The sequence below is a fragment of the Maylandia zebra genome, linkage group LG12 (assembly GCF_041146795.1).
Source record: "Maylandia zebra isolate NMK-2024a linkage group LG12, Mzebra_GT3a, whole genome shotgun sequence".
NCBI lineage: Eukaryota > Metazoa > Chordata > Actinopteri > Cichliformes > Cichlidae > Maylandia > Maylandia zebra.
The window spans coordinates 4,412,436-4,542,898 of NC_135178.1; the positions used below are offsets into that span (position 1 = coordinate 4,412,436).

Sequence of the window (130,463 nt, forward strand, 5' to 3'; positions counted from 1 at the left end):
AATATGTTTTTACCACCACAAATACTGTAGCCTATTTATAAAAGAAAATCCATTTAAACAAAACCTGGCACTGAAATGGGAAGATGCAAAAATATCAGACCTCCGTGTGAATGGGCTTGTAGGTTAATCACAATGTCTGCAAATTCTTTAAGATCCCAAAAAGCAGCGGATGATTTTAGGAAGTGCTACTATTGTGATACGCTTAACATATTAAGGGAACGTGGAGCATTAGACCATATGGGGGCCTTTCCACACACATTCACACTCTTACTGATTGGCCTCAAAGATGCAGTGCAGAACAATCGACAGGCTTATCCGATACAAGCCGTGTAGGAGGGTTTCTTGGCAGCCAGCACTGTGAACATGTGTGCAAATACAAGGCATCAAGTCCATGCTCTCATACCCGAGTTAAAAAAAAAACTGCTATGCAAAAGAAGTGTTATATCTACTTCGTTCACTTTGAAGTGTACAGGAGAGGCTGCCCTCATACGCAGGTTCTTTGATGCTTGCAACCTTAAAAAGCAGACATTTACCTTCCAGCTCTATGACAAAACCTAATTACAGGTCGCTGCCTCCACAAAATAAAATGAGGGGAAAAAACTTCTTGGTGACACTTAGATAACTTATCTGCATTTGCCACAGGCCCATCCCCACAGGAAGTCGCATAGACAATGAACAGATACTCATGCTGTGATTGGCCATGGGTGGTGGCCGTGGGAGGAAGTTGATATTTCAGGACACACCGCATAAATTGGATTAACACATAATTGACATGTTTACTGGTGTATTTATAGCTTCCCTTTTTAATTAGTAGGTGGGAAACGAGGCTACATTTATGGCCCTGATTATATTTGAGGATGTAACATCCGGGTACACGTGTGCCCAAAATATCTCAGAAACCAGATTTACATCGATGTGTGTTTGGAATAATCTGAGAGTGGCTTTGATAAGTTACAGGTAAAAGAAATAATTAGTCTGTTACATTAAAAATCGGCAACTACCCATATATCCATCTTATAGTTAGAGAAGGGAAGCATTGGAGAATATTTAATAATTTTAAATATAATGTATGATTTTCTTAAATTAATTATTTTGTTATAGTTTATTACAATTTTTTATTTCTTATTTCTTACCTGGTTAAAATCGTCTCAGGACGTCCAGTCCTTCCGTTGACATGTTGGAAACCACCACGTGTACTTTATTCTGTTCACGCAGTGTAAATGTTAATGCACACATTTTTTGTTCTTTGTTTTTTGTTGAAAGTCAGACTCATACTTTCCAAAAGTTTTTGCACCAACATGTGACGTGTCCTCAGCTACAAAACATATTGTATATAAATGAACTTGACTTTGTCATGTACTGAAAGAAACACAAACTGTATTTTAAACACAATAAATGTGGACTAATCATGTATTAAGTGAGTTGAATAGAAATATTACAAGTTCCTGGTCACCATAATTGTCCTATGCAGTATCAAAGACTATCTCCAAATCAATAATTATTATTATTATTTGCATGTGCAGAGGGTACATGGAAGGATAGCAAAATCACAGTACTTTAAATTCCTTTTCCCCCATGCTTAATCAGAGCTTCCTCGTTTAATTGCTGGGACAGATTAAAAATAGCAAAGCGCGAGTGGATAGTCCCCACATCAACCCCCACAGCTTGTCAGAGCTGGCAACTGAGCCTTTGGGCAGCATCTGTGAAAGACTCTCAGCTACTATCCTTCTCCCTTAGATGAATGTACTACATCAAATGAAAATAGTTCCTCCCGTTCACCGACAGCGATGACACACATCAGGCGCCAGCACAGGAGGCCAGACACGGTGACCGAGAGGGCAGGCGCTCCTCGCAGGCGCAGTGGTGCTCACTCCCCGAGAGTAACGCCCGTTGACATGGTTGCCGGGAGTCTGAAGGTCTTAGGGGCAGCGCACGAGATCCACCAGCGCTGCCTCCTCTGAGTGTGCTGAAACAAAATGTCAGCGTGCGGGTTGAGGCTGTGTTGCTGCTCTTTACTCCAGGGACTCTGAACCCTAAATAGACTTTAGTCTGCAAAGGGCCGGTTAACTAGATTTTATCCCCTGTGATCATCATATGGGTTTTTCTTATTGTCAGCAGGGCTGAATTGCATAACATTGTTCAACTGACTTGGAGAGCCACTCATAGTGCAAATGAAAGAGTATAATTAGGAATGTCCTTATGTTAGATTTGGGTACCATCCCACCAAACCATTTGACAGATGGTGAAATCAAGGAAATGGCCAAATGTTCCGCCAAGGCTTATTTTTGGACTCATGTAATAACAGTAATAATATTAAAAGCGGCACATTTAAAGGGTTGTCCAAGAGATTTTATACAGGAATCAGTTGAAAACATTTCGAAAAATCACATTTGTGTTGGGATTGTATGTCGCAGCAGTTGTGTCATGATGAACAGTAACAGCATTCTTCTGGATTAAATAAAGCTAGCCTAATTTCTCTTCAAAATCAGGAAAACTTGCAATGACGTTTGTTGCATTGGACAATGACAGGAAGTGTCAAAGTTGCTACAATTCACAGTTTACCACAACAGCTCTTCAACCAAAGCAAGTAACTATTTTGAGGAGAAAGCTCTGAAAACCCATAGTAAGTTAGCACCTGTCTGCAAAATGAAAAGTATTACTTTTATGTTCTTTCTCCGACCTTTTTAAGGTGAAGGGTTTGCATGTCTGAGTGATCCCACAAGTATGTTGTCTATGATGCATTTGCCCCTGGTATGGTCCCCTGAGGCAAACTGCTGGTGAGGGGCAGCGCTAAGTTTAATTCAACAGACACCTATAAAGAGCACCACTATACACTGGATAGGGGGAGGGGTTCATCGGCAAGTGCTTGGAATATTTTTTTAAATAAATGAGTTTGGCCGTATCATACCTGTGATGTGCAAAGTCATTTTGATGAAACAGTTTGTATGTGTATGTGAGTGAAGGAATATGTATGTACACACAAAATAAAAAGGCTTGTTTGGTGTCAGCCTTAATAATATGATTGGAAAGCCATGTTGTTGGTCTTCTAAGTTGGTCTTTATGTGTTAAATATATTTGAAGTGGTGATTTGCCTGTGATACAGTGACACTCCTCTACAAACACAACCCAAATATGTCTGTACTGAGACATACCTTCTGACCACAAGACGAGACACATCCTACTTTACTCTTCTTCGTCACTGTTTTTCCCTTGGAGTAAGCAGACAGCTGTTACCCAGACTCTGAATAAAAGCATTTGCTCAAAGCAGACTTAACACAAAGGCGTTTCTGGGGCAGACGGGAGGGGCAACCATCCTTAAGAATCCTAGCTGTAGCCCAACAGTCTTGGCGATACTGCTTTAAGAAAGGTCACAAATGTATCAAAGACTTCTAATGGGCTTAAAGGTTGGTCTTTATTTCTATGCATGACATACTGGGTGCATCAGGCATTTGAGGATGCTCCGTGGGGGCTAGAAAGCAAGAAGACCCATGTTGATTGTCTCCTAAATCACTGCAATCTCAGTCCAAAGAACAAGAACTTCACTGACTTTGCACGAATGGCTTTCACACTAATCTAGGCCACAGTGACATCTTCGGTGTTTCTTTATTTACAAAGTGATGAAATACTTTTACCCCTTTCCCCAACTTCTTTCTCAAGGTAATAACAGAGTGGTCACTCAAAGCGCTCGCACACAGCTGTAGACAGATTGACTTTACACAATAAAAAATAGCATTTCGATACAAAATGATACAGCAGTACACCTTTTTTGGGGGGAGGAAATGTAGAGCATTTCAAAAAATCGAGGTAGAAAATAAGCACACACTGCTCGACTGATGATATCGGACATGGGTTCGTACAAGTCACTGAGGAGATAAAAAGGAAATGTACTGAACTGGGGGGGGCACACATCCTGATTGAAAAGAGAGATAAAAACACTGTCAACAACCAGTGAGGAAAACGAGTCTTAAGAATGTGGAAATTCTAATTATTAAAGTGGAAACGTTTAGTTGCCTGGAGAAAAGTGAAAAGCTCCACAGTATCATGGTTTCTGTGCGATGCAGTGTCTGGGTTACCCATGAAACACCGCTGCCACCACTTCTGTTTTGATTAATGTATACAGTGGCATGTAAGAAAAATATGTTTCATGCAGACACAAAACAAACTACCTTCAAACACTGAGAAGTTCTCACTATGTTGTGTTAAATCAGCATTTTCCACCCCACTTTGTTCTACTTGGAATCACCAGATTTTAAACAACTGGGTGACATCTAGGGTGCTCAAAATAAATTCAGTCGGAGGACCAGCTTGAAGGCTCTGACTTTAGATGGCGTGATATAAGTTTCAGTCCTGTAATACGCCTCAAAGTGTTTACCTCCCGTTTGAAAAATAATCATCGGGGATTTGCGTGGATACACGATGAGAGGGAGATGCTCAGAAAGCCACGAAACAAACGTTATTTGTTATCAAACATCAATTTTGTTAATATACAGAAATCTGCTTGCCTTATGGTCTCTTTGAAAGAGAATGATTGATTGTGTTTATATGTCATTTCCTTTGTTACGGCATTATTCCATCATAAATCTGGAACAGGATGGAATTGTGGCATATGCACAAAAGCAGTGTCGACTTGAATAGTCCATCAAGTACGCTCTGTGATTTTCTTTCCAAAAATAGAATGACTGACTCACACACTGAAGTGATTGTGCTGTCTGCAGCGAGCCACTAACACTGACTTTTATCCCGTTAGGCCGTGTCTGTCTGCAGGCCGGCTGTTTATGTGTCGCCTTTTAAGCACCGAGTGTCCAAGAGCAGCGACTTTAACCATTCGGCCTTACACTTTGAGAGCTTCGTGTACACCCACGGCGGAAAGCCGACGGTTGATGTTGCGATAGCGACACCGGAGAAGGTCACGATAAGTGGAGCGCAGGTCTCGATTGAAGAAGGCGTAGATGAAGGGATTCATTAAGGAGTTGGCGTAACCTAACCACAGGAGCGTGCGCTCCAGCCAGATGGGCACACAGCTACATTCCACTCCGCAGATAAAGGGCCTGGCGGTGGACAGGATAAAGAAGGGCAGCCAGCACACGGCGAAGACGCCCACAATCACCCCCAGTGTCGTGGCCGCTTTTTGTTCCCGCTTGAAGATGGAGATGTTTCTGCGCTCGCGGGTCAGCAGGCGGGACAATGCGGCACACTCCTCTGCCACGCCGGGCGGCTTCAGGCCCTGCATTCGGAGAGCCTCGTTAGCCACTGTTTCGAGACGCTCGCGTCGTGAAAGGTTGGTGAAGCGGTGCTTGGCGCCGCTCTTGCGAGCTGCCCTGAAGATCTTGTAGTACATGACCAGCATGACCAGCATAGGGATATAAAAGGCCACAGCTGTGGAATAGATGGTGTAGCCAAAGTCTTGGCTAATGAGGCACACACCGGCTGTGTGGACGTTTTTGGCCCAGCCACAGAAAGGCGGCAGTGTGATGGATGCTGACACCAGCCAGACTCCCAGGATCATCTTGGCCATCAGCTGACCGTTCTGCCGGGCTGGGTAGGTGAGAGGTCGTGTGATCCCCAGATACCTGCGAGAAAAGGAGACAAATGAAGCATCATTAGCAAGTACTAAAAGCATTTGATGTCACATTGACATCTTGTTTTAAACTCCTCATCTAATATATTCTCTCTGTCATCTCAAAAACAAAATCTTATTATTCATTTATCATTTACAATCCACCCTTTTAGGCTTGTAGTGTGGTAGCATCAAAGAAACGTCCCCTCATTTCAAAGACAGACATCTGGATGAAAGGTCTTAAGCTCTGTCATTGCCCGGAGGGTTATTTGCTGCTTTTTCTTTGGCTCTTTGAGCTTGGTAAGTAGAGAACGAGCTATCAATCAAACAGGCAGCTCAGTGGTTTCAAATAGCAGCTGGAGGTGTCAGGGAAAAAAAATAAGGACAAAATGAGGTGCGAAAGGCTCGGATTTGTACAAAACTGGGAAAATAGCCACTATTCACACAAAATGATAAATCTGTGTGTACGACACTGCATGTTTTGGCGGCACGCCCGCAGCACTCATCAGCACCAGATGCGTCATTGATGAAAACTCTATATTCCACTCTCCGGGCTATTTATCTGATTTCTGCTTTGCTGTTAATTCTAACATAAAAAAACTTGGTAAGGATCGCTGTGATTCACTGTCAAATTACATTCAGTGCTTTTCGACTTGGGTCTTTACTCTATTGACAGGTTTTTAAAAGTTCAGCTTGTCAGGTGTAGCTTTAAAATATGACTTCATCTTTAAACATTTTCTCCAGTGTTTGTACAGCTTAGTATTATGCTAGTCACAAATATTACAGAGCCATCTGCAGCTCATTTTCTGTTACCTTCAGATTAAGTATGGACATTAACAAACTTGGCTGTCAAATAACATTATAACACTCCTCAGAAATCATTTCTAGTGCGTTTTTAAGAGATGCTGGTTGTAGACACATCTGAGTGAAGGTATACAAAATGTCAAAATGCTCTCTAGTCCAGCACCTCTGATGCACACTGGTGCCTATTAACTAGTGCCAACACATAATGCAAGTGGTATTGATCTAAATCAGAATGACTCTGAATGGACACCAGGGCTACAACTAGCGCTTTGCTAGGAGCGCTTTATTATATCCTTTCCTCACCACCAACACACACACACACAGACATCTAACCCAGATCAGATTTTTTTTAATCGGCTTTAAAAAGCCTCACACGCCTCGTATCAGAACTGCCACGCTGAATGAAACATCAGTCGTTTATCTGAGACAGGTGTCATTATGTTGTCGCCCATGGCAGGTCTTGTGGGCTGACGGTGGTAGAAAATACTGCGACACTAAAGAAAGAAAGAAAAAGATACAGCTACAACTGGTAGTTGCGTTGGTGTAGGTTACTTTTGTCATTGGTTACACGAGACAGTAACTTTTCAGTTTCCATGTAAACTGTGTGCCACGCACCATCACACTGTCAGACTCCAAGATCCTTCAGCTCAGGTTGTCCGTCCTCAGTGGACGTTATATAACAACTACTTTGTGTTCATTCTTCTAATCCCTCCACTAATCTGAGTAGTTTACACCCCTCACTTAAAATGTACTTAAGTTTCACAGGGGAGACTAAACACACAGACAACAATGTCAAATAAATATGAAACAGAGCCAAGATGAGTACGTGCCATGCTTCTACGGAATTCATAATAGATACGCAGTAATGCAACACTCCTCTCTGAATCCATTACTCAGTAATGAAGATAGTAATGGTAAATGGTAAATGGCCTGTATTTATATAGCGCCTTACTAGTCCCTAAGGACCCCAAAGCGCTTTACATATCCAGTCATCCACCCATTCACACACACATTCACACACTGGTGTTTGTGGTGCTTATTTGGGGGGATATTTGTTTGTCAGTGGAGGGTGGAGGGCAGTTCTCTGCCACCATGACTCATCTTCAGACCTTTAGAAGGCAGAGCTGTTTCCAGGCACACTCTCATTGGACACACAATCCTCTCATCGTCCTTCTGGAGACAAATGACTGCCGGTTTGGCTAAGAGAGCACGCATTTTGACACTTCATTACACTGCTTCTTGCATATCTTGCAGCAGGATGTGCTGATGCAAACATCTGTTGGTTTAATCATTCTTATTTTTGCATTCTAAAAATTGAACTTTACTAACCCTGGAGAGGCAGGGTAACAAGAAACAATAACAACGGCAAAAAACATGTACGTGTAGTTCCCTTTGCCGCGTACAACGTAACAGTGATAGGTTAATATGGCAGAAACATGCATTCAGCTCAGAGATAAAAGTATACTGTTCTTTCTCCCTCTCTCCACTAACTCCTGTGTTCACCAGCTGAACACAGTTAGTCCCCAGCACTGACACGCTGCCACATTATGAGCACTGTCAGAGTGAGACAAAAAACATAAGTGCGCCACAGAACTGAGCTGAGAAACCAAGCAGCATCGCTACAAGGGATGTCTCCCACATTACACACAGTCACTTAATCCAATGTTGATATTAAAATACAGAACTTTTATTTTCATACACAGGGATGTGCAAAAGTGTTGAACCACGGACCCAGACTTTCATTTTTATTTTTATTTTTTTGCAAGCTTCCTGGTGTTCTTTCAAAGTTTTTCTTTAGACATTGGCTTCTTTTTAACAAATTTACAGTCAATATAGTGGAATTTTTTTTTTTATTATTAAGCTACTTAACATTGACCTGTCACTCATTCAAGCGTCAAAAAGTTACCTAACTAAAGGGATAAACCTGTGTTGTCTCTAGACAGACAAGAACCAAATAGCATTTTATGCACTCGGTTACTAGCAGTCTGTCTTAAAAATATATCATATGTTCTCGTTTCTTTAGCTGAATCTATAAAAAATGCAAAAGACAGACATAGTTTGACAGGCACAAAATTGTATTTTTGCACCAGCAAGGTGATTCCCAATGAGCTATTATCAAAAAACCTGGTATATCTCACCATGGTGTGCAGTTTATCTCAATAAACTGGATAGATGGAGGGCCTATAAAACTATCTACAGTAGATGAACAGTATCTGAAAGTCATGTCTTCAAGAAATAGGAAAAAACCCAGCAAAGATCATCCACATTCATTGGACTGTGTTGAAGAAAAACGGTGGTCATAGCAAATATTGACTTTCAAGTTAGAATTGAACTGTATTTCCAGTTATTTAAAAGGGTTCTTATATGGTGCTTTTTCTACTCAAGCTTTCAATGCACTTTGTACAACATGTCTCATTCATGCTTTTTACTTCATATAAGTGTTTTCTAAAAAAAACATTCACAGTCCAATCTTGAACTCCAGGTTCAAGATCTCGCCCAAAGAAAACTGGAGCAGCCAGACTTCGAACCACCAAGCTTCTGAATAAACGATGACCTGCTTTACCTCCCAAGCAACAGCCTCTCCATTTGCATGTTATAAGTAAATTGCTGCATCTATTTCCTGTTTATAGGAAAACATAAACAAGAGGTGGCTCAAGACTTACGCATTGCTGGACCATCTGCAAGTCTGAATAGAAATCTAGAGCATTTTTCAAAATGCATACCATATTTGAACCTTGCAATATGATGAAAGCGCAAGCTAAATACACAGTGGCAGTGGATTATAATCACCTCCTATACAGTGTGACCTGAACACAGTCAGTGATGTTTAAATTATTTTTTTATTCACATCTCTGGTAGATACAGCGGCCCTCAGGAATTACCTGTCCATAGGTAACCAGAATGTCCAAGCTAATGGAGAATTCCATTACCTCCACTAGGCTACCCCACAGAGCACAATATAGTGTGCTATTTTCTGCTCTGAAACACTGTAACTGGCCCTCTTGTGCAACAGTCAGTCATCTCCAGGAGAGCCTCACAAACCTTTTACTTCTGAGAGGGGAAACATGGTGAAATATTTATCCAAGCCATTGGCTGAGAGACAGGGTGGTAAATTTGGAGCTCTGTGTCTGTCAGAATACCTTTTTTCCCACAGAAACTTTCCACTGAAGTCCCTTCACTAAGCCATTTATAATTCTTATATCAAGCACAAATGTGCAGGGAGGGGGTCAACATGAGTTTAAAAATTTTAAGTGTTGCCCGTTTTTGGAAGATCTCTGAATTCATCTGCGTGTGATTTAAGCGAGCGGACAGAGAGGTGCAAACGTCACCTGAAATCAAACCGTTTTTTGAGAAATGCAGCTTCATTGCTTTATGAGTATTGGCCGCTTTCACGCTTGGTTTGATTTATCTAAAGTGAACGAGAGTGCTGAAAATGGGAAGATCTCAGAAAACACAGTTCAGTGTTCACTCGAGTGTCAGCTGTGTGCAAGATATACCGTAGAAAAGCTTGTTTGCTTATTGATTTGTTAAGTACACCGTGTTGTAATAAAGGTATTATGAGCTGGACTAGCTCTAAACAAATGTAAGGTTTGACCTCTGGATATGATAATTAAAAAATAAAATAAAGAGTACAGTTGTTCAACACATGCATTTATTTATTCTGAGCTTTCTTCAGCTGAAGCACAACGGATGTGTTCAGTGAGAGCTCTGGAACATTTCTCCGACATCTGACAACGAGTCAAGTCCTCAAGGAGCGCTTCAGCTCTATTTGAGGAAGCACCATAAGACAGAAATTGAGCTGCTTTTCTTCTGACAGAGCACGACGTGAATTTTCAACAAGAAAGCAAAGGAGCAGCTTCGTCTTTTTCCGGGTTTTACACACAATTAAGCATTTTTGTTCTAACACACTTATACCTGTTTAGGTCAGGTTCTGTTCTCTTGCCTGATTTCTGCTCGTGGTGAGGTGAGAATGAGTGAGTAAAATAATAATAGAGCTGTTTCTTTAATCACATTTAGACTCTTACATAAGCTAAACTGAGTCATCCCTGGACAGACACAATTCTTCCCTCAGATTTGTGTATTACCTCCAGCCAGTCTGTGAATAACTATTATTTTATTTCAGCCAATGTGTCGAGGAGGGAATTGCTACTTAAGGCAAGGATTTTTTTTTTAAGAGAAAAAAAAGTTGATAAGCCAAATTTATGCAAACTTTATAGTTACTGACAACAAACATAACACCTTAATTTTCCTTTTCTTAAACTGATAAGACAAAAAAGTGTTGAGGGGGTGACTGCAGTTTTGTTTTGTGTTTTTGCATTTCACACACACACAACATGGCAATGCTGGACCGAAGCTTTAGTCCAACCTGAAACATTTAGACAACTTTTGCACATTAATAGTTTCTTTGCGACCACAACATTTTGACAGTAATCTACATTTTGATCTTATCCTGCAAGTTTCTATTTTACCTGTCAAGCTAACACTTTGCAATCTTCAAGGTGCTGGAAACATTCCTCAGAGGGTGTTTTTCCATAATAACATGATTGCATCTCACAGTTCATCCACATCCATGATGTGAACCTCTACTGCATGCCAAAGGTGCTGTGCTGGATTGGTGACAGTGGAGGCCATTTGAGTGAACTCACTGCCATATTCAAGATGATCTGAACTCTGTAACATGGTGCGTTATCCTCATGGAAGCAGCCATCAGGAGCTGGGCCCACTGTGATCTTAAAGAGATGGATGTGGGACTGAAACCATGCTCAGTTGGTTCTAAAGTACATCCCTCACACTATTATACCATCACCACCAGCCTGAACTGTTGATATAATTCAGACCCCATCTCAGTGTTGACTCAACAGACCAGGCACTGTTTTACCAGTCTTTGTTTTTTTTGTCCAGTTTTGGTGAGCCTGTGTTGTAGCTTATCCTTAGCTGACAGGAGCAGCACCCAATGTGGTCTTCCAGCCCATTCTCACTCTCGAGTAACATCCCAACGATGTTTCACGTCCCGCGGTGTTCCTGAGGAACGCGAAAGGTGACCTTCTGCGTTCTTATGCTACACGCCGGGTTATTGGTGAAATCCAGTAGAATGATGGTCCCGCGGTAATACACATTCCAGCCATGTATTCCAGCCCTAACCATAACCTTATCCCTAACCATAACCTTATCCCTAGCGTTAACCAGCAATTTAATGACGTTAAATAGTTTTCCAAAGTGATTTAAGTAAAATGAACGAACATGTGTAGATTGATTCCAAACGGTTCTCATGTTTCCTCATTTTTCTGATCTCGTCATTTATGGACATGTTGGGCGCCCAGAAGCATAATATTTTGACGGTTTGTCACCTAGCGTAAAATATTACGCTTTGGGAGTGAGAACGTGTTGGCTCTTCTGTTGCTGTAGCCTAGATTCAACATGTTGTGCATTCAGAGATGCTCTTCTGCATTCCTCTTCTGCATTGTAACAAGTGGTCATTTGAGTTGTTGTTGCCTTTCTATCAGCTTGAAGCAGTCTGACCACTCTGGCAACAACAACGCATTTTATCCCTGAGAACTTTTTCTTGCTGGTTAGTTTTTCTTTTGTGGACCATTCTCTGTGAACCCTAGAGATAATGTGGGAAAATCTCACCAGATCAGCAGGTTCTGAAATACTCGAACCAGCCCATCTGGCACCAACAACCATGCCATGTTCAGAGTCACTTAAATCACCTTTCTTCCCCATTCTAATGCTCAGTTTGAACTCAGCAGGTCCTCTTGACCAAGTCTAGATGCCTAAATGCATCAAGTTGCTAGTAGGTATCTGTGATATTTGTGTTAAGGGGCAATTGAACAGGTGTACCTAATAAAGTGGTCAGTGAGTCTATATAACTTCTTTTAATCTGACTGAATGTTAAACTTATACCCCTCTAGCGTTCATTTTTTTCTCCAGTTCAGCTGCATTAAAAGGTGTATACCATGGTAGCCACACTGACCCATGTTATAATATTGCAACAGCTGCAATCAAACTGTTACTCACATGTGTATACGGTACCACCCATGTCCAGACTTGTGACTGAGATTAACAGAAATTGATTACTACTGTATTGTCCTGTAAGCACTTAACTATCCATGTGGCACCACGGGGAAATGTGGGCATGCTGAACACAGCTCAAGGACAGATCTGAGACAAAAGTTATCTATAATCCTTCTCAACATTCTCAACCTGCTTTGGGGTCCCAAAACAATCCTGGTTTTCAGTGCTCACCGATAACATCCCTGACCCTTTAAAATCTGTTGGATTTGTTCTATTTTGTTAATTATGTAGCAATGAAAACCATTTTCTATTGTTGACCTATTTACAGAGTCACCCTGTATACTTACAAGACACACCTAGCTTCACAAAGCACTTCCCCTCATCAGACTTTAAATCCTTTATGTCTGTTTTACTTCCTCCTAATTGTTGTAAACCCTCTGGGTGGATATTTTATGGCCTTTCCTACACAACTCACCACCTGTCACTATTGGAGGTTTAAGGGCTCTCACGGCAATAGGGATGATGGGCAGCTATTAGTGCCACAGTGATAAATGAAATCCACTTCCAACAGTCATTGTGTCCATCCCAGTCAGAGCTGGGTGTCCTTGGACAACAAAGGAAAAACAGCAGAGAACAGAAGAGAGCTGAGCGGGGCAGATAATAGGGTACAGGAATAAAGGAGAATTAAAAAGCTGGGCAAAAAAAATCTGGAACACAAAAGCATTGAGTTAAACCAGAACGGTGACAAAACAAAACAGCTGGGATTAAAGTATCTGAGGAAAGTGCACCAATGAGACTCAAGGGTGGAATATATGCATCCCAACTAAAGTTTTTACTGGTGTTCCAGCTAGCCTCAGTCAAAGTCAGTTTGATGATCTTCCCTTTATAATGAGGGCGTGAGAGTCAGTGACCATACAAAAATGTGGATAATGTAGGAGGCACTGCATGGCCCCTAAATCCAACATCAGTGTTGCTCTACATGCAGAAACACGTGGCAACAAAACATACATAAAACTAAAGTACGGAAAAGTAACTTCTTCAAAGTCCTTCAGAGCAAAATGTTGCAAATTTCTAGTCCAGCGGACCTGCTTGGGTAAAATTTAAAAAATAAACGAATAAAAGTCAGACTGTTTCGACTAATTCACCAACACCTGCCGATAGGGCTACATAACAAATAACCAACAAGCTCCACTTCCTTTTGTGTTTTTTTTTCTAAAGCGCCATTTTCAAGGTCAATAATACCATTTATGTCTTTCCTCGTGTGTCTCTCACTGCTGCTGCTCCTGTTATGTCACGTCATTTGATTTAAACCACTGCTGCCACCTTTTTCTGTTGCCGCTGATGTTGTTGCTGTCTGCTATTTCTGGTCAGCGCTGCATCACAAGCACTAACGCACCACTTACATCATGCCTTTATCTATACTGTTACATTACTCTACTGCCATAGTGCAGTATTTGCAGTTTATTTGAACCAAGCAATTCCCATCACACACATTATTTAACACTGTTCTGTTTCCGGCATGCTCCTCCGACTCTTTGTCCCATCAGACCCCGACAACATCATACGACTCCGACCTCCTGCCAGTGTTTCTGATCTCTTCTTCCTGACAATGGAGCCCCAAGAGGACTTTATTCTGCTCTTCTGCTCCTCGAGCTAGTTCCCAAGCACTAACTCACATCTTTCTGTGCATCATGGCTTGTTGGTCAATCTATCACACACTAGACATTTTATGTGTGGCTCAGTTATTTCTATTGCTGGTTGTTTGGCTGTTGGGTAAAGAAGCTGATTTGAAAAAAAAATACAAATAGCTTCTTTTTTTTTTTTTTGAACAACACACAGCACAGGTTTTTCACTATATGGAAAAAAGTGGGCCAGACCTCTTAATCTTTGATATCAGGTGTTTTCACAAAGTTGAAGAATTTAGGGGGCTTCGCAGCCGAGTGTGAAGCAGTGGGAATGAGAATCAGCACCTCCGAAGGGTGGCTGGACTCTCCCTTAGAGATGAGGTGAGAAGTTCAGCCATCTGGGAGGGGCTCAGAGTAGAGCCGCTGGTCCACATCGAAAGGAGCCATTTTAGGTGATTTAGGTGCTTATCTGCCCCAGATAAGCGGAAGAAGATGGATGGATGGATGGAAGAGTTTAGGGACCACAGCAACCATAGCTAATAGATGCTAGCTGACCGCTGACGTAGTTAGCAGCCTATTAGCTGTTTAACAACATTTGGGTGTTAGCAGCTAATAAGCTTACCTTTGCAGCAATGTTTTAGTTATTGCTGTTTTGTTAATACCATGGCAATTGCATTTTAACAGCTCAGAAGCAATTTAGTGATTACTTTGTTGCCTGGCGTTAGAACTTCACAATCGAGGTATTTGTTATGACATTACCTTCTGATCCTTGTGCTTGCTCTCCAAGCGATGCTGTTAAGTGACTTGCTTTGCAGTCTCATAAATTTTTGGTTCAGATCATATGTCTTTGTTCTGTTTTTAATTAATATTCATGTAACAGAGGAAAACTGGTCTCAATTTGTTTCAGCTGCACAGCCTCACCTATAAATAACTATTATGTAAGTAAAAAATAATGAGGTTAAGACAGAATTTATGTATGCATGGAGCCTTTTGATTTGGACCAGCACTGTTAGGAAGCTCCTCAGTCCACAAAAACTTTTTCTCAGTTACCTGAATGTTGTGCATTTTTGTTAGAAATGAGACCATTCTCTCTTCTCTGTCACATTAGTAAATCGCTCCATCTTGTCACACAATCTACTTTTCCTTCCTGAATGGATTTATGCCTGCTTGTTATGCATTTAGCCATTTTCTGCTCCCTGTCAATTATTTAATGGAGTTCCTTTATGGTGGCAGCCATGGCGACCTGATTTGTAATGCAGCTACAAAGCCTCTAGAGGCTTTTGGCTCTCCAAAGGAAATTACATTTGTACATGCGCATGCTTGCCATTGTGCTGCGCTTACTGGCCACCTAAATATACACTTTCAGCTGTGTGTAGCATCTCACTAATAGTCTCAAATGCGAGCTCCCAAAATGTTACGTTAAATATTAAAGAGTGTACTCATTTTCTCTTCATTATTATACAACGAGTGAAGTCTGGTACTGGAAGGTGAATAAGTATGTGCCAGCAAATCCGTCTTCCTTTCCGTTTTTTTCCCTGTCATGATGATGAGAGAGAGCCAGGGTGAAGAGCCCCTCCATCTTTGTCACCTTCCCTTTGGTTCTGTCGCTCTCCCTCTCAAAGGACACCTTGAAAACTAAATAAGCTTAAAGGAAGTCTCAGATGTGGGGGAGGAATCCAAGTCTCCACTTCTTCCCGTTTTTCTTCTGACCTTTGAGAAAAAATGTTAAGCAATTTTAGTTACCAAGGATACCACAGACAGCTCCTCTTTTGAACCGACTCACTTTTTTCCAATTTGGCATCTAGCCAGCAGTTGGTATAGCTGAAGTAGCTGCACGCCCCATTATACGCCATCATTTCATGCCTCTGCAAATGGAAAAGGACAGTGAGGAGGAGCTGTAGCCAACTTGTTCCAGAGTCACAACACTACCATGCAACATAAAGGCAACTGTTGAGTGCTGTTCTTTTTTCAATCTCTTATCCTTTTACTGACCTTTTATTTTGGGCAGATGAAAATATCAGAGATATTAAAAAGCTCGGCTAAGAGCAAGAGGATATATTTAAAGGCTAAAACCCATGTGAGGGCAAAACAAGGCATCGTAAAGTTGTTGTAAAAATAAAGTAGTATATATATATATATATATATATATATATATATATATATATATATATATATATATATATATATATATATATATATATACATATACATATATATACACACACACACACTTCTGAACAAACCAGAAGACATCTGGAACAATGTCCTCTGGACAGACAAGAGCGAATCCAAATCAGCGTTTGGCCACAATGCAAAGTGCTACATTTGGCGAAGACTAAACACAAGAAACCAGCACAAATACGTCACACCAGCTGTCCGCATGTTGGTGCAGGGGTGATGATTTGAGCTTGTTTTGCAGATATTGGATCTGGGCACTTTGCAGTAATCGAGTCAAACATGAACCCCTCTGTATGTCAGGCCATCTGTCTGACAGCTGAAGCTTGGACTAAACTGGGTCATGCAACAAGACAATGATCACAAGCACAGCAGCAAATAAACAGCAGAATGACTGAAAAAGAAAGAATCACTGTGCTGGCCCAGTCAAAGTGCAGACCTCAACCTGATTGAAATGTTGCGGTGGGACCTCAAGAGGTCTGTCCATAAATGAATGTCTGCAAACCTCACCTAAAACAGCATTGTAAAGAAGAGTGGGCCAAAGTCTTCCACAACAATGTGAGACACTGATAAAGTAAAAACATTTACTTCACGTTTTTGCTGCTAAAAGTGGTTCTACACGTTATTGAATCATGGGCAGTGCTCAGTTTTTCACACACTGCATTTTCCTTTTGGCTTCATTTCTGTTGTAGCAGTGGTATAGTGCAGTATGTCATATATTGTTGTGTATCTGAGGTTGTATTTAAATAAGGTTACAACCTGGTAAATGATTCTATTTCCTGATATGTAAAACTTCAGAACTGACAGCGTCAGTTTACCATCACTGTACCAAATCAAACTATATTAAAAAAAACCACCCAGCACGCCCCTGCGGGCGGTTTATCCTTCAAGCTCGGGTCCTCTACCAGAGGCCTGGGAGCTTGAGGGTCCTGCGCAGTATCTTAGCTGTTCCCAGGACTGCGCTCTTCTGGACAGAGATCTCCGATGTTGTTCCCGGGATCTGCTGGAGCCACTCGCCTAGCTTGGGAGTCACCGCACCTAGTGCTCCGATTACCACGGGGACCACCGTCACCTTCACCCTCCACATCCTCTCGAGCTCTTCTCTGAGCCCTTGGTATTTCTCCAGCTTCTCGTGTTCCTTCTTCCTGATATTGCTGTCATTCGGAACCGCTACATCGATCACTACGGCCGTCTTCTTCTGTTTGTCTACCACCACTATGTCCGGTTGGTTAGCCACCACCATTTTGTCCGTCTGTATCTGGAAGTCCCACAGGATCTTAGCTCGGTCATTCTCCACCACCCTTGGGGGCATCTCCCATTTTGACCTCGGGACTTCCAGGTTATACTCGGCACAGATGTTCCTGTACACTATGCCGGCCACTTGGTTATGGCGTTCCATGTATGCCTTGCCTGCTAGCATCTTGCACCCTGCTGTTATGTGCTGGATTGTCTCTGGGGCATCTTTACACAGCCTGCACCTGGGGTCTTGCCTGGTGTGATAGACCCCAGCCTCTATGGATCTTGTACTCAGAGCTTGTTCTTGTGCTGCCATGATTAGTGCCTCTGTGCTGTCTTTCAGTCCAGCTTTGTCCAGCCACTGGTAGGATTTCTGGATATCAGCCACCTCCTCTATCTGCCGGTGGTACATACCGTGCAGGGGCCTGTCCTTCCATGATGGTTCCTCGTCTCCCTCCTCTTTCTTGGGTTTCTGCTGCCTGAGGTATTCACTGAGCACTCGGTCAGTTGGGGCCATCTTCCCAATGTATTCTTGGATGTTCGTTGTCTCATCCTGGACTGTGCTGCTGACACTCACCAGTCCCCGGCCCCCTTCCTTCCGCTTAGCGTACAGCCTCAGGGTGCTGGACTTGGGGTGAAACCCTCCATGCATGGTCAGGAGCTTTCTTGTCTTTATGTCAGTGGCTTCTATCTCCTCCTTTGGCCAGCCTATTACCCCAGCAGGGTACCTGATCACGGGCAGGGCGTACGTGTTGATGGCCCGGATCTTGTTCTTACCATTCAGCTGACTCCTCAGGACTTGCCTGACCCTCTGCAGGTACTTGGTGGTTGCAGCTTTTCTAGCGGCCTCTTCATGGTTCCCATTCGCCTGCGGGATCCCCAAGTACTTGTAACTGTCCTCTATGTCTGCAATGTTGCCGTCTGGTAGTTCAATCCCCTCAGTTCTGACTACCTTCCCTCTCTTTGTTACCATCCGACTACACTTCTCCAGTCCGAACGACATTCCAATGTCATTGCTGTATAGCCTGGTAGTGTGGATCAGTGAATCGATGTCTCGTTCACTCTTGGCATACAGCTTGATGTCATCCATGTACAGGAGGTGGCTGACAACTGCTCCGTTCCGTAGTCGGTATCCGTAGCCAGTCTTGTTAATGATCTCACTGAGGGGGTTCAGGCCTATGCAGAACAGCAATGGGGACAGAGCGTCTCCTTGGTAGATCCCGCACTTGATGGTGACTTGTGCTATGGGCTTGGAGTTGGCCTCTAGTGTTGTACGCCACATCCCCATTGAGTTCCTGATGAAGGCTCTTAGGGTCCCATTGATCTTGTACAATTCTAGGGATTCCAGTATCCAGCTGTGGGACATTGAGTCATAGGCCTTCTTGTAATCAATCCAGGCAGTGCACAGGTTGGTCAGTCTGGTCTTGCAGTCTATATATATATATATATATATATATATATATATATATATATATATATATATATATATATATATATATATATATATATATATATAGTAAGCTATATAACGTCCTTTATATGTATTTTCTGCAGTCCTGTGTTGTTATTGTTCCTTTGTATGACCTTGCTGTTAAAAGGAGCTATACAAGTACATTCACTAAAGGCTTCTCCCTTTATTTTTATCTATATAGAACAATAGCTCATCTGTGTGCTTTCAAACATGAAGCATGATTGGTAAAGAAAAAATGTGCAGGTGTTCTCTTTTTTTTAGACTCTTATGTGCAAACGTTGCTCATTTATTCATGTGATCATCTTCTCATCCCAATCAGGAGCACAGGAGATCTGAGGGGCGATTGTAATCTTTTAAATGATTCGGTGCCTCTACAGCATGTCTTCTATCTAGTTGGATTTGTCACTTTAATTGGAAAATCTCTTGAAGTATAAATCAATTAAGCTGTATTCTATACAGAAAGATTTTGATCAAATAAATGACAAAAGTATGTTCAGCCAGAGGTAATGACATAAGCAAAGATAGGACATGAGTTCAGCAAGATTGATATTAATAATTTCCAGCAGAAGAAAGCAATGAATTAAATTTGATTTTGTACTGGATGACACACATCAGAACATCAAACTTGGAGGTCAAATTCAGTGCACTACCCAGAGATGAAGAAATGACTAATGATAGGAATATTCATTATAGCAAGAATTTTGCTAATCTCATCTAAGGCGAGCCAGGGGGAAAAAATATAAATTATTCACCTGCGTGTGATGGCACTTTTTGGGGAAATTTAGGGTAAAACAAAATAAAAATGTAATAAAATGAATTAATTATACGTACTCCAAGGAAAAACTCATAATGTCACATATTTACATTTATATTAAAGAACTAGATACTTTCTGGGAACAAAGTGGTACATTAAGATAAGAGAGATAAGATAAGATAGAACTTTATTAATCCCTCGGGTGGGTTCCTCTGGGAAATTCGACTTCCAAAAAAAGCACAGCAACGACCGAAGTTACAGTTACAGAACTGTTATATATATATATATACACACACACACATATATAAATACAGAGACAAATATAAATAAAATATACAAAGGGGATAAATAGAATAAATAGGAATAAAAAATAAAAATACAAGTGAATTGCACATTTCAAGTATTGAGTCTATTGCATCAAGTATTGAGTCTATGACAAAATGTTGAATAGTATTTGATGTTATAAAAGCACAAATTAACTCCCAAAAATGTGGAGAGTTTTGCCACCGATTCACTTTGCAAGACTGGATCAAATTGTTGTGACAGCCGAGTACGGAGCCATATTGATGATTTAACCAGTAATGTATTTGCATGGGTCCATTGTGTTGAATGCACAAAAGCTGTCACCTCATCCTCACTTCTTTTTGTCTAAATACACTGCACTATTTTTTAATGCAAAAAAAAAGAAGTGCAACATAAGCTCTACTCTGATTAGAAGCTTCACAATCAACCTCACAGCTTTGTTTTCCTCATAAATTTACATTAGTTTTTGAAAAATGATGCTCTTTTCAAGGTCTCACTTATTCATGTTTTTGTTTTTCTTCTTTTACCTGCAATTATGGAACCAGTAGCTGTCTTAACTTTTTGCTGAAAACCCATATTTAATCACAGTTGTACACATCCATGTACATCCCCAGTCTCAGCGCGGCCTAATTTCAAAGACGGACAGACAAAATGCCATTGCAGGTGAGCAAACACAGCAGTGACAACAAGGTAATAACAGTGATAATAGTGATCTGGCAAAATAGAGGTTAGCATTGTGTTGCAGAAGCAGTGCGCATAATTATAGGTGAAAAACTGTCACTCTAAGAAAAAGTGCTGTGCAGCGAGGAATGTGTGCGAACAATGAAGCTGGCTTATTCAGACTGACTTATTATGTAGACTGACTGCATATGCACCAGCGTCCTGTTCATTTACATCATGAAATTATTCATATTGGGGTTTTATTCAATCAGATTTGGGAAACTGAGTGGCAGCGAAATCCTTCCTGTGTTATACCGAGCTTAAGCTCCATCATTTGAGCTAAAGGAGGAAAACTGTGGTTCTTTCTAAGAGGTGTCTCCAACTTCCACAAAGCATATGCAGTTTTGAACTTAAGCATAGAGCAGCAATAAATATAGCACACAATCTGTTTTCTTACAGGTGATGTATATTTTTGTGCTCTCACAGACACGCCCACTCAATCCATGGACACTGGAACCGCTGATCTGAGCACCTACAAGCTCGTGAGTCATTACAATCAGGGGCACATTTCTTACTCACTGATGATTATGATATAATTTTTTTAAAAGTTTTCCTCACAAATGAGAGATAAATATGGTCTTTTACCTCTTTGAAGCAAACCATGTTAAAAGACACAAACAAATGTTTCATCGTAAACAGCTTCTGGCTCCCACGAATACCATTACTATCAGCATCAACAAGAAAAAGCAGTGTGGGCCTTTATCTGCTTTATGCCTGCCTGTTCACCTGCCTGATCCTCTGATTGTTATATCACTGCCTGTTGCTTTGGCACAATCTTAACAACACTTTCCAGTTTTTAAGTTGTTTTGTTTTAATTAAAGCAGAAAATTGCTGATATAAAAAACACCCGTGTATGTACATATCTTAACTGAATAAGATAAAGTTTAAAAAACTATCCGGGGTGCGTCGAACTTGATTTATAGTACCGGACCATAACCAGCTAATAACACCTGACCCAAATAACAAGGAAAACAAATCTGCTATAAAGTCACAGCCACTGAGGACATCCATCATACAACATTCTCTAATAATTACCTGACAGCTATATTATACTGACGCTGCTACTGTTTGGGAACAAGGCAGAGTGAGGAGTGACCCTATATATACAGTCCCGAACAAGAGTTTAAGACCACTTGAAAAATGGCCAAAAAAATCATAGTTTGCATGGTTGGATCTTAACAAGGTTCTAAATAGAGCTTCAACATGCAATAAAAAGAAATGGGACTGAGACAAAACATTTTTTTGAGCATCTAATTTATTGAAAACAACGCTTAAACTGAAACAGGCTGTTTTACAGCTGATCAAAAGTTTAAGACCACACGGCCCTTAAAAGGCCAAATCTGTGTAAAAATGTGGATTCATTGTCATTTTCTATCAGGTAGTCACACTGTCATGATGTCATGATGGCAAAGGAAAAAAAGCATTCCCTTTTTGAATGTGGTCGGGTTGTTGAACTGCATAAGTATAATTTAGAATTTTTTAAATGATCCTAAGGGTTACGGAACAAAAAAGTCAAGTGGAAGACCCAAAAGAATTTTCCAGCACTGAGCCAGAGGATCCAATTGGCTGTCCATCAAGACACTGGATGATGCTCCACCCAAATTAAGGCCGTTACTGGTGCTGACTGCAGCCCCGTAACCGTCAGACGGCATGTGACACTGAAGAGATTCAAAAACAAAAAACATCTTCAAAGGCCTCGTCTCCTTAAACGCCACAGAACTGACCGTTTGGACTTTGCAAGAGAGCACCAAACATGGGACATTGAAAGGTGGAAGAAAGTTTTCTTCTCTCATGAGAAAAAATGCAACCTTGATGGTCCTGATGGTTTACAACGTTACTGGCATGACAACCAGATCCCACCTGAGATGTTTTCTGTGTGCCACAGTGGAGGGGGAGTCATAATGGTCTGGGTTGCTTTTTCCTTCAGTGGAAGGAAGTGCCGGGGCGTCAAACCGCCGCTGGCTATGTCCAGATGTTGCAGAGAGCATTCCTTACGACAGAGGGCTGTTATCTGTGTGGTAACGACTGGGTTTATCAACAGGACAATGCTGCAGTACACACGAGGGACTTCTTCCAGGAGTATAACATTATTCTTTTGGACCATCCTGCACGCTCCCCTGATCCAAATCCAAATGAGAACCTTTGATGGCAAGCGATGTTTACAAAAATGGACAATAGTATAGCTACTCATTACTGAGTTCATGTTTGAAATTTTGATTTCTGTTTTGGGGGTGGTTTACAGGTTTTTTGGAGGTGTGATCCTAAACTTTTGATCAGCTGTAAAACAGCCTGCTTCAGTTTAAGTATTGTTTTCAATAAATTGCATGCTCAAAAATAATGTTTTGTCTCAGTCCCATTTCTTTTTGTTGTATGGTGAAGCTCTACTTGGAACTTTGTTAAGATCCAACCATGCAAACTATGATTTCTTTTGCCATTTTTCAAGTGGTCTTACACTTTTGTTCGGGACTGTATAATTACATTTTATTTTTTTGTTGTTGTTGTGTGTAGACTAAACTGTCAGTACTCAGAATCAGTGTGTTTATCTGCAAGATTTGAAGCTACAGATCTAGAGAGAGTTGGATCAAGAATTTATGTGGTCAGCACATCTGTCTCGCTGTACGTTGAAATGCCTTCTGATTGTCAGCTTACAGGAGCTTTCTATTCTGTATGCCAGGCTAATCTGTCAGTGTTGAGATTCTCCTTTTTCTGAGCAATCCTGAATACTCAAAATCAGCTAAGAGCACGACATTGTATTGGTAATGGTTCTGTTTACTGCTGTTTTTAAACTGGTGCAGTTGCTTCTTGCTAGAATTTTCCCTTTTCCACACTAGACATTTCAAAGAGTGAAGTTCAGCACACAGTGCAGTGACCCAGTTAGTTGTCAGTTCTAAAGTTCAGTGTCTTGCTGAAGGGCAGTTTGGCAGTGATGGGTGTGCCATAACTCAGTTTGCTATTTCACAGCTGGAATACAACCTCTGTGGAGTGCCGGGAGTTAAATCACTAACTTCCCAGCATTTACCTGACCCAAATAACAGGAAAAACAAATCTGCTGTAAAGTCACATTGAACTATAGCCAATGAGCACATCCATCATAAAACATTCTTGGATTGTTAGCTGACAAGTATATCTTAATGATGCACAGCAGTGAGCATGTATGAAGAACGATGTATCAGTTAAAGTAACATGCAGGAGTTAATTAAAGTCTGCGTGTCTGAAGACATTGCCACTAAAAGCTGTCACCTGCAGCAGCGTTACAGTATATGCTCTAATGCAGACAGTACGTTTAGACATGCAACATACTATACACAGAGTAATGCACACGATTGCTCACTGAATTATCAGAGATAACTTCTCAATCCCTGTTTGTAGGATCTTTAATACTGCTGCATTTAGTGGAACGTATAAATATTCAGTTCATGTGCACAAATGAACTGAATGTCAGCTTGAGTTATTCTGCAAGAGCAACAATATGCTAAATGTCCTGAGTATATTATCTGCAATCTACAGTGTGTGTGTGTGTGTGTGTGTGTGTGTGTGTGTGTGTGTGTGTGTGTGTGTGTGTGTGCGTGTGTGTGTGTGTGTGTGTGTGTGTTTGCAGTCTCTCAGCTCCATCAACAAGAAACCCATTATCTCACTGCTTAGTAAATTCTTGTTGGTGCTTTGTTCGGCCTTGATGAGTAATGGACTCCACCTTTGTTATACCAAATAACACAAAGCATGATTTATACCACACTAAATTCACTCAGCACTTTGCCCTTTTCTGCATCCTGTCCCCAGAGTTTGCTGGGTAAATAAGGTGACAGACCAAGAATAGCAAAATAAACTCACATCTCTATCCATGGTCTGGTTAGCGATCTATCATCCTGTACTGCTGCTTTGTATTAACGCCGGTGGTCGAGATCGAATCTGGTTCTAAAGCTCACTGATTAGGAGGTTCCAACACAGAAAACCTCCAAATCGACACAATAAATCAAACAGACACATCATGCGATCATGTTCGTGAAGCATGAATCTTTGTGCTTTTCAAACTCGTGCAGCATTTTCCTGAAAGACAGGAATGAGAGCGGGTGCATTGAAGGTTTTTTTCAATGTAGGTGTTAAAGTGAATAAAGAACTGAAGAAATGAAGCTCTGGACAAGTTATGAGGTTTTGGAAAGGAACCCATAATTCTGAGATCCAGAGCACGTATTTAGGTTGATACAAAACTTTTATTAAGTGGTTTGTTCCAGTTTCTCCCTGAATCGAAGTGTTTCTTTAGTCTCCAGATTGACTTCAGACAAACTATTTAGGGCAGTTTGAATTTTTTTTCAGAACATGTCATTCATTTTTAAATGTGGCAAAGTCTGATTCGTGTTTCTGGGACTATTCTAACCGAAGCTACCCAACAGTAAATCACAAAGCTTCCACGTGTGCTTTTTCAGGCATTTAAGAAGGACCTGCCCAAAGACACGCACACACAGTTTCAGATGAATCATATTTTGCAATGGAAATAATTTAGCTCCTTTTGTTTAGCGATAATGCCACAATATCTGTTAATTTAATCAGTTTAGCAATAAAATCTTTTTTTTGCAAAATTCGATTTTCCATATGGTTGACCTTAGAGGACATGAAAAACATTTCTGTGCTTTGCTTTACCTCTGGTATCGGTATCTTAAAGACACTTTCCTGTGTCTTAGCTATAACCTAGTAGTTTCACTCCAATAAAAACGTAGTCATGTAGCCAACAGAACATACATCAAAAACTGAAAATTATTGTCCTCAATTGATGTTTTTTATTTTTTATTTATTATATACAGTGGGGCAAAAAAGTATTTAGTCAGCCACCGATTGTGCAAGTTCCCCCACCTAAAATGATGACAGAGGTCAGTAATTTGCACCAGAGGTACACTTCAACTGTGAGAGACAGAATGTGAAAAAAAAATCCATGAATCCACATGGTAGGATTTGTAAAGAATTTATTCGTAAATCAGGGTGGAAAATAAGTATTTGGTCAATAACAAAAATACAACTCAATACTTTGTAACATAACCTTTGTTGGCAATAACAGAGGTCAAACGATTACTATAGGTCTTTACCAGGTTTGCACACACAGTAGCTGGTATTTTGGCCCATTCCTCCATGCAGATCTTCTCGAGAGCAGTGATGTTTTGGGGCTGTCGCCGAGCAACACGGACTTTCAACTCCCGCCACAGATTTTCTATGGGGTCGAGGTCTGGAGACTGGCTAGGCCACTCCAGGACTTTCAAATGCTTCTTACGGAGCCACTCCTTTGTTGCCCGGGCGGTGTGTTTTGGATCATTGTCATGTTGGACCCAGCCTCGTTTCATCTTCAAAGTTCTCACTGATGGAAGGAGGTTTTGGCTCAAAATCTCACGATACATGGCCCCATTCATTCTGTCCTTAACACGGATCAGTCGTCCTGTCCCCTTGGCAGAAAAACAGCCCCATAGCATGATGTTTCCACCCCCATGCTTCACAGTAGGTATGGTGTTCTTGGGATGCAACTCAGTATTCTTCTTCCTCCAAACACGACGAGTTGAGTTTATACCAAAAAGTTCTACTTTGGTTTCATCTGACCACATGACATTCTCCCAATCCTCTGCTGTATCATCCATGTGCTCTCTGGCAAACTTCAGACGGGCCTGGACATGCACTGGCTTCAGCAGCGGAACACGTCTGGCACTGCGGGATTTGATTCCCTGCCGTTGTAGTGTGTTACTGATGGTGACCTTTGTTACTTTGGTCCCAGCTCTCTGCAGGTCATTCACCAGGTCCCCCCGTGTGGTTCTGGGATCTTTGCTCACCGTTCTCATGATCATTTTGACCCCACGGGATGAGATCTTGCGTGGAGCCCCAGATCGAGGGAGATTATCAGTGGTCTTGTATGTCTTCCATTTTCTGATGATTGCTCCCACAGTTGATTTTTTCACACCAAGCTGCTTGCCTATTGTAGATTCACTCTTCCCAGTCTGGTGCAGGTCTACAATGCTTTTCCTGGTGTCCTTCGAAAGCTCTTTGGTCTTGGCCATGGCGGAGTTTGGAGTCTGACTGTTTGAGGCTGTGGACAGGTGTCTTTTATACAGATGATGAGTTCAAACAGGTGCCATTCATACAGGTAACTAGTGGGGGACAGAAAAGCTTCTTACAGAAGACGTTACAGGTCTGTGAGAGCCAGAGATTTTCCTTGTTTGAGGTGACCAAATACTTATTTTCCGCCCTGATTTACGAATAAATTCTTTACAAATCCTACCATGTGGATTCATGGATTTTTTTTTCACATTCTGTCTCTCACAGTTGAAGTGTACCTCTGGTGCAAATTACTGACCTCTGTCATCATTTTAAGTGGGGGAACTTGCACAATCGGTGGCTGACTAAATACTTTTTTGCCCCACTGTACATTCAGTTAATTCTCACATAGATCCCATTTGCTTATTGCTCTTGAGTTATTTGTGAACTGGAAGGATTTTTCTAATTTCCAAGTACCTTTTAACTTTCATGTCAACAACTTCAGAGTATCAGTTATTTGACAGAGTTGTAATCACACTCAGCCCACACATTTTGTTCACACCAGCGAGAAGAGTCAGCGTGCAGGACAGGGGTAAGAAGATTCTGCACCATGTGTGTCTCTGTGGTCATTCTTCAGTCAAAGTGTGTTTGATTTTTTTTTTTCTGGAACCACTTTTACTGGCCCTGACCGAGTCCATCTTACATTTCAGTAATATCCACTGACTGTGGAACATGTCTGTCTTTTATTTATCCCGTTTTATTTATGTAATCTAAACCGTGACACATACCACAGCCTTTATGCGCTAAACTCCAGTACTGATCTCTTTGAAATACATTAAAAATTACATAAAGATTTGATTAAAAATAAGCACAAATCTTCTGCTTGTTTTCTTTTTTCTTTCTCAGCAGGTGATCCAGGTGATCGATATATGCATTTTTTTTTCTCTCTGCCCGTTCTGTTGGTTTTTGTTTTTTGCCCTTCTCCCCCGTCCCTCTTCTCAGCTGTTTCTCTTTCCCTCTTTCTTTCTCCCCTTCTTTCCCCCAGTCAAGTCTGTCCCGTATTCAGTAAGTGAAAATAAAATAAACAATAAAAGGTGAATCAAATGGACCATTACGGCAAGGCTGGGATGGTCAATTTGGTAAAGTAAATCCGTTGGGCATCTTTCTTTGCCTTTAGACAACAATTCTGATGACAAAAGAGCCAAACGGGACAGGCAAAAATAAAATAAAATAAAATAAAAATAAGCACAAATTATGCAATAAATACATACTTTGAAATGCAGACCTAAAATAAGAAATAAGCTATGCAGATCATTCAGAAGCTTTCTGTGATCCCTTTTGCATGCTAAGTTATTTTTAAGGGGATTTTTAAAAAAACAAAAAAACAAAAACCTTGCTGTATCAACTAAATCTGCATGATGTGTTCAAACCATCATATAGGTCACAACTATATTGTGACCTAGATTTGGTTTTCCAAAAAACTTGCACAGAACATAAACAAGAGTTTGGCTTTAGATTGCGACACATGGAGTTGACATAAAAGTGGTCTGAGTTGGACTTTTTAACAAAGCTTCAATGTTCTGAGGCTATTTGCTGTAATTATGACGTTACGAGGGCTGAAAAATGCCGGGGAAATTAACACAAACTGAGAATTTGAAACTTCTATGTGCGTTAAGGCCCATGACCAGAAAAACTTTTGATTGACTTTATTTTCTATACTTAACTAATTAATATAGTATTAAATGTGCAAAATGTATTATGCAAAAATCAAAGAATATACAAAAACTGTAAAATGTCAGATGACAGTGACGGGGTCAGGTTGGTATAATCTGTGTCACTTTTAGTGGCATTCTCTGTTAACAAGCTTGCTTGCCTGCAGGTTGATCTGACTGATCGGGGTAAAGCACAGAGCGCACGCTACCATGCAGATTGTAAAGACCCAGATTTTGAGGTTAGGTTTGCCTCAACCACCACTCATGTTTCACATCTTTTCATATTTGTGGCTTGTGCAGTTTTCAACAGTATATACAGTAAAATTAGACACTGTCACTGCAATAGTCTCCCTTATGTTCTCGTATTGGACCACTGTTTTGAGTTTTAATTTCTTCATTTATGAATTCATATCAATCCTGAAACAATGCTGAAATCAGTCCTTTTAAGTGCATTTAATGACAAATCTCAATCAGCAAACTGAAATCTCTTCATTAATGTAACTTCCAAATGTTATGAATGCACATGACACTCTGTGACTGACGCGTACTGGACCTGACTTAGCTGTAATTCAGTTCAGTTTTATGCAGCTCCAAATCACAACAACAGTCCCACAGGGGCTTTATGTTGTTAGGAAGACCCTACAATAATACATACAGAGAAAACTCAACAATCATATGACCCCCTATGAGCAAGCAGTTTGGCGACAGTGGGGAGGAAAAACTCTCTTTTCACAGGCCACTAGAGAAGGAAGACAGGCTAGAAGACATGCTGTGGAAATCATATAACTAACAATAAGGATAATGATCATGTTTGCCTGCATCGTGTGCTGAAAAATAGCAAACAGCAATACAACAGTGCGATCATTTTTATAATTTCACTGTCTTCTCTTTGATTTTTTTTTGTTCTCAGTTATTTTAAACCCCTACAGGTCCGTTCCCACACACACCTCACCCGTCACATGATCAATGTGCAATTTGTCTTTCGCTTTGCGTGCCCCTCTAATAAAACGCAAACAGACCATCAAACAGGATGGTTATGGTGCGTTGTGTAAGCAGGATTTATCAATGATTAACTTGATCTAAAAAAAGAAAAAATGCTGCTCCCAGTATTTTTATTTAATGCTGCTCTGAAATGTTTTTCACTGACAGCAGTTTGCTTTAGAAGAAGAAGTGTTTGTTTACAGGGCAGGAACAGTGATGCATTTTAAAAGTAAATACTGTTTCCTCTTAAACACAAGAGTGGTTTCTCTTCTCGGAGTAAAAGGTTGGTAGAGGTTTGTAACAGGAAGTGGGTCTCGTGTGGTCTCTAAAACCTCTCAAATTTAGCACTTTCTCTAACCTGGTTTGGTCCACAGGAATTAAAAATTCACTGTGACATCCTGTTTAATCCCAAAACACACTTTCTTTACTTATTAAGCACATCTTTATGGGCATGATCTGACTGCACAGGCCTCGTCTGAGATGTCTGTTCCTTCAGATTTTGGAGAGGTGGCCAACAAGTTGGGAGCGGATAGCGCCCGGGAAAGTGGCTTATTACCACAGGAAACATCACAGAGGTCAAGTCATCTGTGCGTGGTGCTGCAGGTGGACATTTCCCAGCTGCTCTAAGCAAAGAAAGTCTCTCCTGGGACAAAAGTGCACACAAAAAATATTATCAGTTGTGGAGAACCGGTTGACATACTTCCATCGCACTCCCTGCAGGAGCTTACAGGTGTGATCACACCTATGTTGCACTTAGACTGAACCTTGATGGAAAAGTTTACTTCGCTGCATTCCTGTGATATTTTTTTTCTTGACCTACATCCCCTCCGTCTTAGACAAGTTCACTGACAGTTAAGCCATTTGATTTGCAAATTTAACAAGCCCCACTCCTCCGTTCCTTCAGAGTCGTCTTTTCTTAGACTTCTGGGGAACTATACAGAAAAAAGGACTTTCCTCGCTTCCCACTGTTGTGAATAAATCATTCATCTTTGACTTTTGAATTATTGAGCGTACAACATATTACTCTCAGTGAAGGTAAAAACTGAATGTAGCCTAAAGCGATACTAACTTTTTAGGGAAGTGGGCATGAAGGCTGCTCCTGAAAGTGCATGCTGGAACGCTGTATGAAGGAGCAGGCCTGCATTAGTTCGGGCAGGAGGCCTTGGATATGTAACTTCACTTTTCTTCACTTCACAACACATCAAGAGACTGACTCTTCTGCTGTGACTGGGTCATGCTTTGGTGTGTTAGCTTCGATTTGCACTACTGATTCTCCATTTAAAGAGGCTGGAGGTGATTAACGGGCTTTTACAGTGAAACTCTAAGTCTCATTTGCACAAACAGTACAAACTAACTGGAGCTTTTGATATTACTGGGTATTTTGGGAGTACAGCAGCAGGTTGTTTGTTTAGAATAAAAATGGTAAATGGCCTGTATTTATATAGCACTTTTACTAGTCCCTAAAGACCCCAAAGCGCTTTACATATCCAGTCATCCACCCATTCACACACATATTCACACACTGGTGATGGCAAGCTACATTGTAGCCACAGCCACCCTGGGGCGCACATTTACCATTTAGAATATACATATTTAGAACAGAAATATTAACATAGAACGGTGCTTTTTTTTAAAAATGAAAGTCAAATCTTTCTAGAAAGTTTAATAATAATTTCTTAATTAAATTACAGTAATTCAGTGCATTCAATGGAATAATGAGGGTTTTGATATTGATAGAGCAATATACACACAATTATTGTTACTTTAGCACCAAATATCAATATGTTTTATTACACTGTTGTATATAGGTGCTCCTAAAGGATTGTGCCACATACCTGACTCACCAGAGTCTCTAAAACATGACTCCTCGTGGTGGCACTAATCAAATACACTCACCAGTTCATGTATTAGTTACACCTTGATAGTACTGGGTTGGACAGCTTTCGGGTTCAGAACTGCCTTCATTATTTGTGGCACAGCCTGAACAAGACACAAGAAACATTCCTGTGAGGTTTTGGTCCATAGTGACATGACGTCGTCACACAGTTGCTGCAGATTTGTCAGATTCACATACATGATGTGAACCTCCTGTTCCACCACATCCCAAAGATGCTCTGCTGGATTGATATCTGGTGACTGTTGAGGACATTTGAGTACAGCGAACTCACTGCTGTGTTCAAGAAACTGCTCTGAAATGATTTGAGCTTTGTGACATGTTGTTATCCTGCTGGGCATGTGTTAACCATCATGATGAGTACATTGTGGTCATGAAAGGATAAGGGGGGAGGGAGGGAACTCAAAGTGTGCCAAGAAAATATCCCCACACTGTTGCACCACCAGCAGCCTGAACTGTTGATACAAGGCAGGATGGATCCATGCTTTCATGTTGTTTATGATGACATTTTTCCAATCTTCTGTTGTTGTATTTTGCTGGGTCTGTGTGAATTATAGCCTCAGTTTCCTGTTCTTAACTCAGAGGAGTGGCACTCGGTGTGGTCTTCTGCTGCTGTAGCAGTTTGACGCGCTGTGCATTCAGAGATGCTCTTCTGCATATCTTGTTTGTCACTATTAGTTATTTGAGTTACTATTACCTTCCTATCAGCTCAAAGCAGTCTGGCCTCTCCTCTGATATCTGGCATCATAGAAGGTGTTTTTCCCTTGAGAACTGATGCTCACTGGATGTTTGATTTTCTTTCTCAGATTCTCTGTAAGATGTGAAAAATCCAAACAGATCAGCAGTTTCTGGCCGTGTGGCCCCAACAGCCATGCCACATTTAAAGTAATTAAATCATCATTTTTCCCCATTCTGATGCTCAGTTTGATCGTCAAATTGGTATGTAGATGTGGTCAACTTGCATCAACATGCCTAAATGAACTGAGATGCTGCCATGTGATTGGCTGATTAAATATTTGCACTAGCGAGCAGAGGAACTGATGTACCTGATGAAATGTAAATGAGTTTTATCTAAACATAAGTCACTTGTGGTGAAGCAGAGACTCAAAGGAGAAAAATAGCAAAGAAAAAACAAAGAAGATCAGAGCTAATTATTTGAAGTGACACATCATGGATGTAGTTTTATTGTGCTCGTTTCCAGCTCTCTATTTTTGTTATTGGACTCTGTTAACGTAGCTTTGCATGAGCCACAACTCAAAATAACCCTTATTTGTCTCTTACTGGCCCTCTGCCTTGAAACTGCAGTTCTGATTGCCAGATTGTTTCCTGCTAAAACTTTTCTAGTAGTTTGATTTTTATTTTTATTTTTAACTTGCTGGATTAGATGAGAAACACACAAAGTTCCTATCTGGTCATTTTATTAACACCATGATGTTGTTGTGCTAATGTGAGAAGACTGAAACCCTTTGAAGTCACAGTGAGTTTTCTCTCACTTCTTCGCCGAAACAGGAAACGCTTCCTGCTCAAGTCTCAATCTGTCAAGTCATTTTTAGGAGGCACAAATTGCAGAGGTAAGAGACTGAGACCTTGGAGTTAGACCGAGGCTTACTTTGCTGGCTGGTAATTTAGTTAATTACATATTTCTTTATGAATGTGCACCAGTAAATTGCCTTACTGACTAAAAATACAATAGCATGGGCCTTTGATCAGGCTAAGAATTATTAAAGGGACACACTTTTGTTTTTATATGTGACATTACGTTTGCTTCTAATTCTTCTTTCAGCACAGCTTCATTCCTGTGCCACGTTTCTAACAGGATGAATGATAAGACCTTACGGAGATACTGTTTTCCACCAGGATGACAGCGATCACACTGAAACACCATCGCTGAACTCTGTCAAATCCAGGATCATAAATGAATCAACCACTTACACTAGAGACTGTCCTTCTATGTTGGCATATACATTGCACGTTCTCCCCTTTAAATCTAAATGAGCTCTGAGAGAAAATCAATAGTCCTCTCTGTTGTGGAACACCTAGGCTTCAGGGAGCATATAATCGCTGCAGACACATCTGGTCAATTTGCAGCACTGCTCTTGAGCTTCTCTTTTTTTTAGAAAGCATGTCCTTGGGACTCTGAGACGACTGCGAGAGACCCTTAATTACAGCTAATCATGCGTCTAATTGGTAAGTCTCATCCTAATGAGTGATCTCTACACTTGCTGTTGTGAATCATATGCCCAACACACACTGCATTGTTTAATTAAACTGACTCTGTTTTCATGGAGATCGACACAAACACTTCGGGGGAACTGCCTGTAGAGCTGTTGTTAGGGATGAAAACAAACCTAAACTGATACAACGTCAGCTCAAATTCTCTTTCAGTCGTTTGCTTGGGGAAGGTCAGACAGATGCAGAAAGCAGTCATGGTGGCTCTGTGACTTGGTTTTGATTTCACGGCTACAGATTCAATTAGACGCTGTGTTTTTACAGACACGCTTGCTCAAAGGTGGCTCCATCTGTCCTTTTTGAGTGTATAGTATGAGCATGCCACATTTATAATCACAGCAAGTGGCTAAGATCAGCAAAGCCTTTTAGCCACAGTCTCTCTGATCCTTTTCAGACTGGCTCCGACGAGTTCAGCTTGTGTGATGTACAAGTTTGGATTCACACAGAAAATTTCTTAATCATACTTTTAGTCATTAAATGATTTGTAAAAGGCAGTTATGATTTCTAATACCATTCTTTTTTGTCCTTCAAATTTTGCTTTTTTCAAAGGATTTCCATTCCATTTACACAAACCACAGTCCAGCAGACATTTGGCATTCTGTCTTCATTGAGGTCATCTAGAGACATTAACCCCATGCTTCCTGATGTACCTCCTACTTGCTGAATTGGTTTCCTGAGCAGTTCATATGCACCAAACGTTCGTCATATTTAGAGCTGTGCTTTGCATGAGCGTACTGTTGTACTGTTTGGAGAGATTGGCTCTTATCGGGCCATGTTCACAGAGTATGGCAAAGTAATGGAGAAAATATGTGCCACCAAGGCACCCCATTTTTTCAGCGAACATGAAAAATCCCATCAAGCACCTCCAACAAACCTTTCATTGGTTCTGCATCTCACAGATGTTCTTCTTCCTGGTCTAAAAACTGAAACCTCCATTCACCACCTGTCCCATATCCGTGTTCTTTGACATGTTTGAAATGTTTCCTCTTTGTGGCTCTGCAGTCAAACTTAGCATCCAAGAGAGGCCTCTGAGAATCTATGAGGCATCTGTTTCTTAAACCAGAGATATGCTTTACGTCTCTTGTTGCTCAGCTGTGCAGGTTGGCAGTTCTGTCAGGGGAGTACTTTACACCACTGGATGCAATCTTGCATCAAATTTTTAGGTTTTTGGCAAAGGCCTACATTTTTTTTTAGAACTTCCGTTTCAAAAAGAAACTGGAATGCCTTGATCCATTCAATAGTTCTTTTTTTTTTTTTCAAAAATAAGAACTACTTAAAGTTTAAAGTGGCTTCAAACTTTTGAGCAATATTACATGTTATTGGTTCCACGTGGTTCCATAGGGGGCCTCCTCAAGCCCTAAATGGGATTTGAGTGGCCAAACATAACCCTCAGCCTCTATCCAAACTCATCAACCAGCCCAAAACACATTCATACTTCTGTCAGCTTTACTACAGCTGACTGGTGCAATCACAGTATCACAGTGTGATATCTGTGAGCCAGTTCCTCCCATAATATCGTTAGCTTATCAAGCGTACTTAAGCCCCACGTGCTTCACTCATTCACACACAGGAAACATGCATAATTCTGAGCATAATACCCTGAGGTAATAACATCTGATTGGAAAGTCAAGGGAGATAATCAGTTAATCAATACAACCATGAGCCTCTTCCTTCGTTATGGTTACAGAGGCAGATCAGTTACACCAATCACCTGATGTTTATCACAGTGTGGATTGTATTGAGAGCAGTGGAAAATTCTCATTTCTCTCTACTAGCAGAGTTAGCTCAGGTTTTGTGAGCAGTCACTCCAATACCTGAGACGCGCAGTGGGATTTTGGTGTGTGGGGATGAGAGCTGGGGTCTTACATTCCCCATTTTGAAAGTGGAATGTAAAGCAATTAACTGGAAATTCAGTTTCATGAATAGGGACAAATAGAAAATGGGCAAAAAATACATTTGAAAGATCCTATTTGTGTGTTTTGTGTGACAAAAAAACCCAGTTCAGATTTCTAATATGAAATTTGCACCGTGTACTGCGGCATGCACTTAAAGGGAATTTTCCCCGCTGCTTTGTTCTTGTTGTTAAGACTAACAGTGAGAAGGGCAACCTACATGAACTGGAGCAGACCTGCATGATATTGGTAAGTCATCTATAAAGGAAATAGTCGCTGTAAGGTCAATGGGCGCTGATCCTCAAAGCATACAGGAAATGCTGCTGCCGTGGTCCGGTCAAGCTAATGAATAAAACCTGCTGTACATCATTCACAGTCTATGAACTCATCTTCTGCTCCAGTGGCTTCAACCGCACAAATAACTACGCAAACGCGTGTGAATGTCTCACAGAACAACAGTTATTTCATTCGCTCCGCTTGCGGATCATTACTTCATTTGCTGCTTGATCTGTTCCTGGCTTCAGTTAACGCGCTGCGCGCTGCGTGCGTAATTTTGGTACCTGTGCATAACGAAAGTCATCAAAGCAGTAACGAAAGCAGCTCTGATACGGTGCTTTGAAAACTTTTGGAAACTTACCTATCCACGCTGATCACACACAGGGTCATGATGGAGGCAGTGCAGCACATTACATCCATGCCGATGAAGATGTTGCAGAACACCTCCCCAAAAAGCCACTTGCCCCCGGTGAGATCTGTCACGATCACGAACGGCATGACTACTATGGCCACTGACAGGTCAGCCACCGCCAAAGACACCAGCAGATAGTTTGAAGGCTGTCTCAGTTTCTTCACCACGCACACCGCGATCACCACCAGCGTGTTTCCCATCACTGTGACCGCCGTGATGATCGCCAGCATCACCCCGATAACGATCTTCTCCGGGCGAGTGAAATCCAGAAGCTGCTCCCCGCACGACTCGTTCCACATGGCTGTGGGGCTGATGGTGACGAGGAGAAGCTGCAGAGAGCCATTGATAACTTCGGAATTGTCTTCCTTCTTGTTAAAAGTGGGCTCAATCCCCGAAATATTGAACATCACGACAATGTTATCCGGATAGGGGTGCAAGGGTGGCCTCGCCAGAGCACTCCAGTTACGCGCATATTTGGATGTGTGTACCCTGCTGTCGGTTCCTACCCAGCGGTTTTACGTCGAGTGTGTTGCAGCTGCACCACATCGGAGCTGCCAGCAACTCAACAGGGTTCTTAACTGGCTTCTGTTTATCAATGATTCGTCTCAAGAAGTGCTATGCGGACACGTGGTACATTCCTATAGGGAAATATAACTTCTCCAAAATGATCAATCAGGAAGGGAGCAGGAAAAAAGTTGCAGAATCTAAATATAGCTACTCCAGAAATGCCTGCTGCTCAGTGCATCACCTCGACAAATATGGACTTGCCTCTTTGGGGAGTTGCGATGCGCAAACCGCACCTATCAATGTGACGCATGTGCTAGGACGCAGAGACTGCCTAAGAACTTCACGCATATGGACTACAGAAGTGGTTTCGCGGTGGGTTGAGAGAGGGTAATAACCTTTATTAGTGATGTGCATGTTGGTGCATCTAGCCACAGGGCTCCCCTCAAAAAGACATGATGTACAAATGTTATGAACAGAATATGTTTGAGTTCGTATTTGGAAAACGATGCAACTTTACTTTCTTCTAAACAATATTGCTGTCAGAAAGAGCTGACTTGAAACCCAGCTGCTTATTTTAAAGCTCTTAACGATCCAGTCTTTCATGGAGAAAAAAATCCTGCAGTAAATTTTGCATGACAAATCTGAAAAAGAAACAGGAAATGAACTTAAGGGCATTCTTCCAGTGCTTCCGACATGCAAAAAAACACGTTTTCTAATAGTAGGACACATTAGACACTCAAAATGCAAAACCACTTAACAAAAGGTACATTTTCTCCCAGTGTGCTTTTGTCCTGATGCTTTTCTTGGTCGCCATGGTTCCGAGAAAAGCATAAAGACAAATCAAAAGAGAAAATCCAGCAATGCTGATGACGCTGGGAGACACTGGGGGGATGTGGGAAAGCTCCCCAGGACTTTTGGCCGCTTGCATCACCGTCCAGGCAGCAGGAGCAGCTGTGGTCTGTTTGTCCCCTCTGGCTGTGCAGGGCCTGTGCTGTCATAGTTGTCCCCTCCCCACAACCACTTTCATGCCTAGTGCAGACCACCGCAGCCTTGGCCTTTTACTCACCATTACCTGAGTGACAGGTCAGGAATGATTGTCACACCAGATTATTGCCAGTGACCACTGGCAGTTTCTGCTAGACCTCTTGCTGTCAGGGAAATTTGGCCCATTTGTGCTTAGGACATTAGTGCAGATGTCAGGGTTTCCGCCTTATACAAGGCATGCTGTCAATGTGTCACTGTTTGTCTGAACCCCTCTCAAGGTCCTGCACTGAGAGGGGTTGTTATTTATTTTTTATTTCTTTTGTCACTTTGTAGTTGCTCAGTTCACTATCCAACAAGAAACATTTACAGCCATTTCCAAATGAGGTTTTGGTCTTTTTTTTAATGTGCATTTTAAATCTAAAATTAAATGTCTAGTTTGTAAAAGACAGTTCTGTTTAACCACAAAATTTTTTTATTATGTTTGTCTCAGGTATTTTTGGTTTATTATTATTATTATTATTTATTTCCTGGTTCTTGATGTTTACAACAAAGCGTTAACCTTCCTTAAATAAGAAGTGATTTATTTTCTTCAATAAAGTATCCATGCACCAGTGCATGGATAAATCTGCATCACTTCCAACAACTGAACGTATATTGAGGTCCAGAGTAAACCTGGTGCAACAGGATACAACATTAAAACAGCTCAAATTGCAAAAGCAAATGTATAATTTGCACCAGTTATGGAAGGTGACTTTGAATTGTTGTCTCATCCTGACAACAATCGCCCCGTGGCCTGTTTGCATGTCAGATTACTCTGTCCGATAAACAAACCCCCACGTGAGCTCGTGGGACTTTTGCTGGATCCCTTCTAGCTGTGCTGTAAGAACTTTAATGAAACCAAAACATTAAGAAAGCATGCTCCTTTCACTCCACAAATCTGGGCGGCCCATCAGGTTTTTACACTTTAACCTGTAATTTCACCGGCTCGCCAGTTATTTTTAAAATCATGCTGTCAAAAGTAACCCGCCGATCTCGTCCAAGCGCACTGCACTTGGCATTCACCTGTGCCTCTGAAATGCACAAGCATAATGCTATCAGCCAGTCAGCTCAACATCTGTTCTTCAGATGTAGATTATGGCTGAAGGCAGACAGGTGGAGATTGTCCCTCTTCATCAGTCAGACATTGTTTATCTTGGTTTTCCTGGCAGCAAATTGAAGATTTGCAACCATGACCTTAATAAATTGAGACAATCGGGCAGAAAGCGGGCAAGAAGCGGGTAATTTCATCACGACAAGAAAATGTAAGCGAGGACCAGAGCAGGAAAACACATTTGTTTGAGAAATAAGGCCAAAAGAATTACCAACAAACAACAGAGTGTCCTTATTGCTGAGCAGGCCCCACATGTAAGCACCGCTACGTTAGATGCATATGAGTTTCGGTGTCATCTCAGTAATACAGCAGCTACGTTCAGTCTACGTTTACATCTGAATAATTGAAACAGCAAAACATAAAAACTGATCAGCACTGCGAGCAGGATTTGAATGGCTAAAAGAACTTCACTAACAGTGTGTGTTGTGATCTGGATCTAATCTAGGTCACTACTAGAAAGCAAGAATAAGCATTTAAGAGCATATTTCAGTCAAAGAAAGAAAAGGGAGTTGCAGCAGCATCCTAAAAAGCCCGTTAAGTAAAATCACTGCTTTGATATGTATTCATCTGAACAAACATCAGTCGGAGATTCTCGGGTTTGTGTTCTGCTCTTCAAACGTGGCCTTTACTCTCAGCTGCTATTAGCAGCTTACTCCGCAAGTCATTTTTAAAAATAACTCAAGGAGAGTTACAAAATAAAGGTTCATGACCTGACATTCATTCTCAGTTGGTGAAAAATTAGAAAAGTTACTCCTCATTCTAGCGCAAATCTGCAGCCAACGCTGTTAAGAGTCGCTGGGAGTTGAATGCTGGCAAATCAGCATGCAACTCTGTGCCAGAATACACCTGGATCCCCTTCTTTTTTGACATGCCAAACCTCATGGACTTAATGGATCCATATTTATTACCTGCCTGTCACCTCAAGGAGCTTTATATTGTAAGGTAATGACCCTACCCCAACAATCAAATGACCGCTATTGAGCAAGCACTTGGCAACAGTGGGGAGGAAAAACTCACTTTTAACAGTAAGAAACTTCTTGCAGGCTGACTTCAGATATGTATGTATATTAATTCTGGTCTTCCAGTAATGTTAAAAGCAGCTTGTTTTGCTGCGACCTCAGCAGTTTGCTTAAATAACTCAAAGGAAGAAGAGCTTGTTTGAGAGCTGGATGGGCGGTTCCGTGTGTAGGTACTGGCCAGACAGGAAAGCCAGTTTGTGGGCATATTTGCAGGGTGCTGGAACACAAATGGTGCCTGGCCAGTTCCAGTACAAATGGCGCATCTCGAAAGTCAACCTGGCAAGACACCAAATCAACAATGAAATGTTTTTGAACTGTACAAACACTGACAATAAATCCCAATTTGTCTTGAAGACATGCAGAAATGAAATGACAGTAATAGTTAGGAAAGCAATAAACCTGAGGTAAATACCAGTGAGGCTTTAAAAAAGGATTAACTGCTGATTAAATTACATTGACCATATTTAAAAGACAGAAATGTGCATCTGCACTAGTACAGAAACACTCAAAACACACCTGGCACATTCTCGCTATTCACTTCTGCTCAATTTATGTGTCAGCATTTAAGGTCTAGCAGATTAATTCAGTTCAGTTTTATGTATTTAGCACCAAATCACAACAACGGACACCTTGAGGTATTTTATACTGTAAGATAAGGCTTTACAACAATACAGAGAAAATGCCAACAATTTGTCCACACCTGGGACGTGGCAGAAAGCTTTCCTACGTTTTATCTGTACTTTTTTCTGGGCAACACCACAATCCACCTCATGTTTCTGCTTATGACTTCTTGAACAGCTAAAAGGGAAGGTGGCTTGCTTAGTGCATCTAATTAAAGTAGATCAAGTAATAATAACTCCTGAGTGTGAATACAAACCCAAAAGTACCTCAAACTCCTCTGGGTTGGAGAGTTTCCTCTCAAAAGGCCAGCAATTACGGATTAGCCCCCATCAGAGGTTGAACTGCTCTAATTAGAACATAACAAACAAACATAACAAAGCCCTCTTACTGCTATAAGCACCACTTCTTTCACGCTGACATTTTGCTGAGCCTCTTTTTCAGAGGCAAACAGTGAAAAGGCGAGTAAATATGCAGCACGCACTGTGAATGTTGCATTTATTTATTCATTCATTCATTTACTTTGCAATGTTTGCAACATTACAGACACTATGAGAATTCCTGCTGTCAGATTTGCTTCATTCAGCTGTCAGTTTGGCCAACCGGAGGAAATGCTGGGAGCTGGTTTTTACATTCATGAGGGAAGGTCACTTCTTTTCTTCTATGTTGCAGTTTCCTACATTCGTCGATAGATGGCATCACATCCTTTAAAACGTAAAGATGTGTGTCTGTTTTTTTACTGTCTACGTGATTATTTAAGATTATAGCAGCAAATATAAGGAGCAGACAAACTTGCTACTTTCTATAACACTGAATAATTTGTGTGAGCACAAAGTCATCACCTCACACGCTCTGGGAGCATTTTTGGGATTATTTCAATTTAGTTTAAGACTAATTGCTAATATGTCTGACCAGTGACCTGAAAACCTAAACCTCTGTGGGCTTTTATATATTTAAGACTGCTTAGCCGCCTTCTTTTAATGTGCATTTTAAATCTAAAATTAAATGTCTAGTTTGTAAAAGACAGTTCTGTTTAGCCGCAAAAAAGTATTTATTATGTTTGTCTCAGGTATTTTTATTTTTATTATTATTATTATTATTATTATTATTATTATTAATTCATTTATTTCCTGGTTCTTGATGTTTACAACAAAGTGTTAACCTTCCTTAAATAAGAAGTGACATTGAAAAACAAGTATTTTCAAATAAGAAAACAGGAATGGGATGAGAGAATGCATGCAAATATCCTGGCGTTTGTGGTAACAGTAGAAGTGTGAGAATGTGATCCCACATTCTCTAACTTAGAGATTAAATTGTGTTACCATCTGAAAAAAGTTGACTAAAACTAAACTCAGAGCTAAAACTAGATGGAAACAACAATATTTTAGTTAACGAAATTACAAGCTAGAATTTTGTAAAAACAAAACAAAAAACACAATAATGATAATAATAATAAATAAACGTTATTTTATAAAATATAATAATAATAATAAGAAGAAGAACATAAAGACATTTTGATGTCGGATAAAAAGAATTTTAAAAAATTAAAAAGACATGAATTACGCATGTCTCAAACTTGGCACAAATACTGCAAAAGTAATGCAGAATTATTTCCATAGAATTTCCCCAGCTCCCTCTCTAACAGAATACAACAAGCCTGAAAAACAGCTGAGAAAAACTCAGAGAATTTCCTTTTATTGGTCTCACACACTGTTGTAAGGTTGTGAGAAATTTATTGAGCTGTATTTCCTTTTCTTTGGTGTAGGTTACATCATATGTGCTGAAATAGGCTTTTTGCTGTTGTTGTTGTTGTTGTTAGTGTGTGTTGTGTGTGGTTACTGATATTTTTGCCTGTTGAACATAGTGTAGTTGCAGTAGAAGGTGGTTTTTCGACCCTTGATGACAGCTCCTGCTTTCACAGCCAATGAGTATAAGTCTGACTTTGGAAAGATGTCTGCCTCTCAATGTCCCCTTCTGGATACTAGAGATGAGATGAGATGAGATGAGATGAAACAAATGAGATGAAAGCTTAACTTGCTCATTACATCACATTAACGGCATTGTTTCTCTAATTCAACTTAGGTGAGGTATGCAGATAGTAACCACTAGATAAAAGAACGACAGGATCTGTCTGTGAAGGTTCTCAGTCATCCAGGTCATCCTAGTCAAAGGAGCTTGTAAAGAAAAGATTTAAACCCAGTGGGGGTATCCCCCCCAAATGGGGTCCTTTTGTCCCTCTTTGGGGGGGATACCCCCACTGGGTTTAAATCTGGGACTCTCTCCCATTTGACCTTAGAACTGAAGAAGCTTCTCGGATGAGAGGTGAAACGTCTTCAAGCAACTTAAAGAAGTCCAGATGCTTTTCTTTACAAGCTCCTTTGATCGACAGGATTAATAAACCAATACCCTGCCCCGGACAGCACTGACTATCCAATCAGGATGCTGCAGGGCGGACACCATTTGTCACTTGTTGGATTCCGTCGGAGGATTAATTAGACTGATACGTGAGGGAGGACAGAAGTATTTTCGTCAATTAAATGTAAGTTTTCCTGCTGTAAATTTAAGAGCTAAGACCATATTTCCGTTTATGACGAAACTGAAATACAGCGGGGGGGTTTCTGGGATAATTTTTTCAATCTTATTTAGTTTGTAGTGGTTGACAGCTGTGCACTTGTTTTAAACACGTGTTTAAGCTAGCTAGCAGTTTTTGATTTTGCTAGCTAGCAGCTGTTAGCTTTTTTTTTTTTTTTTACAATAATATTGTTGGAGCGCGTAGGAAAATGTTTATATTATGACTCTTTAAAAAACAATTATAAGGTTCAAGCCACTGGCAGCTAAATTCGGTAGCAAATGAGTAGGCAGATTATATAATATAAGCGCCTGTGCTGCTTTAAAAAGCTAGCGAGTGAAATGAGGCGCCATTATTTTTGGCTCGATAAAAGTAGCACACACCCAAAATAAATGATATTAAAGTGTTGTTACAAGTTGTCAGTTGAACATGGTCAGCGTGTCTTTATCCGTAAAGACGATGTTCACGGGCAGAACAAGTAAACAAATATCGCGCGCCTATAGTTTCTGTTAGTGTGGGGATTTCTAAATAAAGCTATGGTGGACATTGGTGTTAAAACTAACTCTATTTGCAACAGCCTTGCACCTTGAAAAGCGTATGAATTACAGTATTATATGAAGGTGTTTGTGCCATTAAGCATAATTTATCACTGAAATCTAGTGATGTGCGGATCGATATTGAAATATCGATTCTTCCGACCCCAGTAATTTATGTTCTAGAATCATTCTCATATTAAAATATCGATATTTTAGTACTTTGGGGTAAATTTGTAGTTTTTCATTAACAGGAACACAGTGGAAAGAAACTATCCGGTTGTTCAGTCTGACGTCACTAGCCGTGTCTGGGTCTAAACTCCGCTGCAGGTCCATATATCAAACGATCACTATGGCATTACTGAGAGTTGAAAAACTGTCTAAAGTCTTTCATCTTTAATAAAATGATCAGCGTTCTGCTCTACCAGGTGTAACAATTGAGTTTAACATCCAGGCATCCATGAAAACGGAATTTATGACATTTAACGGAGTTAGAAGTTAGCAGGGAGTTAGCTCGCTAGCTTCTATCTAAATACAATATAGCATGTCCTGACTGCGGGGTTTTGGAAACAAATTAAAACGTACAGCTCTGTTATCACTTCCAGCATAAATGAAGACAGAAAACTAAACAGCAGTGACGTTTGTAGGGTTACTGAAGTTGGGCTAGCTGGTATATAATGATGTGCTACGTGACCGCTAGCGACACAGCTATGTTAGCATAATATAAACAAGCTAACTTTTTTCCCACTCGATAAAAGTTAACGTGAGTGTTCTCGGTGGTCAGAAACAAATGTAATCGCATGGCAGGATGCTGTAAAAGGACCAAACTTCAGCCAGGAGAACAACTGAGATAATCCATCCACAATACGAGGTTAGTCATTCATATACTGCTGCACGGGCTGGGCTGTAGTTACATCCTAGGGTTTTAAAAACTGAGCTTAAATAAATGATTAGCGGTAATAAAAGCCGAGGGAGGTCAACAGGGATCACTGACTGTTTTAGGAGCTTTTTGAGATCAAATAGAAGAAAATACATAACATTAAACATGTTAACAACACAAAAGCCATATTAAACGCAGACTACTTTAGACCCGGAAGTAGGATTCGTCGCGTCATCACTGAACAACCGGATATCATTCAGATCGTCTAAATTGGAAGAAACTACTTCCTCTTACGCCTTCCATAGTCATATGCGAAATACGGCTGTCGCAGCCCCTGGCCAGTGTTGCCAACTCCTCAGTAAGAAAAATCGCTATTGGCTGTGCTAAAAGTCTCTAGAAGTCGCTAAACGACGTCATCGCCTAATTTGCATAATTGGTCATGCTAATATCATTGAAACCCACGTTGTAGGAGAGAAAAAAAGAAGAGACATAAAGTGAGTAAAAAAAACGTCCTAAATGCATTTAGAATTTATTTAGAATTACAAATAAAATTTTTTTAGCGATTATTGTTTTTGTGCCACAATTCCAACCTTATTCCTTTATCTGCGCTTGGACCGGCAAAAGTGACCCGAAAAAGGCACTCTGGTGGAGTTACTTTGTGTGTGTGTGTGTGTAAGTAGTTTTAAACCTTGTGATCCACAAAACAACATAACAGTAAAAGAAGAACTGATTGCGTTACAGTCGGTGCGGGAGCAGAGGCTTCACTCATACGCGATTCATTTGCAGTTTGGACGCATAGGTGGGAACATCTCCTGCCCTGATAGCAGCTGGGGGAGGACTATCCTCTGCCTGTGAGCGCTTTGGCACGGGCGAGGTGCCCACAGCAGCACCCGCTGCTTGTTGAGAAGAAAGATACGCGCTTTCACGTCAAAAAGTTGTCATAAATAAGTCTCCAATAATACCAGAAAAAGTCACCAGATTTGTCACTTGTTGTTTTTTAGAATAAAAGTTGCTAAGGGGCTCTGAAAACTCGGTAAATATAGTGACAAAGCCACTAAGTTTGCAACACTGCACCTGGCGTGCGCACTCACAACAATGGCTGAGCGTAAACAGAGTCATGCGTGGACATATTTTACCTCCACAAACAGCCAAGACGCGGTTTGCGATACATGTGGCAAGACAGTGAGGTGTTGTGGCAACACCACTAACCTCGTCAAACACCTCAGAGTAAATCATATCTAGGAATGGGTATTGTTTAGGTTTTATCTGATACCAGTGCCAAACCGGTACTTTTGAAACAGTGCCGGTGCTTAAAGAATGGAGAACACAAACTTTGTCCAAAAACCTCTCATGTTTAGCTGTTTTCCACTTTTTCTTTGGTCATTTTAGCCTTTTTGGCCAGGGTGAAGGGAGCATCTGCCATCAAACAAGAAGACAGCCGCATGTAGCTATGATGATGTTTGCTAGTTCACCTTACATGCATTAATGTAATAATGTGGTTAGCCTACTCAACGTAAATTACACACGAACAACATTAAGCTACTCACACAGAGAAGAACGGCTGCTGCTGCTAACATCATCCGTCATCATTTCTGCTACACTGGCAGGGCTAGGGGCCAGGACTCTCCTCTTCGTGTTTTTGGGGGATGTTGCTCCGGGTCCAATAACAGGCAACCCACCCGCAGTAGATGTGCACGGTGTGAGGTCTCGCAGCAAGCTATCAAATACGGCGCATTTCTCGGCTTTTAAAAAAACGCTATGCATCGCCAGGTGTTTCATCGGATTTGAGGTGTTACCTCCTTTGACAGTATCACAGTATCAGCTTAAAGCACTTGTTGCAGGCTGCTGAGTTTGTATATTTTGCTGTGAAGTACAGCCAGACTTTTGACTGCTTCGCCTTGGGCATTTTTAATCTGTAGCTCTGCTCTAAAGGAACGTACGTACCTGGGCCCGCCTACTATCCTCGGAAACGTAAAATGATTGGCTAGAAGTGTATCACAGCTCAGGAAAAAAAAGCAGCGAAATAAAGCACTGAAATGTGCGCTGCTTTTTGGTCTGGTTACTACCGTTTATGTCAGAACCGGTGCCATCATGGCACCGGACACCGGTACCCATCCCTAGTGGTTAGCGTACATAACGTAAATTAAACACGAACAACATTAAGCTACTCACGCAGAGAAGAATGGCTGCTGCTGCTAACATCATCCGTCATCATTTCTGCTACACTGGCAGGGCTAGGGGCCAGGACTCTCCTCTTCGGGTTCTTGGGGGATGTTGCTAACTCAGGGTCCGATAACAGGCACCACACCCGTGTAGGTACGGTGCATTTCTCGGCTTTAAAAAAACCCCGCTATGCGTCATGTTTCATCAGATTCGAGGTGTTACCTCCTTTGCACAATATCATCTTAAAGCACTTGTTGCAGGCTGCTGAGTTTGCATCTTTTGCTGTGAAGCACAGCCAAATTTTGACCGCTTCGCCTTGGGCATTTTTAATCTGTAGCGCCTCTGCTCTAAAAGAACGCACGTACCTGGGCCCGCCTACTGTCCTTGGAAACGTAAAATGATTGGCTAGAATCTGAAGTGTATCACATCTCAGGAAAAAAAAAAAGCACCGAAATGTGCGCTGCTTTTCGGTCTGGTTACTACCGTTTATGTCAGAACCGGTGCCGGATACCGGTACCCGTCCCTAATCATATCACGGAATATGATGAGCTTATGTTGAGGCGAACTGAAGAGGAGGTGAGGACAGGGACAGGTGCTGCTAGGGCGAGACAGACGTCTCTCACGGAGTCCTTTAGTGCTGCAGGCAGGCAACATGTTCAAATAGCCACAACTTCAGGTTTTTTATTTCTATATGATTATTCTGCATCATTAAGCAATAAGAACAAGTAGTCTGATGTCCTGTAATCATTGTGAAGCTATATTATTACTACATTTACATACTGCAATTCTATATTGTATTATGAAATACAATGAAACATTAAGTTTTTGAGTATCGGTATCGCATCAGTATCGTCGATACCACCCTGGATTTTACTTGGTATCGGATTGGAAAGGAAATCAGTGGTATCGCACATCACTACTGAAATCCTTCTGCAGGACGGGTGCCGGGAAATCTGATAGATCATTGTATTTTCTATGGCGACACCAATTACCTATTTTTCTAGCTATCAAACTCGCTGGAGAAATGATTGAAATGCACTGAGTGTGATGCAGTATGGCAGCGCTATTATGGAATATGCTGTGAACTTAGCTAACGTTACTTAGTAATGTGAGTTAATTTACTCAAGTGAAAGCTTTAAACATTAGCCAATACATAACTAGCTAACTTAAGGCTTTCTGATTAACCCTCTGGGGTCGACGGACCCAGAGTCTCCATTTCAACTTGGGTCGAACGTGCGGACTTCAAACTATATACCAGTGTTTAAACTGTGTTGATAGGCCATGTAAAACCGATGTTTTGTTTTCTGAATAAAACAGTGGCGTTTACTCCGGGAAGAAACGGTAAAAACTGTGTTTTCTAAGGAGAACGCTAGCAAACACGCTTTGCTTTTGAGTGAAAAAAGAAAAACCACTCCTTCCCTATTGGTGGAAAAATTTACCATGTCGACCAATCAAAAAATGATATGGCAACATGTGGCGTTTGGGAAGAGGGGGAAGTTTTAGGAGTGACTGGCGAGAGAGAGCGAGTGAGCGAGAGAGAGAGAGTTTTGATACGTGAGAGCTTTGTGACGTTTACCGCGTTTGGAGTCTCAAGTTAGTGTGTTGTCTTGTGTAGTTAGTGTGTAGTGTAGTCATTGTTTTGTTTTGTGTGTCAGTTCTACTAGTGAATGTCACAGTTGCTGCAAAAAAGCCACCAAAGGCATTTTGCAGTGTAAACGCTGTCTCCACATGGAAAACAGGAGTGACACACCTGCTGTCAGACCTGTAAATAGTTTAAAATGGTTATATAAAAAACGTCTGAGCCTTGGCTGCATTTTTAGGTAAATAGTTCCACAACTTTGTTGTTTGCAAAACTTGTGCATATTTTTAAAAAAATGTACAATTTCTATTTGCATTTCAAGTTATGAAAATGATTCGTTAAACATGCTTGTGGTTTTTACAGTCAAAATATCACTTTCTACTCGTATTTTAAATTTTGTCTGAATTTGGATAAGTTGTGCTGATACAGTTTGTCAAAATGAGAAAATAACAGATTGGCAAAATAAACAGTTTTTAAAGGTAAAATATAGAGGTCAAATCAAAAGTAGTCAAAAATGGCCAATTGTACCCTGGACCCCAGAGGGTTAGAGGCTAAAAGCAAAGTTGTCACCAAGTACTGTTTATATTTGTGTGTATTGCTGCAGCTTTTTGAGCATTAACTTGGTGCCTTTGGGTGAAATAATGGTAATATGAGTGATCCATATGGTCACAAAGAATAGCCACTTGTTTCTGTGCTACCAAAGTTCCCCGGCTTTCATTCAAAATGTGTTTATCGTCATCACCGACACATTAAACTACTTAAACATTATAAATGTCTTCAAGCTCACACTGAGGCCTGTGGGGCACAATCAGCCACTCAGACAGTACACACATTTATGTGTATTTATATATGAATATTTCATATTTTAAGGCTGCCTGTTTATTTAAGGGAGATGAACAAAATACATTGGAATTGTATGCAGACATTGGCTGTATCCCAATTCAGGGTCTGCAGCCTTAAAGGCCGCATTTCAAGGCCGATTACGTCACAGCGGCGCGCCGAAGGCTGTCCCAATTCAAAGGCTGCTCGAAATGCGGCCCTGAAATGCGTCCTTCATTTCCCTGAATTTTAAGGCTGTGGCAGTGTAGACTTCGTGGCCCAACATATCCCAGAATGCATAGCGCGGCAGTGGGTGTGGATAATTTTGCCGAAAAAAAACGGCGGATGGGGGCGCCCGAAGAGTAAACTTTAAGTAAGTACTGAATATTATGTCACTTATTTATGTACAAATGTTTAATAACGAAGAACATTAAACATTACTGTTGGCCACATGTCGGCAAAGTTATGTGACATTAGTGACGTTTGTGCTAACTTGGTTTTAAAGCCTTTACTTTAAAATATACGCCGTTCAATAGCTGAGCTTAATCTTACGGAGAATGATCAAAGCTCATGTAGAAACAAACAAACAAATGAACAAAAAGGTTTCTCCTTTATTTCTGTCAAACACAGCTGTATGACACTTTTCCAGCTGTTAGTATCATGGTTGCTAGGCAACCTGGGCAGCGCAACAGAGGCTAGACCGTCCCATTTCACAAGCCTCCCACTTCCGGCCTCAGCGGTCTTTGAGTACACGGCCCTTGAGGATCGTTGAGGCTGCGTACTTTAAGGCTGCAGACCCTGAATTGGGATACAGCCAGTAACAGATATGTGATTTTCAACAGTTGTCACAGTTCATTACAGTATTGTCAAAAATGGATTGCATGTTATTGCCAACTTGACCCCATTCAGTCGTAGTCTGATAGAAGACTGATAACAGGGACGGTATTAATTTGCATAATGATCTCATTTTGCACCGGAAGAAAAAACCTTCCTTTGAATTAAACAGACATCACAAAGTTTAACTGAAATGCTTTTTCAGCATTCAGGAAAGTTGAAGTGTATTTGAACCTGGCCATGCATTACCTTTATTATTGTATGATTGAAATGTGCTACAAACTTTATTATTTGGTTTTTTTCCTCTGCTGTTAACAGCTGATAGTGGTAAAAGTTGATCAGATGGATCCAGGCAAGCCTCCTGATCTCACTGAGAAGATGGGTGCCCATTGGCTGGGACGAGGAAGAGGATTACAGCTTGGGGAGTCTGCTGTAGGACGTGGTAGAGGGCTGTTGCTCTCTACAGAAGAACCTGTTGTAGGACGAGGCAGGGCTTTCCCTACTTTCACTGATAACTCACTGGGACTAAGTGGAGCTGTCCCCATTACTGAACCTGTGGTAGGAAGAGGTAGAGCACTGTTGGCGCAACAGGATATAGTAGTTGGCCGAGCCAGAGGGCTGCTCGTCCCAGCAGTTGAATCAAAGGTAGGAGTGGCGAGAAGTGCAGGCGTACTTAGACTGGATCCACAGGAAGGACGCACACCTCCAAGTGAGACAATGATGCCAGCTCTAATGGGAGAAAGCCCTACTTTGACAAAAGAAGAGGTGCGAACCAGAAAATGCAATAAATTATGTTTTAATTTTAATGGTGAAATTGCCACACAGAGTTGCACAGGTTTGCTTTCTTCTGACAGATTGGCAAGCCACCACATGTTAAAGGATCAACACTGGTCTCAATGTTTAGAGGAATGGGCATTGAACCATCAGCGACTTCACTGGGAAGAGGAGCAGCACCACTGGGTCAGTATTTATTCTGAGAAATCCAGAGATACTGAAAACAAACAGTCTCTGGGCCCCTAAGCACAACACATTGTGTGCTCATTTGCTCAAAGCTTTGTAAGCCACAGAGTGGCGTGATGTTGGTTCATTTTGGTGTTTATGTATATGAAGAAGAATCATATGGATTCATGTTACATTTCGTTGCAGGTAGGGGAGCAGCTGGGGATGTGGGAGAGGTGAAGCTGCGAGATGCCCCACCAGGTGTCATCAGCACACCACAGAGTATCGGCCCATCTGGAGAAATGATGGGCAGAGGCAGCAGGTAAGCAGCACAGGAGTGACACTGTGTTGTGTTTCGACTAACAGGGTTTCTGACATATTTTCATTCAGCCTGATGTAGTTTATGAAACCTGCAGTAGACTAAATGAGAGCCTACTTTGTCTGTGCTGCTGCAGTTTCTGTGCTCGCTGCTGAATGCTGCTCGCTTGAATCAACTGACTTTTGACTGCTTGAAGAGGGGTCCTAATGTGATTGGTCACCTTTGATGGACAGTTTCTTTTACTTAAATCGAGTTACACCGAGGCAGCAACATAAGCGCTGTTTTTAAACCATATTTGTAAATTAATTCTGCAGAGTTAATTATCAGCAGTTGCTGTTTCCTGTGTAGCAGTGGAAATACTGACAGCTGTCACTAAATAACCTTACTGATGAAGAAATCTTTAAAACCAGAGCATTCTGAAGCATCTTCACTGCTGTCCCATATTGTTGTACAATATTCCATACATTTAATAAAAAATTAAAAACAAAAAACTAACTCATGAGAATCAGGAAGTGTACGGTTATAACCAAAATACAGACGTTTAAATCTGCCAATAAAAAGTTGCTTAGTCTGCAGCAAACGTATAACTGCACATAACCTCCATTTAAAGCTGTAATCATATTTAGCAGAATTAGATTTATATGAAATATAAGTTAACTAATAAATTGTGGTGTGATTTAGCTACAGTGAATTAGTAGCTTCAATGACTTTGTGAAGCGTACACTTTAATAACTCATCAGTTCTATAGAGTTTGAAATATACCTTAATTGATAAAAATTTGTACTTTTATGTCAGTAAAAGTTCATTTTTTACAGAATGTATATGTACAGTAGTATTATTACTTCTATATATGTATAGGATTTAGGATAGGTACTTCTTCCACAACTGTAAAAAGCTGATAATCAGATTTGATCAAAGCATTTGTTCACTGAAACAGTAAAAACGTTTTTTTACTAATAATCAATGATCGAAGTACCTCCCAGAAACAGCTCTTTAATATTGTTCTTGCTTTATGAACACTATTAAATCCTTCGTCAAAAGTCAGTTGATTGGAGCAGGTAGGATTCAGCTGTGAGCACAGAGTGTGAAACTGCAGCAATGCCTGCAAATCAGACTCTCACACGTGTGTGGCTGCTGAGTTTTACACACGCAGGTTGTTGAATTTGCACGCATGGAATTTAATTCCACATGTAGCAATGAATATCTGCAGGCAGGAAATTAAATTATTTGCTGGATTATGTTTTTTGTCGCACCTAACTTTTGACAATTAAAACAAATCCATATATAAAACCTAACGGCCATGAAGTTAAATCATTGTACAGGAAGAGCACAAAGTACATGTTCTAACCTTTATGAAGGTATGACTTGATCCAGGTTGGGATGGAAAAAGTAGTGCCAGTGCCAAATTACACTTACTTACTTTATCTGCATTGAACAACCATTATATGGCTTTTCCTTGTGTGGATTTTGCCTTTTTCAGTTTCCTTGGCCGAGGTTTGTCCCCTCAGAAAATGGTGGGCCTCGGAAGAGCAGCTATGCCTCAGCTTGGAGTTGGCAGAGGCCGTGCTTTGCTTCCTTCATTTCCTGCAGGTCAAGACGTGTTTGTTTCTCCAGTGTCTGAGCCGCAAACAGAATACTCTCAGCCCTCTCTGACGGGTAATTATATAAAATTATTTTAAAGGGATTGCAAACTGAGAGTTTACCACCTTAATTTGTTTTTAATCCTCTTTTTAAAAGAAAAAACAAGAATTCCTGTGCAGGAATTCTAGATTTTAGATTTGGAAACTGTCTGAAAACTTGAGACTGGAGAAGATTGTGATTTTGAAAGGGAAAGAAAGGTGTAGGAACCCCAAGTAAACTATTATGTGCATCTTCTTTTGCATGTGTCTAATACAATCTTAATTGTGTTTTTTTTTTATTTTAATTTGATTAATTTGTGGGGGGGAACATGCATTTTGGGTAATGACATGCATAATACTGTAAAGGAACGGAGTCCCCTGTGCACACCGTTCAAGAAGCCACAGACCTTTCCACTGGTCCAGCTGCAAAGACGGGGCTGACAATGGAGGCAGTTCGGTGAGTGTGCTTTTCTCTATTTCCTTTACCTTAGCGAGTCCTAACAAACCAACATGAGCTGTGTTGTGGTTTGGAGGCTTTTAACGGTCAGAGCGAGTGTTCTGGTGTTAGCTGTTCATTCTAAAACATCATTACCTCTGACTTATCCATGTCTTCTGACATTCTCATTGTCTCTTATGAGCACATAATGGTGTATTTTATTAAGGGTCATCTAGTGGTATTGGTTCCGTATTGATTAAATCTAACATTTTGCAAGACAGAGCTTTTATTCAGGTCAGTAACTGATCATTTGTTTTGCTTGTCATAAACTGATCTTTTTGTCCATGTATGTTCTCCACTCGTCAGTGAGCCACTGAATAAGGCTGGAACCAAAGGAGCTCCTATAAATATTGGGGCAAATCACATCCAAATTCAATGCAAGAACGAAGCGGTGTATCAGTACCATGTTACATTTACGTAAGTATCATATAACATTCAAGACCACTTGTTGCGTACAAGGAAACAAAGTTTATGTCTAAAAACTGGAGGAAATGTTGGAAAGCTTTAATCATAGTTTCAGGTAATACAGGGACTGGTTCTAATACAATGTAGGCACTGGTAGCTGCGTCACTGCCTACACAGACAGGCAGTAGACAGTTTTTCACAATAAATGCTCTGTTTTGTTCACCATAAAGATGGTTTACCTGCATACAAATCTGCCTCACACATAGAGTAGAATTAAAATTACAGGAGCAAAAGATTATAAATACTTGATTTTCAGTATATTGTTATTCTTGACATACAAAAAGTGCAGTGTTTCCAGCTCAACATCCAGCCTAACATTCCTGTCTGAACAAACTAACTGAAAATTACACTAAAGTGATATTTGGACTAATTCTCTGTCTATGATCCTTAACAGATTTTAGTCTACTTTCGGCTCTTATTAGTCCGTTGATTATAAGTGAGCAATTAATGAAACCCAGAGAGCTCCTGTTACCAACACTCACATGTCTATAAAATTATGCAGGTATTTTGGGAAAATCTTAATGTTTACTAGGATTTAACATTTTGCCAGACAACAATGAAAATGTAGGATCAGCTTAAATTACACTGAAGAACCACAGAGAAACTTGAAGTTTGTTCATTCAGTATCGTTACCCGTGTTAATATCTACTGTGTATTTTGTGATGTGAATTTCTTACCCAGTCCTAATGTCGAATCAGTGGCGATGCGTTTCGGCATGATGAAAGACCACCGTCCAACCACAGGTGAAGTTGTGGCATTTGACGGTTCGATACTGTACCTTCCTGTTAAACTGAAAGACGTGAGTATCACAGTTGTTACAGTCACCATGCTAAATTTAAAACTTAATACGCTCTTTTTAAAATAAATATATATATATATATACATATATATATATACTATTTTTGCACAGGTGGTTGTTCTCAAGAGTTTGAGACGGACCGATAATCAGGAAATACAAATCAAAATTCAAATGACGAAGATTTTACCACCGAGCTCAGATTTGTGCATTCCCTTCTACAATGTGGTGCTCAGGAGGTATTATGTCAGAGACACATTATATCCTTTCTATTTTACACAATAAGCCCGACTGCTGTTAAGAGTCCTAAACAGCAATGATTGTTTCCCACCGTGTGCCGTTATAAAGGAAGTTTAAATTACAGGATATGACACAGTGTTCCTCTCGTTTTTTCAAGGGTGATGAAAATCATTGGACTAAAGCTGGTGGGCAGAAACCATTATGATCCAGAAAGCGCAGTCATTCTTGGAAAACACCGGTAAGTCGTGAGATTTGTTGTAGCACCAAAGGATACCTGCTAAAATCAGGCAGCGCAGTTTCATTCACTAGTCTACCGGTTTTTCTAGACTCCAGGTTTGGCCAGGCTACTCAACTGGTATCAAGCGCACAGATGGAGGCCTGTACCTGTGTATTGATGTCTCTCACAAAGTCTTGCGGAATGACTCTGTGCTGGATGTCATGTGAGTTTACACAACAAAAAGCATCAGCATACAAACATGCTCGAGCTGCTGCAGATAGATTCATGTCTGTGACTGTATCTCCAGCCACAGATGATTTTGCAACATTTCTAATGGCCTTTAGTGATTATCGAGCATTATTAACTTTGACCAAGCTTTCCCTGTTAGGCTTGAGCAGAACAGTCTAATAAAGGCTCCGTTCCATAGTGTGAAAAATGAAAAACACGTGCTTGTGTTGGGCTGTCTGCCAGGAACACGTTGTACCAACAGAGCAAGGAAAACTTTCAAGATGAATGCACCAAAGAACTCGTCGGCAGCATTGTCATCACCCGCTACAACAACCGCACCTACCGCATTGATGCCATTGAGTGGAACAAATCACCCAAAGACACCTTCACTTTGATGGATGGCACTGTAACTACCTTTGTGGACTATTACAGGTTAGACTGCTTTTTCCTACAGCAAACTGTTTTTGTGTGTGTTTGTGTAGTGAAATATCAGCAGTTCGGTCTTCATACCAACCCAACAATGAAAAGATCAGTTGGATCTGGGTTTTTTTTTTTTCTTTTCTCCGTTTTCCCCAATGCTCATGTGATTGCATGTTTGTTTGTTTTTTTGTTTAACAGCAAAAACTATGGCATTACAATCAAAGAGATGGACCAGCCTTTACTCCTGCATCGGCCAAAGGAGAGGTCCAGACAAGGCGGGAAGGTAAAAACCTATGTTTTTAAAAAAGTTTTATTCAACAGTTCAGTGCAACAACACTATTTGTGTCTCCGGGAGATATTTTTAAAGTCAGTACTAAATATGGAATGATGATTTCCACATGCCTAATGCTAGTATTAACTCATTCACTGCCAGCCATTGGCAGTGAATGAGTTAAACCCATTGACTCATTCACTGCAATTGACGGCTATAGACATCAATGGCAGTGAATGAGTTAATAAAAGCTCAAGACACACAGACAGATTTTTATGCAGGCTCGATGAAGTAGATCAGTCATCTGACATGTTTTTCTAAGAATGCCACTTCACATTCATGTTCACGTTTCTTTAATTTATGTTTGTCCAAATAGTTACCAGAGGGTTAGTAGGGTTGGGTGATTGGATAAATATATTGACTATCGATGATAGGCTGAGCCCATCGGCGATCGTTTTTCCAAGGGCGATTTATTTATTTATTTGCCCATGAGTAAGTTTGCTAATAATGATGGCGATAACATAAGCAATCAACAGAAAAAAAAAATAATAGTGCCTCTTTCATCTGCGAGCAAATGCACCCTCCTCAGAGTGCGCCCAAATGGTTGTTGATGGAGCTGCAGAAGCTGATGGTAGCCTAGCATGCTCAGCCGGATGGTGGACACATACATGCTCATGCAAGTTAGTCGTGTTTGAGTACTTTGCTCGCACTAGACGTCTGCACAACTGGCACACTGCTTTGGTTACATCCGTAGGTTTACCTCTTTCATCTCAAATTGGCGACTATATATTTTTAGTGCTGTCAGCATTAACGCGCCGTCATCATGACTAATGCAATTAATAATTAACCCATCTGGAGCGCAGACTGAGTCACAATCCCTGAAATGTCTCTTTCAACACATTTCGGGCAGTTTGTCCAAAGTTTGTTCAGTCTGCGCTCCAGATGGGTTGAGCACGTTTAAAAATTTTAATCGCGTTAATCGTGATGACCGCGTTAACGCTGACAGCGCTAATGTTTTTTGGGAAATTACTTCGTCCATGTTTGGACTTCTTCTGTGTTGTAAACGCACAAATCAGTCCATGCATGATTACGTTGCTCCAACCATCAAAAAGCCTGCGCATGCCTGAATATTTCGCCCATCGGCGATTATTTGGCTGACGATTGTTTGTTGGAAGATTCTTGCATATCGCCCAACCCTAGAGGTTAGTCAGCCTGGATGATTAGTTATCATGTAAGACTCAACATCTGTGTGAGATGGGATGAAGCTAAGTAAGTGAAAACCAATCAAAATATGAATAAAAACTTTATCTTAATGCATGCATGTCAAGCAGAGCTGTACACAGCTGTATGCACTCTTGTGCTTTGTTGTACCGAAGATGTAAAAAACTAAGTTCAAAAGTTTTTATAACAACTAATTGTTCATTTGTTGCAGCAAATCATCACTGGTGAGATCCTTTTAGTCCCAGAGCTTTCCTTCATGACAGGAATTCCTGAGAAAATGAGGAAGGACTTCAGAGCTATGAAGGTAAGCTTAATGTGTCAGTAAACTTTCCTTACTCTTAGGAGCTGCCCATCTAATTTAATGTTAGTGTTAATACACACTGTGTATGTTGGTTGAAAACAGAACATATAGCATTTTAAAAATCAGTTGTCTTAAGAGTGTTCAATATTAAAGTGTTCAAATTTTGCTAGTTTAAACTTTGAGTGTAAACACTTGATTTCTACACAGCAGAGAAAGAGCCTGACCATTGTAAACACTGACAACGACACGGTAGTGCAATGCTTTGCTAACATAACTGTCAGAACAAAGATGTCTTATGATTATTGTCAGTAATGGAAATTTCCAAGAACAAATTCTGGTCTGAAAACCTTCATGAAAGTAATTGTAATGAATAAAATAACTTGTGGAAACCTGACTGCTCAAAGAGAATATTGCTCTTTTTAACATGTTCTAGGACTTGACAATGCACATTAACGTGAGTGGTGAGCAGCATACTCACTCAATAAAGCAACTTCTGAAGAACATCAACACCAATCCTGAAAGTCTGAATGAGCTTGGTGGTTGGGGACTGGAGGTTGGCACAGAAATCTTGATGGTAGGAATTTTGTCTCTTTAGAAAACTCCTTCATTCAAAGCCCGTGGGCTATTTTCTCCCCAAGAGTTGTCTGAGAAATGCACAGTGAAACCAGTGCCATGCTATAGCCTTTCAGTATGTCGGTACTAAATTCTGACTGACTTGAGGCCATGTTTAATTTCTTTGGTTAGTAAACATAATGCATACAAAAACAGTTCTTTTAGAAGTGGATGTAAGAGCTTGTCCTTTTTGTTTTCCTTCCTTGTTTGCCCTTTTTCCTTGTGGACGTTTCTTTTTCTCTATTTTTCCCAATATAGTATGAATATTTTTCTCTTTTGCAGCTCAAAGGTAGAACTCTTCCCTTTGAAACCATCTGCCTGCAGTCTTCATCCTTTGCCACTGGTGCTGATGTGTCTTGGTCCAGAGAGGTTGTGAGGGATGCTTCAATCAGCTCTGTAAGTGTTATGAATGCTTATCTGTAGAGCTCTATATAAATGTGCTGTTTCATATCCCAGATCTTGTCTGGTGGTTACCAGAGATGTGTTCAGTCAGCTAAACAATTAAACAGCTGTAAACCATTAATGTTTAAGCATAATGACATGTAACTGTTTGGTCAAACATTGTTAGTTCTCCTCTCTGTGATGAAAATTTGGAAATTAAAAAAAAAAAAAAAAGCTACATTCAGTTGGGAACTGAATTTGAAACATTGGAAATCATGAGTGAGTCATTTTGTTATCACTATGTTTTTAAAATAGGACATGAAAATGTCCCTCAGAATGTAAACTAAAAAAAGACATTTTATCTGTAGTTCTGCCAGCTTGTTTTATGTGTGCTTGCTAAGAGTTGCATACCTACAAAATGTGATAAGGCTAAGGATGCCTTATAAACAATGCAATATTCTTTTTACAGTTAAACAGCGACAGTAGTTTGCTAAAGTTTATGAAGTCCTACTTCTGATTGTCCTTTGTCACTGAATGCACAAGAGACAGGAGAAAGATGGGACTGTTTATACACAAACAGCTGATTTGGGGGGAAATGGAGACGCTTGGGGAATAATAAATCTGAAGAGACGAAACCTCAACAACTGAAAGTAGTTAAAGAACAAAACGGCATACACAGTTAATACACTGCTTCCTAAAGTGTCAGTGTGTGAACAAGTTACTTTACCATAATACAAATATGGCTGATTTACACCACTGCTTTCTTTCATTAAACAATCCATGTTACTCTTAGATTCCCTTGAAAACCTGGGCCGTCTTCTACCCTCGACGCTGTACAGCACAGGCTGAAGAGCTTGTTTCCACCTTTAACAAGGTGGCCACACCTATTGGGGTCCAGATGGGTCGACCCATTTGTGTGGAGCTGAGGGATGATCGGACCGAGACTTATGTCAAGACCATCCACTCGCACCTCACGAGTCAGGTATGATGTAGAAAATGTTTAGTTTGACGAAATCTTCATAAATCTCATTTCACTGGTTTTTAGTTCACTACACAAATATTCATTAGAAATATATGAATGCCATCACAGTAATGTGAAGATTTTTATATATATATATTTATTTATTTATTTATTTATTTATTTAAAGGGGACAGTGCAGTTTAACATAGTTCAAGTGCAAGACATGAAACTGATGTACCGCACAGGTTTATAGCTACTGCTAATTTTCAACAATTGTCCCTTGTTGGGCTTACAATCTAGATGCATTTTACAATAAAACATACATTTTCATAAAACCAAATTACATCATAAATACAATTACAAATTAATAGACAATAATTTAAAATAAAATTAAAATTATTAGTTAAAATTAGAGATGGCACGATACCACTTTTTTATGTCCGATACCGATACCGATATCATAAATTTGGATATCTGCCGATACCGATATGAATCCGATATAGTGTTTTTTAATCAACAAAACTGTTTTTTAAAATATCTTGCTGCATTTTGCAAGTCTGCAAGTTCATACTCAAGTTTAAAACAACAACTACACTAAAGCTATTCTGTTATACCTGTATACGAAAAAAATATTTCATAGTTCAGCAATACTGATCAATCTAATAAACTTAAACCTACACCATCCTCACTATTTTGATATTTTAAAGAGTACTTAGCATATTAAGCAACCTAACTAATAGGGTTCCAACTCCCAGCAACAACAAAAATAAATAAATAAAAAATAGGGAACCACCCCTCACGCTCCACCTCATGATGCTTAATCGACGTAATCAACCTTAATTTGATGCAGTGTGAAAAAAAATGCACAGAAATCAATTATTTTTCAAGAAATATTAAATAGATTCAACATCTTTCTTCAACAAAATTGCAGACTGCACAGATGGTACCTTCCCAAAGGAAAAAGTACTATAGCTTACTAGGGTATATATATTAGACTTAATAGTCACTATATACAGTAATTGACTTCTATTCATTTTACATCAAATTAAAACTTTGGCTGTCAGATAATTATTTATTAAAAGCTCGACATTTTAAATGAGAATAAGAAAGAAAAGTATGTCTTTGTGCCCCCTTTTCCCTGTTCATGCCCTATCGGCCCCCCTGGCTAAACTTTGCTAGATCCGCCCCTGCACAGTTACGTCAGCTACATAGAAAAAGATCCTGGTGTAGAAAGTAATATTAAATAAATTCTAACAACAGCTTATCAAGCTTAAACGTGCTGCTGTTGTTCAGCCGCTGGTTTCCTCTTTCTGGTGCAAAGTGGGCCAAAAACAAACAAGAGACACGGATTCCCGACAGAAAAGCCGATCAGCTGATCATTAATCAGTTTCATGATTGAAGTAGCAGCCGGAGAGCGAGAGGCAGTCGCTTGTTAAGCTTAACGCAGGAATGCTTTACAAACATTCAGAGATGGACTTACACACTTGCTTTACTTCTCTCGGGATAACTTTATCGGAGATGAAATGCCAGGTTGCTAGCGAAGCTCCACATGCTATCCAGACCACCGACAGGTCCCGCATGCCACAGCCGCTCTATCACGTGATGCATACTGCTCCGACGTGCTAACGTTCTGAGGTGAGTTACGGCGCGTTGCAAGTTTTGTGAGGTGCTTTCGTGATATTTAATGGATCGGATTACATTTTTTATTTTTCTCCGATATCCGATCCAGTAATTTAGGTCAGTATCGGACCGATACCGATACGTAATATCGGATCGGTCCATCTCTAGTTAAAATGACTACAACTTTGATTTCCCTTTAACCACACTTTACCTTCAATGTAAAGGATCTAATGTCTGTAATCAATTTGATATCGGTTGGAAGTGTGTTCCACAGATGGCAAGCCTTTATATATAGATATACACACACACACACACACACACACACACACACACACACACACACACACACACTAATCACATATACTAATGTTGGATATATTTTCATTTATAAACGTATCATATTTTGTCAATAAAATAACTGACAACCCCTTATAGTTTATTCCAGTTCAAAGAAAAGGTTTGTGTATCCTTTGGCGTTACCAGAACTTGTGAAGTTATTGCATATGATGGACAAATGGAGTGTAACAGACAAGCAGTTGTACTTTTCATGTCTTTATCAAATACATCAAACACCAACTTTTTCTTGCCTAGTGCACACACTCACCAGCCACTTTGTGAAGTACCCCTGTTCAGCTGATTGCCTTATTAATTATTTACTTTAACAATCACATGGCAGCACCTGAGTCCATGGTCATTTCGATCATCTCTGCATACTTAAATGGCCTACTGAAGTTCACTGAGCACTAGAATGCAGAAGAAAGAAACTTAAGGGACTTTGACCATGGTAAAGTTGTTGTTGTTGGCGCAAGACAGGCTTGTCTGAATATTTGAGAAACTGTTGATCTATCGGGATTTTCCCACACAACCGTCTCATGTGTTTATAGAGAATAGTCTGAAGGAGAGAAAATATCTGGTGAGCAGCAGTTAAAAGTTGATAAAAATGTAGGAGTCACTTAAATAACCATTTGTTACAACCAAGCTGTGCAGAAGAGCATCTTTGAATGCACAACATTTTGAACTCTGTAGTAGATGGGCTGCATCAACCGAAGACCACATTGGGTCCCACTCCTGTCTGCTAAAAACTTGAGCTACAGTTTGCACCGGCTTACCAAAATTGGAAAACAGAAGATTGGAAACATGTTGCCTGTTATCAGTTTCTGCTGCAACATTGAGATGGTAGGGTCCAAATTTGGCAAAAGCACAGCATCCCTCATGTCATGTGTCAGCTGTTAATAGCGATGGTGGTGTAACAGTGTGGTGGATATTTTCTTTGCACAGTTGGGACTGCTTTCCAACTGAGAATCATTTCATTCCCATCCCTTAATGACCATCCTGCACCCATCTTTTGATGACTGCTTCCACCTTAAAACGTTCAAATCTATCAAAGAGAACAGTGCTTTGTCTGTTGTATCTTTCCTGTATTTTTACCTCTTTGTCATTACCAGTGAATGCTCAGATGTTTGGTGGATGTTGTTTAAGATCACTATACTCAAGCTTTTCACTCCTGTGTGCAGCCCAATTTGCAGCTTGTAGTTTGCATCATTTTTGGCAACAGAGATGATCTCTACAGTGCCATCAAGAAGCTGTGCTGTGTTAAAAATCCCATCCCATCCCAGGTTTGTGATGTTTGTGCTCTTCTTTCAGCATTAGAGGAAAGGAATGAAATGTTTACAACTTAACAAATGCATAAATAGTAATTTTGAAAATATTTTCTTCCAAAAAAGAAAGTTTGTTTCACTCTCGCCTATTTGTCATTAGGCCATCAACGTCCGCACAATTTCCCAGCAACAGAAGTTGAAGAGTGTGGCACAGAAGATACTTCTGCAGATGAACAGCAAGTTAGGAGGAGAGCTGTGGACTGTCAATGTTCCTCTGGTAAGTGTCATGACACACAAGATGACAGCTGAGCAGTTTAATATCAGAAGTGGAGTCATTTGGATTGTTAGGATATTTCCTCAGCTCAATTATTTATAACAGAGATATAGTCTTCATTTATTTTGGGGCTCCTTTACCATGAATCACTACATCAGCGTTGTGGTGTGGCTTGGAGGCGATCAGCTCACGGGCCTGCTGAGGTGTTATTGAGGTCCAGGTTACTTTGACAGTGGTTTTCAGCTTCTCTCTATTTCTGGATTGGGTGTTTCTCATCTTCTTCTTGACAATACCCTATAGATTCTCTGTGAAGTTTCAGTCGTGTCAGCACAAAAGCGAGCCTTTTTAGCAGTGACCTCCTGTGGCCTAATCTCCTTGTACAGCATGTCAGTAACATCTGAATATCAATCAGGCTTTAGGAAAAATCACAGTACTATCACAGCTGCAATGAGTGTAGTAAATGATATTACTGTTGCACTTGATAAGAAACAACACTGCATCCCTTTTTATTGATTTGTCAAAAGCATTTGACACTGTTGATCATTGATTTTAAAACTTAGACTCCTTCAGTGAGGACTCTCTGAGAGAGTAGTGGCATGGTTCTCAAATAGGGCTGGGTATCGTCACTGATTTCTAGAATCGATTCGATCCACGATTAGATTCAATTCGATTTGATTCTGGGAAATTTTGACAGTCAGATATATTATAATTCAGATCAGTACATTTACATAATTTTGTATCTATAAAAAGGAAGCTGACACACGCAAGACTTTATCAAAGGTGTGAGCATCACAGCAGATGCCTTTGTGTCAAAGTAGCTGAAGATAAAACACAGAAAAACATGAAGGTGGTTTTCCTGGCCTGGGATTTTATAAAAAATATTCTGCAGTAGATCAAAAACGAAAGAAAACCATTAATCAACATATGAACGTTACCTCTGACGTTCCAGCGGTTTTATTAGAGACCGCTGAGCGTTTTGCATTTTGCATAATTTTAAAAAGTTTAAATTTGTTCAGTATTGAACAGCAGAAATTAGGTTGTCTTTTCGGAAGTATGTAATAAGAAAAAAAAACAGTGGCCGACAGCGCTGTAAACAACGGTAGACTTGTGCGTAACAAGCAAGCGAATAATGAAGAAAACAGATTTTTAGACGGGAAACTTCTTGAAGTACAGAGAGAGAGAAAGAGAGCTGTGCATGAAGTGTGATTTCATCCTGGTGGAAGCAAAACAGTAAAAGTCAGAGTGAATTCATGACGATGTTTATGTGAAGCGTAGTTTGGATCTTCTTTTGCTGCTGGTTCGGTCAATATTGTTTGGAGAGAGATAAAACTAAGAGCTTTAGAATCGGCGCAAAAAGGGCGTGAACACAAAGCGCGGACCCGCCGACAGATCAGAACCAGCGAGCTGTCGGCTTTCAGCCCCGACCGTGTCCGTGCCGTCAGGTGAGAAAGGCGCATCTCACTGATTCTGATCCGGGTCCGCGCTTTGTGTTTACGTCTTTGTGCAGAATCCGTGTACCTGCTCTCATTTACTGTTTTACTGTTTGGTGGTTGTTGAAAATTTGTGAGGTTTCACCTGAGATTCTGGCATTTCGGGCAAAATAAATTAATATTAAAAAATCGATTCAGGATTTTAATGAATCGATTTCACGTTATCCAAGCGAGAATCAATTTTAATCGATAAATAGATTATAAAAACCCAGCCCTATTCTCAAACTACCTCAGTAATCGGTCTCGGTGCATAAAATCCGACGGTCTATGTTCTGAATTTGTTACAGTGCACAACGGAGTGCCACAGGGCTCTGTATTAGGCCCCCTTCTATTTATCATTTACATAAACAATCTTGGTCTAAATGTGCCAGATGCAAACATGCACTCCTATGCTGATGACACAGTTATTTACAGCTGTGGTTCAACTCTTGTCCAAGCCATTGACTCCTTGCAGAAAGCCTTTTTTGCTGTCCAGCACTCATTACTTCAGCTTAAACTTGTTCTCAATGCAGACAAAACAAACCTCGTGTTGTTTTCTAAATATGGGCCCAAACAATCCCATCAGTAACCACTCTTGAAGGTAATAAAATCTAGTTGGTTTACACGTATAAATATCTGGGTATCTTGATTGATGACGCGCTCACCTTCAAACCACATGTAGAGAATCTTGTTAAAAATCTGAAGTTAAAACTAAAGTAAGTTGTGTTTCTATTTCAATACAAAGAAGCGGCTTGTTGCTGCAACATTCTTGCCTGTGCTGGATTATGGTGATATTCTATATATGAATGCTTCTGCTCAGTGTCTTCGAATGGTTGATTCTGTGTATCATGCTTCTCTGAGGTTCATCACCAACCGTAAATCTCAGACTCACCACTGTGAGTTATACTCTCAGGTAGGATGGCCTGCTTTGGAAAGTCGGAGGAACTCTCATTTATACAGTTTTATATATAAGGCAATGCTTGGGTTGCTACCTTCTTATATATGTTCCCTGCTTGCAATGAAGCATGCTGGTCGGTATTCTCTTCGTCCGCATGGTTACTTGTTGCTTTCTGTTCCATTTGCCCGAACTAAATTTGGTAAAAGAGCTTTTGTCCGTTTAGCACCCCTGGCTTGGAACAAACGACTAGAAAAAGACTGAATTCATTTCATTAAGTGCTTTCAAATCTAAACTAAGAATCCTTGAGGCCAAGTCCATAACATGTAACTATTTCAATTAGATTGGTTGTCATTTTAACTGATTTTTTTATTATTATTATTATTTGAATTTTACTGAATTTTATTTATTTATTTTTCATTTATTTTTGCATGTGTGTTGTTGCTGCCTGTGTTTAATTGAGTAATTTCTGTAACTGTGAGACACCCGCTGCTGCCTATCTTGGCCAGGTCTCCCTTGAAAAGGAGGTTTTTAATCTCAATGGGATCTTTCTGGTTAAATAAAGGTTAAAGAAAAGAAAGAAAAGAACATCTGTCAGATCAGCAGTCTTTCCCATCATTACTGTTGCGCGTACTCTTCTAGACCAAGATATACATGCCATTTATACTGTTTGAATTCTCAGTGGGCTTAAAGTTTGGACTCTGGTGAAGTATCCATGTGTGAAATGATGTCTCGTTCAGGTGACCTCAGCTTTCAGGCAAAGAATGTTGCTAATTTGTATGTCTTACCAGCTGAAGCAACACTAGGTCATAATGTTTTTCTCACAGGGTTGTATGGTGGGCTTTAGTCATAATAATGGCAATATCTTAGATTCATACAATACCTGTTCAAGGGACTCGAGGTGGCTGTACCCAAAAAAGAATCAAAGGCTTCAGTGAAGGGGAGTGATGGGATCCCTTCATCTAACGTTCTTCTCACCCTGATGGGCCTATCACTATGAGCAGGTTAAATCTGAGACATGACTTTTGAAAAATTGTTCCAGAGTCCAGTTTTTGTGATCCCTGCAAATTGAAACTGAATGAGAACACTGATTTTTAACTGAGGTGATTGAGGCTTGCAGTTCTTTGGATGATATTCTGGGGGTTTTTGTTTTTGTGATCCACTGGACAGATTGTTGATGTGCTTATGGAGTAATTTTGGTAGGCTGGCCTCTCCTGTGAAGGTTCATCACTCTTCCAATTTTAATGTATTTGTATATTGACATATTTACACTCAGCATGTTTAATTAGAGTCCTGAAATATTAGAAATGGCCTTGTAACCCAGTCTGATCGATCTCAACATCTATGTTTCTCACTTGTTCACTTGAGTTCCTTTAGATTGAGACATCATGTGTTGTCTGTGGTTGCCCTGCCATATGTATTTTAACATCATTACAGAACTTTTAACATGGGAACATGATAAACCTGTCTCCCCTGAACAGAAAAACCTGATGGTAGTTGGAGTTGATGTCCACCACGACCCCAGCAAGTCTCATCAGTCAGTTATGGGGTTTGTCGCGAGCGTGAACAGGTAAACTTCCCTTCCCATAGGGGCGATCGTGGCTCAAGAGTTGGCAGTTCGTCTTGTAATCGGAAGTTTGCCGGTTCGAGCACCAGCTCCGACAGTCTCGGTCACTGTGTCCTTGGACAAGACATTTCACCCGTTGCCTACTGGTGGTGGTCAGAGGGCCTGGTGGCGCCAGTGTCCGGCAGCCTCGCCTCTGTCAGTGCGCCCCAGGGCAGCTGTGGCTACAGTGTAGCTGCCATCACCAGTGTGTGAATGGGTGGACTGAATGTAGTGTAAAGCGCTTTGGGGTCCATAGAGACTAAGTAAAGCGCTGTACAAATACAAGCCATTACAATTTTTCCCTCTTTTTCTCTAGTCGTTCTTTAGATTTCATATTTTCTCCATAGTTGAATTATTACATTTAATGTGAAGCACACAAAAAAGTGTTAGTGTGCACAAAACACTGACTTCACATTACTAGACAATGCAAAGCAATGCTGTGACTCACTGTTTTCAAGCATTTTTGCATCACCTTGACAAATAAACCTTTTCATGTCGTTGCATATGAGTGCACAAACGAGAAATTATTTGACCTTGAATTGGTGAGATGCACTATGCATGCGTCCTAACAGCAGCGTGTTGTTCCCTACAGCTCATTGACCCGCTGGTACTCCAGAGTAATTTTCCAGACCCCCAATGAGGAACTGATCCATGGCTTCAGGGTTTGCTTACTGGCTGCGCTGCAGAAGTACTATGAGGTACAAATGCACTTCAGAAATGTGTTCTGATTCAGGACTCCTGTCTGTAAAGCACCACTAATTCTCACCTATCAGTGAACGCAGTATAATGAAAACAACAGTGTAGTTTGTTTCTGGGTGTTATCAAGTTTTGCTGGGTTTAATGCATTTTCATTTACTGTATTAAATTTGTATAACTTTACTTTGGTTACGCATGTCTAACAGGTAAACCACAACTTGCCAGAAAAGATTGTGGTGTACAGAGATGGTGTCTCAGACGGCCAGCTTAAAATGGTGGAGCAGTACGAGATCCCACAGTTGATCAAATGCTTTGAGACTTTCCCCAGCTACGAGCCCAAGCTGGTCTTCATCGTGGTACAAAAGCGCATTAACACCACTCTCTACTCCTGGGCTGCAAACAGCTTTGGCACTCCCCCTCCTGGAACTGTCGTGGATCACACCCTCACCCAGAAAGATTGGTTAGTCCAGGGCGGGGCGATAACAGCAAGGGGTTTGATTCCAATTGGAAGGATTGTTGGATGTCAGTTTGTTTCTGAGGCAGCATTTTATAAATGTGAGAAATGATCACAAAATGTGTAAATGTAAACACGGTGCTGCTGTTAAAGATGAGAGGCCTGCTTTTTGTGTGTGTGTTTTTTGTTGCTGTTTTTTAGTCTGAATCCAGCTTTAGGGCACAGGCGACCTGCTTCAGTAGTCTACACTGGCAGCTCAGTTTAAAGGCGATGATGCTAATGTGTAGTAAACAGCATTTCATGAAAATATCTTGTAAAAATACACGAGAGAGAAATGTGAATTTAAACATGTGCACAGCAAAACTGCTACGACAGATGTACTGGCAGCTGTAGCAGAGGAAATGTTTCGATTCTGTAAAGTTTCCCAAACCAAAGTGATTGTTTCCCCCCTGCTCAGGGTGGACTTCTACCTGATGGCTCATCACATTCGGCAGGGCTGCGGACTTCCGACACACTACATCTCTTTATATAACACGGCAAACCTCACACCAGACCATTTGCAAAGGTATGATCCAGTTTCCTTTCCACTAAGCAATATCTGCATTTAATATTTGATCATTACAAGATTGAGGTTGTTTTTTTAGGTCATCGCTGTAGCTGTAAGAAAAAGAGCCTTTATCACACCACTAAAGCAGAGTATTGAAAATCTTCGGGGCAGTCTTCCTTCTGTCTAAAGGGGAAAAAACACAAAAGTACTCACAAGCTTACTCCATTTGGTTTGTAAATATGCTTCCTGAATACGATGTAACAGTAAAGTTGACGTCTGTATGATGTAATGTCTGTTTAGTTTGAGCAGCTCATGAAGAAAAGTAAAGATAGTCGCACAGAACTGCACAGAGCATCTGTCATGACAAAACAGCATTGTACCTGACTAAGAGCCATAGGGTCTGTCATAATTCAGTACATAATCATAATCTTTATATGGTTTGCAAAATAACTCTGCTACACAGTGAGTCTGTGATGCTCTGTTATACAGCTGTGTACGATACACAGTGAAGTAGAAAGATGTAGCCCTATGTATGTAAAAATCTCAAAGTATTATTCACTGTATTATGTTGTGTACATGTCATTCAGATTTGTCTGAATTTCTAAGGCTACGTTCACACTGCAGATCTTAATGCTCAATTCCGATTTTTTGATCAAAGTTTTTTTTGTCTGCTCGTTCACGCTACAAATAAAATGCGACAGCAAACGTGCTCTACTGTGAACGCTCAAAGCGGCCCGCATGCGCAAAAGAAGACGTCACACACAACGCGCTCTGTTTAGACCAAGAACAAACAGTATTGTTTGACTGATGGCCCTTAATATGCAGACTTCGGACTTTACGTTTCCCAATTTTTGCTTTTAGTTATTTTGTTATTTACATAATAATGTAGATAACCTAATAATGATCCTTATTGCTGTTTTAGAGGAGCGGTGCTTTCTGTCAGAATCTGCAGATTATACAGTACAAATAAAATGTTCACGTTGTCTTCCCAACAGTTTCACTAACATCTACACTGGATGGTCAGGAAGTGTTCACGACGTCTTCTCCGGTGCTGATAATTGGCGTCTGTCTTCTCTCAGTGACGTAAAAGACGGATTTAATGCGACCTGACCGTTCAAACAGCAGTCGCTTTCTAAAACATCGGATAGGTATCGGATTCCGGACCACATACAAAAGTGACCCAGATCGGATTTGAAAATATCGGATTTGTGCCGTTCACACTGTCATACCATGATCGGATAGATGGGTCGCAGAGGGTCAAAGAAATCGGATTTGATGCGCTTTCGCCTGCAGTGTGAACGTAGCCTAAGATCTCCAATAAGTTTATAGCGTTTATAGCGTGTTTGTCAGTTCAGAGCTGATACGTGTTTGAATAAAAAGAGATTTTTGGTGCCAATCATGTCCCAAGATGTAGCAAAATCGTGCATTTTGATATCAAAATTTTGCCCAGCCTCCAGTTGTCAGTAAGACACACAATCAGTCAAACATCAGCTTCTACTGTTTAGTCTGGACCTGTATCCCCCAGCTGGTCTTGGCAGATGGCTGAGCCTCCCTGAGCCTAGTACTGCCCAAAGGTTTCCTCCTGCTAAAAGGAAAAAAACCTTCCTGTTGCCAGAGTAGTAGACCATACTTGCAAAAACACAAATGGAGTAGAGCTGAGTAGAGATTGTGTGTCAGGAGTTTGAGTGGTTCTGTACACATTTATATCTTGGAACTGTACTAGATGCATTTTCAAGTAATTAACCACCACCCCCCTTTTATTTTAAGCCTCACTGGTATTTACCTCGAGTCTATTGTTTTCCAAAGTATTGCTGTGATTTCTTTTTTGTGTATCTTCCACACAAATTGGGATTTATTGTGAATGTGTGTACAGTTCAAAAACACTTCATTGTTGATTTGGTGTCTTGCCAGGTTGACCTTCAAGATGTGCCATTTGTACTGGAACTGGCCCGGCACCATTCGCGTTCCAGCACCCTGCAAATATGCCCACAAACTGGCTTTCCTGTCTGGCCAGTACCTTCACTCAGAGCCGGCCATCCAGCTCTCAGACAAGCTCTTCTTCCTTTGAGTTATTCTTTGCCTTGATGCAGACGGCAGTTACCTGTTTTTAATGACAACTCATTTACTTTAATGAGGGATTCATTAATAACCTAGAATATCGTTGCACACATTGTAATAATTATAATCAGTGTTATTTTAAGAGTTTGTTCATTTTAAGGTCAGTTCAGTTATTTAAAAAAAGAAAGAAAGTGGTTTAAGTTTAGGAAGTTTTACTGGGTTTTCACATTTTTGTCTTTTAGTAATTACGTTCAGTAATGCAGCAGTGTTCTTAATGTTTACACCAATTCAGCTTTCAGCTGTACAGATTTGTAGCTTGTAGTATTTCAAATCTTTAAATAAAACACGAGCCTGTTTGTGTGGTGCTGTCATTATCATGATCGGTCTCTTTATTTTTATTTAAGCCTTTAATGCTTCACTTACAAAACTGTCTGCTGGTAGACATAAGAGCCAAATGCCCCCCATCACTCTCACACTTTAAATTCTTATCAGATAGAGAATAATTATGAAAAAAAAATTATTCAATGAAAAATATGATATGAGTATTCATAAAGGAAAGAATGGATATGGTGATCCTAGCAATAGTCATGTTGACTTTACACTGTCACTTTTTTTCCATATATATGTGTAATTGGTTGGCACATGGAAAATTGTGCTAAACACTCTCCTTTAAAGATAACTGTAAAAAAAAAACACATCTCCAAGCAAGTAGTTGAGCGTGTAATTTATGGAGTGTCAAGAGTGCTAAAATTAAAATAAACAATTATTAAATAATGAGTGTCAAATTCATTAAATCACATGAGTTAAATTGGAAATAAATGTATTTAGTATATAAATAAACTGTTAATTCATTTCAAACCAACTGATTCATTCATTATTTAGAAGCAGTTGATTATTAATTTTTTCCATGGTTACTGTGATGCACTGCACCATGAATTTATTTCATCTGTCAACCTCACCCATCAGAGTTAGGGGGCGGCGCTAACAATGAAATGGTTAAAACACTGCTTTAGTCCAGAGTCGATTCCTTTAGATGCCATCTCTCAGTACCAAGTAAAGAGATCATACATGCATACTTGATAGTTCTTATTTGGCACGTTGGCTCACGAGTCCAGACTTCTGAAGATGAGAGAACACAGCTGACAGGGAGACAGCAGCATCATTTGCCCTTCACTGTGTACTTAAACAACTACCACAGACCTTCCACGGCACAAGAAAGACTGAGTGGACTGGCAGTAATTAGTATTGTAGAGTGTTTAGCTTATTTTAGAGTTTAGAAATGTGTTAACATAGAATGTAGAACTATTGTAGAGACACTGACACTGCCCTCAATGTAATAAAGGCCTGATTCTGTCATGAACTTACGAGTAGATTGTAGGAGACCCCTCCCCCACTTGAACTGTGAGAGTAAAACAGAGAGGAGTTAATGCTGAGTGGAAATTCCCCAGAGAATGTTTGGGTGGGGGTCTCAACATTTGTAACTGGATAACTGTGGTCTGGAAGGGAGATGGGTTTTTATGACCTCTAGGGAGTCACCTACACCCACAGTGTTTTAACTGTCACGCACACACATCCACACGCACACTCACTCATGTGCACTCACACATACACACAGGTATGCGTACACAGTCACACACGAGCACTCACATAGACACGTGGGAACGCGCACATGTAGGCATTCATGTGCTCGTGCACACAGACACAGTTTGCAGCACACCGTGGGGGGTTTTATGATGGGGACGCCTCTATAAAGCTGGCTGTAACTAACAAAGGGGTGAAGATTTGGAGAGGGACACACCGGCCTCGTCTTCCCTTCTAGAAGTGCATGCTTAAATGAAGATGAATAAAGGTTTTGTGAAATGACTACTGAGTTCCGGTGCCGTCTCTGGAAGTTTCGACGAATAAAAGAACCTGGGTAAAACTGATTTTGTAACAGTTTTAACAACAAAGTTGGCCATCAGATTTCTTGCAGTGATGTAATAAATGATTTTCCCTCTAGAAAAGCTGGAAAACAAAAATGTTAAGAGGAAAACCAAAAAAGTCAAAAGTCTGGATTCCAATCATTCATTTTCAAATGTAGTTCTTCTTATTTTCACCAAAGTGTTTACACATGTTTACATATGTTTATATACTTTTCAGAACAAATTATTCAATTTTGGATTTGATTTCTAAAGCATGTTCTCTTGTCGGGTAGCATAAGATAAACATCAAAGAGGGTGATAAGTGAACAGCATCAGCATACTAGTCAAGTTCCTTTTAAGTATACTTTATTTCTGGCATCTCCATTCTACCATAAAACAACCAACCTGGTAGGCAAAATCCCACTTGCTTTATACAGGACTTTACACACACCTGAACATCATTAGTCTCTACCGCTGGAAAAAAAAATAGGTCAGACCAAACAATACGATTCTAAACGAAGAACAGAAATAAGATTATACATGAAACTCATTTACACGCCTAAATGGTTTGAAAAGTAAAACACTGCATATAAATAACAATCTATATGTGTTTGCCTGAATCTTCCACCACAAACAGAAAGAGGACATGTGAGCTGCTGTCTGAGTATCAATGCAAATACACACCAGAAATTGTTTAGTAAAGACAAATTTAATAAATGAAAGCTGTTGAGAGGCCCTTTAATGTTTTTCTTTGGATCATCCTTTGATCCATCTATCCATTTTCTTCTGCTTATCTAGTTCATGGCTGGAGCCATTAGGGACAACATCACCAAGAATTAGAGGAATAGTCCGAATGAGCCACAGCGTTTGACTGGCATTAAGACTGAAGCCAAAACAAGTTTTTGTTTGTTGAACGATTCTTTTTATCCACAAAGCTAAAACTGATACACAAACACGCTGGAGTATGTTTTCAGTTGAAATGAAGCACCTTCTGACTAAATACTTTGTCAGTAAAACACATTCTACAGTCGTAGCTTGCAGAGAACGATTCAACATAACTAAGAACTGAGTTCAAACCTCAATTATCACCAGTTACTTGTGCATTGTTCAGTCAGTGATACTTATTGAAACCACTGTTTTCTAATACCTATGCATAAAGGTAAAGAACAATAACAGAGTTATCTTTATTTTAGATGTCAAAAAGTAATTGCGGCTCCCAGTGTTTTCTTTTCCATGGAAACGGGGTCCAAACGGCTCTTTGGGTGTTAAAGGTTGCTGACCCCTACCCTAGGAGAATTTGATGTTTCAGTCATCATCATAAACTTAAATTTGCATTGTGCCATTTGAGAATAATGGTTGATGTCTGTAACATCTGTCATCAGAAAAATCCTCACACATAGCTGGTTTATTCATGTGTCATGAAACTTCTGCATTTTTGAAAATCAAAGCTAATGTTTTAAAAAGATGTACATAAATGAAAGTGTTGTTTACTGGATATTGTTTATATAAAGCAGATGATTCGCTTCTCTTTGAAATATATCGCACCCACAAATTAATTTAAACTGGGATCCATGTTCAGTAATATCTGACTGATGTGGATTTTGAATATTACATGTAACATGTCCAGAAGAACTATGATAAAAATTTAAATGCATTCTAAAACCTGCACACGCATGGTCACGTAAACGTAAACTGCAGTGAACATTCATCTTAGGATCAAACGAGAACACATTTTTTTGCCTGCAGGGTGTAATTAATGAAAAAAACCTAAAATGCTGGATTAACGCACTAGGTGTACTGTCCAAGGATCTACAAATGTAACATTAGCATGGCCAATTATGCAAATTAGGCGATGACATCATTTAGCGACTTCTAGGACAACCAATAGCGATTTTCCTTACTGAGGAGTTGGCAACACTGTTTGGCAGTCATTGAACGCATCACAGTGCCGTGAGCAAAGGCCTAGTCCAACTGCAGAATTTCTTCTTTTCCTCCCGTCGATCTGGTGAGATGCATGCTGTTCTGGTGCCCTCTGCGATCTGGAAACCTGGGTACATTTAACACCAGTCACTGTAGATAGGTTTACAAAACATTTGTACTTAAAACTGATGCTTTAATGTGTTGTTAGAGAGAGAAATCATGAAGCGGTACGCGCTGAGCCGAGTCCGACAAGCATCCGCCATTACACCAACTCCTCTGGTGAGTTAGCTTGGAGCTCATGTTTACATTGAATATTATGTCCATTTTTATGCTGCAGCCAGGTGTCAAGTTAACTGCTGGGATGTTTTTTTTTTTGTTTTTGTTTTTTTTTTTTTTTGTTGAGGAAGAAAGCTAAATGTTCTAGAATGTGTGAATGAGCTTAGCTGAATGTTAGCAAGCTAGCGGCTAAGCAAGCCTGGCTACCCTCATAATATGGCGGCCGATACAAGGTCAATTACCGAGTTGATGTGTTTATGCCTAAGAATTTTTTTTTTTTTTTTTTTTTTTTTTTTTTTTTTTTTACATGAACAAGCCTGTATTTTTTATGATGTTGAGACTGCTAGATGAGCCGTTAGTGATACTGGAAGTCATGAATATGCTTTGGTTAATTCTCCAGCATCCGGGTGTGTGTAGGCTGGTTTTTCCTTTGGTATCCTGTTCCTACTGGATGATGTTCCTCATCTGATGACTCCACTGAAACATCCTACCTGGTAGATGGTCGTTGCTACAAGTGGATGCTTCTGCTTTCTGGATGCTGTTACTGGATACTACACTGTTCCAACAGGGTGGTAGGAACAAATTGGAGGGCCCCAACGTTGCACTTTACCTTTCCCTGAGCTCAGGTGTTTGTTTGTTTTTTGGCCAAAGGACCTTGATAAATTTTTTTTGTTTTTTTTTTTTGTTTTTTTTGGGGAACACTGAGTGGAAAGACAGTAAAAGAAAAGGGTTATTGTTTAAAATTGTGTTTTAATAAATGTGTCTATGTTAAGTGAGTGTGGTGTTCGTTGTGTGCTGGAGGTCTTACTGTTCCTATGGTGGAGCAGCTACTACCAAACTCCTTTACAAAACTAGCCTCTGATGGGTTACAGAGTTTTGGGACACATTTCAATTCTTGTAACCTCTTTCTATACAAATTGTGATTCTTTCTTTTTTTGGGGGGGGGGGGGGGCTAAAACATTGTGGTGAAATTGATGATACAGACAGTCCTGATTTCCAAGCATTAATGCTTTGGTGTAAGTACAGATTGAGTTACAAGTGGAGAGCCAGCCAGGAGATTGGACGATAGTAGCACCTTGACTTTCCAGCTCACAACACCCACCTTTTCATTTTTCTCAACCGCATTGAGTTGGACATTGTACCTTTGCAGATGCTTTAATGTAGACCAGCAGTCCCCAACCTTTTTTGCGCCACGGACCGGTTTATGCCCGACAATATTTTCATGGACCGGCCTTTAAGGTGTCGCGGATAAATACAACAAAATAAAACTAGTACCGGTACCAAAAAAATGATTTATTCATAACACACGTGAAAAGACCCAGGAAAACCGAGTTAACGATAAAAACGATAACAAAATAACGCTGAAAAACGATAAAAACCCTGAAAACCATTCATTTCACACCTGAGCCTCAACTCTCGCGGCCCGGTACCAAACGACTCACGGACCGGTACCGGTCCGAGGCCCGGGGGTTGGGGACCGCTGATGTAGATAGCTAATGCTCACTTTTTGTGACTGGAATTGAAAGGATTTAAACAGATGATGACAGTGCTAGTGTTTTTTTTTTTTTTCAGTTAATGGTGAAGTTTCTCGGATAGTTCGGATTCCTGATGAACCAAACCATCCAGAAGGTAGAGTCCTGGTAGAATATTCGTCTGATCAAGCCATTCCCAAGATCAACCAAGGTCTTTGGTGACTAGCCTAGCCCCAAGAATCCTGCTGTTGGTTCGTTTGTTAAAACCATTTGAGATGTTGCTCAGGAAGAGGTATACAAGTGGATCTTCCCCTCAGTGATTCTTCCTTTAGGGTTAGGAACATTCTTGAAAGTTTGCTCAGTCCAGCGACAGATGTTTTTAAGTTGTTTGGTTTGAGCTCCCCACCCAGAGCTTATATTACGCAGCTTGATTCTGCTTTTAGTCTTGTAGATAACGGAGAAGAGGTTTTTTGTTTTTGTTTTTTTTTTTTTTTTGCAACCTTTCTCAGCTCCAGTCAGAATAGCAGAGAAAAGCCCTCAGCATATTTGAACAGACTCCATAGCCTCCTTACTTCTACTTCTAGAGGGGGAGTCTCTGTTGAAACACCTGCTAAGACAGTTCAATAGAGGCTGCTGGGATGAGTCTCATCATAGCTCTCCAGCTAGAGAACAAAAAGAACAGTCCACCAGCATTTTCAGAAATACTCCTTGTGTTGAGAACTGAGGAAGGTGCTAGATCTGCAAAGCTAGACAAGATGAAAAAATATCTTGGTTCTACAAAAGTCAGCTGTACATGCCCACTCCATTTTTGATGTATTTTAGTATTTATTTATTTATTGTCATTGTCAAGAACAATGAAATTGCGTTGTACCCTCCTATGATGATGAGCCTGTGCCAATACAGACTACAAAACAGAGCAAGGCATCTAAGCTTGAAAGGAGATTGGATAAGCTTGCAAAGCAAGTAGAGAAACTGAGCCAAAGGTCCATGAATCCTCCTTTTGACAGTGAGCTTAGTGCAGCGTCAAAACAGAGAAAACAAACTGTTAAACTTCAAAATAAGACAGATCAGTTGTCTAAGAAACTTAGAGAGCTCGCTCGGTACCAGAAATGTCCTAAAGAAAATAAGTGATGGCAAAGATTACTTAATGGCAAGAAACAGCAGTGGCAGGAGACCTGTTAAGGTTCCCTGTCTGCCAGAAGTGTGGTTCAGCTTTAGATGTGGTGAAGATGACCATACTGCTGCTCGACGTCTGAATGAACCTAACCAGACACTAGTCTGTCAGGCAAAGCAAGAAAGGTTCCAAGCCCAACAGGTTACTGAGCCTTTTACTTTAAACTTGTAGCAGCTCTTGTTGTGGGACGCCCAGGAGCTGAGACCAGCATCAATCCCACCTTATTTGACCAAAGCATTCATTTTCAGAGAAAAATAAAAACCCAGACAATGGTTGAAGATTTTGATTCCAAATCTCGCTTGCCAGCCAGTCTGCTAGATCCTCATTGTGCAGCTTCTGTTTTGTGTGAGGGTGTGCAATGCAATTCCATGATGGATTGTGGTTCACAAGTCACTACAATGTGCTAATTGTTTCAGAAAGATAAACTTGCACATCTCCCCATTCAGCCAATTGAAGCATTGTTTGAGATTGAGGGAGCAGGTGAACAGCATGTCCACTACCTACCTTGGTTATGTTGGTTACATGCTCATTGAAACCATCCCAGTTCTGTGAGCATAGCAGCCACCTAGTTAAACTCTAGAATTTTCTTTTCCTCCCATCAATCTGACGAGGAGCATGCTGTTCTCTTAAACACTTCATGCTGTAAGCTAATGATAGTTATATTAGAGCAGATGCATGCTGGTGCAATAGGCTGTCGACTAATTGCAAAAATAATTGATGACTAGTGGACTATCAAAATAATCGTTTGTGGCAGCCCTAGTTTCAACATTTGAATGAATGAATGAAGATTCATATGTAAAATGCATTCTTATCTTGTTTTGGTGAGAGGGCCTTTAATGTTTCTCTTTGGATCATCCTTCCATCTTTCCATCCATCTCTTCTGCTTAGGGCTGAACGATTATGGAAAATAATCTAATTGCGATTTTTTTTTTTTTTTTTTTTTTTTTTTTTTTTTTTTTTTTTGCCCCAATATTGCGATTGCGATGCGATATGCGATTATTTTTTAAGGTCTTTGTCTTCTGTATTATTAAACAAAGACAAGCAATACATCATATAGTATGGCCAATACTATATTACATTAATTTTAAACTGTTCTTTCCTGGAAGACAGACCTCTGTTATGATGACATGAGGTGATGCATGAATTGATGACTGACATTTTTATTTAACTTCTTCAATCACAACAGTATATTTGAACATACACAATAGTTTATTTTTAGCTTACAAACATCTGAGCATAAAGTGCTGACAAGGAACCCTGGTGTAAACATTAAAATGAAAGTCAGTACAATGTGCAGATTGCAGAAATATACATAAACAAAATCAGTGGCTTTACCACACTCAGTTTTTCGACATCTGTGAACTACTAGACAGTCATTCAATTAAAAAATAATATTAAATAAATAAAACTAATAAATAAAAAATACACACATCTTACTGATCTCTGCAGTCAGTAACATTACACATAAAGTGCAAACATAATAGCAATTGTATAAACACACACACAAACACGCCTTTAAAGTTTAAAGGCGTGAAATTGGACGGTCTAGTTCTGATTAGCGTCACCGCTGTCTCGGTGGAGTTTAATAAACTCGGCCGTCTGCTTCTTGCTGTCTAAAATATAACCAGACACTGGTGTAAATTCTCGACTGTCTCATACTTCTGTTTAATAAGTTTTCTGTTTGACGTTTAGTCAGCTGTGTGAAAACCAAGGAGGAACCCACCCGGGGGATTAATAAAGTTTTATTTTATCTAATCTAATAACTTTAATCTCAGCCAAACCGATTTACTCACGAACAAACAAAACACTGAAAAAAGCCCAACAATAACATTTTTAGGTTGTCTAAGTGACTTATATATCACGTTTAACCCGAGCAGCGAAACTCCGCGGTGATCTGAAAATGATGTGCCGGGAGTTGTGCCGTTCTCGGCCGCATCAGTAACCCTCGAGCTCCCGGCTAGCTGTCGAGCTGGTGGGTAGCAGACGCCTCTGAAAACGTCGAAGCACTTTTGCAAATATGGGATATCTTGATAAACCGAGCAGATATTTGATGTTTACACAACTACTTTCTCGCCTGAAAATATGTTAAAAGTTTATTTTGTGACCCAGAAAGATTAGTATGAGTAATTTTAAAACTTAGTAGCGGCCGCCATTGCTGGAAACTGGAGTTTGGCTGGGCCGCGCTATGAATTCTGGGATATGGTAGTAATTTGGACAGCCTTCGGCGCGTCGCTGTTACGTAATCGGTCTACAAATGCGGCCTCAGGAGGATGCAGCCCATGAATTTGGACATGTCCAGAGTATAATCGCAGCCTTTGCGGTTAGAAAATTGCACTTGATCATGTCGCGATATTATCGCAAATGCGATATATCGTTCAGCCCTACTTCTGCTTATCTGGTTCAAGGTTGGAGCCATCCCAGCTGTTATGGGGCTAGAGGCGGGCAAAACCTGGACAGGTGGCCAGTCTAACACAGAGAAACACACAACCATTCACACTCACATTCAACCTAACTGCATCGCTCTGGACTGTGGGAAGAAGCTGGAGTACCTGAAGGGATCCACAAAGGCACGAGGACTCTCTTGCTCTCAGGTCACTGCCGTTCACGCTGCTCTGAACACTCTGTCTTTGGAACAAATAACACCAAATGAGAGTGAATCACTTGAGAACAACAGGAACACTCCTGGTTATTGTGAGCAAACATCATAACAAGATGAATATATTTACCATTTTAATGAGGGAGAATCTTCTGTGTGGAGTTTCTTCTCAGCGTGACTCTTTTTCCTGACTTTTAGAAACAAGAGGCAGAAAAGAAAGAATAAAAGTTAAAACCTCCACAATTTTCAAGTATTTTAGGACAGAATTTTAGAAACAACCTTAAACACTATTTACTACTTACCACTTTGTTCAGGCTTGCTGGTGTTCGACATGCTTCACTTTATATTAAATCCTGAAGCGCTTCCTCAGTGGAGTCGGGCTCTGGATGCTGTTGTCTTCCTCTTAGGACCCTTTGCTGACGTCTTCAGAAAACGGCAGAGAACCGACATGAGAACTCTGCCGTCTGCGCTGTAGTCTGTTACTCTCCAGCGGTTCGTCATCTCCGTGTCCTCTGTTCGGTAAACGGTGGAGATGACTCTGGTGACGGGGAGGCCGTCGACAGTCAGGGTGCGGACGCAGTTCCTCCGGTCTGCCTTCAGCACAGCGAGATATGCTTTCTCGGGAAGAACTGGAGTCAGGAAGCGTGGATGAGAGCTGGAGCCTGCAGGCGGCAGCATCATCCCAGCTGGTGAGTCCGTAGGAGGAGAAGGAGCGGTGTTCTCTCTCTGGCTCAGCCTCACATGGACAAATGGTGTCGTCACCTGGTCCCGGTGGAGCAATCCTTTAAACAGTATGTGAGGAAAGTCCTTGGACCCCGTCACCAGGTTATGGTATAGAGTGAGGACCAGGTGGGACATGGAGTCCAGATTGCTGTTGGTCAGTTGACGGTTCCTCAAGTTAATGACGACCATCTGACGTGAAATGGTTGGACTCACCAGCTCAGCTACGAGGAAACAAAGCGTGCGTCTACATTAATCATGTGATCGCACAAATTAAAGCCTGAATTTAAATTGTCAAGACATGGCTTCACATCATCATATGTTATTCCACACACAGTAAGAAGCTCCCAGCAGAACTCATTGTTTATGAAAGCCTTCACATTTTCATGTGGTGTAAGGCTGCGTGGACTCTCATTGAGGTTTTAATACGCATTCACATTAAGGACTAACGTTTTCATATTAGTTGAGCAACAATCTGCTGAGAATAAAGCAGCTGCATTTAGGTGAGAAACCTCACACCCCTATATTGGAGGCGCACAGCAGTCTGACATATTATATTATACCTTTTAGCCTGCTGTACTTACCATAGCATTGATCTTTCTCACGCTCAATCAAAAGGGATAGCAGGTGCATCTAACGATCTAAGTCGGCAGAAATCATTTTGCAATTCCTTCGTTTCTTGAAAAGTTCGGAAAATCCGAGTTTTCACAGCACTAGTAGGAAAAAGCTGCTGTTTGCACTGAAATGTGAAACCGAATTCCAATTTTTCCTTCTGTTTTTATATCCATAGCTCAAACACGCCATCCTCATCACCATGACTCCCAGTGTCACCTAAAACCAATTTCATTTATTCAAAAGAAAAAATTATTTTTCTCATTTAATTTTACTATTGCATGTTCTTTTTTTGCCAATCTTTGTGGTTTTCTATGCTGTAAAAAAAAAAAAAATCACCACTTTATAAAAAAAAATTACTGAAATTCGTAACGACTATTCAGACTTGATGCAGCCTCAATCATCCAGGAAAGTAAATCTCCAAAAGTTGATTCTGTTCATCTGGACGTAGTGAGTGGGAGAAACGTTTCGTCACTCATCCAAGTGACTTCTTTGCCAATGTTGTGATGTTGTGCCAAAAAGTAATCTGTGTCCAAGAAGTAATTAACAGTATTTAAAGCTATCAAGTATTTGTCTTTCAGCTTGCTCTGAAGAACACAGGTCTTTACCATTAGGCTCCCTACTGTTGTGTAAGCAAAAATGCTGAGTGTAACTCAGGTTTTCCGAAGATTGAGATTTCTGATCATTTGGCAGTCATTGAATGCATCACAGCACGTCATTAGCCATTTCCAGGCATCCATGAAAACAGAATTTATTAAATTTAAGTTAGCAGGGAATTTGCTCGCTAGTTTTCACCCAGGCATAATATAGCATGTTCTGACTGAGAGATATCTGAAAAAATTAAAAAATAAAAGTTGAAGCGAGGGTTCCCGATGGTTAGGGACAAATGCAGTTGCTTGGCAGGATCCTGCAAAGAACCAAACTTCAGTCAGAACAACTGAGATAATCCATCCACAATACGAGGTTAGTCATTATTTACTGCTGCATGAGCTAGGTTGTAGTTAAATCATAAGGTTTTAAAACCCGAGAGATTTCCACAGTGATCACTGACTTTTTTTTCTTTTCTTTTTTTTGGGCCTTGTTAAGATGGAACAAAATACAAAGCATTACAACATGTTAAAAACACAACAGCTTTAATAAACAGAGTAGTCTGAACCCAGGAGCAGGATTCATCACGTCATTTAAAGACCGGATAGGCCTAGTCCAGGTCCAGGCCTTGATGTTTTCATGCCTAAAAAAGTTGAACAGTGTTTGTTTTTGGTTTTTTTGTTTTTTGTTTGTTTTGTTTTTTTACATGAACAAGCCTGTATTTTTTTTGATGTTGAGACTGCTAGATGAGCTGTTAGTGATACTGGAAGTCATGAATATGCTTTGGTTAATTCTCTAGCATCCGGGTGTGTGTAGGCTGGTTTTTCCTTTGGTATCCTGTTCCTACTGGATGATGTTCCTCATCTGATGACTCCACTGAAACATCCTACCTGGTAGATGGTCGTTGCTGCAAGTGGATGCTTCTGCTTTCTGGATGCTGTTACTGGATACTACACTGTTCCAACAGGGTGGTAGGAACAAATTGGAGGGCCCCAACGTTGCACTTTACCTTTCCCTGAGCTCAGGTGTTTGTTTGTTTTTTGGCCAAAGGACCTTGATAATTTTTTTTGTTTTTTTTTGGGAACACTGAGTGGAAAGACAGTAAAAGAAAAGGGTTATTGTTTAAAATTGTGTTTTAATAAATGTGTCTATGTTAAGTGAGTGTGGTGTTCGTTGTGTGCTGGAGGTCTTACTGTTCCTATGGTGGAGCAGCTACTACCAAACTCCTTTACAAAACTAGCCTCTGATGGGTTACAGAGTTTTGGGACACATTTCAATTCTTGTAACCTCTTTCTATAGAAACAGATTTTTTGGGGCCTAAAACATTGTGTTGTGGTGAAATTGATGATACAGACACTTAGTGAATTGCTCAAGGTCAATAGTCCTGATTTCCAAGCATTAAAGCTTTGGTGTAAGTACAGATTGCGTTACACAAGGATTCTTTAGCCATAAATGACTCATAACAAAAGTCAAAACCACACAAAGTGCATGCTGCAATGACCTCAATGGGCAGTAACACTGCATATTAATTTGGGTCTTAGCTGCTGTTCTTGAATTTACTTTAAGAATTTATTTTTAACAATTATTTTCATTCACTTTAAAACTTCAACTAAAAGTTTGTTGGAGCATCATCTGTTTTCATAAACTGAAAACAGTAATGTTTAAAGCGTTCATCAATGGCTACGAATGATGTGGTTTCCTGGAAGGGGATGAGCTTCTTATCCATCACAAGGTAGTATATGTTAATGGCCTCCCTGCTGGTTCCAGATACAAGGAGGTACAGCTTGCAATGTCTTTCCTGGTGCTCCAGGTGTTCATCTAAGATGATCTGTGACTAAAGTGAGAAACAAAAATAAAGCAATTGGAAACTCTTTTCTCTTCACTACATTCCCCACCAGAGTCATCTCCACCGTTTACCAAACAGAGGACACTGATGACGAACCGCTGGAGAGTAACAGACTACAGCGCAGACGGCAGAGTTCTCATGTCGGTTCTCTGCCGTTTTCTGAAGACGTCGGCAAAGGGTGCTAAGAGGAAGACAACAGCATCCAGAGCCCGACTCCACTGAGGAAGCGCTTCAGGATTTAATATAAAGTGAAGCATGTCGAACACCAGCAAGCCTGAACAAAGTGGTAAGTAGTAAATAGTGTTTAAGGTTGTTTCTAAAATTCTGTCCTAAAATATAGAAAATTGTCAAGGTTTTAACTTTTATTCTTTCTTTTCTGCCTCTTGTTTCTAAAAGTCAGGAAAAAGAGTCACGCTGAGAAGAAACTCCACACAGAAGATTCTCCCTCATTAAAATGGTAAATATATTCATCTTGTTATGACGTTTGCTCACAATAACCAGGAGTGTTCCTGTTGTTCTGAAGTGATTCACTCTCATTTGGTGTTATTTGTTCCAAAGACAACTGAGAGTGTTCAGAGCAGCGTGAACGGCAGTGACCTGAGAGCAAGAGAGTCCTCGTGCCTTTGTGGATCCCTTCAGGTACTCCAGCTTCTTCCCACAGTCCAGAGCGATGCAGTTAGGTTGAATGTGAGTGTGAATGGTTGTGTGTTTCTCTGTGTTAGACTGACCACCTGTCCAGGTTTTGCCCCTGCCTCTGACCCCATAACAGCTGGGATGGCTCCAACCTTGAACCAGATAAGCAGAAGAGATGGATGGATGGATGCACTGAAGGCCCTCTCACCAGCTTTCATTTATTAAATTTGTCTTTACTAAACAATTTCTGGTGTGTATTTGCATTGTTACTCAGACAGCAGCTCACATGTCCTCTTTCTGTTTGTGGTGGAAGATTCAGGCAAAAACATATTACATATATAGATTATGATATGACTCAGTTTCACATTAATTGCTATATGATAGTAATGAGGTCCAATTTAATAGTATTGCTAGTATCTAATGAAATGAATTGAACACATGTGATTTTGGGGTCCAGCAAAGTGAATAGTTTTCACTGTGGATAAAATACATGGAAAGGTTTAATGAGTCATATTTCACTACAAAGATGACGAGATTAAAGGTTCTCATAGATGTCGGTCAGAAGTTTTGCTCCATGCTGGATGTTAAATGTTGATCAATGTTTACACATATCTGCACATTTCTAACAGTTCATTTCACAGGTCATCAGTCTCCTGACTGCATATGCAGAGTTTTGTCATCATCATGAATTCTTGCTTTAGTTCCATTCAGTCACTCAACATCAGGTGTCTGCTTGTCCTGAGCTGTGAGAACTACAGTGAGTTCCTTTTCTTCTTTAGCTTAGTATTATTAAACCAGCTCGTAGCTGGGCACCTGCATCCCTGTCTATGGGACAGATCATTTCTGACCAATTGCATAACTGCCTGGTTTTACACAAAGAAATCACTTGTTGTCAGCAGTGATGAAAGTCCTACATGAACATAAGGTACAATTAAAATTAAAAAATTGGTTGAAATGAGTTTGGAAAATAATTGAGATTTTAAGTTGGAAAATATCTTTACTTCCTTTAGCATGCAGTTAGCAAAGGTGAAACTTTTCCACACGGGGATGGAGATTTTTTTTAAAGTTTGAAATAACTGGGATGCTGGCTGTCGTTTAATTTGTTTATTAAAAAAGTCAAGAATATTTTAGTGTTTAACGGTGAAAATAATGGACTGTTATTCATGTGTTTGGAAAGGAGAAATGGAAAGACTGAAAGTGGGGCCTGGTGTTGACTTACACTTATTCAAAGTGATGAAGTACCAACAGACACTAAACGTTACAGGCTGAAACACATCAACTGCTTTATTATTTCTAGTTTTAAATAAAGTGTAAGAGCAGTGTGCAACAACAAAGTGCCATAAAAATAGAAATAAAATTTAAATCCCTTCAATTAAACAGTCCCTAGTTAATGTTTTAAGTTCTAACTACTAAATATAATAAAAAATATATCAGAGAAATACTTCAGTATTGTAAATTCATAGACGTAGGTGAAACAAGGGAACAAGATGTATAAATTTGTTCTGAAAACTATGTAAACATGTCTAAACACTTTGGTAAAAATAAGAAGAACTACATTTGAAAATGAATGATTGGAATCCAGACTTTTGACTTTTTTGGTTTTCCTCAACACTCCGTCCTCTTAGCATTTTTGTTTTCAAGCTTTTCTAGAAGGAAAATCATTACATCACTGCAAGAAATCTGATGGCCAACTTTATTGTTAATACTAATTACTGCCAGTCCGCTCAGTCTTTCTTGTGCCGTGGAAGGTCTGTGGTAGTTTTTCTTATTGATCTTTTTTTGGAAAAGCTCAAAGTGCAGTGCACCTGTGTTGACCGGGACCTCCGGGTCAACATAGATGAACCAAAGATCAAAAAACAAACATCAAGAACAAAAGCTGCCATATCTGATGTCATATTATACTTAAACATTATGAAAACCCTTCAGTTTTTTTTGCGGTTTATTGTACGGAAAAGAAGTCTGCCAGTGGAACAATTGAGAATTACTTGAGAATTTTTTTTAATTATCTCTGCCGCCCCAGGCATAAGCCCCCCAAAGCAATTAATTCTTTTTTTTAAAGTTCGTTTATTATTTTTTATTATTAATTGTTTATTGCACTGTGAAATATAAAATATATATTTCACATAAAAAAAAACTATTTAAAAAAATTCTCCCCCCAAATCTCACAAACCTATTTTCAGTCTTTTAGTACGTTCTTTTAAATTAAATAATCAATTTTAAATAAGGCAATAAAGCAATGTAATACCTAAAGACGATATTTTTTTAATGTGTTTTGCAATGCATTATAGTAAGTTTAAGTCGGAGAGGGGGAGGGGGTCCACTGCCAGGCTCCACTAAGAAAACAGCTGACAGGAAACACGACCACTTTCACCGGAAAGAAGGAGGAACTGCTTTTATTATCGCCTGAGAGCTGCTGTAATGGCGGTGTCTCGACGTTCATCGCAGCAGCAACAACAGCAAAATACTTTACAGTCTCCGCCGAGAAACGGCTCTCTTTCTGGCGCTCCTCCGGGCTCTCCGCCGATGGCTTTGCTGACCTCGGCCGTCGGACCTTCGGAGAATGAGAGGGAGTGCAGCGGAGGGATTGAAATGGCTTTGGCCTCCCCAGACCTACCAGCCCCGGCCTTAGCGAGCAGTGCGAGCTCCACCACGACAACCTCTGGCGGAGGTAGCAGCAGCGTTTCGAGCCCTGGCTCTGGAGCTGCCAGTCCCACCGACGGCAGCAGCGGCATCGGTGGGGCGTTCAGGGAGTTGTTCGAGGCCTGTCGTAATGGAGACGTATCCAGAGTAAAGAGACTTGTGGATTCGGTGAATGTAAACGCGAAGGACATGGCTGGTCGAAAATCAACCCCCCTTCATTTCGCTGCGGGTAACGAGCTAATGAAGTAGCAACAGCATCTTGTTATTAGCTAACATACTGCGGGCGGCTAGCTAGATAATGTGTTTTGCTTGACTTGTTTAGTGCTAGCGCTAACATTTTATTTACATTTATCTTTCTTATATATTCCTTAAAATGTAACTATAATTTTAAGCTGTCGTTTTATAACTGTTTTATAAGCTGTGCCGCTAATAACATTTAGCTAGGAAACGCAAACCGTCGTATCTTTTAGTTAGGATAACCGTACGTTAGCATGAACTGCAACAAAAACTAACAGTATGCTACTACGTGTATGTTGTTTGCTAAGTTCCCAAGCCCTAAATTAAATACAACACCTCTGCAATTATTATAGGTAAGAAGTTTGTGTATCTATACGGATGCTTAATCGTATAAAGAGTATTTATATTTTAATATAGTTATAAAGTGTTGTTTTTGTTGGGATATTTCCTGTGAATGGCTAAAAGCTATTAATGTTAGCAGGATACTTATGCAAAACGCTTAATGTAATATAGATGGAAAAACTCAACGCACGTGCTTCTTTCAGGCTTTGGTAGAAAAGATGTTGTGGAGCACCTTCTGCAGACTGGGGCCAATGTTCACGCTAGGGATGATGGAGGTCTCATCCCCCTGCATAATGCCTGCTCTTTTGGACACGCAGAAGTCGTCAGCCTCCTCTTGTGTCAAGGCGCAGATCCAAATGCCAGAGACAACTGGAACTACACTCCGTTACATGAGGCTGCCATCAAGGGAAAGATAGATGTGTGCATTGGTAAGGATGCTAGCCGTTTATATCTACGGTTAGGCAAATATGGAATTGTGTATGTGTGGGAGTGAAAAACTTAATAAATATGTGTGTGAGACAGGAAAAACAGCCAGAGCAGGCTGAAAACATTACTTACACTGGGGTGACACACAAACAAATGCCTTAGTGTTTTTTTTTTTTCCCCTATCAAATTTCTATAGCCTATATAACCTTTTTATTTGTTAATTTACATAAACATTTGCCTATGCAGGGATGGCTGCCATGTAGAAGTACATCTTGTGGACTCATTTCAAGAGTAAAGAAACAGTTTGAACTAGGGCGATATGGCCAAAAATATTTATCACGATATATATTTGAAAATTTGCGATAACGATATAACTGACGATATAATTGATGCGAGACAAAATACAACTCCACAACATTACTAGCGCAAAAAGACAACCTTCCATTTATTTTCACTTAAACAAGAAGCTGGTTTTTATGTACATTAAAGCTTTATAAAAATGTAACAGTGCAAATGCAAATTCCTTGCTGAAAGTTTAACCAAAAGGCATTTCCAGTAGAAATGGGCTGACATATCCTGAGCATAACCATGTATAATATCCACTGAAGTTAAAAAGAGGTGCTTTGCAACATTAAACTGCAGTGTGCAGTACGTATTTTTCGGACCATAAGGTGCATGGGATTATAAGGCACATTAAGCGAAACAAAGCAGTCAGATAAATCAAACTTTATTAAACTCATTCTTGCTTCCTCCACTTCTGTACCATTGATTCATTAATGTTGAATTCTCTGGCAGCTGCTCTATTCCCATGTTGCAGTATATTAATGACTAACCTTGTATTGTGGATGGATTATCTCAGTTGTTCTCCTGACTGAAGTTTGGTCCGTTTACAGCACCCTGCCATGCGATTGCATTTGTCTCCAACTATCAGGAACCTTAACGTTAACTTTTATAAGTGTAAAAGTGTTAGTGTTCGTCCTCCAGCTTCACTGTTTATGCTAACATAGCTGTGTCGCTAGCGATCACGTAGCACATCATTATATACCAGCTAGCCCAACTTCAGTAACCCTACAAACGTCACTGCTGTTTAGTTTCCGGTCTTCATTTATGTTGGAAGTGATAGCAGAGCTGTACGTTTGAATTTTTCAGAAATCTCTCAGTCAGAACATGCAATATCATGCTTAGGCAACTAGCGAAACTAGCGAGCTAACTTCCGCTAGCTTCCTGCTAACTTCTAACTCCGTTAAATGTAATAAATTTTGTTTTCATGGATGCCTGGAAGTTAGACTTCATAGTTACACCTGGTAAAGCAGCAATGCTGATCGTTTTATTAAAGATGAAAGAATTTAGACAGTTTTTAACTCTAAGTGATGCTGCAGTGTTCTTTGACCTGAAGAATACGGAGTTTGGGACCCAGATTACTCCCAGATTTAAGCATCTTAGTCCGACAATAACGACGGCCGCTTGCATGTTCTGCAAAAAAGGTGCTTTGTCATGTATCTGACGGACAAACACCAAACCAGTTCCACATCACTGAAGTTGCACCATTTTTACAAACCAATTCTGGTTCATCTGTTTCGCTCAACAATCGGCCATGTGCGTATGAAAACAAGGGCACTGCGCATGCGCGTTTTACTCATATTCTATCGCGATATTTCATTTTCCTATCGTTGCCTAACATACTGGTATTACCGTGAATGATATAATATGGCCCAGCCCTAGTTTGAACTGGCATTATGAGCCATCCTAAGCCTCAGTCTTTGGATTATTTGTATAAATAAAATGTGCCTGTGTGGAAATAACTGAGGTTCTACTTGATAAATCAGCCGGGTTCATTCTCAGCACTTAACTTGCCAAACAAACAGAGACTGTAATTGCCCATGGAAAGTTATATCCACTGCAAACATTTATGTGAAGTGTTTTGCATGCCAGGCTCTAATCTAAGCGCTCATTTTCATCCAGATGAATACAAGACTGATGTCATTCTAGTTCTTTGAGTGTATGTGCAAACGTCTGATGAGCTGGAGCATTCATTGTGCGAGGTGGCGTTCTCCCCTGGGGCTCTTTAAAATATAGAGGTGGTGCCAGCTTGAACACTGTTTTCAACTTTGTGTCTTTTATTATTATCTATGCTGTTTAACCAGCCTTCCTCTTTATTAATATGCACAGCATTCTGAGTAACACAAAAAAGGAACGTTAAAATGCAAGTTTTTGTTTATTTCATCTTATCTTTTGCAGTGTTACTGCAACACGGAGCTGATCCTAACATCCGCAACACCGATGGCAAGTCTGCTCTGGATCTGGCTGACCCTTCAGCTAAGGCGGTTCTCACTGGTCAGTCTCGGTTAATGTGCCAAACAAACATAAGCAATAAATGCTATGTAAAGTTAAGTCACATGCCAATATTTATGTATAAGTGTTTCACACGTTTCTCTAATCTGAGAGTTTTTCTTGTTCCAGGTGAATACAAGAAGGATGAACTTTTGGAAGCAGCAAGGTGAGTGTGTCAATAGTTGATGACATGAAGTTCTTGGGTAAACTGCAGTTATAGAAACGATGCTGGTGTGTCCTGTGATTCTGTAAGCACATTTAAGAGTTAAAACATATGAAGGAGGAGAAAAATGATTGCATGTGATATCATTTTAATCTGACTTTAATTGACCTCGTCTTAGTTGCTAGTTTCCATCAATTTATTTTGATTTAACAACATCTGAGTCTTTTCAACCATCTAATTACAGGAGTGGAAATGAAGAAAAACTGATGGCACTGCTGACTCCATTAAATGTCAACTGTCACGCCAGCGATGGTCGCAAGGTAAATGAGCCACAAGTAGCACATTACACCAAATACATACATACACATTTACTAGTGTGTTTCCAAAACTTCAGATTTTGAGGGGGAAAATGCACGTTGTGTTTTTTTTGTTCGTTTGTTTTTTAATTCAGTCAGCATGTGTTTAAAGGAGTCTGAATTAGTTTGAATGGTGTTTCTATAGAGGATTTATGTTGGGGCCATCTTAATTTGAAAATACCTGTTTTAGACATTTCTTATTCTCTAATCATGCATGCGTGACTCTCATGAGACCATCCACAATCCATTTGCTGCTGTGAAATCATCCTCATTTTAACAGCATCAGTTTTCTTCAACTTGGCTTTTAATTGTCCAGCCTTTTTCAAGGAAACCACTAAAAGCACTATTTCAACCCAGTTTATCAGGCTAGTTGATTCTGTATACATTCTCTTGAAGCTAAAGTAGACATAAATTTACACGAAAAACCCCCAAAACTATATTTTTCCAGCATGTTTGGTCAGTTGTGAAATCTATTTTCTGTGGAAGCACATCTGGTCAGATCAAAGAACTAGGCTTAATGTATTCTGCACAGTTTATTTCTGTGTCATTTTCAGTTCTTAGTCTTTGTTAGTGGGACGTGATTACACTGTAAGCAGTGTTTAGATCACCATGCAGGTTTCCTCCTGTTAATTTTGTTTGTTTTGTTTTTTGTCTTCCTCTTTGTGGTTGAGGGAACTACATGTGTAATGGTACAAACACAGCTGGCACTCCTCTTTTAGACTTTACACACTGTTTATCATGGCTGATTTAGGTGAGGGATCTTGTTTCCATTGCATCCCTATGAACAGGAGCATTTACTCCTACTGTTTGTGTGTGTGTGTGTGTTTCTTTTTTCTTTTCTTTGGGAGGGGGGGTGGGGTTGGTCCCTCATGCATTATTTTCAAATTATTGAATGATTAGCTTTCTTATCCTGAATAAATGTGTTTATTTCTCTAACCAGCTTAAAACAAAACATAACTACTACCTTCATTATTCCATGAAAACTCATTGTTGCTAACAGTTTTTCAGCACATGTCATTCACTTCTAACTGTATTTTTTTCCATCAGAAATTAAAGTGTTACCTCTTTGCAGTAGAATTGATGTTTGCATGATCTAGGTCTGTAAGCCACTTTGGAGATGTGGTCTGGAATTTAAGCAGACCTAAGAAGAGGAGGAGCAGTCTCCACTGCATCCTCCAGCTACTTACCCTCTCTGGCCCCGTGTCACATTTAATCTCACACCGTCTTTGACGGATCAAACAGTGGTTATTGTCTTACTGCGCTTTATGTTTCACTGACTTTAAGGGAGAGAGAGAAATTGCTGTGAAAAGACACTGTCATTTTGTAATTTTTGTTTCATTTTGTTTTCCGTGTGACTCTGGCAACATTTGTCGATCAGTCAACATCACAAAAAATGCTGGTAAGTTGACCTTGATAACGGCCACTTAATTGATGCACTGTTGTGATCTTTTTTGTTTGTTTTTTGTTTTTATTCTTTTATTTTTAATCCATCGTTTTTATTTGACCAATAAGCTGGCTGTCACTTGTTAATTGCACATCATGGACCTGGGTGTACGGGTCACTCATTTATCCTACCCTGATGCTCCTCTGTTGTGTGTGCGTGAATGTGAGTGAGCGACTGAACTGGGTTGGTGTCATGGTGACGACTCATCTTTTTGGATTTGGAGAGGAGCACAAAATGCCCACTGCCTGCCTACTTCAGCGTCTGTCCTCTCTCCTCTGCACACTCACCCACACTTCTCCAGCTTTCGATCACTTGCACATAAATCAGTGTCTGATTTATCTTTTCATTAATTTTGTTTTTGATGATGGTGATAATTCATGCATGCCTGAAGGCCTGCCCCTCTGCACTTTGTTTGTCAATCGAATCTTGAATTTGTGTCATTGTAACTTGTGTATACTTCACATGTCCTTGTTGGATTAGTTGGTATGCAGTAATGAATGGTCTAAACTTAACCTGCCATTCTAGTGCTATGCTCTTCCCTCCATGTTGATTGCTTCTAAATTGCTTGTGTCATCCCAAACTGAATGAAGCCTCCATGATTCAACTCTCATTATTCAGAGCTGTTTTTTGTTTTTTTTCACTGTCACTTAATAGTCTTACATTTCTGCATTTTTATATTAACATCACTGCATGGATTGAAATGAAACAATGTCCCTTCTTTTCATTGTGAGCTTGACCTGAGCCAGATTTTTGAACAGTGAACAAATGCAATTGAAATGGGATTTGCAGCTTTGCTTATACTAATTCTCATTTTTCTTGGCTGAAATTAGGCTATTTGATTTTTTGTTTTTTCTCAGCCTGCTTATTGTAGCTTCACTGCATCCTATTATGGTTGGGATTCAATATAATTTTATTTACTCAATAGCTAGTATTGAATGATTGTTTTTATACACAGGTAATTGAAAAATTAATAGAAATTAAAATTGGAAGCATTTTTGTATGTCTCTATTGTTTTTTTCTTTTTATTTATTTGTTAATTATTTTATAACTGGAATTGGAAAGTAAGTCAGATATTGTATCCTAACCATAATTCACAAGCAGCCTTTTGGACTTTACTACTCCTCAGCTTACTGCATCAAACCTATTTTCGAAGTACTAAGACCTAAAAGATTTATTTTTTTGTGATCTTATCAATTGGAAATCGAGTTAGATGACTAGTGAGGTTAAAGTTGCTCGTCGTCGCTCAGGTCAGACATAGTAACAACAGCAACTGAATTTTGTTGTTGAATTTTCCCCACAAACTCATTGACTCTGCATCACGATGTCCGCCATTCATCTGCAACTCACCGAGCATAGCCTGCTCTAGCACAATTGCTTTTGGCCTTAATCAGCCGCTCGCTCATGTGGCCATCAAAGGCAGTATGCACCGACCCGGCCCACGAACGATGTTAACAGGCTTTCTTTCTCTTGCAGTCTACACCGCTGCACCTGGCTGCTGGGTACAACCGGGTCCGCATCGTTCAGCTCCTCCTTCAGCATGGGGCTGATGTTCACGCCAAGGACAAAGGGTGAGGCTTTTTTTTCTCTTCTCTCTTTTGTCCTTTTAAGTATAAGTCACGACACTAACCAGAGTGTGTTGTCCGGCAGTGGTCTGGTTCCTCTTCACAACGCCTGCTCCTACGGTCACTACGAGGTCACCGAGCTTCTGCTTAAAGTAAGACACGATTTCTTATTTGATGAGCTTGTGCTTTTAGGACTCTGGGTTGGTTGAAATGTTATTGAGCAATGAATAAGTGTAACTCGTTTCGCTTTGTAAAATCATGTCATGAGTTATAACTAGGAAATAACGTAGTGCTAGGAATTGTAATCAGACACTAATTACATTTTGTTATGTCAGATACTGATGTGATGAAACAAATGTTTCTTCCTTCTCCTGTACACGTTTTGTGCTGTTTCTCTCTGCAGCATGGAGCCTGTGTGAATGCCATGGACCTGTGGCAGTTCACTCCCCTCCACGAGGCAGCATCCAAGAACCGAGTGGAGGTTTGTTCCTTGCTGCTAAGCCACGGGGCTGACCCCACCCTCCTAAACTGCCACAGCAAGAGTGCTGTGGACATGGCTCCGACTCCAGAGCTGAAAGAAAGGCTTACCTGTGAGTTCTCGCTAAGCCACCTAAAAGGCTTCATCAGCAGGCATTTTTTTCCACAAAGATTAGCTTTCATGTACTTAGAAACCCAAATCATTAGACCATACCTAATTTGTCATTTCCACATCTCTTTTTAGATGAGTTCAAAGGTCACTCATTGCTGCAGGCAGCCAGGGAGGCGGACGTGGCCAAAGTGAAGAAGACGCTGGCTCTGGAAATTATCAGCTTCAAACATCCTCAGACCAACGAAACAGCTCTGGTCAGAATCAAGTCTATGGAGCTTGCCAGTAGTTTCTCTTAACATGCCTGTCTCTCTCTCTCTCATTGTGCTACCAGCAGTTCTTTGCATAATTCTGCATAATGAAGATGAAGCTCGGCACTAATATAATGTTAATGTGTATTTCAGCACTGTGCTGTGGCTTCACCCCACCCTAAGAGAAAGCAGGTGACCGAGTTGTTGCTGCGTAAAGGTGCCAACATCAATGAGAAGAACAAAGAGTAAGTTAACAACAAAAAGTTTTTAGATTGTATTTTTAAAAGTAAGAAGCAAATAAACTAGGAGTTCATCTTAAAGGTAATGAATGTAGCTGATATAATAATAATAATTATAATAAGCATTTTATTCCAAATTAAGCAACTTAATCTCTGTGGTCTAAGATGTGACATCATAATTGCAAAAAAATGTGTTGCAAGTAAAAACACATTAAAGTGCCGCAAAGACGTGAGACCGTGATGTAAAACATTTTAAAAAAACGAAAAGCTGCTGATTCAGCACTAAAGAGTGATAATGGTGACATGTTCTCATCTGTGACGTCTTTTAGCTTCATGACCCCGTTGCACGTCGCTGCCGAGAGAGCTCACAATGATATCCTTGAGGTGCTGCAGAAACATGGAGCAAAGGTGTGCTTTTGCATTTCCTTTTTGAAAAAATGTGGTCTTTGGGAGAGTTGTTGGTATGAAACTTAGAAACCTCTTTCGTTCTGACTCCAGGTCAATGCTGTGGACACTCTGGGTCAGACAGCTCTTCATAGAGCGGCGCTGGCTGGTCACATCCAGACCTGCAAGCTGCTGCTGAGTTACGGGGCCGACCCCTCCATTGTGTCTCTGCAGGGCTTCACCGCTGCTCAGATGGGCAACGAAGCTGTGCAACAGATCCTCAACGGTGATTACCGCACTTCTAACTTTCAAGAAAATGGAAAAAACACTATTTTTCTTGATCATCACATGGTGTATGTGAGTCCTTCTTTGACAGCTTTTTTTTTTTTCTTTCTCTTTTCCAGAAAATGTTCCCACACGTAACTCTGACGTGGACTACAGGTTTCTGGAGGCGGCCAAAGCAGGAGATCTGGATACAGTGCAAGTAAGTTCACTGATTCTTCTGCCTGATCATTCATGATGAGTTTCACAGAGACTTATTACTGTGATAAAATCTTTATTGTACACTTGTAAAATTTGTAGCACATCAGTTCCACATGCTCACTAGTAGCAGTGATATAAAATGTAATGTCTTGTAAACTTGGCTAATTAGAAAATGTACGTTTGGCAGCAACTTTGCACCCCCCAGAACGTAAACTGTCGGGACTTGGAGGGGCGCCACTCCACTCCTCTGCACTTTGCGGCCGGTTACAATCGAGTGGCTGTTGTTGAATACCTGCTACACCATGGAGCTGACGTTCACGCCAAAGACAAGGGGTGAGTTCTTAAACTACCATCTTACAGTCTGTTAGTTCACTAAAAATGTCATAAAAGACATCAGAAGTTATCATGTTTAAAGCCTTTTAAGCCGTAATTATCAGTACTTTAAACACATTTTCTTCCCTCTTAAATGTGATCTTTTTTTCTGCCGGTTTTCCTCCTTCAGTGGTCTTGTTCCCCTCCACAATGCGTGCTCCTATGGTCACTATGAAGTGGCCGAGTTGCTGGTCAGACATGGAGCTTCAGTGAACGTGGCCGACCTTTGGAAGTTCACCCCTCTTCACGAGGCTGCGGCCAAAGGAAAATATGAAATCTGCAAACTGCTACTCAAAGTAAGCGCCCACCCTCATGATTCTGACAGGAAAACGAATCACTTTGGCCTGGAAAGTCACTCAGTGTCATGTGCAACAAATATTTTTATAAAATCGATCAACTAAACCTTTCTGTTCAGCATGGAGCCGACCCAAGCAAGAAGAACCGTGATGGCAACATGCCGCTGGACATGGTGAAAGATGGGGACACGGACATCCAGGACCTGCTGAGGGGCGATGCCGCCCTGCTGGATGCTGCCAAGAAGGGCTGCCTGGCCCGGGTCCAGAAGCTCTGCTCCCCGGAGAATATCAACTGCAGAGACACACAGGGGCGCAACTCCACACCGCTTCACCTCGCAGGTACAAGCTCTTCTGATGTGTTTGTATACTTTTGTACTGAGTAAAAATACTAACTCACACACTGTTTGACATAAAAACTTGGAACATAATATGTCCTGTTTTTCTGGCTGTTGGTCTTATGTGTTTTGTATTTACACAGTATTTCCTTTGCATTTTATTCATGTCGAGCTGTAAAAAGAGTGGAGCTCAATGAGACTAATCTCATCTAATTAAATATGCATTAAAAAAGACTTTTCGAAGTGTGTTCATATGAAGGAAGTTGCACTGACTCTTTTTTTTTTTTTTTTTTTTTTTTTTTCTTCTTCTCTCAGCTGGCTACAACAACCTTGAAGTGGCGGAGTATCTATTAGAACACGGGGCCGACGTCAACGCACAGGACAAAGGAGGCCTTATCCCTCTTCATAATGCTGCCTCTTACGGGGTCAGTCTCAGCTACATAAACAGAAACATTTTTGTGGGTTTTGTAGCTGTAGATACGATGATGACCTTGCCATCAGCTCTTGAAAACTCTGTGTCAGTAACTGTGTTATTTTATTTAACTTGAAGTTCAGGGTTTAACTTGTGATCTGTTCCCTCTCTTCCTCGCAGCATGTGGATATTGCAGCCCTTCTGATCAAATACAACACGTGTGTGAATGCCACAGACAAATGGGCGTTCACACCCCTCCATGAAGCAGCTCAGAAGGGTCGCACACAGCTCTGTGCGTTGCTGCTGGCTCATGGAGCCGACCCCACCATGAAGAACCAGGAGGGGCAGACTGCTCTGGATCTGGCTACGGTAATGGCTCCTGTCTGAAAGAATAACTGTGATACTAAACGCACCATAAAATGAAATTCTGTACTTTAATATGTTTGCTCGTTGAAAGGCTCAGGCTGTTTCCTTTGCTGAATTTTTTAAACTTGTATATTCCTGCAGGCTGATGACATCCGAGCCCTGCTGATGGATGCCATGCCACCGGATGCCCTGCCCAGCTGCTTTAAGCCTCAGGCCACAGTGGTCAGCGCCTCTGTCATCTCCCCTGCCTCCACGCCTTCTTGTCTCTCAGCTGCCAGCAGCATAGACAACCTTGCCGGGCCCCTCACTGAGCTGGCTGCTGCCGCTGCTACAGGGTCCTCCGGGGTGGCAGATGGAGCCACTGGCACTGACCGCAAGGAAGGGGAAAGTAAGTTTGTTGCGGTCCTTATATCAAACACTGCTCAGTTTATAAAATCTTGTTAAGCAGACAAATCGGACATAAAAGAGATTGGGGAGCTTGTGTTACAATTATTTGTTTTATTAAATCTTCTGGGTTTTTTGTTTTGTTGTTTTATTTTTTTTCATAGTGGCAATGCTGGACATGAACATAAGTCAATTCCTGAAGAGTCTGGGCCTGGAGCACCTCAGGGACATCTTTGAGAGAGAGCAGGTCATAATGGCTTTTTCTAGCAAGCACACCTTTTACGCTGGACCTGTAACCCGCTGGTTATACGTTTGACCAAAATTAAATTATTAAAGGTCTCAATTTGTTGTGGGGTTCTTTTTTTCTCAGATCACACTGGATGTGCTGGCTGACATGGGCCATGAGGAGCTGAAGGAGATCGGGATTAATGCATATGGCCACCGACACAAGCTCATCAAGGGAGTTGAGAGGCTGCTGGGTGGCCAACAAGGTGAGGTGTAACCCAGTGGCTTTTGGGGGGATTTTTTTTGGTACTACTTTAATAGAGAGTGTGCATCTTTACACTTTGAATCTTGATCACTTCTCAGGTGGCAACCCATACCTGACATTCCACTGTGCCAGCCAGGGAACCATTCTTATAGACCTCGCCCCAGAAGACAAGGAGTACCAGTCAGTGGAGGAGGAGGTGAGCTGAGAAGCTGCATTTACCCAAAAATAGTGTCTCTTTTTTAATGCAGCTGTTCTAAATACCTGGTAAATTATTATGTAGCGATAGCTGGACAGAGTGCCTTATAACAAATCTTGTTGTTCATGTGTGTCACACAGATGCAGAGCACCATCAGAGAGCACAGAGATGGAGGCAATGCTGGTGGTGTCTTCAGCAGATACAACATCATTAAGGTCTGAATGCTGACTCTTTACTTGACTGTTTTGATTATCAGCAAAATACTGACCAAGTGTTGGCTATTTTTTAAAATCTTTATTTAGTATATTTTTGGGGTTACAAACCTCAATATTACAGCAGTTTGGGAGGAGTCATTAGTTTATGGTGTAAAACAAACACAACTCCCTGCATCCTGTTTGAAATGTACCCTACTGTATCACACAGATTCAAAAGGTGGTAAACAAGAAGCTGAGGGAACGTTACACCCACAGGCAGAAGGAGATCGCAGATGAGAACCACAACCATCACAATGAGCGGATGTTGTTTCACGGTAACCACGCCCACTGTCACACCATCTATGTGCTCTGTGTGTCTGCAGCAGACATAACAGAAAACCTGACTACTGTGTAACTTCATCCTGCCACAATTTCTTACAGGCTCCCCGTTTATCAATGCCATCATTCACAAAGGCTTTGATGAGCGTCACGCCTACATAGGAGGGATGTTTGGAGCAGGTATCTATTTTGCAGAGAACTCCTCAAAAAGCAATCAATACGTCTACGGCATCGGTGGAGGCACTGGCTGCCCAACACACAAAGACCGATCCTGCTACCTGTGCCACAGGTAACTTTTGGCTGTCACCCATTAAACTGCAGCACAAAGATGTTGTAGCAAAGTTTTGTTCCTGTACTCAGTTCATATGTTGTGACTTCTCAGGCAAATGCTTTTCTGCCGAGTGACTTTGGGGAAGTCGTTCCTACAGTTCAGTGCCATGAAGATGGCTCACGCTCCCCCAGGACATCATTCAGTAATCGGGCGGCCCAGCGTTAACGGCCTAGCTTACGCCGAGTACGTCATCTACAGAGGAGAGCAGGTAATTAAGAACTCGGGCCATAGCGTTAGCAAAAAGCAACACGTGCTGTGTAATATTGGCTGACACCCTGCTTTGTTTTCTTTAGGCCTACCCAGAGTACCTCATCACCTACCAGATCCTTAAGCCTGAGAGCGCAGGGCAGTCTGCAGCAGGAGCCGAGCAGAAGTCGTAGTTACTTCATGTTACACAAACTCACACAAAGACTCGATGCTTGCTTCTTTTTTCCCCCATTTGTATTGCAAATGCCTAAACACCGTTTTTATTTACCAAACACATTTCCAGTTTTCTGTCCAGTAGAGCCCATGGTGACCAGTGCTTCATGAGCAGATATGCTGTAATACTCCTCATGGTGATTTTCTTTTAGTTTTTTTCCTTTTTTCTGTTTTGGACTCGGCTGCATGATTTTACAGAAGCATGTAAAGCCCAATAGCGTGTGTGGGTTAGTTTTTTGTTTTCAATATGTCTCCCCTCCTCACCAGTGAGAAGGATGCCTGTAGAGACTTTGAAGTTTCAGCATTAACAGTTTGCCACTCTCTGTCGCCTCATACCTTGTGACTGTGGAGAATCAGCAGCAGCCGCCTTCGCCTCACCTCTACTCACACTTGCTGTCGAAACCTGAAACCTGTGGACTACTACAACCCTGTCGTGTTTGGGGTTCAAGACTGTATAGAATGGTCTGTGGTTAACTGTGACTTTAATGCTAACCTATAACACTACCATACATGTAACAGGTTGTCATTGCTATACTGTAATGCTGACGTTCCAAACTTTGAACCCGAGAACACTACAAAGACTGAACTGCAATGTTTAACGGTGGCTTTATTTAGGGTTGGGCACGATTGGTTGAGAAAGGGCGTCACAGAGTTTGGGACTGTTTGGGATATTACAGTACTGATTTGCTGGTCAGTGCAAGGCATCATAACTACGCAGCTAAATGTGTTTGTGTTGCCTTACAAGTGGACATCCTACAGCCAGTGAGCTCAAAGCACCCTTTCTGTCGCCATGGTTTTACTCACAGACATCACATCCATATGGATTTGCACTTTTACGTAGAAAACTATTTAAGTTATTTTGAAATTTAACTTGCAAGTTTGCGGAGGAAAAATATTTGTACAGGTTGTGTAAATGTTTGTGTATAACTGTTGCTGTTTAACAATTTTTTTTGAGTTAAACTGTAAATGACATCTGTATTTTTCCTTTAATGCCTTCTGATTCTCCTATACCTTTTTTGTTTTTTGTTTTTTTAATAAATGTCCCATTAACAGCTCCTTGTGTTTTGAGCGTCTGATTTATTATCCATTTCTTTTATGATATGTAAAGTCGAAGGTTAGGGATTTAATGTAGCTTGATGCGCAACTAAACCAGTATGATTGAAATTGCAGTCAAATAACTGGCATCTAATCGATAATATAATAAGAAGCTACATCATTGATACTCTGCAGAATGTTGTGTTTAATTGAATGTGCAGTGGTTTTGTGTCCATGCAACTGATGCACCGCTCACTTCCCTAAAAGACTACAACACTGTCGCATGTAATCTACGTTGTTGTGTTCACATGACTGCAGTCGCACTTTGCTAGTTTGTTAGAAACACTTGTTGGTGTCTTAAGTGTGTCTAGTTGAGCTATGGCAGAGCTTTTTCTCCTATTTACTCACAGACGACGTTTAAGTCACACTTCCCCACTCTCTTTATAACACACCGTGTTTGTTTTTTGTTTTTTTATTGTAGCCGTTTAAGCTAGCGGGTCGCAAATATGATGGTGTGGAAAACGTTTACATTTCTAGCTTTGCTCCTTTGCATTTCCGAAACTTCAAGCGCTTCCTATGTTATCACAGCTGACGTGCAAAGGCCGACAGGAGATCTTAAACACTTCTGGAGAAGCACTGGTTTCTGGTAGGTCCAGTTTTAACTTTTCCCGTGTGAGCGCCGAGCAGTAAGTGTCTGCCAGAAAGCAGAGATTCACTGAAACGGGACACTGTGGAATTATTTTTATATTCACTGTAGCAGAATACTTCAGAGGAAGTATTTAAAAAACGATGCACTTACTAGGAACACGTAGGACTTTCTCTGAGCGTAAAGGGAGAAAGGTAGACTATGGAGTAACTCACTGCCAAGGTATGCAGAAGAGCATCTCTGAGCACACAAGACATCAAACCCGGAAGTGGATGGGCTACAGCAGCAGACCAAATTTCTGACAACTAAGAACACATTAATGATGCATGCTCTGATGAGTGTCAGTATCTGCCACTCATTCAGGGTTGGCATGAACAACATGAGGGCCCTGCCTGCTGCTGGTGGTGCCATGGTGTGGGAGATATTTTCTTGGCATGCTTTGGGTCCCTTACTAAACGTTAAGAATCATTTGAACGACACAGCCTACCTGAGTATTGTTGCTGGCGATGTTCATCCTTTTTTGATCACATCTGTCAGCACCAGCATCACACACAGTGCCACAAAGCTCAAATCATCCCAAACTGGTGTCTTGAAAATTCACTGTACTCAAATAGCCTCCATATTCACCAGCCCACTGACAAATCTGCAGCAGCTATGTTATGCCAGTCATGTCACTACAGACCAAAGTCTCTGAAGATGGTTTCCAGTACATTGTTGAATCTGTGTCATGAAGAACTAAGTGAGTTCAGGGAAAAAGGGGGTCCAATCTGGTGTACCTAATAAAATGCCCAGTGAGTGTGTGTAGATATAGCACAAAGCTAAATGTTTGTCTGTGTTTTGTATCCAGCCCCCCACTCCCTCACACGCAGGCCCACGAGTATGACCTGAGCATTGACCAGCAGCTGAATTTGGCCTATGTGGGCTCTGTTCCTCATGGAGGGATCCAGCAGGTCAGGATACACTGGATGCTGGAGCTGGTGACTGCACAGTAAGTGAAGTAAATGAACAAGCAAGTAGGTAGCAAGTAGCATGACATGTGGTGGGTCATGTTTGCTCGCGATCGAAGACAAGCTTTTTGAATGTTGTTTTTGTAGGTTATAACTTACGGTAGTACTAAGAGTGGTCTCATCTAACTTTTTTTAAATTTTAGAGATATTGGAGGAAAACCTCAATATAACTTCACTAGACTGGACCGGCTGATAGAGCTATTATGGATGAATGGCCTTCAACCAGGTACTGTACTACAGTCCTGTTATATTTATTCCTGATGTACATTTGTCATCTGTTTTCATACCTTTTTATTGTTCGTTATGAGGTCATGGAAGAGTAAAACATAATTTCTGTGGTCACGACTACCACAAAAGTTGACCCTGCGCGGGCGACCGTGGTTCAGGGGGTTGGGAAGCTCATCTTGTAACCAGAAGGTTGCCGGTTCGATCCCCAGCTCTGTCTGTCTTGGTCGTTGTGTCCTTGGGCAAGACACTTCACCTACCACCTACTGGTGATGGCCAGATGGTGCAATATGACTCTCTTCTGTCAGTCTGCCCCAGGGCAGCTGTGGCTACAACTGTAGCTGCCTCCACCAGTGTGTGAATGTGAGAGTGAATGAATAGTGTAAAGCGCTTTGAGGATCTCGAAAAGCGCTGTATGCAGTCCATTATTATTATTACTCGAGTAATACCTCAGCCAATTTTGAAGTAGGTCAGATGACAGAAAAACATTCTCTTGCAACAAAATCTAAAGCCTTGCCTAGCCTAGCCTGCTTGGGGTGGCTGTAGCGCAGGAGATAGAGCAGGTCATCTACTGATTGGAAGGTTAGTGGTTTGATCCCTGGCTGCCCTTGTCTGCAGGCTAAATATCCTTGGGCAAGATACTAACCCCAAGGTGCTCTCCGATGCATTCATTGGAGTATGAATTTATGTGAATGTTAGCTTAACCTCCTAAGACCCAAACATGCATTTTTAACTTCTGTTTGCTATTTGGGCTGATTGGGACCTGATTAATGTAAAAACAAAGAATTACCTGATGATTTTTTTTAACTGATTTTTGTTTCTGAGAAAAATTAGATCCACATATGAGGACATTTGTTTTAAATTTTGATAGAAGAGTGGCAGTATGGTGTCCTCGTACGTGGTTATCAGTTCCTTGTATTGCAAAGTTGTGTATTTTGGTCTAGACAACCCAAAATGTGATGTCCACATATGTGGACGCCAGGTTCTAGGAGGTTAGGAAGCACCGAAGAAAGTGCTTGTATGAATGGGTGAATGTGGCATGTTGTATAAAGTGCTTTAGGTGCTCCAGGAGGGTAGAAAAGTGCTATGTACGTCCATTTACCATTTAGTTAATTTGTTAGCTAAACATCAGAAATTTGTATATCAGAAAACGTAATTGGATTTTCCTGTTCTCTGTTGCAGGATTTGAACTGATGGGAAGTGTCTCTAATTACTTCACTGATTTTGAGGATAAATCACAAGTGGTCGAGTGGAGAAATCTGGTTTATCTCATAGCCAAGAGGTACATTGGTGAGTGAGTTGAAGCAGACATCGTTAGTTTAGTTTTTTGTTTCGTACTTTTTTTGCATAATCAATAAGAATATTAAAAAGGACGACAGTGAAGAACAGTGAAGTCCAATAGGAGAGCCATAACAAATTACTATGCATTAAAATAATGAATAACAGTCATTTTTTTGACTAAAATGGTCCCAATTGAAGTATTCAGAAATCAGTCAGAAAATGTACTGTGGCGGGCATGTAAACATGTGATTTAGCTGAAACTAAATGGCTTAATCTGCACTGTGTCACCCTGCTCATGTGTTTTGTGATGACTGTCGTTGCTTGTTGTAAATTTCAGACAAATATGGCCTGGGAAGTGTTTCTCGATGGAACTTTGAAACATGGAATGAGCCCAACAACCATGACTTTGATAATGTTACTGTCTCAATTCAAGGTAAACCTGTGAGACATGGCTTGTGTGTGTGTGTGTGTGTGTGTGTGTGTGTGTGTGTGTGTGTGTGTGTGTGTGTTTGTGTTTGTAAACTGTTACCATTGATGAAAGGTAAGTCTGGGGTCCCCCCCTACTTATTTTCTCTTGTGTTTATAATAGTGTTATTTAATGTGAATGTAAACGGGCACACACATTATATGAAGTTATGCAGTTATGTTCCAAGAGCTGCTTTTGCCTAAAAGCACTAAACCAATTCTTCTGGAGCTTCTTTTATAAATTTGTGGAAATTCAAATGTTCTCGCCAGACAGTATGACAGTGCTGTGCTGTGGATTATCATTTTTTTCTCAAGGGTTTCTAAACTACTATGACGCCTGTTCTGAGGGTCTGCGTGCTGCCAGTACACTCCTGAGGTTTGGAGGTCCAGGAGACTCTTGTCACCCCCATCCACACTCCCCGTACTGCTGGGCCATGCTGCAGCACTGCTACAACGGCACCAACTACTTCACTGGAGAGACTGGGGTCAGACTGGACTATATAGCCCTGCACAAAAAGGTGTTTTCTTTTCTTAGCAAATAGAAAATGAAAGCAGCCTTGATTATGCTCTAGATTTGTGCTTATAGTTGCCAGAGAAATATAATTATCATTATGTTCATAGACTCAGCTGTTTTAGGAAAAACTATAGCTATTACTACACAAACTTGCTTAATTCCAGGCTGACTTCCTGTTTTCGATCTTACAGGGAGGAGGCTACTCCTTCCCCATCCTCCAGCAGGAGATCAAGACTGTAGGAGAGATCCAAGAGCGTTTCCCTAAGTTTCGCAGCCTGCCTGTTTACAATGACGAGGCTGATCCTCTGGTAGGGTGGTCCAGGCCTCAGGAGTGGAGGGCTGATGTGACCTATGCTGCAATGGTGGTAAAGGTGAGGCGAAGACATTTAAACGAACAGCATGGGTGGAAAAAAATATTTCACGTGGGAATTTATGTTTGTTAGAAGTGTCCAGTCTAGAACAATATCTTTCATTTAAACCTGAAAAGGACCGTACCAAATAGCTGATGTGAGCACGGCAGCTCTAAATTGCCGGACATCAAACTTTAATCGGTAATGGAGAGATTAGCAAATGCCCCCATATTTTGTGTATGATCTTCTTCCCATAGAAATGACCCCGACAACTTCATAAAATGTATTCATCAGACCAGTCTAAATGTGGGTATGGGATAAAAGAACTAATTTGTTGTCGGTGTGTTACGAGGAGCTTCTCTCTGCCAGTTAAATCACCCTGATCAAATCCTCTGCTGTCCACCTTCAAAAGATTATAAACCAGCACCAGGATATGTTGATGGCAAACCCAAACAGCACCATCAACTACACCCTGCTGAGCAACGACAATGCCTTCCTCAGCTACCACCCACACCCCTTCACCCAGCGCACATTGACCGCCCGCTTCCAGGTCAACAACACTCAGCCGCCTCATGTTCAACTCATCAGGAAGCCCGTCCTCACAGTCATGGCCCTGCTGGCTTTGCTAGGTGACATCTTTACCCTAGAACACATGTTCCCTCGGGGGGGAAAGGGGATGAATCGTTTAAACATGATTTAATTCGTATGTGTCCCTGTGATTCAAATTTTAGGAGAGACCCAGCTTCTGGCTCAGGTTGTGAACTCATCAGGAGGCCACAACGGCACACTGGGAGTTCTCGCCAGTAGCCACAAACCCGTAATGCCCGGTGGCTCAGACAGCTGGCAGGCAGCAGTGTTGGTGTACAACAGTGAGGACAACAGCACCTCTACCATCACCGACGATGTCACTGTCTCACTGAAAGGACTGCCTGCACAAAACGGTAACACTGTCAAGGGATTTGGAGTGTTTCTGTTTATCTGTGATGATTTCTGTAAGTCTGTTTGGTTAATTTTACTCCTCTTTGCTATCTGTTTGTTATCCAGGTCTAATGTATGTCACATATTACTTGGACAATAATGTAACCAACCCTTACGAGCTGTGGCAGAACACGGGGAGCCCTGACTACCCCACAGCAGAGCAGCTCAGACGCCTCAGGAGTGTGGAGGTAAACAGGACAGCTGGACAGTATATATTCTAGTTTTCTGCAATTATAATTGTATGTTTTTCAGTGTACAGCAAAACACGAAAGCTAAAAGTTATCTATCCTGTTTGATACACTACTCAGAGAAAATTAGGGGAAGACTTGATCATCACCACATGTCAGTTAAAAAAATTACCTTGAGCGAGTTGTTAATGTCCATTTCTGAGCATACTGCCAAAATCGGACTTCATCAGGATTGCATGTGGTCCTGATATTCTTTAGCGGCATCTATGGTCACAGCCCAGCACCGTGCGGCTTGATTGGCGTTCCCGAGAGATCAGCAGAACAGCTACTGGTGCCTTTTTCTCTTTACAGAAGAGAGCAGGTTGTCAGTGAGCACACGTGACAGGCATGAAAGAGCCTCGAAGGCTGTGGCACACTTTACGCCGTGCAATGATTCCCTCATTCCACCGAGTTAAACAGGCTTCTCTGCCTTTATTTTTTTTTATTTTTGATGAAGTTTTCTGCACACCACACTGTGAAAGCATGGATTTCCTCCCAGTATGAACTCTCATCATTTTTTGTTATCTAGTTGATGCCTGTGAGATTATTTTTATGTGAGTCTTTAAGACTTGAACTGATTTGACAGATCACTTTGACCTTTTCCTGCTCTCTCAAGTGCACTGAGACACGCTTTGACCTGATGTGTCATTGTCTCAGGGCCCCCACACTGACGGACCCTTGGACGTTCCTGCAGGAGACAGTCTGATTTTGAAAGCCAAATTGCCGGTGCCCTCCGTCCTCCTCATCCACGTCTGTGCCCGGCCGAAAGCTGTGCCAGACCAGGTTAGTACCAACACAACACAATGTTGTATAGATAAAATATCTCATATTACACTCGTGTCATAAATGAGTCTGAAAGACAATATTAGAAAATAGTAAGAAGGCTGAAGCTGCTTTAAAATATTTTAATTGATTATATTTTTAATTTTAAGCTAGAAAGACGTCTGTAGAGCCAAGGCGAGTTTTTATGAGTAGGTCTATTTGCTAAATTTGTAATAAATGTATGTTTTTAAATGCTCTGTTGTCTATAAAATTAATCACAGATTTATATTTTTACACTGCGTTATATTTGACCTTCTTCAGGTCAACGGGTTACGCTTCATTAGGATCACTAAAGGTCAAGTCCTTATTATCTGGTCTGACCACTGTGTCAATTCAAAGTAGGTGTTTCTCATCCAAAACATTTCATTTCACTCTGCTTTAAAATGTATTATATGCATCTTTATCCTTTAAAGGTTGGACAACGTTAGTAAGGCTAACACCACTTTTATTATGTTATGCTTCGCAGATGCATCAAAACATATGAAGTGGAATTATCCACAGGCGGCAAGGCATTCGGCAAAATCAGCACCCAGAACACTATTTTTACTTCTTATGTTTATTCACCAGGTAAGAATTCACACTAAATTCTTCTAAATCTGAGACCTTTAGAGTCTGACTGTACAGAGAAATAATATCATGCTCTCTGTTGTGTTCTGTAGTGGACCAGGAGGTTAGTGGTCTGTACAGAGCTCGAGCTGTGGACTACTGGGGAAGGCCCGGCGAGTACTCGCTGCCAGAGAGATATTCAGAGGAGCATTAGTCCGAGATCTGGTCTGCTGGCTGTTATGTTATGTTTTGTTATTGTTTTGTATAATGTAAATTTTTGGATTGGTGGATTTTGTATTTAATAAAGCATTGTATGTGGTCAGCTGTAATCATGTGAGTCAAGGTGTGAAATCACTGAATCCTTGCCCCACCCCATCATGTTGAGGTCACCTGAGGCAAGGTGTAAGTGAGGTTTGAGACGCTTGGGAAGGGATCTCTAGACTGCATTGTTGGTTTCTAATATCCGGTGTCTGGTCAAAGATGGTGGACACAGATCGTCTCCTTTACTGCTCTTTGAAAACATCTGTATTCTCGGTCCAAGGTGTGGACATTTGCATCCTTGAAAGAGTGACCTTTATCGTTCAGGTGCAGATGTTGTCATGTTGAGGTGGCTCTTCTACGGTGGCTGTTTGGTTTCTCCTATTTAGAGTCCGAGCACTACTCACCGCGCCGCACAACATACATTGTGTTATTCAGCTTGTGTTTGGGAGTGCATTGAGATGAACCAGTTTCTGTCTGAGGGTGTTGCTACATCTGAAGTGCAGGGGGAAGTCGTGGGACCACAATGTTGTTCTATTTCTGCCTGGTTGGTGTTTGAAACTCTTTCCTGTACATCTTTGCTGATTTGATTAAGGCTCAGATGAGATAAGCACAAGTTTTAGGACTTTTCTTTAAACACATCCTTTTCTTTCTTTCTCCTCTGCCTTGGAGGAAACATCCTCTGTGACTTCAAAAATTTGGGTTTCTAATTTTTCAAGCGAATCACTTCAAAAGAGTGAATAAACGGGATTGGATAAATAAGTGAACAGTAGATATGAAGTGCAGTTAAGGGAAATAAAAAGCCACCACAAGTTTCTTTACAAAATTTATTGTCACCGATGCAGAATGGCACAGTGCAGATGTTACCCACCAGTGTGACAGTTTGATACAGCTGGTTATTTGATGATATCCACTCCATCGCTAATAGTTTCCAGTGGATTTAAATTGTATTTTTGTCGTGGCAGGTTTAAAGTTTTCACAGGGTTATGGATTGGATTGGATTTATCTGATGTTGGTCACATAGTTGGAATGTGACAGGCTTATTCTCTTGGATCCACTTTAATGTAGGGTTGTCAACATGCCCCAGATGAGCATTTGTTTAGCAAGCTCCTGTTGAAAACAGAGAGGAGGAACAAGTGTCAGATTAAGTCTTAAAATTCTTTCTCTGCATCAGAGCTTAAGCTAAACAATCCTCAACACAAGTCCTTGTTTTACATACCGGACTGCAGCACAGGCTGGAACTGTCCGGCCATGCAGATTTCCTCCTGCTTCTGGCGGACCACTCTCTGGATGGCAGGGGGGAGGCCACGGGGGTTGCGGGAGAAGACTAGAGCATAGCCATCCTCGCAGGTTCCGTCATCCTTCAGGGTGCGGCAGGCATAGGTGATGGCGTAGTTGTCATAGTCTGTATCAATGACCCAGTAGTTGTCACCTAGAAGTCAGGAATGAGAAATTAGTCCCAGCTCCACGAAGGAAAGACAGAGTGACAAAGAGAACATGATGAGCAGGCTTACCGCCACTGGACAGGTAACTGGCCAGGCCCTGGTAGTCCATAAACATTTTACCAGGGTTGCCAGGGTCAGGGACTGTGTACTGAGCAGCCATGTCAGCACAGACAACCCAGAACCTGAATACAGAGGAGAGGAAATATGCAGCAAATGCAAGCGTATTCATGACCTCACATTGAAGCTGCTACCAAGTATGTTGCAAATACCCACCCAAAGAGAGTGACTCTGCCTCTGGAGGAGGCCACCATGGAGCCATCATCGCCAACCGTGTACTCAGCAGAGATGTTGTCCTGCAGGAACAAACCCTCAGGATCTTTCTTCTGCAGAGCGTACCACTTCCCTGCGTACTGTTATAGGGAAGAAAGGGCAAAGATGAGCTTTATTTTGATTGGCATGTCTATAGTATGGATATACACACTGAAATGTGTGAATATCACAGTAAGTAGCACATAGTTCATAAGTTCATATGTGTGATTGTATGCCGATGATGTTCTGGTTTATACATGAGCCACATTGATCATTTTGTTCCTGTTTTGGTTATTTTTTTAACTACTTATTATACACCAGTGTTACTATAAATACAGTCAAGCTAATTCAGATTACAGAAAGTTCAAAAATACACAGAAAAAGTCTCAATTTTTGATCTCGTAATGAAAGGGTTAAGAAGTATCCTTAAAAGACACATTTGCGTACTCACTCTTTTGGGGTCAAAGTCCTGTTTGACTGTGAAGCTGTCCACCACACAGGAGGCCAGGCTGTGCTCCACACAGGCCAGAAGCATCATCACCAGAGCAAAGATTTGAAAATTCATCCTAACGCAAAACCCAAATTAACACTGTATTATGATTTGTTTATATAAAGGTGTAAAGTCAGCATTCGTAAATCATTTTGACACTAAAATCCTCATAAATGGTTTAAGAACAAGAAAGGGTTGTTCTTTGAGCTCCATATTTATTTGTAAAAATTTGAGCAAGTCCCTTAAAAGAAGCATCTCCTTACCTGAAGTAGGGAATGAAGAAGCCACAAGACGTTTTCAGTGCAGAGTTGTTGCAGTGAACTGTGGTGAGAAGACGCTGTGTGAGCCTTTTATACCCGACGCACAGACAGGCTCGCTGCTTATTTTCAGATTTTAAATCTACGGCTTATCCAGTTAACAAAATCCGCCGGCGTAAGCTGATGAACCCCCAGATTCAGCAGGCTTTATGTAATTCAGTGCAGGGCTACAGAATGGAATACAAGATAACAGATGCCCGGCAGGATAAGGCTGGCTGAGCCGCAGGTCACGTATGCACAGCAAAGGTGTTTACATGAGCAGGCAAATGTATTTTTAGCCCTGAGGATACATGAAAATGTATAAAGTGTACAGATTTACCCAGCCTGAGAAAGATGCAGGGTTCAAGAGAGATTCTGTCTTTCTACTGCATCTGTGTTTCCTTTAAATGTGTTCAAAATATTCCCAAAACCCTGAACAGGGACAGTTTTTCCAAGAGCATTAATGCTTTCTGTTATCATTATTAATATTAATTTAACACGATAAAACAAATCACTGCACTAATTAACTTAGTGTTTTGTTCTGCCAAGTCTATTTGTAGATTAAGCATTACTGCTCCGTCTCTTTAGCCTTTTTGCCTGTTCTGTTTTATTCAGGATGTTTTAACCTAAAATTATGTATTTTGTGAGTTCTTAAACTTTAACAACCAGTGGAAAGAAATCAAAAATCTGTTTTCCACCTTCAACAAACAGTACAAATGTACAACTGGTAAAACTGCAAAAAAAGAAAAAAATTATATATATGTACTGGATGTTGGGTCATGTTAGGTCAGCACAGGCTCAGGTGTTCCCGGCTGCTGCCACTTACTTGGTTAAGTAATCTGTCTCTTCTTCAGCTTCGCCCTGCAATGTGTCACACAGGAAACAGCTGAGCTGCATTATAGAAAGTTTACACCACTTATGCATCCTGCATGTGCAGAGGTCTAAAAATGCACAAGCTTCTGTTTTACAGGTATCAAGGTGAAGTTATATTCCAAAAGCGCTCACTTTACGATATTATATATCGTCTACATGGTTTATTTAGAAGAAAAAAGGATAAAGAAAAGCTCTTCTTTTGATTTTACAAATTTTGGAGTCAAATGTCGAGCAACTGGTTTTGTTTTGTTTTTTCAGTTTTTGTGTCCCAGAATCCAAACGTAACCAGATCACTGTAATCCCTCTAACAGCTCTTGGGAGATATTTTTGTAAGGTAAGGAAGCCAATTTAAGACGAGTAGTGTGTCGGTAAATCCGGCTGCATTTTTCTGGCAGCCCTGTCATTGTTGTCGTTCTAACAATAACCTGTCCTGAAGATATTACATAAGACCTTTGTGCCCAACGTCCTCACCTTTTTAAATGCAGTCAAATCTTCGACACTGATGTGACCAGTCACGTGTCAGCAGTGTTAACTCTGCATCTCTAATCTGAAAACAAACGACAGGTTTAAATGATCCTGTTACAGACGCGCACTTGCTTAACTGGAAGGGAGCTCAGGTTGATCAGATCTGGACCAGAGCCATGTCAGGTTGATGACTGGTTCAAGTTGTATAACAAGCAGCTGAGTGTAGAAATATATGCATCCGTCTTATTTAATCATAGGCTGCAGTAACTATTTTGATACTCAACTAGCCATTCACTTTTCTCCCAATTAAAATTTCATTTTACAAAACTATCTTTTTGTGCATTAGTGAAAATAATTAATGACATAACTCTGGACTTTGGAAACAATAGAAATTATTTTTAGGCGATGCAATTAAACCAAAAGTAAGAGGTTGTTAAAATTGTTTTAACACCCAACCAATGTGGGTCACACTAAAAGTGAAAATGAATTTCCACATGAACTGTAATCTTAATTAAATGGGAAGTTTAGACAATAAGTATGAACTTTTCCACAGGTTCAGAAATACAGCAGGACTGAGCAGAGTGACAGACATGTGAATCTCAAATAAAGAGCATATGACTCAAACTTTGGAGTCATATTTATGCATTTAAATAAGTAAATCTAAATTAAAGATCAGCCACAAAATAAGTAAATTTTTACCTTTAAATCTATAAAATTATAATAAAGTGTTCCAGGCTGTCTTATTTAAAACTGACATCAAGGGCCTGGTGGCATGTCACCGTGCCAACATCTAAAAGGCTCTTTCAGGCTTTCAAAGAAAAGATTGTGAATGCCTGGCAAAAGGATTTAAGAGGATAAGTCATTCCACTGTAACAAAAACTACAGATCACCTCAGCCATGTTGCCAGTTAGTTCTCAGGCAGACGTGTGACCACCTGTTAAATTATTTTAAAGAAATGTGGTTCACACGCACACAGAGTTATACTTCTTATGTCTTTATTGAAAAGCTTAAAGTGAAGGCTGGAGAAAGTGGACATAATACCTCAAAAGCTCCTTGGATTGAACAGGATTTGTATAAATTGGGTATTGACAACCTGTGCTCTTGGAGTGAGGTTGGAGGGAACAGTGCTTTCATCATCAACTTACACAGAGCAGCATTACGGAGGTGCACGAAAGTGGAGGAAAAAAATAAATCAATGCACTCCGTGTTTCATCAGCATTTCTGAAGAAGAAATGAGAGGTTTGCTAAACTAACCAGCACCCCTTCATAAATGGTTCCCAGACAACTGTGCAAATTTTAAGTCGATGTTGTAAATGGAAACCAGTGATCCAAAAAGTTGTTGGCAGTAAAACAAAAAAAAGGTAACTGTAAATAATGATATATTTCTACATTTAATATGAAAAAGTGTTAATGCAGAAGCAATCGGGAATTCAGTTGACTGAAGGAGAACAAAGACCACAGTGCATATATGGCATTAAGAGTTCAAAAGCTTTACTCAATAATCCATGACTAACATTAAATCACAATATCTGGAAAACCAAAGGGCTGCTGTATTATCAAAGGTAACGGTGAACATGTCCACAAAATAGGAGTGTTTTTGAGTGGCAGTGACCCCATTTTGCCATAGCTACTCCAGAAAGAGTGGAAGAGGTTGGAAATTGCACATGGACGTGGACATCCTGGAACAGCACTCCAACGCTTTACTTCAGAATGCTGTCTTCATTTGCTGTGAGGATGAGAGCAAAATATGAGATTTGACAATGCAGTCGTGATTGAGACGTCCACATGTGAGCTGTACAGTATGTCTGCGTGAACAAGGTACCTTCTGCTAGCTGCTTGGCGATGCGCTCCTGCTCTTCACGGACCTTCTTCTCCTCCTCCTCAATCCTCCTCTCTTCCGCTGCAATAGGCTTCAGGTGATCTGAGCAAATCAGAACATTTATTAAGCTGAGGTGGAAGAAAAAGACACGCAGTTTCCTGATTTATGAGATACAACTATTGTCTTACACAGCACGTAGTATATAAGAAGCTCTGCCCAATGAATGGAAGTGTTTGACCTCATTACACTACACAGCTGCAGTAAAGGACAGTTCTAGTAACAACTTACCATATCTCCTTTTGCCATATATGATCCCAGCAATCAAAGCTGAGTACCTGGCTGTCTGCAATAGAAAATGTGTACATGTTAGTGTCAAAAACTCCACAATGAGCCGGCTCAGCCGCAAAAGAAAAAACACGATACAATTGTAAATGATAAATGATTTATGTCTGACAGTGAGAGCCATCCATCAGCCTCTGATGACCATTTGGTACCTAAAAAGCGAGCTACTTCAAAAACCCTCCAACAAAACACAGGATGAAAAATGTTCCCAGTAAAAGTGGAAACAACAAAAGGTGTTTCACCACTTGAGGCAAAAAACACACCACCGAGTAAAACCTTGCCATAAAGAGGGAGATACTAGCAGCTGGTGTTGTGTGACCCAAATGTAAAATGACTCCACTGAGCATCGCTGGGGAACTCGCTGACTGCACCTCCATATGACAGGAAGGGCAAACGTGGATGGAAGTGACTGATGTGATCACATGGTGGAAAAACAAGGCTGTAAGCAGCTGGTTAAAAAGCTTGATCCAAGACAGAAAATATTTTTCAGTTTTATTATATGACAGCATGGTGCAGCTCCTGAAGGGTTAAGTTTACACTTTAGTTCAACAATAACCAAAGTGTTAAGCAGTTATACTTAACAGTTATAATGCACCTTGTTTTAATAGATTCACATTTCAATTATGGCAAATTTATTGAAATATTCTGATATTGTGTATTATACCGTCACACAGCTTTTTGTTTTGTAGATTTATAGTGTATATATTATTTATGAATGCAATATTCATTATTGTCTTACACAGTTTCAGTCTGTAGTATATATATACACATTTTTGCATTCTCATAGAATAATGCCCTTAGTAGGCGCCTGCAGCATTTTTAGTTTAACTTTGTTGTTTGCTCAATGTTTATTAAAGACTGTACTATTTGTATTCTTTATCCTGCTGCTGTAACACAAACTTCCCTTGTGGGATTAAAGTATTTATCATTTTGAGGCTGTATTTTCTAACACCAGCCGCTACACCTGATGAGCTTTCATTAGTACAAAACCCACATTTGACTGAGGATTTAAAGGGCATTAACGACAGGGCACAAAGAGTAACTGTTCCAGTAAAAAAATATCTAGTCTACAGTAACCTTATCCACCTGTCATTCACAGTATGACCAGTAGGGGGCAACAGCTTCGCTCCAAAACAAGAGTTTTCTGACAGCTGACAACTGAAGTAGAAGGCGAACAGCAGCTAAACTTGTTTGATGCAGAGACAAATACAAAAACAACACATTTTTAGAATTAGTCATTAGTCATTTCCGGTGACTCCACTTTACCAGCCAGTTAGCGCTGCGGCGTTTAAATGAAGGCAGCTTGTATTAACTATCAGTCAAATCAAGCGTGATGTTCCGTAACAGTCACTGTTCTCCCGCACACATGTACGGTCAGTGCAAGCTGAGCTGTACGGCACAATCAAACAACAGTACAACTCAGGCTGCAGCTGCTCATTCATAGTTTTAGTGACACAGCTGACAGCTAGCATGCCCCTGCTAAACGTTAGCAGGTTAGCGTGTTCTCGGTAGCTAACTAGCAGCCTAAAAGACGGCGGTTTGTGCCGTCTGACTATAAAACACTAGTTTTATAACAAAATGTGTGTCAATGCAAACCTTAATCAGAGGTGACACTGCAACCGGAGGAACCATAGTTTCACGGCAGGCTTACGATTAACAGCAGAGGTCACTTTAGCACCAACAGGAGGAAGAGCAGAGGTGTCTTCTTCTTTAGGTCTTTCTGCCGCTGGTGAACTGCTGCCACCTTCTGGAACAAGTGGTCCTCTTCAGCCTTGAGGCCTGGAGTTCCCCACGCCTGATCTAGGCTGCAGCTCAGGCTGTCCAAGAGCTCAGTGATCCCCTTGTCCAGATCTGGATGGAGATCCCCCAGGACACCATCCGTCATCGCATTAGGAACATGCCCCGACATTTTCATGTATTCACTATTTTTGAGCTACTGCAATGAAAATTCAGCAAAATGGACTAGCCCGTCTACTTGTTCCAAACACATCAACCTGTCCATAACTGTACAGATATGAGCATGATGTCTTTTTCTCATTTAGACCGAATGTGTTTAAGTTTTTTGAAGAGTGTAGTTGATAAAAACTATAAAAAGAGTTTGGGTTTGTTTTTTTGTTGTTGTTGTTGTTGTTGTTCGCTTTGTTTTTCCCCTTTTCTTGATGCCAAAACTGTAAAAAGGAAGCAATGTCAGTCTATGGGACAATTTGTGATTGTTATTTGTGCTTCACAATAAAAATATTTGAAGAGAAAAACTATAAAAAGCAATCAACTCTGTACTGAATACAATAAAACAAAAATAAAGTTGATGCGAAATGTCTTTAGCATTGCAAATGCTGTTTTGTGCTGTGATATGTACTAAACTACTCAACTTCCTCAACCATGCCTCCATGTAACAGTGCTGTGCCACCCTGTGGACTGTTTTTCTAATTAAATGCAAACATCTGATCTTCTTTTATCTGTCTATATTCAGTCATAGAGTTTGTCTACATCTGAAAATAATGTAGAAACTGTTCTTCAGACTTGAAGCACAGACATAACACTGGGTTCATTCCCTTACTGATGCTGCCATCCAGCAATAATAATAATAATGATAATAATAATAATAATAATAATAATAATAATAATGATAATAATAATAATAATAATAATAATAATAATAATAATAATACTTCATAATCCACGTTTTCCACAGAAATAAGGTCTATGAGCTAAATGGAAAATCAAAACCCAAGCCCATTATTAAATATGTCAATAATACTTAGCGTTAGCTTGATTTATTCATTTTAAACCAGTTTTATTTTCGGTTTGGGATCATGGTCCTGTTTGAACACCCAACTCTGTCTAAGTTTCAACCTTCTAGCTGTTTTGAGGTGAAGAATTTGAAGGTATTCTTCCTTCTTAGTTATTCCATCAACTTTGTGCAATGTAACAACCACTGGCAGCAAAACAGCACCATAACATGATGCTACCACCACCACCATGCTTGACAGCTGGTACAGTATTAGTTTTGACAGCCACACCTTTACTCCTCCAAACATACCTCTTATCATTGTTGCCGAATCACTTGATATTTGTTCATTCTTATCATAAAACATTTGTTAGAAGGCTCGATTTGCCTCGATGTTGATTTTAAAGCAGGGGCTTCTTTCTCGGTCAGCACCCTCTCTGTCCATGGTAATATAAAACTGACTTCACTGTGGACAGTAATGCTGGTGTTCCAGCAGTTTGAGTCTGGCTGGTTCTTGAGTTGTTCCTGAAAATCCTAACCAATTTCCCCTCATCTGATATTGATAGTTCAGGTGTTTTTTCAAGAATTTAGCAAAGTGATGTCACATTTGAACAGCATGTACCTACATATAGAAAGAGGCCTTCCCAACCTGTGTAAATCTACAATTTCCGTTCTTAGATTAGACACCGAGTTCCTTGAAATCTCCCATTGTTCTGAGTGTTGGTAATTCCAAGGAAAAGCTACAAGTTGTGGTCAGTCATGATCACTAAGAAGTTAAAATGCTTTGTCAGGTTAAAAGACAGTGTGGAGCCTTCAGCACCAATTATTAAAGATTTAAGAGAACATGTGTATATATTTGAGTCTGCATGTATATTTTGACCCTGTGTGTATTAGGAAAAATCCAGAAGTCATTAAAGATGTTTGCTGTCCAATCATTAGAACCTGGAAAAAGAACAGTTCAAATAAATTGTTAAGGGCCCAAAATTACCATGATGTTCATGTTGAGTACATGTGAACTTCTGACTACAGCTGTATATGTAACTGCTGGGTCTCCGAGGTAATCCGACCAGCTCTTTTAATGTATTCCTAGATCCAGGTTAAAGACAACAGGAGACTGGGATTTTGAGGTTGTGGCTCCCAAGTTGTGAAACTCGCTTCCAGTAATTGGACCTTCTTTTTTTTTTTAACAAAAAAAACCCCCTTTAAGACCCACATGTGTGAGATTTGCTTTAATTGGTTTTATCCATTTGTAGTTTTAACTGTTGTATCCTATTTTGTACTGCAAAGCCCTGTGATGTTTGTTCTTGAAAAGTGCAGTTTAAATGAACTTGTTTACAATCAGTCACTGAGGAGACTCTCTCTGTGAGGAAAACAGCATTTATTGAAAACAGTGTTTGAGACAGCATATGTCTCAAAGCCAATAAATCATACCGCGTACATTGGCGGAATGATTTACTTGCTTTGCATGCAGATTTGCAAAATGACCGAATACTGCAAACACATGAAAAGCAGCGCTGCACTACAAAGTTCACCAAGTAAACAGATCACCTGTGTGAACACTGATTTAAAGCACTTCAGATGCAAAGGAAAGGAAACTTTGTTCAGCTGCCTCTTAAAAGCGTCTCTTCCTAAATTTCACTGAGCTACACTGTAGATGTGTATAAGGACCTATGCCCTGCCTATGCCCGAGAGAAAAGGATTAAAGGATTTTCATTCATTCTATAGGTATCCAGGTGAACTCTGACCTCTTTATCCAAACATTTAGATGTTGATGAGATTACAGATTTTCACTCTGGGAAATTAAGAGTACTGCTTTTAAAACATTTCACTTAAAAATTATGCATTTTAATTTGACTTTAAGTTAAAAAAAAAAACAACCTCTTCACAGCATGGATAAAACAATCATATGTAAACATATTTTTACACACTAGATGCTTTTACGGAGAGAATTATTCCCATTTTTGCACCAAGGGTAAATACTGTAGATGTGCACAATTTAATAAATGTTGGCCACAAACGTTTCTTTGTCTCTCTTTTGATATAGTGCATAGTTGACAAAATATCTTGTAGATTTGAAGAATGTTTACATTTGTGGTATTCTTGAAACAAATATTTCTAAATTATGCTTTTAATGCTTGAATATTCCTTAATAAAAATATAATTTCCTGTAAGAAAATTTAAAGGGACCAGTTTTCCCCTTCTTCTCGGCACACTGTGTGCCAGATTTTCACTCTGAACTCAGTTTAATAGCTAACTAGTCTGGAGGGTGTAGACAGCCATATGCTTCCCTCACAAAAGCTGCCAACTAGCTGGAGCGCCCCACTCCAGTAAGCTGAGTGGTTTCTTTCTTTTCTTTTCTTTTGTCCCTGTTCTAGTTTCACAGTGAAGCATATTAGTTTGTTCTATAAAGAAGAAACAATCAGTGTGCATGACATTGGTGGTTTCCAAAGCAGTGTTCCAGGGTTTTCACCGTCCTCTTGCCAAATTTCACCTTCCCTCGGTTCTTCAGGGAGGCGGTGTACTGGTTGGACTTGAGTTTGGAGTAGTAGTCTGAGAACTTGTTGAAGAGGATAGATATGGGCAGGCCATTGAGGATGATTCCAAAAGCAATGCAGATGAAGGCAAAAATACGGCCTAGCATGGTCTCTGGATAGACGTCTCCGTAGCCCACAGTGGAGATGCTGACCTGCAGCGAAGACAGGAAAACGGTCAGTGCTGATGGAAAAAACATCCCAGAAATAAACAGTAGGCACGTTTAGCCAGGGCCCAGCTAAACTGACCTAAAGCTTTCTCTGCTTTTGGCTGCCTATTGTAATCTAAACCATCATGTTGTATTAAATACGCCTTCAAACGAATGACTGAGGCCACCAGGAAAGTGTTTACTGAGGTTATAGATGAAGTGAGCAGCATGCTCATATTCACACTCACTTCTAAACAGGAGATGCCCCCTGTTGGCCATAAGATAGAATGTACATTACAGCCAACTTTTCTATACAGCTTATGGACAGTGTTAAGAGAACTTTCTTTTGTAACTCTCTTAACCGTCCTAACAACAAGCCTGGCCTCCTCTTTAGAGTACAGCGTCCATGAACAAGAGTTTGTAAATGCTTCTGTATATCTCAGTGCTGCAAATTGTAGGTATGCTAAAAATAATTATGTTAAAAAAAATGCAAACGTTCATCTATCTATTTTCCACCACTTCTCAAATTCCAGGTTGCTTCCAGGCTAGAGCCTATCCCATCTGCCATGGGGCAAAGGAGGGGGTACACCCTGGACAGGTCCCCAGCCCATCGCAGCGTTAACACACCATGCCACTACTTATTACATCTGATTATTAGATATTAATAATAATCACTGCTACACGAATACTTACGGTGAGATGACACATGACAATTTGTTTGTACATCAGGACATGCACTGGCTAGCAAACCACCTTTGTAGTAGTTATAAATCTTGCCCTAGAGTGGTTCAGTTTTGCTGAATTTCACTGCTTTCCCCTCCTGCTGACAGACTCACAGTCAGGCTGTATTGTGTAAATACATTCAGACATTTAGTTAGAAAGCACCCACACTGCCCCTTGATCCATGAGCACTTTTGTCAGACACCAGTTCAGTTTTCATAAGGTATCCTGCCACCAGACTGCAGGTAAACTGTCTTAGAAGTAGGTGGTTCGATGACTCACTGTATGTGAATTTACATTAATGCAATGGGAGTCGGTAGCCTTGAGCAGCATTCAGAGTTCTATAAACATGACTATCATTCAGAGGATTATTGTTTCTTTCCTTTGGATTAGATGTAAGATTCTACCACCTGGTTTAGGGGAGGGAGGGAAAGGATCTGTTAATGGGTTTATTCATGGTGGCAGGCAGACTCTGTGAATCAAGATGTTAACCTCTTAAACTCCAGCACAGACACTACTGGAGTTATGACTGTTCCACCCTCTAAAACTTGACAAGGTGCCCCACAAAATATTCAATACACAATTCCTAGGAAGCGCAGGGAGACATGTCCTTAATCAGAGCTGACCTCATTTGTTTTGTAAGGTGGTATTGCCCAGTGTAATCTAATAATGTTGCACTGAGACACGAGTTACTCAAGGACAGGACGCATTAATACTTACTTTATGATAAAGTTTATATTTGCTACCCTTTCTGTTATTACTTCATACTGTAGTCATTCTTCATTATACCCCTCAATACAAACATGCACTTACAGCTGCCCACCACCATGCATGAGGAATGCTGGTGAAGTTTGTGTGTGGCATGTCGTGCTCCACGGTATAAACCATAGCAGAAAAGCTGAAAATGCCCATGGCGATGAAGAGGAAGAGGCAGCCCACTTGCTGGTAGCACTGTCGCAGGGTGAAGCCAAACGCCCGCAGACCCGTGGAGTGACGCGCCAGCTTCAAGATCCGAAAGATCCGCATCAGTCTCATGATCCTCAACACTTGCCCCAGCTTTCCCACCTGCCCCACCGCCTGCATGTCAGCCTCATGCTTCACGTAATTATCCTGGCTGTCAAAGATCTCCAGAATGCACTGCAGATACTGAGGCAGGATTGCGATTAGGTCCACGGTGTTGAGCACGCTCCTGCTGAAGGAACTGAGGTCGGGTGTGGATATGAGACGCAGCAGGTATTCCATGGTGAAGAAGGTGATGCACATGGACTCCACGCACTCCCAGTATGTCTTGCCGCTGAGGTGACCTGAAGCAGTTCTGTACTGCATCTCCTGTACCGTGTTGAGGGTCATGGCCACCAGGGAGATCAGGACAAACAAACTGGAGGCCACAGCCATCAGCTTGGCCTGCACAGATGAAAAAGGCTTCTCCATCAAATTCCAGATGGCTCGCCGCATCTGGCCCATGAACATGTCGTGGAACAGCTCCTCGTTCTCCTCTATCTCTATCTCTGCCTCCAGCTCCCTCTGGATTTTCAGCTGGTCGTTGAGCTCGTCCTGCCTCTCCTCGAAGGCGATGCGGCAGCAGCGGTGGGTGGTCTTGATCCTCACGCCCCAGTAGTTGATCTCCTCCAGAAAGTTGCGGGGACACAGCTCGTCCTTGATCCAGAGCACTCCCGTCCTGTAGAAGTTGAAGATGCTGTGAAAGACATCTGGGTCCCTGTCAAAGAAGTACTCGTTGCTGGTCACTATGTAGTCATCACACAGGTCCAGCTTCATGTTGTGGTCTGTGTACGTGGCCAGTCTCCCTATCCTGGTCTTGGGGTACTTCGCTGCCATCTTGTAGGCTATCTTGTAGGGCTTCCCTCCTACATTAATATTGATCACATAGTTCTTCTTGGAGGAGGAAATGTGCTTGGTGAAGCCGTATGGAGTACTGTCATCCTCTTCGTCCTCATACTCTGCATAAATGTCGTAGATGTCCCTGCTGAGCTCCTGCAGAGAGTTCCACGTTTTCACGCAGCTTTCCTTTGCTAGTGGGTAAACGATCTCAGAAGGTCTTCGATTAAGATCAGAATCTGTGACTTTGTAGTTGGGGAAGAGACTCTGTCTCCTGTTCGGTATGCTGTCCACCTTCCTGGTGCTCCCCATCTTCCTGTGCTCCACCCTCAAAAACTACACAACACACAGAGCAGCCAGACTGACCAGCATTACTGGAGTCTAATACCCCCTTTACCTAAGAGTGGAGGACACAAGCAGGATGCCTCATGGCCCTGTTAATGTTGCTGACTGAGAGGATCCGCATGCTTACAGGACATATAAATACCATTATCCTCTACTGAGCTGCCTGGTGACATGATGTTGGCTGTGTAGAATATCTGAACAGATGACCAATAAGAATACATCTCGTTTTATATAAAATGTGTTTTGAAATCCCTTACTCAAGAAGTTATACCTGAAGGCTATGTGTGGGAAATACTACTGTATACCTTTGTTACTTGCATGCTGTCTGAATAAAACTACACTACTTTAATACAGGAAAAACTGTAGATTTCTAGTAGAAGTGTTGTTAAAAGTTCACTTCAAATTATTTGTGAGATGTTTTTGTATTGGTTTCCTATAGCAAAGGGAAACAAAGGAAGGCTAGTGCATACATAAAAGAGGATAAAGGTTTTAAGCATTAGCCTACTTCCTGACTGGGAGGGGGTGGGGGGTGGGGGCGTTCCTCAGAAGTGAAGTGAATCAAGGTTGCATGCCCTTAACATTAAAACATGTGGTTTTAATGTTAAAGCAGCAGACAAGCATCAGCAGCAACGCTGTGACACATTCACATAAGCAAATAGCAGGCTGAAAATTTCTACTCAGAAGAAACAAGTGTCTCCAACATGACTTTGATTGCCATTGAATCCTCTTATTGGATATCAGATTATTGTCCTGCTGACCAATGACGGCATTCTGCAAGACTATTGGCTTATTACAAGAGCCATAAAGTATGTCAACCCTTTATTTACCTTCCTGCTGCCAGCCACCACATGAGGGTTAAATCAATTAAGGACTGAAGTCATTAAATAAGTGACACTTAAATACCACTTTCAGACTTAAGATAGCCTTATTAGTATAATGTGTCATTAGAACAAGGGGTAAACTGGGATGACGATGCAAACTGTAGGGTCACATCAAGTGGAAGAGAAAGGAAAAGAACATTTCAGAACAATGTTTTTTGTTGTTTGTTAAGCCACTTCACATCTGTGAATCATTTAAGAATCAGAATCAGAATCAGAATTGGTTTTATTGCCAAATGTTGAGCAGGTTTACAACATTAGGAAATTGCTGCGGTGCTTCAGTGCAAACATACTGTCATAAATTACGCTTAAATAGACATGAAAATAAAAATAAGAATAAGAATTAAAAGTGCTAAGTAGATAGGTATATACACGAGGGGCTCAAGAGTTGGGAGTTCGCCTTGTAATCAGAAGGTTGCCGGTTCGAGCCCCGGCTCGGACAGTCTCGGTCGTTGTGTCCTTGGGCAAGACACTTCACCCATTGCCTACTGGTGGTGGTCAGAGGGCCCGGTGGCGCCAGTGTCCGGCAGCCTCGCCTCTGTCAGTGCGCCCCAGGGTGGCTGTGGCTACATTGTAGCTGCCATCACCAGTGTGTGAATGTATGTGTGAATGGGTGGATGACTGGATATGTAAAGCGCTTTGGGGTCCTTAGGGACTAGTAAAGCGCTATACAAATACAGGCCATTTACCATTTACACGAGTGCAGGTGGTGATCAGTGCCAAACATAGAATGATGCAGTGAACACAGCGTAGGGTCATGTGTTAGTGGTGGGAACAGTCATACGGTTATTGTTCATGAGTCCAACAGCAGAGGGGAAGAAACTGTTCTTATGGCGAGAGGTTCTGGTGCGAATGGACCGGAGCCTCCTGCCTGAGGGGAGCAGGTCAAACAGACTGTGTCCAGGGTGAGAAGGGTCAGCTGAGATCCGAGCTGCACGCTGCAGTGTCCTGGAGGTGTACAGGTCCTGCAGAGATGGGAGTCTGCAGCCAATCACCTTCTCAGCAGAGCGCACAACACGCTGCAGTCTCTGTTTGTCCCTGATAGTGGCTCCAGCGTACCACACGGTGATGGAGGAGGTGAGGATGGACTCGATGATTGCAGTGTAGAATTGCATCATCGTCCGTGTTGGCAGGTTGAATTTCTTCAGCTGCCTCAGGAAGTACATCCTCTGCTGGGCTTTCTTAATGACGGAGGTGATGGTGGGCTCCCACTTCAGGTCCTGGGTGATGGTGGTACCCAGGAAGCGGAATGAGTCCACAGAGGTGATGGGGGTGTCAGTCAGGATGATGGGGGGAGTGGGGCTGTGTGCTTAAGTATATGAAAGGCACCCAATTCGAGGGATAAACCAATAATGTGTCTACACATACGAGACAACTCAACAGAAAACTCATTTTAAATTGTTGCAATAGCACATAATTTGTTGAGCATTGATTAACATTATCTGAAAGTCATGTCCTTGGTGCAAATTGTTGTCAGTATGTACAGTGCAGTTCAGCAGAGAGGTACAACGGTGAGTGTCAACAGGAATCTGTAAAACACAGCTCTGCCGTGATTTGAGACTGAGATCATTGTGATAGGATCATCTTGAGAAAGAAGAGAACAAAAGGCAACCAACATCCAAGGAAAAACATTTCTAATATCCTTTAAGAAGCCTGGAGAACTAGCCCTAAAGAGTACTTAAAGAAACTATAAGAAAGCTTTCACAGGAGAGTTCAGGCTGTGTTGAAGAATAAAGGTGGCCATGCCAATTATTGACTTTCAAGCTTGCTAGAATTCCACAAACTGTTTTTGTCTTATCTGCTGTATTTTGATGTGTGTTTGCATGTTTCAATAAATCCCTGCACCTCTTTCTCATTTTCCCAGCAAAACATAAAGAAATGAGAGGCAGCTCTTGCCTTTTAAGGAGGAAATAATGTGGTTAATTTTTACTATGACCTTCACTCTGACATGGTGACAAACATTACCTACCTACAGACCGAGTCACTCCCGGACCATCAGCACCGGCTCCCCTCAGGGTTGTGTTCTTTCTCCTCTGCTCTTCTCCCTGTATACTAACTGCTGCACCTCCACCCACCAGTCTGTCAAGCGAATCAAGTTTGCAGATGACACCACCGTTATTGGACTCATCTCGGACGGGGATGAGTCTGCCTACAGGAGGGAGGTTGAACGTCTGGTGTCCTGGTGCAGCCACAACAACCTGGTGCTGAATGCCCAGAAGACAGTGGAGATTATTGTGGACTTCAGGAAGCACACAGCTCCACTCCCCCCCATCATCCTGACTGACACCCCCATCACCCCCAGTTAACTTCAATAATTACTTCCTCCAAACCATCAACGTGTCTTTTAGACCCCATTCCTACAAAACTGCTCAAAGAAGTCCTGCCATTAATTAATTCTTCAATCTTAAATATGATCAACCTATCTCTAATAATCAGCTATGTACCACAGGCCTTCAAGCTGGCTGTAGTTAAACCTTTACTCAAAAAGCCATCTCTAGACCCAGCAGTCTTAGCTAATTATAGTCCAATCTCCAACCTTCCTTTCATATCAAACATCCTTGAAAGAGTAGTTGTCAAACAGCTAACAGATCATCTGCAGAGGAATGGTTTATTTGAAGAGTTTCAGTCAGGTTTCAGAGCTCATCACAGCACAGAAACAGCTTTAGTGAAGGTTACAAATGATCTTCTTATGGCCTCTGACAGTGGACTCATCTCTGTGCTTGTCCTGCTAGACCTCAGCGCAGCGTTCGATACTGTCGACCATAATATCCTATTAGAGCGATTAGAACATGCTGTAGGTATTACAGGTACTGCACTGCAGTGGTTTGTATCATATCTATCTAATAGACTCCAGTTTGTGCATGTAAATGGAGAGTCCTCTTCACACACTGAGGTTAATTATGGAGTTCCACAGGGTTCAGTGCTAGGACCAATTCTGTTTACATTATACATGCTTCCCTTAGGCAGCATCATTAGAAGACATAGCATACATTTTCACTGCTATGCTGATGACACCCAGCTCTATCTGTCCATGGAGCCAGATAACACACACCAATGAGTTAAACTGCAGGAATGTCTTAAAGACATAAAGACCTGGATGGCCGCTAACGTTCTGCTTCTTAATTCAGATAAAACTGAGGTTATTGTACTCGGCCCTGAAAATCTTAGAAATATGGTATCTGAAGGAAACGGTTTCCAAGGCCTAATCCGTGGATCGACTTCCTTCGAGACGTCTATCAGCAGAGAATGTACCTTCACCTATCAGCAGAGAATGTCCCTTAGTCTGTAACACAGTCAAATATATTCTCAAGCAATATTCAAGCATGCCATTCAGCGTGTTAGTACGAGCTCGGGAGCAGCTTGGGAGAACAAGAAAACAGAGACTGCTTCAGATTGTCTTCCCAAATTGACTCAACTTTATTCACAAGTACAACAGTTTATATAGAGGGTAAAATTCATGAGACAGCAGATTATCAGTTTAAACCAGTACAGACCAAGATAAGGGAGTGTCTTCCTGCCCTTGGGTGAAGAAGCATCCTTTGTGTAGTGTATCAGTTCAGCTACAATTGTGATTATCTCAGCGACATATTTTCAAGGCACAAAACAAAGAGTTCTTTCATTAGTGAAATCTGAAACAAACCATTTGGCCTTCAACAGGCGTCTAAAAGATTAAGAAACTAATGTAGCTGAGGGAGTGATCTCTGTGGTATTTCAACCTTGTACCAGCCTGTGATTCTCACACATCAATTCTTGGGTCAAAGAGAAAAATAACTAAAACAAAGGGGCCTTATTGAATGACAGAGTTTTCCTGCATAATGTCACTATAAAACAATATCCAGTAAATGCTACCATGGTACTAAAATACCTAACAGTATCTAACCAGATTCTTACTCTGGATGGCATTACCTTGGCCTCCAGTAACGCTGTGAGGAACCTTGGAGTCATTTTTGACCCGGACATGTCCTTCAACGCACATATTAAACAAATATGTAAGACTGCGTTCTTCCATTTGCGCAACATCTCTAAAATTAGAAATATCCTGTCTCAGAGTGACGCTGAAAAACTAGTTCATGCATTTATTACTTCCAGGCTGGACTACTGTAATTCATTATTATCAGGAAGTCCAAAAAACGCACTGAAAAGCCTTCAGCTAATCCAAAATGCTGCAGCAAGAGTCCTGACAGGGACTAGAAAGAGAGAGCAGATTTCTCCTGTTTTGGCTTCCCTTCATTGGCTTCCTGTTAAATGGTAAATGGCCTGTATTTATATAGCGCTTTACTAGTCCCTAAGGACCCCAAAGCGCTTTACATATCCAGTCATCCACCCATTCACGCACACATTCACACACTGGTGATGGCAGCTACATTGTAGCCACAGCCACCCTGGGGCGCACTGACAGAGGCGAGGCTGCCGGACACTGGCGCCACCGGGCCCTCTGACCACCACCAGTAGGCAACGGGTGAAGTGTCTTGCCCAAGGACACAACGACCAAGACTGTCCAAGCCGGGGCTCGAACCGGCAACCTTCTGATTACAAGGCGAACGCCCAACTCTTGAGCCACAATCGCCCAGAATTGAATTCAAAATCCTGCTCCTCACATACAAGGTCTTAAATAATCAGGCCCCATCTTATCTTAATGACCTTGTAGTACCATATCACCCTATTAGAGCACTTCGCTCTCGCTCTGCAGGCCTACTTGTTGTTCCTAGAGTATTTAAAAGTAGAATGGGAGGCAGAGCCTTCAGTTTTCAGGCCCCTCTTCTGTGGAACCAGCTTCCAGTTTGGATTCGGGAGACAGACACTATCTCTACTTTTAAGATTAGGCTTCAAACTTTCCTTTTTGCTAAAGCATATAGTTAGGGCTGGACCAGGTGACCCTGAATCCTCCCTTAGTTATGCTGCAATAGACGTAGGCTGCCGGGGGATTCCCATGATGCATTGAGTTTTTCCTTTCCAGTCACCTTTCTCACTCACTATGTGTTAACAGACCTCTCTGCATTGAATCATATCTGTTATTAGGCAGGAGGCTCCGGTCCATTCGCACCAGAACCTCTCGCCATAAGAACAGTTTCTTCCCCTCTGCTGTCGGACACATGAACAATAACCGTATGACTGTTCCCACCACTAACACATGACCCTACGCTGTGTTCACTGCATCATTCCATGTTTGGCACTGATCACCACCTGCACTCATGTATATATCATGTATATATCTATCTACTTAGCACTTTTAATTCTTATTCTCATTTTTATTTTCATGTCTATTTAAGCGTAATTTATGACAGTATGTTTGCACTGAAGCACCGCAGCAATTTCCTAATGTTGTAAACCCGCTCAACATTTGGCAATAAAACCCTTTCTGATTCTGATTCTGATTCTGATATATATACATATCTTTCAGTGATTTTATCACAAAACCATTTATGCAACTGTCTGCTGAATAAATCCAAATGTCTTTCCTGTAAATATCACGTGTGGCCGTAGTGAGTCCTCTTTTACAGTATTGCTGAAATTTCTAACTTACAATGTGGTGATTAAAAATGATGGATTGTCATAGAATTTAATATTTCAGAATAAATGTGATAAAGATCCAAAAGGATTTAAATGGAAAGAATTTAAATTAAAGTTGTCCAACATAGTGACAAACATAGCTAGCAAACATAATCGGTCATACTTCTTTGTACTTTTCATTTACAGCTGAATCTCCCTATTGATCCAGTTCATGATACAAGATGCTAAAACAAAACAACTTTTTACTTGCAAATCTGGGGATTAATATGACCCCCCACACCCCAAAGCCTATGCTTTGTTGTCAATCACAAATGTCCACAAGATCATATTTAGTCCCTTTAAAGCTGTTTAGCAGAGCAAGAATGCAGGTTTTAATCTGCCCTGTAGCTTTTTTAAAGCCTCCGGTCATATACATTCCTTGTTATTTAAATTCAAACACAGATTGTTCAGCCACAGTAAATGCTGGCGTTTGACCTTTGAAGGTGTTATTACATAATTTCAAAGTGAACAACTTTGCAATCTGCAAACTCCACAGCAGATTATACTTTATGGTATACCTTTTTCGCAGTGTCAGTTTTGGTGTCAATATTTTTTTTTAGGTACAGTGAGGTACAACAACCTAATCTTATTTTCTCACTTGCATGTGTGAATTGTACACATGTTCATATTCCAGTTTGTTAAAAAGAGTTAGATTTTGTTGCTGCCTCAAATAAAAAAGAAAACAAAACGGAACAACAACAAAACCCCATCAAAATATTTATTTATCTGTTTTACATTGTGTAGTATGGGGGAAGGGGGCAGAGTGCTCTGCTAAATGTTGCTTTTTACTAAGAATTTTTATTTTTTACATTTAGATGACTGGCTTCTCCCGCTTCTGCTGTGCACAGGTTATTTTACCTCTAGTATTCATGAAGTAGCTTTGGAGATATTTCAGATATTTTTATTTTCTGGTTTGAAGCCTTGAAAGAATTATTGCAATGATTCCCAACAATACATCATTTTCAGAGACAATTTAACACATCACAATAGGAAACAGAATAATCAAATTAATGGCGCTTCGACTTTGAGATCTGATTGCTTGTGTGTGACAGAATCAAGTCATCAGTAATGTTATTAGTAACACCACTTTTCTGTGTTCGTCAGTAAAAAATACTGAGTAGATACCGATTAGGAATAGATTAGATTATCAGTGATACTCAAATGCAATCACAGGAAAATAATGGTTAACTTGTGCATTCCTCAGGCATCCTCTCACTCTCCAAGACTGAGGTAAAAAGTCCACTGCCCTCACTCCTGGGCATCTCACTATCTCCACAGATATGTCGTGTGGACCAACTGCTTTGTCTTGACATGTGTGAAACTTCCTGATTCACTCATTTTTCTCCATCTGTCCTCTGATGAATTTTCTTCATTCATCAGCTCCTCAAAATACTACTTCCATCTTCTTGAGACAGCTTGTCAGAGCTAATTCTACTTATTAATTACACGTGTGCTTTCGCTGCTGAGACACACAAGTGAATTACACTGCTCTTATATTGCCAGGGTTGTTGACTGATTATTGGAGGGCTGTCCTGACATGTAGGTTGAACACCATTTATGTGCTTAAGGTTCAGCTTGTTCTGTATCAGGCTGGCA

The 130,463-nt window shown here is 40.8% G+C and overlaps 6 protein-coding genes and 2 long non-coding RNA genes across 9 annotated transcripts; 5 read left to right on the top strand and 3 right to left on the bottom strand.

Moving 5' to 3' along the window:
- Positions 1-3,272: 3,272 nt before the first annotated feature.
- On the bottom strand, positions 3,273-36,798 carry htr7c (5-hydroxytryptamine (serotonin) receptor 7c). Its single transcript, XM_004558548.3, has 2 exons — positions 36,012-36,798; positions 3,273-5,570 (listed from the first exon to the last, which is right to left on the bottom strand). The coding sequence occupies exons 1-2, from the start codon at positions 36,467-36,469 to the stop codon at positions 4,832-4,834; spliced, it is 1,197 nt and encodes a 398-aa protein (XP_004558605.1). The 5' UTR covers positions 36,470-36,798; the 3' UTR covers positions 3,273-4,831.
- A 5,957-nt stretch (positions 36,799-42,755) lies between these two features.
- piwil2 (piwi-like RNA-mediated gene silencing 2) lies at positions 42,756-70,800 on the top strand. Its single transcript, XM_004558547.3, has 24 exons — positions 42,756-42,879; positions 50,036-50,482; positions 50,572-50,677; positions 50,864-50,978; positions 52,456-52,631; positions 52,961-53,051; positions 53,397-53,507; positions 54,237-54,354; positions 54,466-54,590; positions 54,749-54,829; positions 54,918-55,031; positions 55,280-55,468; positions 55,655-55,739; positions 57,160-57,252; positions 57,683-57,823; positions 58,144-58,257; positions 59,036-59,224; positions 62,338-62,439; positions 62,582-62,698; positions 66,541-66,629; positions 67,258-67,363; positions 67,568-67,821; positions 68,273-68,380; positions 70,274-70,800. The coding sequence occupies exons 2-24, from the start codon at positions 50,060-50,062 to the stop codon at positions 70,428-70,430; spliced, it is 3,204 nt and encodes a 1,067-aa protein (XP_004558604.1). The 5' UTR covers positions 42,756-42,879; positions 50,036-50,059; the 3' UTR covers positions 70,431-70,800.
- A 3,433-nt stretch (positions 70,801-74,233) lies between these two features.
- Positions 74,234-75,453, top strand: LOC101478518 (uncharacterized). Its single transcript, XR_191372.3, has 3 exons — positions 74,234-74,372; positions 74,450-74,520; positions 74,918-75,453. It is a non-coding gene; the product is annotated as an uncharacterized LOC101478518 (long non-coding RNA).
- An 8,280-nt stretch (positions 75,454-83,733) lies between these two features.
- LOC143421325 (uncharacterized) lies at positions 83,734-84,394 on the top strand. Its single transcript, XR_013100947.1, has 4 exons — positions 83,734-83,811; positions 83,922-83,982; positions 84,084-84,164; positions 84,248-84,394. It is a non-coding gene; the product is annotated as an uncharacterized LOC143421325 (long non-coding RNA).
- A 2,124-nt stretch (positions 84,395-86,518) lies between these two features.
- Positions 86,519-100,792, top strand: LOC101478239 (poly [ADP-ribose] polymerase tankyrase-1). 2 transcript variants are annotated; one of them, XM_012921146.4, is made up of 28 exons: positions 86,519-87,027; positions 87,581-87,805; positions 90,042-90,137; positions 90,264-90,300; positions 90,542-90,617; positions 92,032-92,052; positions 93,571-93,665; positions 93,745-93,811; positions 94,063-94,249; positions 94,381-94,502; positions 94,650-94,741; positions 95,065-95,143; positions 95,234-95,405; positions 95,524-95,603; positions 95,790-95,935; positions 96,105-96,270; positions 96,390-96,609; positions 96,921-97,030; positions 97,198-97,386; positions 97,525-97,771; positions 97,932-98,014; positions 98,138-98,258; positions 98,356-98,453; positions 98,594-98,668; positions 98,877-98,982; positions 99,089-99,275; positions 99,369-99,525; positions 99,611-100,792. In XM_012921146.4, the coding sequence occupies exons 1-28, from the start codon at positions 86,577-86,579 to the stop codon at positions 99,695-99,697; spliced, it is 3,792 nt and encodes a 1,263-aa protein (XP_012776600.1). In that variant the 5' UTR covers positions 86,519-86,576; the 3' UTR covers positions 99,698-100,792. The 2 variants fall into 2 exon arrangements, with proteins under 2 accessions (XP_012776600.1, XP_004558603.1); XM_004558546.4 differs by lacking the exon at positions 92,032-92,052.
- Positions 100,793-101,084: 292 nt separating this feature from the next.
- idua (alpha-L-iduronidase) lies at positions 101,085-108,162 on the top strand. Its single transcript, XM_004558545.4, has 14 exons — positions 101,085-101,418; positions 102,266-102,406; positions 102,569-102,651; positions 103,833-103,940; positions 104,269-104,364; positions 104,712-104,914; positions 105,102-105,281; positions 105,673-105,889; positions 105,992-106,201; positions 106,305-106,426; positions 107,123-107,248; positions 107,549-107,625; positions 107,754-107,854; positions 107,947-108,162. Exons 1-14 carry the CDS (start codon positions 101,279-101,281, stop codon positions 108,045-108,047), a joined length of 1,905 nt encoding a protein of 634 aa, XP_004558602.2. The 5' UTR covers positions 101,085-101,278; the 3' UTR covers positions 108,048-108,162.
- A 742-nt stretch (positions 108,163-108,904) lies between these two features.
- Positions 108,905-110,720, bottom strand: LOC101477664 (purpurin). Its single transcript, XM_004558544.4, has 6 exons — positions 110,599-110,720; positions 110,297-110,411; positions 109,810-109,946; positions 109,606-109,718; positions 109,311-109,523; positions 108,905-109,201 (listed from the first exon to the last, which is right to left on the bottom strand). The coding sequence occupies exons 2-6, from the start codon at positions 110,408-110,410 to the stop codon at positions 109,191-109,193; spliced, it is 588 nt and encodes a 195-aa protein (XP_004558601.1). The 5' UTR covers position 110,411; positions 110,599-110,720; the 3' UTR covers positions 108,905-109,190.
- Positions 110,721-118,217: 7,497 nt separating this feature from the next.
- LOC101477201 (potassium voltage-gated channel subfamily V member 2) lies at positions 118,218-122,544 on the bottom strand. Its single transcript, XM_004558543.3, has 2 exons — positions 121,072-122,544; positions 118,218-119,544 (listed from the first exon to the last, which is right to left on the bottom strand). Exons 1-2 carry the CDS (start codon positions 122,404-122,406, stop codon positions 119,278-119,280), a joined length of 1,602 nt encoding a protein of 533 aa, XP_004558600.1. The 5' UTR covers positions 122,407-122,544; the 3' UTR covers positions 118,218-119,277.
- Positions 122,545-130,463: the final 7,919 nt, after the last annotated feature.

Coding starts and splice junctions, on each gene's coding strand:
- htr7c (XM_004558548.3), bottom strand. CDS start 36,469: ATGTTCAATATTTCGGGGATTGAGCCCACTTTTAACAAGAAGGAAGAC. Junction 5,571..36,011: donor TGTGTGATCAGCGTGGATAG/GTAAGTTTCCAA, acceptor CTTTTCTCGCAG/GTATCTGGGGATCACACGAC.
- piwil2 (XM_004558547.3), top strand. CDS start 50,060: ATGGATCCAGGCAAGCCTCCTGATCTCACTGAGAAGATGGGTGCCCAT. Junction 50,979..52,455: donor ATGATGGGCAGAGGCAGCAG/GTAAGCAGCACA, acceptor TGCCTTTTTCAG/TTTCCTTGGCCGAGGTTTGT. Junction 67,364..67,567: donor CGCTGCAGAAGTACTATGAG/GTACAAATGCAC, acceptor CATGTCTAACAG/GTAAACCACAACTTGCCAGA.
- LOC101478239 (XM_012921146.4), top strand. CDS start 86,577: ATGGCGGTGTCTCGACGTTCATCGCAGCAGCAACAACAGCAAAATACT. Junction 87,806..90,041: donor AAAGATAGATGTGTGCATTG/GTAAGGATGCTA, acceptor TATCTTTTGCAG/TGTTACTGCAACACGGAGCT. Junction 98,454..98,593: donor ACCAGTCAGTGGAGGAGGAG/GTGAGCTGAGAA, acceptor TGTGTCACACAG/ATGCAGAGCACCATCAGAGA.
- idua (XM_004558545.4), top strand. CDS start 101,279: ATGATGGTGTGGAAAACGTTTACATTTCTAGCTTTGCTCCTTTGCATT. Junction 101,419..102,265: donor TGGAGAAGCACTGGTTTCTG/GTAGGTCCAGTT, acceptor TTTTGTATCCAG/CCCCCCACTCCCTCACACGC. Junction 106,202..106,304: donor AGGACTGCCTGCACAAAACG/GTAACACTGTCA, acceptor TTTGTTATCCAG/GTCTAATGTATGTCACATAT.
- LOC101477664 (XM_004558544.4), bottom strand. CDS start 110,410: ATGAATTTTCAAATCTTTGCTCTGGTGATGATGCTTCTGGCCTGTGTG. Junction 109,719..109,809: donor GGCAGAGTCACTCTCTTTGG/GTGGGTATTTGC, acceptor CTCTGTATTCAG/GTTCTGGGTTGTCTGTGCTG. Junction 109,524..109,605: donor CAGTTACCTGTCCAGTGGCG/GTAAGCCTGCTC, acceptor CCTGACTTCTAG/GTGACAACTACTGGGTCATT.
- LOC101477201 (XM_004558543.3), bottom strand. CDS start 122,406: ATGGGGAGCACCAGGAAGGTGGACAGCATACCGAACAGGAGACAGAGT. Junction 119,545..121,071: donor ATGCATGGTGGTGGGCAGCT/GTAAGTGCATGT, acceptor TCTTCGCTGCAG/GTCAGCATCTCCACTGTGGG.